Genomic DNA, 144,179 nt, shown 5'->3' with positions numbered 1-144,179 from the left:
CTCACCTGGTTAACAGGTGGCTCAGGGACTGGTGCCATCGGTCAAATTTTGGCTTCTTTGATCATGGGGAGGTGTACACAGCACCGGGCCTGCTGGCGACAGGTGGATCGCAGCTATCTCAAAGGGGAGAAAGGATTCTTGGCCACGAGCTGGCGGGGCTCATTGAGAGGGCTTTAAACTAGGTTCTAAGGGGGAAGGGGTCATAGCCCAGCTCACCAGGGACGAGCCCAGGCTTGGCGTGCCAGAGTCAGGGGTGAGATTGACAGCCCAACTCAAGTGTGTCTATACCAATGCACGTAGCATGGGCAATAAACAGGAGGAGCTGGAAGCCATTATACAGCAGGACGGCTACGACTTGGTCGCCATCACAGAAACGTGGTGGGACAACTCGCATGACTGGCATGCTGTCATGGATGGCTACAGACACTTTAGGAAAGACAGACCAACAAGGAGAGGTGGTGGAGTTCCTCTATATGTGAGGGACCAGTTGGAATTCATTGAGCTTGGCCTGGGAGCAAATGAGGAACAAGACGAGAGCTTGTGGGTTACAATTAAGGGACAGGCTCACACGGGTGACATTAAGGTGGGTGTGTACTACAGGCCACCTGACCAGGAGGAGGAAGTTGATGAGGCCTTCTACAGGCAGCTGCAAGCAGCCTCACAGTCACAGGCCCTGGTTCTCATGGGGGACTTCAACCACCTTGACATCAGCTGGGAAGACCATACAGCTAGGCAGGTGCAATCCAGGAGGTTCCTACAGAGCATCGATGATAACTTTCTGATGCAAGTGGTGGAGGAACCAACAAGGAAAGGCGCTCTGCTGAACCTTGTATTAACAAACAAGGAGGGACTGGTGGAGGATGTGAAGGTTGGAGGTAGACTCGGCTGCAGTGACCATGAAATGGTTGAGTTCAGGATCCTGCGTGGAGGAAGCAGGGCGATAAGCAGGATCAAAACCTTGGACTTCAGGAGGGCTAACTTTGCCCTCTTCAAGGAGCTACTGGGAGGAATCCCGTGGGCCAGGGCTCTCGAAGGCAGGGGGGTCCAAGAGTGCTGGTTGCTCTTTAAATGTCACTTCCTCCATGCTCAGGAGCGGTGCATCCCCCTGAGAAAGAAATCGAACAAAGGAGGCAGGAGACCTGCATGGTTGAACAAGGAGCTTCTAGCGGAGATCAGGTGGAAGAGAAAGGTCTATGGAATGTGGAAAGAGGGACAGGCCACTTGGGAAGAGTAAAGGAATGTGGTTAGAGCATGCAGGGATGCGACGAGGAAGGCCAAAGCCCACCTCGAATTGGAGCTGGCAAGGGATGTCAAAAACAACAAGAAGGGCTTCTTCAACTACATCAGCAGCAAAAGGAAGGCTAGGGACAATATGGGGCCTCTGCTGAATGAGGCAGGTGTCCTGGTGACAGAGGATGCAGAGAAGGCAGAGCTACTGAATGCCTTCTTTGCTTCAGTCTTCAGTGCTAAGACTGGCCCTCAGGAATCACAGGTCCCGGAGGCAAAAGAAGAAGCCTACAGAAAGGACGACTTTCCCTTGGTCGAGGAGGACTGCGTGAGGGAACGCATAAGCAATCTGGACGCCCACAAATCCATGGGCCCCGATGGAATGCACCCACGAGTGCTGAAGGAGCTGGCGGATGTCATTGCTGAGCCACTCTCCGTCATCTTTGAGAAGTCCTGGAGGACAGGAGAGGTGCCCGAGGACTGGAGAAAGGCCAGTGTCACTCCAATCTTCAAAAAGGGCAAGAAGGAGGACCCAGGGAACTACAGGCCGGTCAGCCTCACCTCCATCCCGGGAAAGGTGATGGAGCAGCTTATCCTGGAGGCCATCATCAAGCAAGTGGAGGAAAAGAAGGTTATCAGGAGTAGTCAGCATGGATTCACCAAGGAGAAATCATGCCTGACCAATCTGATAGCTTTCTACGATGACATGACTGGCTGGGTAGACGAAGGGAGAGCCGTGGATGTTGTCTACCTAGACTTCAGCAAGGCTTTCGACACAGTCTCCCATAATATCCTGCTAGGGAAGCTGAGGAAGTGTGGGCTGGATGAGTGGTCGGTGAAGTGGATAGAGAACTGGTTGAATGGCAGAGCTCAGAGGGTTGTCATCAGTGACACAGAGCCTAGTTGGAGGCTGGTAACTAATGGTGTCCCTCAGGGGTCAGTACTGGGCCCAGCCTTGTTTAACTTCTTCATCAATGACCTGGATGAAGAGTTAGAATGTACCCTCAGCAAGTTTGCTGATGACACCAAACTGGGAGGTGTGGTAGACACACCGGAAGGCTGTGCTGCCATTCAGCGTAAGCTCAACAGGCTGGAGAGTTGGGCAGAGAGGAACCTGATGAGGTTCAACAAAGGCAAATGCAGGGTCCTGCACCTGGGTAGGAACAACCTCATGCACCAGTACAGGCTTGGGGTGGACCTGCTGGAGAGCAGCTCTGCGGAGAGGGACCTGGGTGTCCTGGTGGACGACAGGTTAACCATGAGCCAGCAGTGTGCCCTGGCTGCCAAGAAAGCTAATGGGATCCTGGGGTGCATCAAGAAGAGTGTGGCCAGCAGGTCGAGGGAGGTTCTCCTTCCCCTCTACACTGCCCTGGTGAGGCCTCATCTGGAGTACTCTGTCCAGTTCTGGGCTCCCCACTTCAAGAAAGATGAAGAGCTACTGGACAGAGTCCAGCGGAGGGCTACGAGGATGGTGAGGGGACTGGAACATCTCCCCTACGAGCAGAGGCTGAGGGAGCTGGGCTTGTTCAGCCTGAAGAAGAGAAGGCTGCAAGGGGACCTAATATATACTTACAAATATCTGAAGGGTGGGTGTCAGGAAGATGGGGCCAAGCTCTTTTCAGTCGTGCCCAGCGACAGGACAAGGGGCAATGGGCACAAACTGAAGCACAGGAAGTTCTGTCTGAACATGAGGAAGAACTTCTTCCCTCTGAGGTAATGGAGCACTGGAACAGTCTGCCAGGGAGGTTGTGGAGTCTCCTTCTCTGGAGGTATTCAAGACCCGCCTGGACACAGTCCTGTGCAGCCTGCTGTAGGTGACCCTGCTTTGGCATGAGGGTTGGACTAGATGACCCACAGAGGTCCCTTCCAACCCCTACCATTCTGTGGTTCTGTGATTCTTTGAATGCTGGAGCTGAAGGCCTCTCAAGACTTACCTTCTTGCTTTTTCCATAAAAATCTATGTTTCATTTTTCATCTGCTATTTTTTCATTTTCAGTTGTTCTTCCTAGAGTTCTACTGGAGTGTTCCCTGGTGCTTGGCTTTTCTGACTAGTGAAACATTAACAGAGGATGTCAAAATGGAGACTAAATAGTTCTGATATGTTGATAGTTATGCCATAATTATTTGTTTCCAGTTGTATTTAGTGTTACCAATATTAATGTTCAGATTTATTACATCCAGAATCTGGTTTACTCTAGTTTCTGAAGTTCCTTTACTTTGCAAAAGTGAGAAAGCAACTGCAGCTCTTCTGCGTATATTCCCATACTTCTGTTATAGTATAAAATCCGCCACTGCAGCTAGTATGCGTGAGTTTCATTAGTAAATGTTGAACATTTTTAGTACTTTTTAAAAATATGTAAGGGATCTTTATACAAAACTGCAGTGTATGATGTGATGACTACTGTGCCTACAATTTCAAATAGCAAGCCATTCACAACTCATCATCACTCCTCTTAAAATGTAGGTAACATGCTGATTACATAGTTTTTTTGTGTGCTATTCAGTTGGAAATGATGTAGTTTAAAAAGACATCATAGCTGGTATGTTCCCAGATTCTTATTGTGGCCCTACTTCCCTCATCAGAAAGAGGTTATTCCCCTTCTGGGTTCCAATTCCCGGTTCTTGAACAATTCCAGGCTTTGCACAATACTGCACTTCATGTAAACAACCCTGAATCCTTACATCTTCCTTTTACTGCAAGGCTTACCGTGACTGGACTTTAATTGATTCATTGTTAGGAATTCAATAGTTTTATCAGGTCAGGATTTGGATTTAATGTCTCAATGGATTACAAGTAGCCAAAGTTTCTGTGACACCATTACAGTGTTATTTCTAGTATTATGATTATCACATACAGAACTGTCATATATAATAACATACCTGCCATATTACTAGCACAGGAGAGAAAATAAATAAGAAACAGTCAACAGCACAACATAAAAATTGATGGATATAAAAAACCCATTGAAGGTAAAATACAAACAAATTTTAGTCATGAAATTATATTTTTATTTTCATAATGTGATCTTACACATGAAGAGAGATTTTAAAGTCAGTAGCTGTGAATTTAGGCGAGATACTAAAAAGAAGGTTAATATTAAAAGCCTATAAAATAATTAGTGGGGAACAGATGGCATTCATCTTAATTCAAGAATAGCGGAATAGCCAATAAAATTACAGCATTTACAGAAAAAAATGTAACTTTTATTGCATGACAGACATTGTCTGTGTAGTTCTCACTGGCAAAACACCAAATAGAATATCTCAGTAACTTTTAGAAATTGGTTACATTTATGCACAGTTACATTAACCTGTAAATTATAAAATTTATGAGATAATCCCGCATAGAAATCAAATATTGACTGACAACATTAAAGGCAAAATTCATTTATAAGTAGCACTGACCTCCCTCTGCAATTACACAGCTCCAACAAGGTGAGGGTAAGATGGTTCCAGGCTCAAACACTCTATGGCTTCCTCACTGATCACTGAAGTGCATGTTGGGGGTTTGAAAACCCATCAAGCTAAGAAAAGATTCTGAACTCGGGACTCTCATTTTCCAGGTAAGTCCTTAGACAGCTAAACAGTTTATGAAACTGACTCCTCTCTTCCATCTGCACCCCTTTCTCTCAGTTTTCTAAAAGAGGAGAGTGGTCCAGTTCCCTATACCCAGATGGCAACAGAGACACAGATTCTGAAGTATTAGACCATGAATCTCCAGTTCTCAGAGGTGACTGGTTTCATGTCAGCAGCTAACTCCAGGAAAGTAACAGTATTCCCAGTATACCCTTTTTATTGGCATTCCCTGCTAGCTGGTTTACGCAATGCTCCATGATATGTCAGCTGTTGTAAGTCCCACTGCGCAATGCCCAAAAACTTCCTTACATGTTGCTCTCCAGCAATAGCTGAACAGGTTGCGATGGATAGCCTTTCACTCAAAAAAAGCAATTCTAATAAAACTGTGAAGAAAAATGTCTAAGTTAATCAAGCGCACTCCGAATTAAAAAAAACTCAGCTGACAGAGCTAAGATGGTAACTCATTCAGGAGCACAAACTAGCAGCAGGAGCAGGCTGGAGGTAGCAGCCTCTTCAGTGGCATTACTACAGACAGAGAATGACTAATGCTCTGACCCAGGTGTGTGTTCAACTTCAAAGCCAGGATTTTCAAAGCCAGATGTGTTCAGTGGCTTTATCCCAGATCCATGCCACCAGATGATCCAAACACATGAAATCTCAAAAATATATGTACGCTTTGCCCTGCTTTCCTTATGAAAGGGCACTGCGCACAGTTTAGAGGACAACTAGCCGATCAAGTCGCAGAGTGGATCATCTGTATCCACTATTTAGATGCAGCATCTCAAGTCTAGCTCTTCTCAGTGAGCAAAGAAAATATAATGAGCATTTTTAAATTTGATTTCAACATATGGGCCCCCAAATTTACTTGTTTTCTTCACTTTCATCTTAGTGTCTAAAGCTCTTTCTGCCTTTGTGCCAGAAGTCTTTTCTATAAACCTCATGATATGTGTAGGAAAGCAGGAGACTTGGAATCTAGAAACTTTATAATCAGAGTGTTTTACTCACCACTTGTTCACAAGCCTAACAAGAAATCTAAAAGTGGAAGACTCACCTTTTCCCCTAGTCTGAAACACTCTCAATGAATGAAATAACAAAATATTTTTTTTATTTTCTAAAAAGGAATACTAAATCATATACTCTTCTAGCGCAATTCAGAGAAGTAATAAATTCAACGTCAGAAAACTAAGCAGTATGAGGACTTGGGGGTAAGGGTAAATGTACAAATAATATGAAAAATACACTCAGTAAGATACTTTTATATTTAATACTTACATATATTTTCATAACTGTCTATATTTTATTTACTTAAATTGCAAATATTTAAATCTACACAATCTGCATTCCAGCATAAAATACAATAGTTCCATTATCTTGCCATTTATTATATTAACGCTAAAATATTTCACAGTTTTGACAATATCTTTTGTATAAAATACCTGAAACATTCCAGAGCAACATCTTTAAAATGCATATTTAAAATTCATGTTTCAACTTCCTCTTACTTTTTTTATTAGGTCTTCTGGAACATGCTTGTCATTCACCCTACCTGGTAAAATGGAAATAATAAGTAATTTATCAATTTTGAATGAAAAGTATTACAATGAAAGTCCATTATTTTCTATTTTTTTAAACAGAAGTAGCGATGTTAATAATGACTTCCTTCAACCCACTGAGCAGTTTCAGCAAGGAGAAAGTATTTATAACACAAGAAGAGATTACATTTAAATGGTAATACTTTTAAATACACTTTAATGGTTTACTTTGTATATAAACTATTTTCCCCTGCAGATGGAATATACTAAGGAACAACTACGTGCTTATTTTACAGAGTTAAGATACAGATGTACTAATTTTATCAGAAAGACATTAGCCAAGTAGCCAGCCTGAAAGCAGTGTGTCTTTACAGACTCTTACTGCAACAAAAAATCCCATTAGCTAGTATTTTCTGATTTCCTTAGGAGTCAAAGCAGAAAAAGGACTTGTTCAGATCATTCATTTGCAGGGTTGAGGCTTTTAATCTTTACTGTAGGATACAAGAGAAAATAATGAATTTTGATCTTCAGTGATAATCCTAAATCCTACTCCTCACAACCTGTATTATTGCTGAATGTTATAAAGTTGATGCTGTTATAAAATTGTTATGAACAGCTGCACAAGATTTGCTTCATTTCTTTCCCAGTATCACAATACTGACAGAATAATTTTACAAAAGCAGTAGCAACAAAATACTTGTCAACATGATGAAACTGTTGTCTTTTACAGTAAAATTTTTAAGAAATTAAAGAAATTTCAATTAAATCAGCAGGGTGTCTTGTGAAGTATCTAGACACTACTGTGAAGCATTTTCATAAAGTGTTTAGACACTGGTAAATGGTGTGAAATCATCAAGTTACATGATTTAGTAAAGCCTAAGACATCCAAACAGCAGTCACTTCTGCCCGCCAGAAGTCTTGTCCAGATTTACACTCCTTATGTACAACTAAGAAGCTGAAGTGTTACAGTGCAAGGTACCTTGAATTATCAATATTCAATAACTATGTGACTTCATTTCATAGACTCATAAACTAGACATCAGTTTTAAAATAGACTCAAATGATACATTAGACAGTCCAATAAAAATACTGTTATAATAAAAATCAGATTGTTTATGCATTACTTCTAAACGGAGAAGGAATAAAACTAACTTACAAGCAGTTTTAAATCCAATCTAAGCACTGGTAACCATAATGTGTTTTATAGTTATTCAAGTAAGCAATAACAACTAAGTAATAAGGCTTATGCTGTCCACTTTTTATACTACAGGTTTTCGGGTTCCGATATATAGAACAACAAGGTGATAATTATTTAAGAGATCAGCATTCACTCCTTTCTTATGCTTCGTTCATCTCCAGCTGCTTCCCTCGCGGGAGAGCAGAACCGCGGATCAGAACTCTGCACTCGCTTCACACTTGTTTGTACGTCTCATTCACACACAGTCGTATGACACTAACTTGGAAAACAACTCAGTCAACCCCTCTCAGAGCCTGCCTACAGAATGAAAAATACCGTCAGCCCCTTGCAGATCACCCCTGTGAACCGAAATGCCATCGGTCCCTTTGCGGAGCCCGCCTACAAGACAATGCTGTCAGCTATTCTCAGAGCCCACCCACAGAACACCGTGGGGTGCTCTACCTGCCTGCGGATAGAGTACTCCCTCCTGAACCCTGACGGATAATAAAATAGGTTCACAGTCCTTGAGTTTGGATAAAGAACAAATGGCACGAAGAAGAGGAAGAAGGAAGGAAGGAAACAAAGAGGAAAGAGAGGAGAGAGAGAGAGAGAGAGAGAGAGATATAGCTTAGCACTGGGAAAGGAAAGAGGGATAGTCACCACCCTGGATCCCGCAGTGTCCCGTGCGTCCTTCATTGATGGTCCTCAGCAGTCAGTGGTGGGTACACACCCACAGCCTCTGAGAGGGTCCTTTTGTATCCATCCAAGTCAATCTGCTGTGGTCCGTTTGCACTGATCATTTTGTACCCGTCACTTTTCCACCAATGACCTTGGCACATGCGGGTTTCTAAGGTGTGGTCTCTTGGCTGCAGCTGGTGGGTCTCATCCCCTTGAAGTTCGTGACAGTTCTTGTCTGGTCAGTGGTTCCCCAGCTGTCAGTCAGCCGTGGCCAGCCAGGCGGCAGATATCGAAAGCCTTCCCTTGTAGCTAGGTGGGGGTGCTAGGGAAGACTTAAAATGGCAGCGAATTTGCTGAGGCGTCTTAAAAAATGGCAGGGCCGAGTCCCACATTCCACCCCATGGCTCAGAAAATTCATTGGATGCCTCTTGTTGGGCCTGTAGGGGGTTGAGAAAGTGGGTTAGTAGGGAGAGAGAGAAAAGGAAAGGAGGAAGGAAAAAGAAGAAAGAAAAGAAAAGAGAAGAGAGCATCTAAAGAGCATACTTTCCAGTGATTAAGTAATTTTACAATGCTATAAACATTCATCACAGTAAGTGTGCTGAATAATAGAAAACAGGTACAAAAGACATTTAAAATACAATACCTACAACAGTATTATTACAACAAACTTTAACACCTCAACAAGTATTTTACCACTTCAAGAGACATATATTTCCATTATATGTGCAAACTTATCCATATACATCTTTCAAAATCTTGCAAAAATATTTTTAAGCAATAAATTCTGTGCATAAATGATTTATTCAAAGTTTATAGTTTCATCTTTGATATGCGCAGATTTAACAGTTTTTGTGTTTCGGAGGGGTTGGCTGGGGGAGCTATAAAATACATACTAGTAACTGCAGTTTGAATGAAGCGTATTAAGCAAGGAATAATATATGGCAAAAACATCAAAGGGGCAAATGCACATAACAGATAAAAAAACAGCTGTTTTACCCACAGTGCTCCAGGTAACCAGGACCACATATCAAATTCCCACCTGTTCCATGTTTGGACAGGAACGTGTGCCAGTTTACGAATTCCTGATGCAATCTTTAACTACTTCCCCATTGTCATCAATTTTTAGGCAACGGTTAGAGTTGTTTAATTTTCCACAAACCCCTCCTTCCTCTGCCAGTAGATAATCGAGAACCAATCTATGTTGTAAAATTGCTGTCCGCATTTGAGTGGCTTGTTCAGCTAATAAATCTGAGGCTGTTGCCATTTGATTTGTAATGACTTCTTAAATGTCTTGTAATCGAATGATATGATTTAAATTATAGATGGGCTCTCGAGCACCATTGATGGGTTTATGAGGGTTCCAGGTTGCAGGCCCGTAATGTTTAATAATTTGCTCAGGAGGCCATTAATTTTTTCCCCATTTTTGGCTGGAACCACTAGCAATAGATGAGTCAACGGAACATTTGACCCTCAAAAGATCATCATATAATTTGATCCCTAATCCCGATGCAGAAGTACTTGGCAATAAGAAAAACCAGGGGCAAATTACACCTGTATAGCAAGAGCCAGTCCAACTGGCAGGTAATTTTTTATAGGCATGGTTTCCACAAATCCAGAGATGACCTTTTAGGCTGGTACATCATTTGAAAATGGTCCAGTCCAGTTCTTGTTTATCATGTCGCAGCTCCAGTTTCCAAAATATTGGCCTGTTGGAAAAGGTGAGCTGATTGCTTTAGGACACACCATCCTTGGTATCCCTTATTTTGGTGGAAATTACAATTTGCTTCACTCGGTTCCATATCCCACCACCAAACTGGGGTGTTCCACAAATTTCCTTTGTCATCATGCCACCCCCACAGGGGTAGAGCAAATTTCGCACTACAATTCAAATATCCATTGCAATCCAGCCTAAAAGTCCAATCACAATTACTTTGTCCTACCCGTATGCCGTCTGGTTGATTAAGGGATAGCCAACATTTTCAGGGGTATGTTATACAGGCTACTTCGGAACCTAATGCTATAAATTTATTTTCCCACTTGTGTCCCAAAGTGGGAAAAGAGAGGTTACCTGTGGTACTACAGGTGAAAAGAATGGTTGTCCAAAACAGTGCCTGCAATGGTAAACTATGCATCCTATAAATACTAATAAAGCTATAACCATCAATATTATACAAAGGATCAGGATCACCATTTATCTTCTTCCCGACAAAAGCTTTGATTTTGTCCCATGGACTTCGTCTGTCAAAGGAGAAGAAGAGAGAAAACATACTCAGTTCCCAGAGAACTAGAATTAAATCAATATTAAAAAGATTGGACAATAGCATTTGGTGACGGAGCACTGGAACAGGCTGCCCAGGGAGGTTGTGGAGTCTCCTTTTCTGGAGATATTCAAGACCCGCCTGCACAAGGTCCTCTACAGCCTACTGCAGGTGACCCTGCTTCGGCAGGAGGGTTGGACTAGATGACCCACAGAGGTCCCTTCCAACCCCTACCGTTCTGTGATTCTATGATTCTGTGATAGCAGTCTTTCCCAATACTCTGTTATAGGTTCATTTTGTAGGAGAGCTAAACGGGACAGTTCATCTAATTATTGTTCCACTGGCTAGTCAGATTGCCTCTACTTTGATGGGAAGCTACCCAGGCTATGGCAATTCTTAGGATATCTTGCCATTTGTCCTTCTGCCATACATGTATGCGATTTCCCTCCCACCCATTTTTCTCCCAGAAGAAAGCCACTCTATGCACCCCTTAAAGACAGCAAAAGAGTCAGCATAGATATAGGCAGGAGAAGAAGATTGAGCTTTAGGAGAAGAGGATTGAGACCATGCTGGAATAAATTTCAGACTGCAACAAAAATGTCAAACACACCAAATTAAAAGTGCAATCAAACTATAAAGGTAAAACATACACCAAACACAAAGATGTCTTCTCTCAATAACTATGAAAGCAGTAACAATATTATGCCAAATCATACTACAGAAAGAATGCAACACCATGCGGGTAATAAAAATAATTTTTCAAAAGGCGAAACATTTTGTTCTATAGAAAATAAAAAATCTGTTTGAACAAAGCTTTCAAGCAGAAAGGTAGTGCAAGTTCACCAGTATGTCATAACTGTAAGTCTTAATCTTCTTGAAAAACATCAAAATAGAAGATCTCCCTAGGAAATATAACAGCCAAACCAAACAGTTTTGAAGAACCATTAGTCAGCCTTGCCTGAAGGCTCATTTGTAATAGCCTACCACAAACAAAACTAAGTGGAGCCATGTCTGATCCAAGAAATTTAGTTCCTTTATTAGATTAATTCCTGTTTGACTTGGATCACGTATTTTTCTTTATTTGGATTCCTTTTGATTTATTTTATTTCAAGGTGCTGAAACTCCAAACTGGATTTATCCATGTTGGCAGTCCAATGTATGGGTTATGAAAGTAGATCCTCCAGTTTGTCTCCAAATCCATTTTAACTCCTTTCACAAGTGTAGGGTCATCTTTATACTAGATACTCAAGGCAGATATGCAATATGACAGCAAAGATAGAAACCAGGGAAATAGATGTCTTTGACTGTAAAAGCTCTTGAAAAGTTGAGAACATTTCAATTATTTATCTGGGACGATAAACAAGATACCCACAGTAGGATTCCAGTTCTGTTAATTTGGAGCACCTCGTAAACATACGCCAGTCTCCCAAAGATTTTCATTCATCTACTTTCACGCTATGTCCCAAATGCAACTTTTGTAATAGCCAATGCTGGTTTCCTTGAAGTTCCTCCTCATTTTCCTCTTGAAGGAAGAGTGAGAGCAGGTTGCATTGTCAGCTGCTGCAGTTAGTTAAGGTTGTTTGTAAATCCTGGTTAATGTAAACAAGTAATTCCATTCATGTCTCAGTCTCCCATCCATGAGAAACTAACAATTTATGAAAAATCTAAACCCTTTTTTGTACCTTAAAAAGTTAGTATTTTAGGAAAAAAAGTAATTATCTAGTGTCTTGACAGTTGCACCATGAGTGAATAAGGATAATACCTTCTCCACTCTCCCCACCCTGACACTTACAAAGGATGCATGCCAGATTAATGGGATCACCAATTCTGGACCCTCCATCCACTGTCTCAAAGGTGATGGTTTTCATGACAGATCTGTAACAGATCCTGATCAGGCATTATTTTCCATCTTACAAGAATAAGGTGTCTCTTCACTCAAACCTGCATTCTTGCAAAAGCGAATCTCAGCAACTTCCTTTAGAAACAACCTCTTCAAGCCAAAGATACGATTCATTCTCTAGACGTTGAAACAAGACTAGGTCATGCTTTAACATTTTCTATTATTTTGTAACTGAGGAAGTAATAATAGTGATCACTTAGTTTTCACTCCAAGACTGGAAAAGGATTATTCGCTACACATTTGCCTGTTGTAAAATCACTGGTCTTACGCTACACAGAGAATCTAGCACAGATACCTTTTACACTGATCTCCATTACCCTTATCAAAGATACCTGGTTTGGAAAATACAGAAATACTCATGTATTCAGGAAATTAATCACTCTATTCACTTTCAGTAACAGAGGCTCCAACTTGGAATACCAGACTCTTGTTTTAATTACTAAAATCCAAAATGGCCCAGCAGTTGTTTTTGAACACACACGCTATTGAGTTCATGAGAATCAATAAAAAGGGTCATGTAAAAAGTTAAACTGTGTTTTTAGGAATACTGTTTGCCTACAAAGATCTTCATTACTTGACCTCTCTTCCCATCAAGTGGAAACGCTAGTGAAAAGGAAGGTGCAATGCCTATCATATATGTAGGGTCTGAGGCATCACGAAGATCACAGATATGCACATATTTAATATTTTATCTTAGCTAAGCCACTTGCCAGAGTCACATTTAGGCAGCAACCATAAACAGCAGGCAAACAGTTCTGCAAAGGAACCATAATTAGTAGTGTATATAAATGTGTCATTATTAAACAAGGAATGAAAATCTTTAGTAGAAGTATCTATCAAGTCAGAAATCCTGAATGAATATCTGGGCAGAACTTATCAACTCACTGTGATCACTGAATTACAGAATAATTTTTCAGAGCCTCCAGAGGTCATCTAGTCCAATTCCCTCCTTAAAGAAGAGCCAACACAGACCAGATGCTCAGGATCCTGTTCACCTGAGTTTTTAATATCTCCAGGGACGAAAATCCCACAGCCTTTCAGGGAACTTCTTCCAGTGTTTGACTACTATTATGGTAAAAAATTTTCCTAACATCCAATAATTTCTCATGTTGTAACTTATGCCTGTTGCCTCTTCTCCCTTCACTATTCACCTCTGTTAACAACCAGCATATGTCTCTCTTCTTAGGTAATTGAATAGCGATGATGTCACCCTTTAGCTTTCTTTTTTAAAGGTTGAACAAATCCAGTTGTCACAGCCTCTTTTTGCACATTATGACCTCCAGCCCTCAAATTGTAGTATCATAATAAACTGAGCTATATCCCCAGTCCTCAGGAAAGGTAATCTGAGCGAGGGAGAATATATTTGCTTACCCATTCTTAGAAAGCACTCTACACAAAAAAATCATTTATTACCTGTCTTCTGACAAATATTCACCCTCACAAAATTAGGCTAAGGAATGAACACTAGCAGAGGAGCACGTTTTTTCAAAATGAAAATAGTGTACCAATTTAGGTATTAAATTATGAAATAGATACAGCAGTTGAACCAAAAGCTATAAAAACAGGGAACTGATATCAAGTATTTCATAACTGTCTTGTCCTGCAGAACAAATGTATAAAGATCATTTCCTTCCAAAAGACGAAGCATTAGGTTCTCCATTTTACTAGTGTAATCCCCCCCCCAAATAATATTAATTGCAAATGAAATGCATCCATTGGCTGCACAGCTAGACACTGCAAACTGTGGAGGATCGCTTTAGATTTAAATTACATCAAGAAACTGCTAAGGAAGTGCCCAGGAACAAAAGTGGTCTCAGTAGTTACAACATCAATTGTAAAAAATACTTGGTGTATTTTTATGGATTAATTTTCCAGATTGGCAATATTATAAAATTACACCCATAAAAAAAAAAAAAAAAAACCTTGAAAGAACAAGGAAAAATATTGTTAAAAAGAAAACATAATATTGTCACCAGAATAACTGGATACAAGCATGTCCATGAACAAATTTAGGCTGGAAATCATGTTTTTAACCACTAGATTAGTGAAAATCTGGAACCAAAGGAGCAGAGCAAAAAGTAACACTTTTTTCTTAAAATAAAACTTGATCATATCACAGAAAGGATTCCTATGACGTGGTTTAATATGACAGTAGAGAACTGGTAACACTTGTCAGCATCAGTCAGCAGCTGAATTTCTTTTCACTTGTTTCTTTCGCTGAGAAACCCATTCCTGAAAGTTTCTTTTAACACAGACAAAAAGCAGTATCTCCTGATGGTTCTGCCCATGCACTCTATTCAATCTTCCCAATATACCAAGTGCCTAGAGAATAAATTACTTAAAGATTTAAACAAAATAATTCTTTTCTTAATAAAATATTTTTATTATTAGATACGAAAAGTTAGTACGCTGCTACTTGTTAAGTTAGTTCCTTCCAATGGTGTTTTCATTAGAGTTTCTGCTTTAGAAAAGAGACTTCACGACTGAAGAATTTCATACGCATAATTTAACTAAATGTAAGTTTTAGAAGCAGTGGTTTGAACCACTCAAATAATCACATGTCCTTTTGAAGAAAGCCTAGCTGGACTGCATCCATGCATGACCTTACCAAAGAGTGTCTGACGATTCATAATTTTTGGTGGAACAAAAAATTTCGCTCAATAGATGTGTCTGTTAAATATACAGAAAATATATCAGAAAGCTACTATAGAAAACTCTGAAACATTATGGTGTATAATATTGGAAGTTGTAGATGTGAAGGTGCGTTCCATCAGACTAGTACATAACTGTTTCTCTCTGCTCATAGTATCATACTGAAAGAATTACGTGACTGAAACTAGATTCAGCACAGGTAAGAAAATAGGCTTTTTAACAGAGGTAAGTTGCTTCACTATGCCTTCACTCTTTGCCAAATGTCTTTCCCCACAAATTTTCAGAATTGTTTCCCAATTCATGATTATAAAGGAAATAATATTTGCACAGTGGTGGACAGAAACATTTGACTTTACCTCCAATATGATGAAAGATTGAGGATTTTCATTAAAAATCTACTATTTAAACAATTATCCATGTATCTGGCTAGAACAGTATAATATCTGTACACAGTTGTTTTTCCACAATCTTTCAGAAGCCTTGGCTACAACAGAACATACCAGTTTATCTTTTGCTGCATTTGTGACTCCCTATTTCGTAATGCATGGCAATTAATTCCAGACAATTCAAGATGATAATCACTTTCACGTAGGCTGGATTTAACTTTACTACTACCCAATTATATTTGTATAAAAATCAAGTAGCTTCAGGAATTGCTCACAGAATTTCAAAAACAGCAGAAAGCAGATTATGCATTTATTAGTTACATTTAAGTCCAACATTATACTCATATCCATGAATTAATCAGCACATTTTTTCGGATCAGATGATATCTAAATGCTAGTATTACAAGAGGCTGAAAGACAGTTCTATCTCCTAAGTCACTGAACGTGTGAATATGGGAACTTTCCTATTTGGTGGTATTGAAGTTACCCATCATTAAGGATTGAATCATTTATAAATATAATGCATTCTGATTGTATATTTCTTATTTTAATTAGCTGAAGTTACCATTTAACTGATTTCCTTACAGCTAGAAACTGGCTCACAGTATTGATTACGTAATTTCCCTCTGAGGAAACTACCAGGGCCTTCATCAACAAACAAAATAAATGTATACTACTCATAAGAAATATATCAAAAACCCAATGTCTCAGTCTTTTTATGAGTTCTAATATTGTAACAAAACTCAAAAATTTTAAAGAAAATCTTCACATTCAACTAAATAAAGACCTACAAAAAAAAATCTTATGGTGACATAAACCATTGCCAAAATATAAATTAAGATAATAAAGGTAAGATACAAAGAAAAAACTTACATGCTGACAACCAGAAATACCCTAAATAATTCCCAATGAACAGTCAACTAATTACCATAATACCAGATCATTACAACAGACAAAAGAATTATATTGGTGTTTAACATGCGATCTACATTGTAATTCCCAAGGATGGATACTTCAGGATATACCTAAATATCCAATTAAATTCTGCTGCATGTAAACTCTTACTGTCCCTGACAACAACTAGTGAATCTCAGCTACAGATTATAAAAAGAAATAATATTCATTGTTCTGGCATCTGTATTAGATCTGTGCTTATTTCTTCACATTAAAAAATTGCATACTCTACCTTCTATTCTTCTGACACTAAAGTAAATAAATAAATAAATTTGTTACTTATGCATTATTGAGAGGAAGTTTGATAAGAAGACACCAACCGAAAACATCTTTTCCTGCATCAAATCTACATAAAATCTTTCATGCTCATTAATTTCAATGAGTAATCAGAAGTCATGCACTGTCAGTTAATTAGCCATTAAAAATAATAATTGAGGAATTGTGTGTGAAGTATAAAAATTAAAATGAAGCTGCAAAAATGAGAGGTAAAAAAGAAAAGTGACATTTATCCCAATATAATTTAAACAGTTCTGCAATAAGCATAAAAGCTATTGGTAACTTTCACTTTCCCCATATCCTGACCAAAACTCAACATGAAAATAGCAATAGTAAAGGTCTTTTAAAAATGCAACCAATACTTCAGCTGTATTTTCATAAAGTAATCAGTTTGGATTAGTCATCAACACACAGTAGCAAGACCTCATCAGAAGTGCTAATTTCAGTAACTTTTAAGACACAGAAACAGTCCTTCACCACAAATTAGAAATAATAATGCTTAAAACAGTAACAAAGAAAAAATAGCATGTACATCTTAAGGTAAATTATAATCAAAGACAGGAACTTTTTAATAAATTTAATGTCACTGCTGCAGTACTCAAGCTGAGAAATAGAATATATTATGCTAAAGGTAGGAAAACAAGTAAAATCCTAAATCCCATTTCTGCTGTTTTCATTCTGAACCTGTACAGTCTAATATAATGCCAATAAAGTTACCAGTGAACTGTAAGTTGAAATGTTTTGCTTTGCAGCAGAGGCCATGATTCAGTTCAGATGATTTTATGTGCCTCAGCTAGAAGGTAAATTGCTCTAGTCTTCCTCTGCAGTCAAGAGAGAGAAAACAGGCAGCTCCAGAAGGGACATTTCATTCCTCACAGTTGTGTATTCTCTGTAAGAAAGTAGTTCTGTTAAATGCATTATCCATTCATACAGTATATATTCCCTCTCACCCAAGCCAGAGCCATTTAGTAGTACTGCAATGGTTCTACCATGTGTAAGCTACCACTCCACCTTCTCCACACATAGTGCCACTCTAGTATTCATTGAAATATGACCACAGCTTAGGAAGTATAAGGGCTTCTGGAAGATGTTCACCTCGGGCATAGTAATCTGTATTTCCAAATTAAGGCAAGACTGTCTGAAATTGCAGAAATTTTCAACATAAGCTTTTAAAATTCAAGGCAGATAAGCTGATGATACATAACAAAGATTCATCATCTCCTCACTGAAAGGGAGATCTGTCTTTTCCTTTGTACAGAACATAGTAGTAGTAGGGGTAATCATCACTTAAACATTACGACGTAGGGGCAATGATTCCAGTACTTTTTCCAAATGATTCACATCTCAAAAGCTTTGAAGTGTAAATGAGGCTTTATATTCTTTGAGCAATACGGACCAGCACCACAATCGACACTGCAGGTAGGTAGTAGTGCACAGTACATCCCGTGGTCCTGGTGGAATATATGCCTCAAAGAAGACTTTTTACAAATGCTAATCAGGCTCTATAACCACTGTAAGGAGGTTCAGATTATATCCAGAATGGAGACTCACATTAACATCCTGTTTGGTTGGTGTGAAGCTTTGTTTGTTATATATGTACATGCAGTCAAATATAAAAATTAACCTGACTGCAAAGGAGCAAGAGTTTCAGAGGTGCCAGACAAGAACTTAAAATTGTCTAAGGAGAGACAAATGAAGGAATCAACACCATAATGAGTTGAAATGGTGGTTAGAAAGATGAACTTTGGCAAAAGCTATGTTCAATTCACTCCGGCAAATTCTGAGGTGTGACTTCTATAAACTAGTCTTTATGCACTGAAGATTGTCAGAGTTGCCCAGACTGCTTGAAACCTGATCACAAGAAACGCTTTTACTGACCAAATCCCTAGCTATTGGAAAAGTATAACTTCTGTCCTCTGGAGGCATGCAAAAACAGCTGTTGTGACACTTGCGAACACTCTTAGTATCACAGATCGGACACAAAAGAGCAGTTTCTTAGATTACCATGAACTACCATGAAACACTTGGATTATAAAGTGGTTTGATTCACCACCATTTGCAGTGTCACGAATCAGGTCACAATATCTGCTTCACTGATTTAATTAATCCACCTTCTATATAGGCCATTTCAAGTTCCATAACTCATCAAACTGTAGGAGTACAACAATGCACCCTGGAATCCTTTTTGACATCCTAAATACAACAAAGAGAGGCATAGACCTTTCCGAATATGTCCTAACCTTTATATCTCCTGACAGCAAGGCTGAGACTGCTCTTTTTGAAGTAGTTGCCAGTGCGAGATCCTTCAGGGACAGGTGGGAAACTATGAAAAAAGACCCCGACTGAAGGATCTGGGAATGGCTACCCACTGTTAGACTGAAGGTTTAGGAAGAAAGGTTCATTCTAAAATGGCTAGATGGTTTGGTAAATCTATGTAAAATGTACATGCAAATAATAACAGCACTGAGAGGATTTAATGCAGTCTCAAATGGAGTGCTAACTAACGTGCCCTGCTTCCCAGCAGCAGGCAAGGTTAGTGTATATGCTGAAATTATCCAGCAAGAGAAGTTCCAAGGAAGATCTCATAATTCTAGCAGACAAATCCCTACAGAAAGAGAAACCAATGGAGAAAGGAAGATATAATGATAAAGATTCCAGTTCTTTCTAAAACATGTGCTAAGCCTGAGCACTCTATTCTGAAAAAAAGAAATATTTAAAGGACATTTGTACTGGGTCTGGCTGGCATACAGTTAATTTACTTCACAGCAGCCTGTATGGTGCTATGTTTCAGACTGGTGAGCAAACTAATGTTGATAACACAACAGTGTCTTAGCTATTGCTGAACAGTGTTTGCACAGCATCGGGGCCTCCTCCATTTCTCACCCCAGTGAGTAGACTGAGGATGGGCAGGAAAATGAGAGGGAACACAGCCAGGACAGATGACGTAAACTGACCAAAGGGATATTTCATACAATTTAATATCATGGTCAGCAACAAAAGCTGGAAAGGAGATTTTCCAAGGTAGCAGTTGCTTGGGGACTGACTGGAATTTGGTCTGCCAGTGGAAAATGGCTGGTTTTGTGTCACTTGTGGTTCTTTTGTTGTTGGGAGGGGTGCATATTAAAAATACTGTCTTTATCTTGACCCATAATTTGGGGTTTTTTCTCGCTTTTGCCCGTGCAGCTTTCCAAAGCAGTCAGATTGGGAACGGCAGAGTAAAAGCACTCAATGGCTCAAGAGATAACCTGATGGGAGCAACACCTTATCTCTCTCTTTCTTGCATCTTAAGGGTAGGATGTGTTCCTCTTTCCATTAGTATTCTCACAGTGAGGACAGGAGAATGGTATCTAAATACACACATCCTCTCTGAAATGGTGTCCTGTGACACTGACCTGTGCAGACAGGCAATCATCTGATGTGCAGGTTCCAAGGCCAGAGTTTAATAAAAACGGACTGTCTCTGAAAGGCAATACAAACATTCAGCAAGATCACATTTCTTACAGGAATCCTATAGATGTCAACTAACAGGCTATTTCTCTGATTGTCTTGAATTATGGTTGAATGAACCCTAATTAAAAGATGGTGGTCTTAGTTAACTACCCCATACATCTCACCATCTATTACTCAGGAACAAACAATCCTTTAGATCCTTTGGCAACAGATATGTAAAAATGATCTCTTTAAAAGAACTTCTGACAATATAAAAGGATAAAGCAGGTCTAACAACCAGAATGCACCAAGCAATTTTAACTGTGAATCTAATCTGTGTAGCTTTGGAAAAAATGCAGTCAAATTAGAGTCTCAACTGAAGTGAAACTGATACTATCTGCATGAAAACTTAGTACGAGTTCTAAGAGAACAACAGTTCAGATGTTAGATTCTGAAATGCCCTTGTTCTCCTAGACAAAGTAATTGCTATCAAAAACAAACAACAGAAAGAACACCTTGACTAGGGTTTTCCTATTAAGAAAATTAGCACTCATTTTAAATCCTATTATGGTACCAGATTTTTTAACTAGGGGAAAAAGTCTTATAATGCCATAAGCCTACCAGTTGCAGAATATGAGACTGTACAAAAACTTTTAAACAGAGGAAGCTGAGTAAAATAACCATCAGATTAATTCTGACTAGACTAATAAAAATCTTCAGACCCAATAAACAATGTAGCATGACAAGCAGACAAGTTAATAACTGTGTGGCATAAGAAAAGCTACAAAACTGACAAAAAAGACTGAATACTGTCATTTCTAAGGATGCATTTAACCTTAGATGATCTGTCTTCTTTTAACTCTCAGAGCCATCAAACATCCAAGCCATGATATGAAACTGGCTCAAATGTATTATCCAAGTTCTACAAAATCACTGTCTTCAAAGGTAAGGAAAGTGACTGTTGATTCTAATGGCTTCTAACTGGACCAACGCTAGGATTAATTAATCCCTAAAGTAGGATTAATGAGCTCTTGCATCCTTCTGTAAGCATGGTCAGTGCTTACCCTAACTTCCAAGTCCTCTTTCAGTGTAGGCAGTTAAATGGAAAGATCTGACAAGAGACACCGTGAGAACAAACCTCTTGAAAGTTCACAGATGTAAACTAATTTCTCTTAAGAAGCCATGTTATTTTGAAAAGCATGTAGATTTCCAAAATCCAGAATTCAGCTCCAAATCTGACCTTTCTATACCCAGAAAGTAACTGTTGTACAACCTGCTTCCTGTAGGATTATTTCTAGAAACTTCCTCTGGATTAAGGTCTTTTTGACCTACTCAGCCGGAGGTGGACTTGCAGGAGTCTGGAGTTCATGTATGGGAGCCAAAAGTACCATAATAACAGGCAAGGAGGATTTTGAGCATGATGAAAGTAGGCAATGTCTGTAACAGGTTGTGTTTAGTTCAGAAGATCTCAGAAGAAACTCCAGAACTCACCTAAAATCACATATACAAGTCTCAGTTGCCTAATCACTGGCATCTAGTGCCCTTTCAAATCCCTGTGGAATCTGAGCCACACAACAGGGGAGTTCCAGGACTTCTGCAGCAGCAGCTGGAGGACAGGCAGGATACACTAGAGGATTTCAAACAGCAGCAGATGTCTGTAAGAATCTAATCTCAGAAGTCTATACTGGCAGCAGTAACAAACTGTTCTGATAAAATATTCAAGATGTGGAAAGATGTCTCAGTAGCAAAGAAATAGGATGAACATTGTACACAACAGAAAACACAGAAAAGCAGCTTGATTCAGCCAGCTGACTGCGGAGAACTGGAAGGGAAGTATATGCCATGCCTCTTTTGTAGTAGCATAAACCCCAGGAACAGGAGGAATGCTTGGGGCATTTTCAGACTGCATGTGGAGACACTGCCTGTGTAAAAGCAAATCACGGCACGAAATGCAGATGTACTAAAACTGCTTGCATCTAAGCAGGAAGGGTAGATAACCGAGGCAAGGCAGTTTGAGGAGATGGCTGGGCTTGACCACAAACTCAACATGAGCCACAGAAAAAATCACTGTGACCCAGCTGTGATGTTGAGAATAAAAGATGGGAGCTGAGGTTCATATTCTTCTTTTTTTAGACTAGATGTGTCACATATGGAGGAGATGGAGAAGAAATGCATCCCCACTGTGGCTGCTGAGGCTAAAAGCTCCAACAAATGCACTTATGTACATTCTCTCAAAAGAGAAATAAATTGTCTGAGACAAATAGAAGAGAAAGTAGCAAAAGTTTTGGTGGTTTTCAATATTTCAAACAACTGTGATTCAAAAAACCAAAAGGAAGATGTTAACGTGGTTGCAAAAATCGGGTTCCAAACTAAAGAGTTAATCTAACAGAAAAGCCTACTCAGTCTGTAAGGCCTTGAACAGCAGGTTCAACGTAAATCAAGAAAGAGAGGACCATATTTATAGAATAAAACATGCTAATAATTATAAAATAGTTTCTACAAATAGGAAAGTACAGTTTTCTGTGGTAAACACTGTTCTGTTCTGCAGTCTGCAGTTCTGAACTCTTAAATTTTTTGATCAATATGGAAGCAGAAAATATATCCATTTCTTAATAAGCATAGGCCCTGAGATATATCTGGGAAAACAACGTAACAAAGTTTAGTGTAATGTTATTTTTTATTTGTAGCTTTCAGGAACATTTCTGATGCCAGATAAACACTTTAAAGACATGGATAGATCTGAATGGAACAGTTGCCTAGAAAGACCCAGGAAGAATAAGCGACTCATTTTGAACTTAGACTAAGTAAGAGGGGTGTTTTTTCTAATCCCTGTAAGATTTTTGTTTCATAAAGGCTTTCCAAAAGAGGAAGAAGTGCAGATACTGATCCATTAATAATTAGAGGAAGGATCCTAAATATAAAGGAAAAGATATATTATCATTTCTAATTCAGATGAAAGATTTCTAAGTGTGAAAGGAATAAACTTCCATTAATATTCTGGGAACTGAAGAGCATTATCTAAATAGGTAGAACTTGTTTCTTTCGGTTTACTTGATTTCTCTGGTGGTACACTACAAGGTCACCATGTGACTTACCTTATCTTTTTGTCTACGAACTGAACATTATCAAAACCAAATAATAATTAGTAGAAATAGTTGATTCATGAATCTAGCTGAACTTATATCATCTGTCTATTCAAATATAATTTGAAATCCTGTTTCACATGAAACATCAGTTAATCTTGTCTTTACTAACTAACACTTGCCTATTTTATTTTGCTGACCTACCCTCTGCAGCTGTGTCAGTCTCCTCATTGATTTCTATAGCCTTGTGTATTAATTGTTGCATTAAAGCTGTAGTTTACTAGGACATCCATTTCTTAGAGTAAAACATGGCCTACTACAATGTTCTGGAAAATCAGTCCAATTACTATTATGTAATCTTAAATCTTGATACACAAGGTCATGTCTTCTTGTTTAGTATGATACGATCGTGTATGAGTTGAACTCATGGTTCCAGCTGGCTGGAAGCATGAACTCAGTTAATGTACCATTGACTACACTGAGGTTACACCTACAGGAAAAAACTAAATATACATCTTAAGGAGTGTTAACTCAGAAGCTTGAAAAATCCTGCTTTTTATAACAGGTGATTCTTCATATATTCCATGTAGAATCAGAGTGGAACATCATAATCTGGTGTGTGCTATGTAAATGATCTATGAATAAAGAGAGTGATAAACTGCCAGATTGAGCAATTTTGATAGTGTCTTTTACCTGTGAACAACTCCTAAATGAAGAAACGCTTTTTCATTAATTAGGCCACTCTTTTTGGAGTATAACTGAGTATGAGAAATTTTATAGGTGACTTGATCATCTCTACATTGGGTAAAACACTTCCAAAAGGCAAAGAAGGTATTTTGCCTAAGTAAAGAAAGTAATAAAAACCAAAAAGACAAAAGGCATTAATTTGACAAAATGATGTAACCTGAATCATTATTAGTACTGCCACTTAGATTTCAATAGTTCATTTTAAATCTTACTCTATTTCATTAGTTCAGTCATAAAAATACAGGATCATATCCTAAATATGCCTCTGTCTGACATGATGGATGAGTCAACAGTGAAAGATGTTGTTCTTCAGACTTCAGCTACATTCTCTTCATGTTGTCCAAAGATGATCTCATGATTCCTAGCAGAAATAAGGTACAGTTCATTAAAACAGTTAGCAAATCAACTGTTTTCTTCATTGCAGTCCACAGCAGATGTTTCTTCTCAGTCTTGCAGAGAGACTGTAACCATTTTTGACCCTCACTTTCAGAAGAACAGATCAGTTGGTATTGTTTTGCTTACCTTGACTCTATGAAGGCTTTCAACACTGTCTCCCACACTAAGGCTTTTGACATGGTCTCCCGTAACATCCTCATTGACAACTTGAAGCACAGACTAGGCAACTGGACAGGAGCTGGGATGAACTGTCGAGCTTTAAGGCTTGTGACCAGTGACACAAAGACCAGATGAAGGCCAGACAATAGTGCTGGACCAACCCCAGCGATCGATACTGAAACTGATACTGTGTAACTTCTTTATTAATGACAACGGGGCAGAGCACTCCCTCTACAACTTTGCAAACAATGCAGACTTGACCAGAGTGGTGGATAATGCCCAGTGGGTCTGCTGACATTCAGAGGGACATTCACAGACTGGACAAATGGGGTGACAGGAACCTCAGGAAGTTCAACAAAAGGAAATGCCAAGTCCTGTGCCTGGGGAAGTATAGCCCCATCCAACAGCACAGGCTGCAGGATGACCAAGTTGTAGAACACCTTTGCAGAAAAGTCCCTGGTACTTCTGGTTGAACATGAGCTAACAGTGCCCCCTGACAGCAAAGAAGGCCAGCAGCCTCCTGGGAAGCAGCAGGCAAGGCATTGCCAGCGGGTCAATGGAGCTGATCCTCAACACTGCTGATACCATAACTGAGTGTTGTGTCCAGTTCTGGACTCTTCAGTACAACAGAGACATAACCATACTGGAGCAAGGTCAGCAAAGAGCCACAAAGATGAGGAAGGCATTGGAGAATATGTGTGATAATGAGGAGAAACTACAGGAACTGTTCGGTGTAGAGAAGTGAAGGCTCAGGGGCATCTTATCACTCCTGATGGAAGCATTAAAGTAAGCAAACTCTTTGCAGTGGCATCTAGTCACAGGGCAGTGGGTGCAAAGTGAAAGACAGAAAAATCCACTAAAGTGTAAGAAAAAACTTTTACGGTGAGGATGGTCAAACACTGGAACTGGTTGCCCAGACAGACTGCAGAGTCTCCATCCTTGGAGAAACTCAAAACCTGACTGGGTATGGTGCTGAGCAACATGCTCTAGTTGATCCATCTGTGAGTAGGTGTTTGGACTGGATGACCTCCAGTCAACCTCTCCAATCTCAACAATTCTGTGATTCTATATGATTTTGTATTAATGGCAGATTCTGTAAACCCATTTCTTATTTTCCGACTTTTCCTTTTCTTCATTCTCTTCTTTCTTCTAGTATTTCTTTCCCTTTCAGCATAAACTCTTCTCCTAAATCCAGATTCCACTAAATCAATAGAAAAATACTTAAATTATTTTCATCTTCTGTGTTTAATACAACAATCTCCTTCCCAGCAATTATACTTTCTCATTAAAAAAAAAAATGGTAAAGCCATCTTCCTCAGCCCACAGCATTACACATTCATTCTCCTTGAACCTACTCATTTCTTCCCATTAATCCACAAGTTTAAGTTTCTTTCATACCTTCTAAAGATTATCCAAAACTCACAACCCGTTCAAACATCAAAATACTTCCCTTTCCTACATCACTAGTGACACCATTCTCATTATTTAATTTTCATTCATTTTTTATTAATTTTAAATCATTAAATCTTTGCACTTTTTTATAGTGCATCTCAGCTGAAAATTCCTTGCAGTTTCACCTATTACATTTCTACTGGTAAATAATTTCCTAATAACCTTTTCTGTTTTGAAACTGTGACACAAATACCTTACATGTTTACATCACATGCAAACATTTTCAGCTACTTTATACAATTCTTATTTGTAATTGCTTTTGAGAGTTCAATCTTGCGTTCATTCTTCTATCCAGTCTCTCAGTCAAAATAATAATGAAGCTTAGAACCTGATCCGACCCATAAGAAAGTATGTAAAAAATAAGTTAACTTCTACCGTACGAACCCAGCATTTTACATGCAGGTTGCCTTGTCTTGTAACATAAAAAAGGATTGCACAGAAGACAGCATTTACAAATTTACATCTGAAAGAAAAAAACTACTTCAAAAGGGATTTTGCAATGAATAAAATAACTTTAAATATTGAGCATCTTTCTTCCCCACTTTTCTTTTGTGTATGTGTAATGTAATAATATACTTTGTTGCTTCAAGATCAAGGCAACATATTTTCATCACCTGTTTAGTTTGTAAGTGGTGTAATACAACTTCCCATAAAGGTAAGAATAGTGTGGCAAGAAAAATGCTTTCCAGGAACATGTATTCGTTTTTTTTAGGCTTTAGGGAAAAAAAAACGCCTGGGGTAAGTCCTAGCACAGTGTGTCAAATTTCTGCCAAGAGCAAGTATTTATGTCTGCATGCCACTTTAAAACAACTTCTTGAAGTAATAAAGATTGAATTCGGAAGAAGTTTGGGGCCATCTAGTGGAACTTTCAGTAAAATCATGTAAAGCCTGGAGATCACATACTAAAATTCACAAGTATTTGGTTTGCCAGAAAAAGGGGACCCATTCTTCATTTTTAGTAGTTTTTTCCTCAGATATACTAGTTAAGTTGACATAACTTTTGCTGGTCAAGTTTAAGAAAAAAATAGCTATCCGAAGAACTGCAAAATACAAAACTGCAGAATGATCCTCTGAGGGCTGATTTAGAAACTTCATCTCTAGAAACCTATAAATCCAGGATAGACAAGGAAAATATGTAGCATAGTACAAGGTACGGCAGCCATGGGCATTAACTACATGACCTAAAGACTCTTTTTCACCTCTAAATTCTGTTCTTTTAATTTGCCAGTGGAAGATGTATAGTGTTCAAGAATTATTCAATCAAATAAACACACACTTCCTTTCCTTGAAGAAACAATTTGGATCTTATCTCAGAGATATTCTTCAATTTGCATTTTTAACCTTAGATCTTGATTTTGACATTGGAATCCTGGGTGACTGATTCATTACAGAAAAAATAAATATTTCAACATTGGCCTCATGTCAACATTTCCTATATTGCATCTGCACTCTGAGAACTACCTTAGCTTTGTATTTATTTCTGGGTGCAATGTAAAGGTTACTGGTTTTAATGTGCAAGCCTTTCTATGTGATTTATCATTATTATTTCAATTATCTCCACAATACAGTCCCAGATAAGATCATACAAAGCTTTGGGGTTGACAGTCTACTCACATACAGAGAGAATGCACACCATCATCAGTGCTGTCTTCAGGCATAGTATAGTTGTCTAAGTCTACCAATTTTCAGTTAATGATGAGAACACCTTTGTTTTCCCTGAGCTTCTCCCATAATAGACAAGTTTTTAGGTGGAGATAATAAAAAAGGTCATACAAAAACAGTTTAATTAAAGCATGAGCCCATAAAATCTGCTGAGCCTTTTGTTATCTCTAGTTTTGTAACTCATTAGAATTACCTGCATGCACACACTGTCATAACAACAGATTGAATTACTAGGAGTTAAGTTGAAATCATATTAAAACTGAGATAATCAACTTTTATAAACTTCTACAGGTAGTCTTTTCTCTAGTTATACCACTTTGAATGCTCATCACTTTAAATAATAGCTTCTTCATTAAAGAAGTCTTAACATGAAGCATGGACAAACAAGATACTATCATTTTATCTGCTTCATATCCTACACTTTACTCCTCCATTCTTGCACAGTTGAACTGTTATGGTCTTGCTGTGTGGGAAAGCGTCACAACTCCAAAGAAGGTGACTTTGCTTGAGTTTTGTTATACACGTTACTTGAGTAATGGAACTTGTTGGTAAGAATCGTAGCCACAGTACACCCCTTTGTACACCCACGCAGGGTGACCACAGGCACATGGAAGATAAATGTGAATTACTATTCTGGTTTATTATTCAGGTTAATTATAGAAAGTTTATGGAATATAGGACAGAAATCTATAGGAAATCAGTCTTCATTATCAGTTCACAGAATTAATTGCTCATATTCTCCATTCAGAACAATCCACTGTTTTAGATATCTCTGTGATGCTTTGTGATTCTGAGATTTATTTCTAAATAACCCTTGGATTAAGTGTCATATTGCCATATTGTCTACTATGTATACAAATTGTATCACATAATTTTTCCAAATATTATATAATGCTTTTTCTTTATTCCACTAGCACAAAACAATTCTGCATTGCAATACATTGTCACCCTCGACTTCCTTTCTTCCTTAAGAATACTTTGGAAAACTTAGGTCTCCCGTCTTACCAGACAAAATCAGAATAAAATAGAATAGAATAGAATAGAATAGAATAGAATAGAATAGAATAGAATAGAATAGAATAGAATAGAATAGAATCATTACGGTTGGAAAAGACCACTAAGATCATCAAGTCCAACTGTCAATGAATTTTAAATTCATAGTATCTGAATCAAGACAGAAATTGACCATCCCAAACCACACCTGGTTAAGCAGAGTTTCACTACAAACATTCAGCTTTTACCTGAACATAGATATTTGGGAGTTTGTATATACTGTTAGAGTAGAAAACTTAAAACCAAATGTAAATGCCTGATCTATAACATACTTACTTGATATTACATGGCTTATTATAGATAAATTGCCATCTGGAAGGCAAACGGGTAGTACTATGAATTATTGGTTTAATCTGCAGAAAAAATAAATTGTACATCATTAGCTGATGCAAGATGTTTAAAATATTTTCTTCTCAGAAACATGCCTTAAATATAAACACTAGTCCCAGTTTCAAATACTATCTTTGTTCAGTGCAATATGTTACTTGTCCATATTTTGGAAAAGCTGTCATACTCGAGGAATCCCAAGGTTTTTGCTATTTCATGTCATCTAGCCTCAAAAATGTGTGTTATATTCATTCACCGTTTATCCAAAGGACGACTCTGTTCTGAAGCAGTTGCCACAATTTAATCAACCAGAGAGATCACCGTCAAATGGCCTGATAAGCTTTCTCCCCTGAGAAAATAAGCTGCCACCACAGCATTTTCAATACTTGCCAAACCCAGAAGTGAAAAATTGGGACCTTCAATCACAGAGGATTTCCCACACAGGAATCCAAACCAGAATAAACAGCTAAATACTTATAGTAAGTAGGCCAGTAACGCTAAAACCTGCTTTCCCCACCTGCTGAAACAGACATTGCTGGCAACATTTTCTTTAGTTTATGCTATATAAAACCCTGTTATCATTAATGATACTGCAGTGATTACAAACTTTTCTGCAACTTCAACCTATTCATCCGAATTAATTCATGTTTGATGATGAGGGCCCAGTAGGAACAAAGATTTGCTGCTAGTGTAATGGCAAAGGTAGGGAAGCATAAAACCTGTCCTTAGATGTAAAAGCTGCAAGTGCTATGTGAGAAAAACAAAAGTGTGAAGAATCAGTGAGACAGAGATCTTCACTGGTAGGATTCTATCAGCAAATATATATGACATGGAATTGGTTAGACGTAAAAATCTACAATCTCTCTTTCAACATTTATGTTGTATTTAGCTTGAGTCGGCTTCACTAGCTGTATCTATACCGGTAAGCTAAAAAGGTCCGGGGACTGGATGGCACGAAGCAGAGAATGGCTCTTACCATACCTCAGCATTCTTCGCAGGAGATTCTGTCCTCCCCACAGAGAATGTTAACCTCAAAACACAGACATTGTTCGAGAGAGTGCCCACTGACTTTGCCAACAATGTGTCAGGCACTGCACTAACACATTGGAAATTGTGTTCTGTCACTAGTCAGTCCTCAGGAGCATGTCCTGGCCCTGTCCATACTAGTATGAAGGAGGCCACTCAGTGCTGTTACAGTTCTAGATTGAGTATACATTAACAACTGTTGGCAGTGAGGCAATTTCAGTTTTCATTTTAGCCCTTTAATTTCCATTATAGCCACTGTATTTTTAGCTTTACAGAGTGTTTGTGGAGTACAACAAGGCTCTTAAACTGGTCAAATGTTGCAGGACAATTTGTCACAAAATCCTGGTCCCACAGGCATCCACACAGGGACTTGCCACATTTATACTAGTGAATGAAACAGTGACAATACCGATTCCTCAGCCCCAAAAACAGGTAGACACATTTGCCTACTGCATAATATTAAGGTTAGTCTCCAAAACGGGGTTCATGCCTACTGAGAATGGCGTCTGGTCCATCCTAAATTCCAGATTGTGACTTGGAGTATGAGCTGGCACAAGCCAAAAGCATGTCACAGTACAGATAATCGAGTTCCAAACATGTTCTAGGAGACTGTTTAATGTATTGATAAAGATGCAGCCAGAGGGAAATGAGCTCTGGCACTGTGTAGTATGGCTATTGCCTAAAGATCTCTTTCTGCCCATGATCCGGGTATCATTTCAATGGAAGAAGAGGTACAAGAAGGGGACAATAATAAACACCTAGGTCTTATCATGATGTACAGACAGGATACAGCTGGAGTTACCACCCCAGCCCAAGAACTGGTGTTCCCAGATACTTAAGTCTTTATAATTGCTTAGATCTGGTCTCTGCCCTTCAGTCTATATGCATGAACAAACAGAATTTGGCTCTTAATATGATTTGATAGAAAGAAAATAATAAAATATAGAAAAAGTGTCACTTCCAGAGTGACAGTTTGTAAATCCTCTCTATTGCCAAAGCACTTTTGTAAGGTACATCACAAACAGCTGTACAAAGAGAAAAGCAACAGTTCATATTAGATCCAGGCATTTGTTTCATTAAAATAGCTTTGATAATGCAGATCCAAGAATATAAGTTTACTGGCAGTTTTGTACTCACTATCATTAAAATGTTAATTTAAATAGGTTTTACTATGGCATTTTACAAACTTGTAGGTTAGTAATTTATAACAAGTATGTATCAAGGCAATAACCAAAATTTCAAGAAATATATTTCTTATATGAGAGTTGGTTGGGGTTAAATTTTTTTATTTATGTATTTATTCTCTATAAGAAAGGCACAGATTCAGTGAAGCCTAGCCCAGTTCATTTTCACTGCATTTTACTACAAAAGCAATGGCAGAGGCAGAAAATAACTACTGTAAATCTCTATTTCAAATCAAAATCCAATTATAATTTGAAATGTAGAAAATTATCAAAGACCTTACCTATTTAACTATTATGGATCCAATCCTGTTTGCCTTCAATACCAAATGAGAGAATGCAAAGATACCTTTCAGAATGATAATGACAAGCTCTGCCTGGCTAAGTATGCCCAAAGGAACTCTGTACGGTATGCAACCTATATCACACTGAGTGACATTACGCTATACAGCATATGTGTGGCAAGACTGGACTCAAAATCAAATATTCAGTGGGACCGGACATATATCCAGTCTTTTGGACTCTGCCTTATCTGCAGAGGTAGAAGACTTGGCGAAGTACAGATTGGACTCACTGCATATGATATCCGGCAGAAGTGCTCAGGTCATAGTGACATTGTTTAATTTTAGTCCTGACTACTTTATACAGACAATGCATGCCTTATTAACAATTGTGCCCTTGAAGAGGAGCTAACAGGCTGATAAAAGAGGAATGGCCCACCCAGAAGGCACTGAAAGATGGAGGATTGCCCAGGAAGCATGAAGTTAACAAAAATCTAGGGTAACTAGAAAAAAGGTAAAGGTGGAAGAGGGATATTGTGACCACCAACTCAATTCAGAACTGGAAAGACTGCACAACCCCCCCCCCCCCAGCTTGCGAGCATGCGTAGTTAAATAAAGAAGGAATATACCTTTAAGATGAATGTATAACACGACGAACCAATCTGAATGTAATGAGTAATTTTTTTGTTTTTGTAAGAGTATATAGCCCTTGTGACTCTGCTAAGTGGGGTGCTGGCTTTGTGGAATTATCACCTAGCACCCGTATCTACGCAAATATGCAATGAAGACAATACCTCTACTCTGTGTGTATATTGGTGTATCGCACAATGGGTGAACGATCCCGCTTTTGGGATAACACATATATGAAACAGACTTACTCTGCATATGCACACAGTCTTCAGGGCTTCCTGCAGTCTTAAAATAGCCCACAATTTTGTTTTGTTTAAATTTCAACAAAAGCCATTTGAACGACTCAGGAGCTATTTGGAGGACTTCAGTAGGGCACAGCCTTCCACTTTGTCTGTTATGTTTTAGGCAATAACAGGCTATCATAATGATAAATACAGCGGAGATGTGGCAATGCAAATGTACAAATTGCAGGTCAAACTGCCAAAAATGGCTAAGAAAGGATATACAGCTTAACATTGCTTTATCTGTATCAATATTGCCTCAAAAATTCCCTATGGCAGACGAATTACATGCAACTAAAACTAATTCTGTTTGCAAAATAAGCAGTTAGAAAAATGGGCTATACATATTCTGTGTGACCAAGTCTTACTACACTCTAGGTTTACGACCTATGGTATTTATATTCTAATTTTGAATGTTTCTCATCCTCTGTAGCAGTTCGAACCCAAATAAGCTAACCTAGCACATGTGTGATCTAGGTCAGCCTCTTTGGCTTCACAGTGGGGCAGAAAAATGGGAAGGCCTTACTTACCTGGCATCAGTTTCACCTGAGAGATGGAAGCCATCAGAGACCAGACAAGAAAGAAAAAAATATTTTCTTACAGTGAAGGTGGTCAAACACTGGAACCGATTGCCCAGCCACATTCCAGAGTCTCCATCCTTGGAGACGTTCAGAACTTGACTGGATACAGCACCGAGCAACCTGCTCTAGCTGACCCCACTGTGAGTAGGGGTTTGGACTGGATGACCTCCAGAGGTCCCCTCCAGTCTCAACAAGTCTGTGACCCTGTGATCAATCACTAAATATCATTTATAGCTTGCACTGTCTGAACTTCTACTTGTACAGTTTACTGCAAAGAATGAAGACTATTAATTACTGTTAATTCCTAAAAACACGGAAAATAGTTTATTTATTGCCAGTTGAGTGATGTTTAAATAGTTACACAGTACAGACAAATGAAAGTTAAGACAAACTTCAAGAGTAACATTATCTTTCTATCCATATTTTTACATAATGAATCTCAGGTAAATTGATACTATTATCTCATCATATTCTTCCCTGAATAGTATATTTTTACTGTTAAATATAAATTATACAAGCACAAAGTAATGAATGGGTATTTTTTCATAGTAATTTAAACAGGCGATATTCATAATTAAACATTTACTGTCATTTCTTTTCTTTTCCCCTCAGGCTTTTTAATTCCTATTTCAATGTAACTGTAGGGAAAAAAAGAAATAGGAGATAAAATGTGTTCATTTATATTCAAATGGAAGAGACAATCTAAAAATACTTCGGCCTCACTGTGAAATCCTTAACTAAGGAGTAAGAGAGAACCAAAAAAGGATATGGGTACTGTCACTTTGACTTACGAGAACTGGAAACTAAATGTTATGCACTGCCATCACCACAAAACCCAAAATCCCGTCAGGCGCAAACCTCCCTGTATTTGGAGGCTTTGAGACACTTTAAAGGGGCTACTCAGAAATCCCACTCTTTGGCCAGGAATTGCCCGCAGGCAGTCAGTAAGAGATACTAGCCACGTGTAACTTTATGAAATACAGTTACACAAAATGAATTACTGAGACAAGGAGAGAGAATGCCCTCTATAAGCTCTCAGTCCCGAGCCCTAAAGAAGCCCCGAAGATGGCTACACATCTTCTCACGACCGTAGCTAATGATGGCACCACCCATCTCCAATGCAACAGCCTAACATACTTGTTCAGAATCACTGCAGTTTGAGTTCTGGTCTACAAGTTATTTTTGTGATGTCTGCTTTAATAGTTTGTATTTGTATGTATATTTAAGTACCTAGAGATGGAGTTTCATGGCTGGATTTACTCAACAGTTCCAGTACAGATTTCTGTAAGTGGTCAGTCATGATCTGTATTTTGAAATGCTGTCTAAACAGGCTGCTCGGTGGGAATACTCTGTATATTGCAGTAGACAGGCACCATTATGTATATGCCAGTGACATTTTTACATCCACAGTTCAGATATTAACAAGCTCTCTGTCAAAAAAAAGAAAAGGCATCTTACTTTATTTCTGCAGTCATCTTTTTCAATGAAATCTGACCAAAATTTCTGTGCAATCTTCAGTGTCACAGCACAGCTAAGCAATTGCTTATGCTGGATATCTAAACTAGTTTAACTAAATTTGTTCAAGTTGAGATCTGCCAACTAGCTCATCTTGTTCATGCAAACAAGGAATGCCTTAATTTCACAGGAAAGTGATTGATTCCTCAACAGAGCTTAATTGCAGGTTAAAATTTTGCAACTTTCAGATCCCCTGGAAATGCCAAAAACTAGCATAACATTGACTAAAACTGTGCCAGCAAAAGGAAGACATGCACAAGAACAAGATGGAGCATGAGGAGACAGAGAAAAAAACTGCATTGGTTGCTAACACGTGCGATGATCGAAGCAGCCACAGAAATTTGAGGGAGGGCCATGGTTAAGGAAGGATTCCTTACAGACCAGAAGCCAGAGACACCAGTCTTTGGTATTTAAGGCTACGACTTCTACATCTAAGCCCTGCTTTCTCTACATCTCTGCATCAGTGCTGCTACTGGCAATACCAGTGTATGAAGCGACCTTCAGAATTTTCAAGAAACTATGAGCTTCAGCTTCCATTAAGAACAAGACATATGAATCTAAGTTTCATTCAAAATATAGGAGAGTAATTGTTTCCAACTATCTCCCCTCAGTCATTAAGATAAAATCACACAAAACTTCTCATTCCTGGCTATTCCTGTGGGTACTCATGCAAAAACTGTTTTCTAAATACTGTATAAACTGTGTAGGGAAAAAAAAAAAAATTGATCACTAATATTTATACAAAATATGCAACAGAAAGCACAGATGTGGTTTATGAGTCATTCAGGGTTTGGATTCAAATGACTGAAACCTGTTCTGCAACAGTCCATTAGGTCTAGCACTTGAAAAAAAAAGGGAAAAAATAGCTGGGTGTTTTTGTTGTTCCAGTTTTCCAAAAGGGCAGGAAAAGTAATGCATACATGAAGCTGACCAGGTGCTTGTCTATTTCTAAATCATTCCAAGTTTCTTCAGAGCAACAGTAAATCTGAATAAATCTTACTGATTTTAACTAGTTTCTCTTTGGACAAAACAGAAACAGAACTGACAGTGTAGTCTGTATATTTTGGAAGATTATTCATTATTTGAAGAAATTCAGGATAAAACACATAACATCCTAATAGCTCTATGATGTCTCCTGTTGAAATTTACTGTCCATTCTGAGCCGCATCACTCGCACTAGTAAAAAAACAAAACTTTATTTTTCTGCTACTGACAGCCCCAGTATTGCCTTCTCAGAGCAGGAACAGCTAAACTTTGTTACAGCACTCTAGATGAGAGCCAACAATTTTAAAATCAGCACTGAAAATCTTTGCAGGATAACAAATTAATTACATGATTAGGGAAAGAAAAAAATCCTTTGATCAGCATTATTTCCCAGAGGAGCATCTTGGCTGGGTGAAGTTTAGGTGTCTGCTTCAGCAACGAATTTGACTTTTCACTGTAAAGTTTATTGGGGAAGTGTATTTTCATACCTTCTTCTCTTCATTCTTTTGCATTTTCAAACACATGTTGGCTGATACACAGTAATTCACAATGATAAACCCTGGTAATGCTAGGGCAGTTTCCAAGCACACGGGCAGCAGGCAACGCAGGCCAGGGCAGCGCTTTCCCTCTGCGGGTGATGTTAAGCCCCATTACCTGAGCCAGTTTAAATGGCAGAGGAAGGTCTTTGGGCCAAGGATGAAGGCCTGGAAAGCGCAGTCTCTGGCAAGTTTCATGAAGGTTTTCTCCCCTTGCTCATCAAGCATGGCCCCTCATCATCCCAGCGAGCCCAGGGCGGGCACCATGCAGCCCCATGGCCTCCCCTCGGGTGCAGCTGGGGCAGCCTGGAGCCAGAAAATGGCTTCCGACCTACTCCCGCCCCGCCGCCAAGCCTGCCTGCTCAGCCCAAGGGACACCTCGGGCGCAGCGCCTCAGAGGGGCCTGGCCTGGCCCAAGGCAGTACGCGTGGTGAAAGGAGGGGGGGGGGAAGAAAAAATCATAAAAATAAAACTCATGGCAGCCTTTGTAACTGAGTCTTTTTGGTGTGAAATGTCATTCACATAAATTTCAGGCTGCACGCATGTGGGCCAGGGTCAGATTTACAAAGGTGGCCAGGGTGTTAAAATCTTCCAGGATTAAATGTGCAATGTCCTGAGTAACATTGAGAAGCGGACACCACGGTTCTGTGGTGCTCCCTACCCACCAGAAAATAAGAAGCTTTTAAAATCCATAAGACCTACCTGAAATAAAGAGGCTTTTGTTTCTTTGCATGAGTCATTCCTTTCTCCTAGTTCGTGTTTTTGGTTTGTGTTTTTTCTCTAATAGATGCTGAGGTGTTTATCAAGCACTGAGGAGGGCAGCTGGCTTCCCATAGATGTGGAGACAGGGAGGAACAGAAGAGCTCAACTAGGGCTCGTGTGGAGAAGCCTCTCCCTTCCTGGACATTGTCATCAGCGGCGCTGAGTCTAGTTGGAGGCTGGTAACTAGTGGTGTCCCCCAGGGGTCAGTACTGGGCCCAGTCTTGTTCAACTTCTTCACCAACGACCTGGATGAAGAGTTAGAATGTACCCTCTGCAAGTTTGCTGATGACACCAAACTGGGAGGAGTGGTATGCCGGGTCTCAGCATCCGTGAAAGGATGGGAACGACTCTCACACGCATTGGTAAGATACACAGTCGGAACACTTTATTCTCCTGCTTGTGCAGTTATATGCATTTACCATATCTGTACACACGATTACGCTTACATCGGATAGGCTACAGACATAAATCACACACTGTTCACACGCCCCACATTCACTTATAATTGGCAACTATGCCCTAACGCCAATAGCAACAGACTGCCTCCACGTCCTTGAACACATCTTATTTTGCTAACCCACACCATGTGCACTGTTAGAAATTTCTCAATGGCAATTCTTAGCTGTCTTTTCCTGTCAGCCTGTTAAATCACACTGTTTTGCTTAAGCGGCCTAGTTGTGCTAATTCTCAAGCTACATCGACCCCAACATCTCCCCCTTTTTCTTTTCAAAAAGGCTAAGCGATCTTATCATTACCGTAAAAACATTTGCTCAATTTGTGTTAGTTGCATCACAAAAATTTTCTTCACAGTTACCTCTAGTGCCTCTTGTGTTATGCGTATTATACACGGGACCAACATAATCACTGCCATAGTCATTACAACAATAAGCAATAACATTTTGATTAGTGACATTAGTCAGCCAGAAATTCCCCATCTGTTTCCTGCTGCATCAAATACTTCCGCAGCCCCAATAAATCAGAATGCAGTTACAAGAGTCTAAAGGCAGAACCCGTAAAACTTACCAAACCAGAAGATGCAAAGGCAGTTACTTAGTCCAGACAAATCCATTAGATCACAAAAACCAAATAAATCCATCAGAACACAGAAATACAAACACCATAACATAAAATCACACATTTATGGTTGCGACCACACACACACACAGGCACACCAAGTTTTCAACATAAATCCAAATATTACAAAGACTTATGAACAGACAGCAGGCAGGCAACAAAAGTGATACTGGAAGAATGCCTTTGTCTTGTTAATAGTCCCTGCTCAGAACTTTTTGGTCCAGTGATCAGAGGTTCTCCCCAAAAATCCCTCTGTGCCGGCTGGAGGTCCTGCGATCCCTGGGACCATTGATGTTCAAGAGCAGGGTCCTACCTGGGTACCCAAACTCTACTACCAGAAAGGAGCAAAATAATTCACTCTCCAAAACTTAACCCCGAAGCCCTAGAAAGTAGGCACTCATATTGACACTCGTCAGATAGTACAGATAACAGTTATACACCATTAGGATGTAGCATCTTTTTTAACCAGGCCCACTGTCTTTTTATTGCCTCCCCTTCTTCTTCCGTGTTCATTCAAGATGGGTTTGATCCATTTTGCTGGCACCAACTCCGTCTGTCCATTATCTGTAGAAATACAAGCATATCCCCTCCCCCAAGTGAGTAGTCATACTGGACCTTCCCAAATCCCTTTATCCAGGCAGAATACCATTACTAACACCACATCATTGTCATAGACATTTTTGTTTCTTCCCCTGTGCCGAACAGCTGGGGAGTCACTATGATCTCCTCTAACATTTCACCAATTCAGGACAAAAAGGGTTTTGTGTAGGCAGTCTATCGGGGACCGCTCTCCCCCCTTTTTTAAAATATTTAAATGATCTTTCAGTAAGTGATGGGAACGCTCAACAATAGCTTGACCGGTGGAGTTGTATGGGATGCCCCCTACATGCTTAACACCCCACTGCTGAAGGAAACGGGCCACCACCTGAGACCTGTAGGCTGGGCTATTATCAGTTTTAATTTGTTCAGGTACTCCCAACACAGCAAACGCTTGCGCCCAATGTCATTGCGTTGATTTGGCATTGGTAGAAGTAGATGCTGTTGCCCAGATGGCAGCCGAACACGTATCGACAGAGACATGGATGTGCTTCAAACGCCCAGACTGGGGGAACTCAGTCCCATCGGTTTGCCAAAGTTGTCTAGGCTGTAGACCTTGAGGATTTACACCACCATCCTGTATAGGAGTGAGTCTCGCACAGTCAGGGCAGGCTGCAACAATAGCACGCGCATCTGCTTTAGATAATGAAAACTGTCTTTGCAGTGCCACTGCAGACTGATGGAAAAAATCATTTGCTGCTCGTGCAGCATCAAAGCTCGTGGACATTTTTACTGGAGTGGCTGTGACTAGTTGGTCCGCATGGTGGTTGCTCTTAGGTCTTGTAAGAGTCTCCATTTTTCAGACTTTTTCTGAATGGTAAACACAGGAGTATTCCAAGGACTAGTGGACAGGACCAAGTGCCCCAACTTCACTTGTTCATCCACCAATTCTTGGAGATGGGCGAGCTTTTCAGTAGACAGCGGCCATTGGTCCGCTCAGATCGGCTTTTTTGTCAACCACATGAGCTTCAGTGTAGGTCTGGATGCGCTCGCTTCAATGGTCGCTGTCAAAAAGGCGTCTGAATGACACAGCCCCATTGTGATAATACGTCTCTGCCTAATAGCCAAATAGTAGTATTCAAGACATAAGGCCGTGCTTGTGCCAACAACATACCATCTTGGTCTACAAAGGTAATGAACTCAGTACTCATTTGTGTTGCTGTTTCACCACCGATTCCTGTCACCATGCCCGACACTACCGTCAATGGCCATGACTCAGGCCATTGGGCCCTCGGGATTATAGTAACGTCCGCTCCAGAGTCTAACAACATTTTCTGGTCTTTTAGTACAATGCCATTTGGTCCTTTAATAGTGATCTTTCTTATGGGCTGTTCTGTGGAAAGAGGTTGTATGAATGCCACCAAGGGGGGTCCACTTGAGTCAAAGGTGTCACTTCCCCTATAGTTAGGGTCAGTTAGGGGGACCTGTGCAATAAAAGGAATCAGTTGGGCAACCTTGCTGCCTTGTTTGATGGTTAATAGTGGCGTGAATACCTTTAACATAATCCCTATTGGGCCTGTGAAATCTGCATCAATTACCCCTGGTAGGACAAAAATTCCCTGACTAGATGCAGAGGATCGCCCCACCAACAACGCACTCAGCCCATGACCTAAAGGTCCTGTGGCTACCGAGGGGACGACATGCACCTTATCATTTTCTATAGTGATGTCTTGTCCCACGGCCAGATCGACTCCTGTGGAGCCACTTGTGGCGGCTCGGAGCTCATCGAGACAGCCATAGCTGTGGGGAACTTTCCTGTCCTCGCCCCCCCATCCTGGCACTGCTCTGCCCATTTCCCTACAGGGGGTTACCATCCTTTTTAAACTGCGACCTGCATTGAGCTGCTTTATGTCCGAACTTGTCACATCTATGGCATGTCCCTACAAATTCGTCAGCCACCACCTTTTGCTTCTTGATCTGAGGACAGTTTCTTTTGTAATGGTCTTCCTGTCCGCAAATAAGACAACCAGTTTTTGCTTTAACACCTCGATCCCCTTTCCCTGTTTGCATGGCACGTCGTAAAGCAGTGGCTATAGCAGCTGCATGTATTCTGGCCTTCTCTCTTTCCTCCGCTAAGCGAGGTAATCGGGAACAAGCCTCCACGTACTGACTAAGGGTAGACCCACTAGGTAGGGATGCCATTATCTGTTGACATTGAGTGTTGGCATTTTGAAAAGCTAAATCCTTTCCTACTGCACCTTTTGCTTCACTTGGCAGATTTGGTGCCACATCTAATGTTTCCTTTAATCGGTCTGTAAAGTGCATGTACGGCTCATCAGGACCCTGACAAATCTGCGTATAAGGTAATACAGGCTTCCCAATCTGTGGTAACTCAGTTAAAGCGGCCAGGGCTAAGCTCTGTGACTGTTGCAATATTCGAGGGTGTAGCGCTGTCTGAGCCGCCCCGTCGTGGAAAGCAGCAGTCCCCATGAGCTGGTCTAGTGTAACTACACTTAAAGGATCATCGACACCTAGCTGAAGGTTTTGCGTCATTGCAACCTCACATTTATCCCGCCACTTATCCTTCTACAACATAAAGGCAGTAGGGGGCAACACCAATTCTAAAAATGCTCGGGCATCAGCTGGCACTAATATCTGATTTTTGAAAAAGGTGGTGACCAGCGTCATAACTTGCTTGTTATCCAAACCATAGTTCATTACGGTTTTTTGTAACTGACTGTTTTCCAGTCAAAAGGAGCCCATATCCGTTGATTCCCTTGTGTAAACACCGGGAATGCTGTTAAAACTGTTTGGTAGCATTTGTCCTTCAATTACAGCATTTTCTATTACCCCCCTCCATCGTTGTCCCATATTAAAATTAGGGTCGCGTATGGGGGGCGTCCTGTCTCCACTCCGACCTGCGGCGGCCACACCACCCACCTCTGTACCGCCGGGTCCCTGCAGACCACACCCACCGCGCGCGCAGTCAGGCTTTTGAACACCGGATGCCCCCCCTCCTTGCTCTCTCCACTTCACGCCCCTCTTCCATGCCTCACATTCGTCATCCCCCACCCCCTTACTGTATTTACTGCGTAAATAGTGATCGGCATCAGCTAAGCTCATTTCCCCGTCTTCCAACAAGAGCCTAACCCAGCGCCGCTGCAAATGCTCTGGCGGTGAGATTTTGTTAATGCTTCCATTATTTGACCCCCCTGAAATCACCTCCCCCAACCCGTCTGACTCCCCACATATCTGCTGCTCAACCACTTGCAAACCGTCCATTATGGCTTGGTGAGCCTTTCGATATGCCTGTTTAATCGTGGCGTTACGGGATCCTTTATCTAGTTGTTGCATCTCGTCCAGCAGATTTGTCATTTGATCCTGTTGCTTTCTCAATGTGTCCGTAGGTTCACTTTTATGAATCTTTGGGTATAATAGCGATGTTGCTCCTTCAGGCAAGTCAGTATCCATTTCTTGAGAATCGGAGTCCAGGAGCGGCACATTCTCCGGCAGTGGTGGGGCTGTAAGTGGTGCCGGTGCCCAGTCTCCCAGTTCTATACACAGTCCTTCCCAAAACTTAGTTTCACTGGAATGAACGGGGTACGCGTGGGGCGCCGTACAGGGATCTTGGCACTCTCCTGCTGGTTGACTGATTGCAGAAACAGCTCTCGTGGCGGCTGCAGCCACAGTAGCATCGTCCTTCATATCAGCAATCATATTTTTAACAGTACGGAAAACCGGGGCTAATTGTTGCGCCTCTTTGTTTCCGACCTGCACAGAGTCCCACAAGTCCATCCAAACTCTGTGCCACGCATCCGGATCGAACAGCTGATCCATTGTTATTAGCTTTCGGCAGCGGCACCATAATAATAGTCCCGATATGTCTCCTTTAGTTAATTTAGCGTCAGCTCGATCTGCCAATTCCAACAGGCTTTTCAGCGCCGTGTTTTCTGATGCTGATACAGTGGAACCCATGCTGCAGATGTTCATGACCCCCCCGGCATGCCGCGGATCCGCTCCTGCCTTTCTCGGGCAGCCCGGCTTACCTCGCCAGCTGGCAGTCCTGTGCCTATTTTTTTCTGGCTGCGATAATAAATCCGTACGGTCACCAAAATGCTGGGTCTCAGCATCCGTGAAAGGACGGGAACGACTCTCACACGCACTGGTAAGATACACAGTCGGAACACTTTATTCTCCTGCTTGTGCAGTTATATGCATTTACCGTATCTGTACACATGATTATGCTTACATCGGATAGGCTACAGACATAAATCACACACTGTTCACACGCCCCACATTTACTTATAATTGGTAACTATGCCCTAACGCCAATAGCAACAAACTGCCTCCACGTCCTTGAACACAACTTATTTTGCTAACCCACGCCATTGTGCACTATCAGAACTTTCTCAATGGCAATTCTTAGCTGTCTTTTCCAGCAAGCCTGTTAAATCACACTGTTTTGCTTAAGCGGCCTAGTTGTGCTAATTCTCAATCTACATCGACCCCAACAGTGGTAGATACACCAGAAGGCTGTGCTGCCATTCAGCGAAGACCTGGACAGGCTGGAAAGTTGGGCAGAGAGGAACCTGATGAGGTTCAACAAGGGCAAATGCAGGGTCATGCACCTGGGGAGGAACAACCCCATCCATCAGTACAGGCTTGGGGCGGACCTGCTGGAGAGCAGTTCTGTGAAGAGGGACCTGGGTGTCCTGGTGGACAACTGGTTAACCATGAGCCAGCAGTGTGCCCTGGCTGCCAAGAAGGCCAATGGGATCCTGGGATGCATTAGGAGGAGTGTGGCCAGTAGGTCGAGGGAGGTTCTCCTTCCCCTCTACACTGTCCTGGTGAGGCCCCGTCTGGAGTATTCTGTCCAGTTCTGTGCTCCTCAGTTCAAGAAAGATGAAGAGCTACTGGGGAGAGTCCAGCGGAGGGCTACGAGGATGATGAGGGGACTGGAGCATCTCTCCTACGAGGAGAGGCTGAGGGAGCTGGGCTTGTTCAGCCTGAAGAAGAGAAGGCTGCGAGGGGACCTAATACATGCTTATAAATATCTGAAGGGTGGGTGACAGGAGGATGGGGCCAGACTCTTTTCAGTAGTGCCCAGCGACAGGACAAGGGGCAATGGGCACAAACTGAGGCACAGGAAGTTCCGTCTGAACATGAGGAAGAACTTCTTCCCTCTGAGGTTGACAGAGCCCTGGAACAGGCTGCCCAGGGAGGTTGTGGAGTCTCCTCTCTGGAGATATTCAAGACCTGCCTGGACAAGGTCCTCTGCAGCCTGCTGCAGGTGACCCTGCTTTGGCAGGAGGATTGGACTAGATGACCCACAGAGGTCCCTTCCAACCCCTACCATTCTGTGATTCTGTGATTCTGTGACATTTGCCACAAATTTAGAATGTCACTCTTGATGAGCTTCTTATTTTATTTGGGTTTTCTCAACAGTTTTGCTCCTTTCCACTAGGAAAGACATCACAGAAAGGGGTCCTAAGGAGAAAAAGTCCTTGTACGAAAGACAATCTCTAAAAAAGTTTGTTTGAACTTTGAAAAACAAACAATGAATCGCAAAGTTTGTCCTTCTACAGACAAAAACGTGGATTCTTATTTAATAAGCAGTGAAGAAATGTGTTGTTAAATACAAACACAGAAAATGGAAATACAGATAAATTAAATGCCACTTTTTATGATAGCATTACACATTGCATCACAGCCACAAATTGTAGCATGAACGAAGAAGGACCAGCAATGAAGACCATGTCATTTCTAGCATGAGATACTAGATATATCTGATTACTGCAGAGGAAGAGAAGTCCTAGTTAAAATACTAATCTAGCTCTGCAGATGTGGAATCAAATCTCATCTTTTCTGCAGACTTCCTATTTACCTGCTATAAATCACCTCATTTCTACCTTATTTCTCTGGGTAAAATAGTTATCCTACCACTTGCTTGTCACACAAGGTATTTTGAGCAGAAATATGTAAAGATGAGGGGCATTTCACTATTTTAATGTTGCATAGTTTTAGTTACACAGTTACATTATTATTTTTGAAGTTAGTATCTTTATATAATCTTTCTCATGTATAAAAAATCCAAAATTATAGAAGTTGCACTTCATGTCACAACTTACATTTCCAAATACGTGCATAGAACAAATCAAACTAGGTAGCAGAACACTATTACTCAGGAATAATTTTTAAATGTATAAAATGGCCAGTTCTTCAGTGATAGCTTTTTTAAAATCTGCATGTAACAGACAACTCACAATACACCTTCAGTGGTGACAATCTTCATAGCGCAGTGCTATTTAAAGTTTGGAAACACAACATTGTATGTTACGTTGCATTTTACAGCAAAAGAAGTGAGTGCCGTTATTAAAAGAGATGCTGTTTCGAACTAGTGTATACACAACAAAGAACTTGCATTCCATACTTATCACTAGACTAGAGAAGTAACACTGCATCACATCTCAATAGTCAAAACCAAAAACTACATAGTACCATTTATATGAATGCCTGTCTCCTGTATTATCTCTTTTGGAAGAAAGAAAGTCTTAGCTAATTCTTTCAAAGCACCTTAGTTGTTTGTTTTTATCTTTGCTGACAAATCTTGCTCCTTTCTGGAGACACAAAAGACTCCTTGGCAGTGAAGCCAGAGTAGATCTGCCAGGAAAGAGGAAGATCTCAGAGCAAGAAGTGGAAAAAAACGTTCAAGGAAAACCACAATGATACATGACACCTGTGTGTCATAGATTTTTTTCCAAGCTGTTAACATCTCAGCTATGAGAAAAGAGAAGGGATAGAGGCAGACAGGCAGATTTACCCTACACTAATTTCCCAATCTTCTTCTAAGGGTGATGATGTTTCATCATTCCTATTAAAGCAGCTCAGGAACCCTGTAAGAAAAATGGTAAGTCCTACCGTACCTCTCCTAGCTACTCTGAAAAGCTGCTGGTTGCTGGCCTTGTATCTTGTATGAAGGATTTTTCTTTGTATAGACCAAAAGTTTCTTTGTATAGGCCAAAAGTCTAGTTTGGAGAGAAGGATGCTGAGGGATGACATAATTGCTCTCTACAGCTTCCTGAGGAGGGGAAGTGGAGACAGAGGTGCTCATCTCTTCTCCCTGATATCCAGTGATAAGACGCATGGAAACAGTTCAAAGCTGTGCCAGAGAAGGTTTAGACTGGACATTAGGCAGCATTTCTTTACAGAGAGTGTTGTCAAGCACTGGAACAGGCTTCCTAGAGAGGTGGTCGATGCCCTGTACCTGTCTGTGATTAAGAGGCATTTGGACAATTCCTGTATAACATTCTTTAATTTGGCCAGCTCTGAATTGGTCGGGCAGTTGGACTTGATGATCATTGTCCCTTCCAACTGAAATACTCTAGTCCAGCCTAGTCTAGTCTGTTAACTACACAATGTAATGATTCCGTAGCTCTTTGTCTGTCAAATCTAGGAACTTATCAGTAATTAGCCTTTTACCTTGTTTCAAAATTAGTCTTCTATCTTGCTTCAAACATGCTGCTTGAATGGATATATCAGGAACAGAGTTTCCAGGAAAGGATGGTTTACCTCACATCAGCAGATAACTCCCAGTCCTCCCAGCTGGATATGGACAGATGATGCCTGTTGAACAAAAAAAGACATATAGAGAATATAACGTTTCTTTTGTTTTTACCTATGATTAAGAGATATGCACAATAAGTAAATTTCAAATGCAAATTATATTTTTAGCACATTAAATGTTGAGAGATAAGTACAGATTGTAAAATAAAAATCTATCTACGGCTGCAAAGCAATCAAAAAACCCATAACATCTCAATATATTTTCTGAGAATTTGCATGCAATCAGACTTTGTAAAGTATTTATATTAGGTTTCTTTGGTGTTTTGAGGTAGAATTCATTTACTAATTTGGCTTCCAGAAAATCACTAGATTAGAGAAACAGGGAGGGGGAGATATTTCTTCACCTTTAGATATGAAAGAAGTTTAACTGAAAAAGTCAAGAGAAAAAGTGTATGACTAGCTTAAAAATGTAGATATGTATGACTTTAAACATAATTAAGTATTCATAGTAAGCTTAAAAAAAAAAGATAAATATTTTCATTGGTTTCCTGAGCTGCAGACAACACGAAGTTTGGTGGGAGTGTTGATCTGCTCAAAGGTAAGAGGGTTCTGCAGAGGGATCTGGACAGACTGGATCGATGGGCCAACTATATGAAGTTCAACAACACCAAATGCTGGGTCCTGCACTTCAGTCACAAGAACCCCATGCAACACTACAGGCTAGAAAGATGCTGGGCAGAAAAGGACCTGGGGGTGCTGGCTGACTGCTGGCTGAACACGAGCCAGCAGTGTGCCCATGTGGCCAAGAAGGCCAATGGCATCCTGACTTGGATCATGAATAGTGTGGCCAGAGGGAGTAAGGAAGGGATGGTGCCCCTGTACTCGGCACTGGTGAGGCTGCACCTCGAGTACTGTGTTCAGTTTTGGGCCCCTCACTACAAGAAGGACATTGAGGTGCTGGAGTGTGTCCAGAGAAAGGCAATGAAGCTGGTGAAGGGTCTAGAGAACAAGTCTTACGAGGAGCGACTGTGGGAACAGCCTGCCCAGGGAAGTGGTTGAGTCACCATCCCTGGAGGTATTTAAAAGATGTGTAGACATGGCGCTTAGGGACACGGTTTAGTGGTGGACTTGGAAGTGATAGGTTTATGGTTGGACTCGATGATCTCAGAGGTCTTTTCCAACTTAAATGATTCTGTGATTCTATGATTCTAAGGAAAGACTTTAAAGTTTTTGTTGCTTTTGTCTGGACTTTTGTCCAATCCATTTTATAAAAAGGATCATTTTGAACAGTCACAGCAAAATCTAAATTTGGCTAATAAAACCATTCAGTTGCAGAATTTCTGTCTGGATGCATCTGTATTTTGAGACAACCACTGTCAAGTTCAGGAACACTTTCAAAATTAATACATTTCAGTGCAAACCAGGAAAAAATTTGTATTTCCTGGCTATAAGAGCCATTGCAGCAAAGACTTCTGGCACCACAAAAATCACGCAGATATCCATGAAGCTCTTCACGGCTCAGCACAGATGAATTCATCTGCTGGTTAAACAGAAGAATTGTATGAAAGCTGAAGCTTTGCATTCTCAGCAGATGAAAACAAATCAGTAGTTTCAGGGGTGCTTCATACTATAAAGCAGTCATTTCAAGCATAAGGAAAATAAGTGCTATCATCATCTAAGAACTGGAAAAATATCATAATAAAATTATTCAATTTTATTGTTTCTTTCTCTCTCTTTTGAGTGTCCTTTAAATACTACTAGGTTTTTATAAGCTGAATGGTATTCGGTGTATTACCTGGACATTTTTTCCTCGTCTTTTAACTATCAGTTTGTTTTCCATAGTGAGTAAACTGATCTGTTTTAAATTCTGGAATGTGCTTCTGTGTTCTGCTCTCAGTTAAATTCAGGCAGCTATTTATTCTGTAATAAACAGAACAATTTTTTCCCCAACATTTAGTGTCACAGCTAAATTGTAAGTTGCACCAAGCAAAGTATTTATGTTGGCCTACATTAAAAGAAGCTGAGGATGTTAATTTCAATACATTAAATTTTGCTTTTCATTCCAAACTACCATAAATTCTCCATAACCGTGCTGACTTCAGAGAGTGTTTTACATGTCTAAATGCTACAGGAATAGTTTATTTAAATAATGAAGCCTATCAGAGGTAAGGTGAATTTATCAATTGTTTCTTCAGGAGAGGCCATCAGAAGAAGGAGATGTCCAAAGAAGGTTTTGTACTATTATTTGCCTGCAATGAAAGAAAATGGTAATTGAGGGACAAAACATCTCATTTGATTCACAGAAATAATTTTCACCCATATTGTTATGCCTGAGTTCTGATTACAAATTAGTACTTTTCAGAAGATGTTATTACGGCAGTAATGAGCCATCAATTGAATTAAATCTGTAATCAAAAATCAGAAAGTTGTGTAATCATAATCAAGCTTGTACAAATTCTTTCTCCACTGGAAGAACAGCCACAGGCCAAAGGAAAGAAGTCTGAGAAGGTATCCGAGCATTTTCTCTAGGGTGTTTTCTGTAAAACCTACTTTACAGTCACTTTCACAAGAGCAAATGAGAGAAAAGACAATGCAAAATAAAGTACTTTGTTTTCAGACCTATATTTCCTTGCTACTGTATTGGTGCAATATGAAGCCTACATATCTTATTGCTTCATTACATGAAAAATAAAAACACAAATGCAAAGATCTTTAATTGTTTTTAGATTTGGAGCTTATCAGACATTTCTCAGCAGCAGTCAGAAAATAATGAATTTGACAGGATCAAAGCATTCTTCAGGGATATACCAAATATGTTGCAACCTTTGAGGAAAATGTAATCATTTTTGGCTACTCTGCCCCTCGTCCATCTCCTGGGTGCTTGGCTGTTAAAGCCCTTTATCTAGCCAAATCCTGTGTTGCTTAATCTTTTGAGCTCTTTGGGGTTTTCGTAAGCGCTCTGGTTGGCAGAGTTCTCAGCCACCATCCAAGCTCGTAAAGGAGCTGGTAAGATTTAGCAGTTCCCTGGGCAGCTGGAAATCAAGACAGTACAGCAACAAAGATGAATTCTCTAGAGCTACTGCCTCACTCTGCAGCCACCTGGCTACAGCGTGCCACAGACAACACCAAGCATGCTACCTAAATGTTGTCCCAAGCTGTCTGAGCTACGTGGGTAACCAGTTCCTTAATAACTTGGCTCTCTGGACATTCCCAGTTGCTTCCTTTGGCAGCTTTTTATCTTCCTGGCAACACTGCTTCCCAGAAGCCATTTTACAAGCTGGTAAAGCCAAGGATTCATGAGGTGGACAAAAATTTAAAAAATGCATTGTATCTTTACCTTTTTTTCTCCTTGAAATCCTGCCTCATATGAATTGTTGCACCTCTGAAATTTTCTTCCAGTGATGGCTCTGTTTTTTAAATGTTAAAAAGTTCATTGCAAGGGCCTTCCATTTCTCTGGCCAACAGGATGTTTGCTTTGATCTTGATAATTGTCGGACTTCATTGTTTCTCTCATTTTCACCTCACAGTTCTCAAACGATACACCTACACTCCAAAACATATCTAGCTGTTTCACCTTGTCCAAAGAAGAAGAATCCTGCTGAAATGTCATCATTATCAAAAATGAAGCGAGACATAGGAATAAGAATACAAATATGGTTTAATTAATTAGCACAGCCTCTACTGAAGTTTGCTCCCCACAGTCTGCTTAGTTTGACATTGAAATGAGCAGTGAAGGAGCAGAGGTTAAATGCTCATAAACTTTCACACCATCTACCACTTCAAAGACTTGACTGTCACATTGGTCTTCATTTCTCTTAGTGGTCCACCCTCTAGAGACATTCAGTCTTCCTTTCTGTACTTAATGGTTTGATTTTCTTTGGAGACCTTTTGTTTTTTGGCTTACTGGATGACAGCTAGAGGTTCCAAGTTTGCAGTGGAGCTCCAGGATGACATATATTCTTCAGGGGAGGGAAACAGCTTATCCTACCTCTGCTTATGGAGAATATGCAGAGTTCAACCCATCACGAGAGGTAAAGGAGCAGGAGTATAAAATGAGTACATTGAGACCTAACCCAGAGTACTGCGTCCAGCTCTGGACCTGCCAGCACAGGAAAGACATGCATCTGATGGAGCGGGTCCAGAGGAGGCAACAAAGATGATCAGAGGGATGGAACATCTCTCCTAGGAGGAAGGGCTGAGAGAGTTGGGGCTGTTCAGCCTGGAGAACAGGAGGCTGCTGGGAGACCGTATAGCAGCCTTCAAGTACCTGAAAGGGGCCGACAAGAGAGCTGGAGATGGATTCTTTAAAAGGGCACGTAGTGATAGGACAAGGGTAATGGCTTTAAACTAAAAAAGGGTAGATTTAGATTAGATGTACGAAAGAAATTCTTTATGACGAGAGTGGTGAGGCGCTGGCACAGTTTGCCCAGAGAAGCCTTGGCAGCCCCCTCCCTGGCAGTGTTCAAGGCCAGGTTGGATGGGGCTTTGAGCAACCTGGTCTAGTGGGAGGTGTCCCTTCCCATGGCAGGGGGGCTGGGACTTGATGATCTTTAAGGTCCCTTCCAACCCAAATCATGCTCTGACTCTATGAAAATCCTAAAATTTATTTCACAATTGCCGCCTTCTGTGTAACACCAACATGAAACTAGACAAATGAACTACCTATTTGTTTATGCACATCATAATTACTTTCCCCCACTCCACTAGAAGTATATTTTTTTATAACATGCAAACACTCAAAGTCGTAGGCAAGCTGAGCATCAGCCTACTGTACTTTTAAGAGTTTTTCTGATGGAGAAAAATGTTCACCTGTTGTAAACAATGTCTATTAAAAAGAAGAAACCAGAAATTTAATAGTTTGTGAAAACTTGTATGTCAAAGTAAAAAAAAGGCACCTACATGTCAGCTTCCATTTACAACCAAGTATTTTTTCCTTTAAAAAAATAAAAATCATATTTTTGTGTCTTGTGTCCTTGATTTGTAAAAGTGAAATACTCTCGAAGAGCATCTGAAAAAGAAAAGTGCCATGAAATCAGCTTACAGAGGAAATGTTAAGGTCTGCCAGTGCACATGCATAGCAGTGTGTGAATTCAGCCTTGCTCTGAGCAGGGGCTTGGACCAGGTGACCTCCAAAGGTCGGTCCAAGTTCCTCTGCAATTCTGCATCTTACTGCCCAGGGCACTCAGCACACAGCATATCTGCCACCACAAAACCAGCCTGCCTGACAGCTTGTGTAATGGGGCCACTGCAGGAACACAGGGGCGAAGTGGCCTTTGATCTCCAGACTGAATGATGGGCTGGTAAGAACATTACCAGTCAGGGTCTTCTCGTTTCTCTGACAGGAACTGCTGTCATTATCCCAGCAGCAAGGCAGCCAGCTGCGTGTCCACACTTCAGTCACCCTATTTCAGTGTATTAACTCCACCCACTGTGAAGAGACAACTGTGTTAATATGCAAGGTGTGACCAGGAGTGGGTGTAGTGCAGCAATCTGTCCCATTTTGCCTCTTCTGCTAAGTGGTAGCAACCTCTGTCAGAAAAGTAGGGCAGGCAGGAGAACTAACATTGGAAATTGCTGCAGCTAAATCTGTCAGAGCCTTTTTCACAGGTTTTTGAATATAGATAGGAAAGGTAATTTCCAGCCTGCAGTCCTAAAGCTGCATACCTGCTTTCTCATGGTCATCAGCTTCTGTATGTGTAATTCCTATTTCTAACACTTTCAGCTATTTCACATGATATTTGCAAGCAGTTCAGTTCCAAGATACATTTCTGCCTACAATTGCAGCCATCTGCCCTTACTCTGGCAGATACCAGCTAGTTTGAGCTCTCCCCCTTTTGATTTATAAATGATTCCATAATGCATCGTTAAAACAATCTTTTAATTATGACTGATTTTAAAGAATATAGTCTGTCTTCTTTCATGTAAGTGGATGTAAGTGTGAGGTTTCATAACACAAAGCAATTCAGCAGGATATTTTTTCATCTTTTCATTAATAATCTCTCTCATTTATAGTCCTTAACTCTATTTACTCCACAGGCACTCAAAAACCAGATTATGCTACTGAACTATAGCATTTTATGGTGAAGTACAGAGAGGATGTTACTTCTTGCCAAACAAGAAGTAACATCCTTTTTAAGAGCTCTGCTCTAGACTGTCCCTGCCGCCCTCAGAAGACAGGAACTTCATTTCCAAGTTTTCAAAAGATGCAATATATATTTCAATGACTTATATTAGCAGAATTTCAACCTGTACGTCTGGTAAAACTCCTGAGAACCACTACTGTTAGGAAAGAACTTTAATTAAAGCAGAAGACTATGCTGAAGAGTTTCAGGTTTTATTCTGATCTTTATCACAGGCTTGCAATGACACGGTTCATAAATCTGACGATTTCTTTGTGCCTTAGTTTCTCCCACATGTAAAATTAGATCATTGCCTAATACACAGGGATGTGGAAACCCTTTATTTTTAAAGCGTGTAAAACACTTTCTGATCTTCACCTAGAAACAGAGGTTTACTTTTTTCCTGTATCTTCACATGCTAATTAATTCAGATACAGAAAAACAGATAAATACCGAGTTTTTTCTGCTTTGAGAGGAGCAGACGGTTATCATCTGTTTAGCATTTCCACATTTCTTTTTCTGCCCTTTCAGCAGCCAAGAAAACTAATATGCCTGAAATCATCTATTAGTTTCAAAAAAAGAATTTATACATTTACTCTTGCTATCTACATGCTTTACAATGTGCATATATATTAAAACAGAAAAGGCATGTATTTGGTGACACAGAATTGTAGAATTAAATTTTTTAAAAAGTTATATTTCCCTCAAGGCTGATATATACTTACATTTTTATTGCTGAGTCATGTTATCAAAATATACTCTAACAACTGTCATAATTTTTACTAGTAAGGGTAATTCCCAGGGGTCTTGACAGGATAGGAAGCACTGAGCTATGGCTGCAGGACAGACAGGGGGCCTTGATCCATGTCCTGCACGATTTAGGCTCTATGACGGCCCAGATTTCCTCTAGAAAATGTTTTTCTGCTGGTGTTAGACATTGTCCGTGTCAGAGATACAAGCAATAAACACAGGGAACTGCCACGATCTTCCTTTAGTCAGAGATTTAGTAATTTACTTCCAGGGGTTTGAGCATCAGTTGTCAGAACACTGTTTTGGAGAACAACATAAAACTAAAGCGATGACTATGGGGAGGTCCATGTGGAGCTTGTGGAGCCCACTGAAGCCTTCTAAGAAACAAGTATCCTCTCTTACCTCTGCCTGTTCTTTTATTTAAGTCCAGCAGTTGATGCCATCCATCACTCACTTCCTAAGCAGGAGGACTTACGGTAGTGTGGGAAAAGCGGTAGGGCAGAGGCAGAGGAAGAAGAAATGATAGGGTCATATGCACAGTCCTGAAACAGGGGAGCAACATCTGAATAGACTAGGAAGAGGCATGAGTTACAGTAGATACTATAGAGGTCTGTGTATTTGTGAGGATCACGCACAGTATGGAAAGGACTGACTATTCGTGATCTCTTCCCATACAAGCACAAGCAGCTATTGAATGAAGTTAATTGGAGACATGCTCAATACAAACAAATGTGAAACACTGCTTGAAACATTTACAAGATTTCTTTGAAATTACGTTAGAAAAGGAATATCTAAGTGAGAGCAATTAATTCTAGTGGAAATATTTTTTTTTATTTCTTTAAGACATAGTTTAGCATCTCAAAAATATTATTTAGAAACATGTTTAAAAAACAAAACAAAACAAAACAAAACAAAACAAAACAAAACAAATCCTTATGCCTGTTTCCACTGCCGTATCCACCAGGGACACTCTGTTAAGAGATCAAAGTTAGGTGAAGATTATGGAGATCCCAAAGCAAAGGTATACATCTGAGCAGCAAGCAATCACTGGACTTAATATTGATTCTAGCAGGCCAAACATCAACAGTTTATCTTTTCTTTTTTGGAGTGATATTGTATGCGAGTGGGTGCAATTCTTTTTGCAGTGCAAACACATATGGCTGTTTATATCTTAATATTGTGACAGTTAGCCTAACATGCTCACAGTGAGATTTCACTTGGGGCACACATTCCTGTCCGCGTTTGGCCTGTGTCGCACCATGCCAGGAGCACAGCACGGCACTAGCGCCTGCATCACCAGCCATGGGAGACTCACTGTGTTGTTACTTGATTTGCCCTCAGTGCTGAGCCAGCCCAAAAGTGCCTGAGGTACATACAAGAGCTGCAAGGGATTTGGATGAGAAAGCCAACAAATTCCTTGTAGCTGCTGGAAGTCAGTGTAATTGCGCATCGTTGATGCTGGGCAGGCATAGGTAGGTGTCCATATCAGCATACAGTTGGCTGCTCAAAATCCTTTTTGCACAGTTCTGCTCTACACTCATTACCAAGCGCTGTCTATGTCATGCTACACTCTGCCAGGAAAAGAATTCAGAGCATCATGGCAGCACAGATATGGGCCTAGAAGCCACCAGAAGAAACTATATAGCCCAGTGGCTTCCGAGCACCTTTTATGCTCCCAGCCACCACTGCTGGAAGTGGCAACTAAGAGGCAAGCAGAAGACAGCAGCAGGGTAGGCTGGAGTGGGGTGGGCAGGACAGCAGCAAAAAGGAAAGGGCAAGGGGTAGGGAGGCAGGCAGGGCAGTAGCAGGAGTCAGAAGCGGTAGGGCACAGAAGAGGCAAAGGCTGTACCAGGACGTTTAGCTGCAGCAGTATTAGGAATCACTAATTTAGTCCATTCTTCTGCACAGGGTCCAAATCCATTTTATCTTGCTATTAAAACAAGCCGAAAGGGATTTTTTGCACTTAATGTGGAAATCTTTCCTGTGAAGAACATGGCAATACTATAATAATAATAATAATAATAGTAGTAGTAGTAGTAATAACAATAATAATGCTACCACTACTTCACTAGAAAATCTCTTTTAGAGCTTATCTGTCTCTTTTACTAGATTTTTCGTGGTATCCAGTCCAAATGTGCTGGCCTCATCTTTAGCCTATTTTTTCATGCTGTGTCATCAGCGGGCATTGGAAATGATCAGTTATCATCTCCTTTATAAAAAGCCTTTACATCTTGCACCATACACTTCCTTACTTGCCTCTTTTCTAGAATAAATAGAGCTCTCAGTCTTACTTAACAGGTTAAATTTTCCAACGGTTGATCAGTTTTGCTGCTTCATCTTTGGATTCCCAACATTTTGTCCATATCCACTTTCAGAAGTGAGCCCTATATTCCGGCTGAGACCCCACCTATACAAGGGAAAAGAAAATATCTCTCTTCCATGTCTTTCTGTATTGCATATCCCAGAACAAGATGTCTTGATAAACCACCAAATCTTTAAATCTTTTACAGTTTAGGACTGATGTAAATCCCGAAACCTCCCAATATTTTCTGCGTCTCACATATTTTGGGGCATTTGGTCAACTCATGTATTATACTTTTCCCTTTGTGATACTGTATTTTATTGGTGGATATCAGGTGTTTTTAAATCAATTTTAAACATGATCCTGTCTCCCACAGCTCTTTAAATCCTCCTTACTCTTTCATTATATCATTCAAAACATCAGTATATATACTCAGTAGAACTGTGTTCAGGATAAACCTCACAGAACTCTGAACTGAAATGCCCTCTCATCATTTCTAATGTTTCTTTGACAGTAATTTTTTAAGCAGTGCACTCAATTTCTGGCAATTGATCGAAGCTATTCCCCATTTGGCATGTGAGCATCAAGAAATACCACATCTTCCTGAGGTTCTACATCCTCCAGACCAGCAAAGCAGTCAAAAATATAAAGGTGGAATTGACATGATTGGTTCTTGACAAATCCACAATGACTGTCGCCATCACTTTATTATCTACTTGGTGCCTTTACTTCATTGTTTAATCATTTACTCTGGTATCCCAGTTAAGCTGCTCGATGTGTTACTTTATTTTTATTTTTCTTTAAATACGGGTACAATGTGAAAGCTTCTCTAGGGCTCTGAGACCTGCTGAGACTCCATAAGCCTCTGAAGACAATCACTAATAGTTCAGCAATTGCTTTGGCAACTTTCTTAAGTATTCTGCACAGAATTTCACCTGACCCTGCTGACTAGAAAATTTCCAACTCATCTAAACACTCTTTATAACCTGCCCTTTCTCTCTTTTGGCCTGTGATTCTCTTCCCCTATTAAAATTAAATACACCAAATATCTGATTGCAATTAACCTTGAGACAGTAAATCTTTCAGCCTTTCCTATTTCATCACAGCATACAAAAGTTTTCCCATCAAATTAAAAAGAAATACATTGTCTATATAGTACCAGCACCTCAGTAAAGCATTTTCATGATCCACCACTTGGCATTTGTCCTCTGGGTAGTCCAAACACAGATGCGCTCTTCGATAATGCTGCTGGACTTGCAGGGATTGCTCTTTCCTGATTAGCACTGACTGTTGTGCAAGTACCCCACAATGCCTCCACGCTGCTCCACAATGGCATTTTTCCCCAGCAGACACTTAAAAGGACAGAGATACCACACACACAGTGTATTGTAGGAGGCTTAAGTGGTTTTCCCCAGGGCTCGGTATGGGAGCCAGTTTTGGTTTACATCTCTATCAATGATCTGGGTGAGGGGATTGAGTGCTCCCTCAGTAAGTTTGTAGATAACACCAAGCTGGGCGGGAGTGTCGATCTGCTTGAGGGTAGGAAGGCTCTGCAGAGGGATCTGGTTCAACAAGGCCAGATGCCGGGTCCTGCACTTGGGTCACAACAACCCCATGCAACTCTACAGGCTTGGGGAGGAGTGACTGGAAAGCTGCCCAGCGGAAAAGGATCTTGGGGTGTTGGTCAACAGCTGGCTGAACATGAGTCAGCAGTGTGCCCAGGTGGCCAATAAAACCAAAGGCATTATGGTTTGGATCAGGAATAGTGTGGCCAGCAGGAATAGGGAGGTGATTGTGCCCCTGTACTGGTGAGGCTACACCTTGAATACTATGTTCAGTTTTGGGTCCCTCACTACAAGAAGGACATTGAGGGGCTGGAGCGTGTCCAGAGAAGGGCAATGAAGCTGGTGAAGGGTCTGGAGAACAAGTCTTATGAGGAGCAGCTGAGGAAGCTGGGGCTGTTTAGCCTGGAGGAGAGGAGGCTGAGGGGGGACCTTCTTGCTCTCTACTTGCTCTCTACAACTTCCTGAAAGGAGGTTGTAGTGAGGCAGGTGCTGGTCACTTCTCCCAAGTAACTAGCGATAGAATGAGAGGCAATGGCCTCAAGTTGCGTCAGGGGAGGTTTAGACTGGATATTAGGAGAAATATCTTTACTGAAAGAGTGGTCAGGCATTGGAACAGGCTGCCCAGGGAAGTGGCTGAGTCACCATCCCTGGAGGTGTTTAAAAAACCTGTAGGTGTGGTGCTTAGGGACACGGTTTAGTGGTGAACTTGGCAGTGGTAGGTTTATGGTTGGACTCCATGATCTTAAAGGTCTTTTCCAACATAAATAATTCTATAATTCTATGACTATTTGCAGAATATGCCTCCTCTGGCAGCCAAAACCCTTTCAGAAAGTCCATCAAACTCAGATCTTGTTTCACACACAAAAAAAAAGGCATGATATTTTGCCTCTTTTGCATTAGAAAGGTTTTTTATGTTATAAACACATTTATGCTCTGAACATACCTTTTAGTAATGAAAGTGCCCTTGGGATCTTCCTGTCTGAAAGAGAAACAGCACTATGTTTGCGAGACCTTCTGCCATGAGCACATCATAACTCTTCCAGAGACATTTTGGGCAGTGTTCTCTTTTTCTTTTCACTCCCATCAGCCATTCTGTCCTGACAGCTTCCGGCTTGTGCTCAGATCTTCCCATCTCCCCATCTGAGTTCTTCTTCTTGCACTCTCCATGCGAAAGGAAACTTTTTATTTTTTCTCTGTCCCCTAGCTCACAGATTTAGACAAAGGTTTGCCGACCAGCTTATAAAAACCCAGTACAGTCCTAGCTAGAGAAGGATTACTGGAAGGTGTTTGATTTTACATTTATAAGCAGGAAGTCAGTAACCTTTTTAACACATTCTATATGGTATGTTACCGTCTGAGTTACAGAGCACACCCTCAGTTCTTCTCTGTCGAGCTTTTGCTGACGAAACTAGTCAAGCAAGACACTCTGTGCATGAAAGTCACTGAAACGGTCTCTGCCATGGCTGTGCTTGTGGTTTCTTCTTCCTGCTGCGCATTGCCTCTCCCTGGAGGTGCTGTTTATTGCTTGGCAGCACAGACTAGGAAAAGGGCACATCACAGGTGGCAGGGAAGGAAGAAACAATGCCAGGTAACCATTACTGTCTCTCTCACACAAGAAATAGAGCTAAGAAGAAATTCAGCTTGCCTCTAACACAGTGATCATAACTGCCAGTTTGGGAAGGGGAGAAAGGAGAGTTATTTTCTGCAGGCAGAGCACTGATTTTTTTCCTGAGTGTGACTCATGAGTCAGTACCACACTGGGCTGCGTGATAGAAGGGGCATCTGGGTCCATCAAGTTCACAACCCTGTACAGCTTCTCTTCATAACCTTACATGACAAACACAGCTGGTCAGCAAGGGAAACAATTGAGTGGCAGATCTATGTCATGGAGATTTTGGGGTGGAAGCTCCTGAGATTTGATGGGTGGGATTCATCTGATCAGACAGAAACATTTGCATTTTACCTTGTCACCTTGGCCTCACCTTAGGGCAATGGAAAGAAATGAGGAGGCTGAACACGGAATATTCCCATCCCAATTTAGACATCTAAAATAGGACAGATGAATCATACCCTGAATGCATTTATTTCTCCACACAGACTATAGATACAGTGTGACTAGCTTGGATGTAGATATCTACAGTGCTGATGTTTAAAACCAGAGGAGACAACTCCCATCCAGCAAACCTGAGCAAAGCATTCGGGGAAACCACGAGCAGTCGGGGGAACAAGGGGATCTGGACACCTCTGTTTAAAAGTCTCCATTTAGGTGTTGGCCTATGTGCAGAGAGCGTAAGCTCTCACAGCCAGCAGAAATCTCCTATCAAAGCAGTTAGTAGTAACTAGCAGGAGGGTAAACTGATTATCATGATGGGCTCAATTCAACTGCCTCACACAGAGGCACCTATTGCCCTTTGAGACACCCCAAGACATCCAAGACATTCAGCAAATTTATCTACTATCTTCTGTTACAGGGATGCAAAAATTTGACCTTAGCTAGACAAAACATCTACCAGGCTAGGCAGTCTACAGTACTGGTGTTCCCAGTGCAGTAAACCCTACACACTGTCACTTACACCAGCTGAACCATCCTCTGTTAAGAGAATGGCAGTGGAGTCAGGGATTGAGAACATGAAAAGCAATTTGTAAGAATAAACTAAAAAAACAGTACCTAATGTGAAGAAACTTTTTTTAAAAATCAGTTCAGGGTAATTAAGGGTAAAACAGGCTCACCAAAAGCCACAAAAGTAAGCAACTGCCCTGTTGATTATGCCCCATGATTACTTTCCTTCAGTCTTTTTTATGGGAAACATTACATTCTTCTTTTCAAGACTAACTTCATACATAATACCTTAGTAAATATTGATTTCCAATGTGTGTTTGTCTTTGATTTCTCTTCATTTGCATTACACACCTAGCAATAAACCTAGTCTGCATAATCGTTATCATACTCCTTGAAATCTTTAAAAATTTCATAACAGGTTTAAATATTTCCCCCTGTAATCTTACGACAAATCATTTTTTCCTGTCTGCTCACTATTAAAAATGGATTTCTGTGAAGGCACTTATCTGTATCCTCCAATCACACATATAGATTACTTGTTTAAACAGCAGAGAAGACCGTTTTTTTGTCTATATCACATCTCAGCCTAAACATCATAAAGCGCAAGGGACGTAAAACACAGCCAGTGAGAAAAGGCATAAAACATTGTATAAATGCAAATATAAAGCATGCAGCATGCATCCAGCAGAAAAGGTGGGATGCACAGGATTCTATACCACCCGGCTCTGTTGATGCTTGTTCTTGCTCCCAGGAGAGGCAGGACAACACTGAGCAGTTTTGAAAATTCTGTCCTCATCACTGGTTAGTGATCTTGATAAGGTGGGAAAAAGACATGGGATCAATGGGTTAAAAATGATCAGATATCATTTACACTCTAATCACAGCAAAGATGATTCAAAGAGACATGTCTGGAAAATTTTCTACGATAAGAGGTGATCTAATGGTCCCTTTTCACTGCAGCCACCATCCCATCAACTGAACATCATAGAGCAGATGAGTTGTTCTGTGGGCAATTGGACTGAGAAAGGCTGGTTTCCTATAGTATCTGCCACTGTTATCTCAAGTCTTCAATGTCTAAAAAGGACAATTTCTAATCAAATCTTTCCCTGCAGTTAGGATTTTGTATAGTCTGTCTCCAAGATGACTCTTTGGTGTTTAACAACAGATGAGTTCACACTGCAGCCTTTTCCTGAGGAGGGACTGAGGGAAATCTTTGCTCATTTCCACTTACATCTTTACACAAAACATTTAAAAACTTCAGATCCCTGAGACCTTCTGTCACACCTGGCTAAAAATGGCTAAAAGGTTCAAAAGTTGTTAGAAAGAAACACGGCATGCAATCACATTAGCCTTGTTGTTTGAAAACCGGGCTAACACTGAGAACAGAAGGAGCAGCCAACACTTGAGGCAGACACTGCTAGATAACGATCTGCAAGTGGCACCAGAAACAGACATTTGGGCCCATGTAAAACTGGCCAAAGGTAAGACCCTCAAAGCACCAGAGCAGGTATCATCCCTGGTGACAGCTAATAGTGGACATGCCACTGTATAGCCTGGTGTCTGCAAACTCAGGCCGTTTTATCTGAACTATAAGGATACTTCCTTCTCATCTGTTAGCAACCAGCCCATTTTAGTAGATTTGTCTCATGAGTTAGATTTGTTGATCTTCTAGTTACTCTACAGTAAAAACTGTCTAGACTTAAAGGAGATCCAACTTCGCTAATAATATAAACCATATTTTCAAAGAATCCATTTTAAATTGCTCATGATTCAAAACAACCTCACAGGTGAGTCAATTTCCAAGATAATACAGTATGAGATATATTATAAAAGTACATAATTAACTTCCCTTGTGGGTCTCCTATGCTGCAAAAGGAAGAGAAACTTTAAGAAGAAAACTGAGGACACTGGAAACCAGGACAGTAGTCTCAAAGAGTATTTTTTAAAAAGAGTTGTTATTGTGAAGTGTTAGGCATGGCATCAGCATGTCAGCTGTAATGCATTTATGATTTTGCAGTGCAAGGTTAAGGGATCCAGAATTAATGTTTCACTTTTAGAAGCTTCTGAATGGTAAGACATTGCAAAAAATCAGCATGAAAATGGAACTGCCTGTATCAAGGTCAATAATAAACTTTTCTGCTAATCCAGCTGAGGATATTTAGAAGAGATATTGAACTTTATCTAAATAAGTCACAGATTACTATATTATATTTATTTATCGAGAGGAGAAGGTGAGTGATGCTGGGGAAGAAGCAGAGAATGGGATTAAATAAAGCAAGTTGATATGTATATGTGCAGGGCACTTTGTCATAAGGAAGTTAGTGTTTGCATTTTTATACCTTCTTTTATTTCAGTGCACGCTACAAACACAGTGAACTGACCATATTGCTCAGATTCCCTCTTGCAGAATGTTTGTCGGTCCTTATTATTCCAATCATACTGAAGAACAAAGCAGGAATAAAGTTGAATTTGTGGCTCTTTAGATATGCAACAAATCTTTTCTACACTAGATGGCACCCGTCTACTCCTATGAATCAATGCTGAGTATGGCAAAAAGCAAAGGTTTAATTTTCATAGAAGATTAGAAAATTATAGAAGACTTGTTTATTATGTTGAATGCTTTTACTGCTTCTCTGCATTCTGCATTATACCCCTTGTGTACCTTCTAGGGTAAAGTTTCACAGCATACATCTACTTCAACTATTTTAAGCTCAATATTTGTGTCACAGCTGATTATAGTCCAGAAATTTGCATGAGAGATGTACCCATTACACCAGCTCGGACTTTGAATACCTGTGGCCAGAATAAATTACAAACATCAAAACACCTCTCTCTTTCTTTCCGATATAAGCTTAGATCCAGAATTTATTAAGATACTGTGCCAAATCCTCAGCAGGTATAAATCAATTTGGCTTCACTGAAGTTGATTGATGCCAGGTGAAGATCTGCACCTGCAATTTAGATGCTGGCCTGCAGAGCACAGCTTGATTTGTTTTCTTTTTCTTAACTCCAAGGCATGATAATTGAACTCATTCGGGCACACTTCTCACTTCTTAGTCAACACTCCCACCTGGGCATTGGACTTAAAATCAGTGCATGTCTCTTCGTTATAAATCAAAATAATCTCTTCACGAAGAAGACAGGAAAGCTGATTAAAGATTTCAGAGCTGGGAAATCAGGTGTTCAATACCACATCAGTGACTGCACTCAGTAACATGGTAACTCTGATGCAAGCAGAAGCAAACCACTGCTCAGCTCCTTCATTTTGCCTCTTACTGCCACTAGATGATATCATGGTAATGCACCTATCCTTCAGCTGCACACCAGACCTTCTGTTGCTGAACTTTTGGCAGTATTCACGCTTTCATATACACAGAAACTCATCAATACTACATAGCTAGCTTTTGAATATCAGTGCTTAGTTATATTCCCAGTGATTTCATACACTAATATATCTAAAGACTAGTGGATGATATTATTTGGCCATAGACCCAAACTGTGCTTTATTTAGACACAGACATTACACTAAATTGGTCACCTCCCTCTGTTTTTGTGGCTACGTATCCAGAGCTATTGTGAGGCGATTTGATGGAAAGGGCAAGATAATTATATTTCCCTAGCAGGAAGCCAGAGAATGGCTGGAGGTAACATTTACATTCCGCCTCATGGGCATCCCACTCACTGCCGGTTCCGCACATCCACTCGCTGCTTCTCCCACCTTTTCCATTTCGTGCTCTCCCTCTTGAGAGGACTCCCTTCCTCATCCAATTGAAAAGCTCCCAGATAGGAGGAGGCGCGCCTCCAGAAAAACACCTTGAGCACACAGCTATCGTCCTCTCCACAAACCCCTTCTCTCCCAATTCAGATGGTTTGTACTCTCCTAACACAGCAAAATTAAAAACAAACTGTTCTTTCTCTCAGCTACTCTGTAAAGTAAATAGTCAAAATACTCCACTGCACATTGTTTTCCTTAAGTAAATCTTAAGACTCTGGTTTCTTTTTAACCACAATAACAAGGTCAGTTCTCGTCCCGATAGGCTGGACTGCCTCTCCCCAACCAGGAATATGGACCCCAGGGAACGGGCGAGTGGCCAGCTGCAGTCCTGCACAACACCTTTCACATGGCAGGTGGTTTCATGGAAGTGCTTTCATTTCACTGAGAGTTTCCACCTCTCCCCGTTGGACAAAAAGAACATCTCTTGGTCCGTAATCTGTGTCAGACAGGTTGAGTGATGTGGACCTGTTGACACCACAGGGCAAGCCAAAAATTGAAAACCAGAATCTCCAGTGAAAAGAGATTGACCCTTGGGACAAACTTCTGCGCACACTTCTATACGGAGCTAAGTGAGCAGAATGCTTCAAAACAGAGGCTAAGAGGAAGCAGTCCAGAAAGTGCAAGGCATAGAGTCATATACAATCAGTGTTTGCATTGTAGGCTAATTTTCTACTCTGGGATTTGATTCAGGCACCAGCATTGCAAGTCACTGAGTTTCCCATAAAAACTAAATCTGGGTATAGACCTAGAGGAAAACTTGAATTTCCACTTTACTGGAAATTTATTCACTTTGACATCTTTTTGTTTTAATTCAAGATGAAAGGATATTTGTAAGATTTTCATATTTTAAAATGTTTGTGTTTGCTTTATCTTAAATTTAATGATTGCACACTTGTATTAGTGCTTAAACTGCTAGTTATATGGAATAATACTTAAAGGAATCTTTTTCATAACCAGTAAGAACATCTTCTACTTAATGTTGGTTGAACTGTATATTGCTTTGCATTCACAGTGTTTACAGTGTCACAGTGTTCTGGTTTCGGCTGGGATAGAGTTAATTTTCTTCCCAGCAGCTACTGTGTTCTGGATTTAGTACGAGAATGGTGTTAACTCCGATGTTTTCAGTTGTTGATATGAAATCTAGGACTTTTTCCAGTTTCTCATATTCAGCCAATGAGCAGGTGTGCAGGAGCTGGGAGGGAGCACAGACAGGCAGATAGCCCAGCTGGTCAATGGAAATATTCCATACCATAGACGTTATGCTCAGTTTATGAATGGGGGTTGGGCAGGGAGCAGGAAACATTCTGCTCTTATCCGTGAGTTTGAATCCTCTCTTGTCCGGGAGTTCGAAGTTTTCCGGGAGTTTGGCCTTTTTCAGGAGTTTTGCGAAAATTCACAAAAATCCCTGAGTTCTGGGTTTCGCAATCTCTGCTCAGGGACTGACTGCGAATCAGTCATCGGGTGGTGAAAAATACAGTATTATATATAGTTTGTTTTGCATATTCATTATCATTATGACTATCATTATTAGTAGTATTATTGCTAGTATTAGGATTTCCTTTGTTGTCTTACAAAACTGTCTTTATCTCAACCCACGAGGATTCCCTTTTGTCTATTTCTCCTCCCCATCCCACTGAGGGAGAAGACAAGGGGTGAGCGAGTGGCTGCCTGGTGCTGGCTGCTGTCTGAAACTACAACGCATAGCAGTCCCAGAATGAGCAACCAGTTCAAGTGTCAAACTCTTTCAGTATGACAAACAACAAGACTCTCAAAAAGAAAACTTGTTCCCGTTTGAAATTAGGACATAAAGAATAAAGTAAAAGATTTCAAGCATTATACTGAACACTGTTACTGCCAAGGTAAAAAGAATATTAACAATAACATAAAAAACGAATGGCTTTATGGGTCAAGATGAAGTTTGAGAATTCAGAAATGGAATTCCAAAATATTCCAAAAGGAAATATCTTGAATAATGTCTACTTCAAAATTTTGTCCATTCTGAACCTTCATCGTATTTTACAATAAGAATTGTTTTAATTTAATCTTATTTCACTTTTCATCAAAAACTGTAACAAAAAAGCCCAACTAGCTGCTATTTTGTAACGCATATTTGAACTGGCATTTCCTGAGCTTATGAAAAACGAAGCACTCCATTTTACTTACATGAATAAGGATGCTCTAATCCCATGTTGAAGTATTAATCTTTTGCAGTTCTTTTCTGTGATGTAAGACAATTTAAAACTCACAGCCAAGGAGAATTTCTGCCGCTAACCTGCAACCTGTCACAAAACCAAATTTTCAGGGATAATCGTGTCATCTGTCTGGGCACAGCGAGGACCATCTGGTCCACAAGGGATGGTGAATCAGGAGCCGAGCAGGACAACAAGGCAGGTGGGAGCAGCACCTTCCATCAAGGAGCCAGGATGTGGAGCTGTAAATCCAGGTGGTGATCAGGATCAGACATCGTCCAGTGCTCTCCCGGGATGCCCACAGTGACACAGGGTTCTCACTGGCAATGGACTAAATGCTTCACCAGCCAGCTAAACACTTTACCTTTGCCAAGTCATCTCCTATAAGGGGGATTCACGTCTGGCCCTGACATCAATAACACAGCAACACAGCCTTACGAGCTACAGGTATGCAATATAGCTGAATGAAAAATCACATTTAATGTGAAGAAGTCATTCAAGAGCATCAATGGGTGACTATATAAAAAAAGCCTGTTATTGTTGCCTTTTTTAAATGTACCAATATGCTCCTTCATTAAGAATAAAATAAATAAGGGCTATGGGGAAATATTTATGAGGAAAAATCATCCATCAAGAGCAAAGCATATAAGAACAGTCTGGGAAACCTCAGTGCACGCTTGCCATGCAGACATGTTCTGAAGGCTTCCACAGAGCCACACAAAATGAGCCAGGGTATTACAGTGCAGGTTTTAATGCACATGGAAAATATCCCAAATAAAACTAATTTATCATTTGATTTTTTTTCCTAAAACAATAGCTCCAAATTCGAGAGTAATGGAAATCTTACCACGCATGCCAGCGGGCTTCATGCAGGCTGAGCGCCACATGCAACATTGATTTCTGCCCCCAGCAAGGGTCCACCTATGGGGATCAGCAACTGGAGGGTGAAAGAAATGATGAAGGGCTCACTCATTTCCAATCCCTCCATCATTTCTTTCCCAGTTCCTCACAGAGGTAGACAACAGATGTGCAGTCTTTGCTCCTTGCAGGACAGCTAGAGATGTTACACACTAGCCCTGCTCCCCCCACCCAAATGCTGAAATAAAAACTGTTGCAGCCAGTATACAACAGGGCTCTGACAATAAAAGTAATTTTCTTTCTATCTTTTATATCTAGAGCTGCAAAAATATATCCTGAAGAACACAAAAACTGGGGGAAACAAGTGTTTTTTCCATTGCCTTTATTTTTCATCTTAAATTTTAATAGAAATTGAGACTGCTTAAATGCTTTACACATCAAGGCAATCTTTATAAAAAGTTCTGTGACTTCCAGCTAAAATAGCAGCATTTGGCTTTTGAAAAATCTTCCCACCTCCTCAAAAGGCCTCTTTTCATGTTTCAGAGGAAACTGAACATTACAACAGAAACTTTCAAAACTTGGATGAAAAATAAACAATTAGCAACTCCAGCACACACATAATGAGCGAGCTCCAGATATCCGTAACTCAGGTTTGGACTGTTTTAATACAGCTGCAATGATTCGACAAAAGTATGTTGGAGATTTAAACCGTTTCTGAGGATTTCTACAGCAGGCAGGAAATAATCATGATATTCAAAAGGTGTTATTCTAAACAAACAAATTGCTTCACTGGAATTGTTAGCTCCCTGCAAATTCTGTAAAAAGTTTTTGAATATTAGTGTAGAACCATATTCACAATATTTAACAGGTTTCATTATACAGTTGGAAGAATTCCTAACATATAGGAATCATACCTACCTTTATTAGAAAGAAAGTAAAGCAATCAAAGGACCGTTCATTTCTTAGAGTGACTGATCCGGAGCTGGGCTGCTATTCAAATACTATGAAAATTTGTTACTGATCTTCAAAGTTAAGAGCAAACACATATATAAAATGGATTCAAATTCACAGAGTAAATATAGCAAGTAAAATGGTTTCTTAGGTGTATAATTATACCATTGTATCAAATAATGTCACACTGTGGATATGAACAGAACTGTATGATCATTGACTGTTTATATACCACAGCACTGTAGAGTTGATGTGAGTCAGTCTTGCCTTGCTTTAGGGAAATCTCTGACACCACATGCCACATCCACTATGGATATCCTGTAGACCAAGCTCCCATAATGATCAGATACATATTTTCATTACTATGTTATACAAAGGATCATTTCTCCTTACAAATCATCTTAAAACACTCTACAAAGTATTCCTCCAAAAACAGTCAGAGATTTTGCAGTCAGCTTTCACTGACTAACAGCAAGATAAGATATCATGCAACTGTCTCCTAGGAAAATCCCAAGTAATTAATCATTTCCTTTGTAAAATAATGTTGTTGATTTTTTAACTATACATCACATTTTCCATCACATGCAATTGTAAATTGGGTACATAAATTATTTGCGCAAAATTACTTATTACTGCTATACACAGAATCAGGAAAGTTTTGGAAACTTTTGCTGCTTTTCAGGGGGTTGTCCTTACAATCTGAGTAAACATGTAAGCTGCTTCCCTATCAAAAGGAACTGCTAGCTAAACCGTTCTTATGAGATTCGTTGTCTATTTATGAAGTTTGCCATAAATTGTGGAGGGCTGGTATTTTGTTTGTTTTGTAACAAGATGCACCGAGACCATCTTACACAAATGTGAAACATGTTTACTGTAAGAAATTATTTGGGGCCTGAAATAGTTTGTGCACTGAATAATTCTCAACTAAATAATACACAAAACCCAAATCTTGCTTTTACCTTTAGCCAACCACAAAACACTGACAGGACTGAGATCTCTCTGTCAGTACTAAATGATAAGATCTTTGTCCTCCCTCAGCACTACAGCTCAGTTTACTTACGTGCCTCCTTGTCATACATCTGTGAACAGGTTAATAAAGAAACACTACAAAGTTGGTAGGACTTCTGATTTTTTGGCTTGCTTTGGCTGTGTTTAAAAAAAAAAAATTGTAACACCTTCACATCTGAACAACTTACAGTAATATTTGTACTTATTAACTGGAGTATACAAAATATTTGCCTTGTTGCTGCAATATCCCTGTAGCACTAGAAGCAATTAACACTTATAACTACAAATTTTGCTAAGATAAAAGAATATCAGGAAATCTACTTCTTCAGGAATAATCATTCTAACAGCTAGAGGCCAAATTCCGCCTTTCCTTGCAGTCATGCAATTGCATTTGTTAACTGTTGTGAGGGTAGAATTTCGCCACAAACCAAATTTTTATCTAAATGCATATATTTTCCTACAGAAAAAACAAGCTAAGTCTTATTGCTGCTCTTCCCTTCTGAAGGGTAAATACTGATATTTGAAATACCTAAATTGTATTTACAGCTGTACAACACTGATGCCAAATACTTGCAAAATACCACTTGTATTCTATAAACATGGGGTAACTTCTACATTCGGCTTAAAATCTTTTCTTGAAATAAAGAAAGAGCAGACAAGCTTAGACATTTTCCTTGTCAAATTCACACACAAAATACATGGTAATATGACACGCAACATCATTCCACCCTCCAGATGCCACCATCTCCACACAGTCCTCCTCGTCATAAGCATTGTTGGGCTCCCCACTGCGCCATTTGTTGAAGGTCTGCATGGGCGATCGGTCAGAATAGACAAAATTTCCCTCTTTCTCTAGGTCATTAATCCCAATGAAAACTCTGGTGAGCCCGGCTTGGTTGATGTACGAGGCGATCAGATTGTTGGCAGTCTCATCCTTGGGCATGCTCAGCGTCCCTCCTCTTCCATGGCAGTAGAGCTGGGCTTCCTTGTACCTCTTCTCTTCCTTCACCAGCAGATATATCTTATTATCTGTCTCACGCACACCAGCAACAGCTGCGGGGGAGGGCAGTGCTGAAAAGTGAGCACTCGCATTTCTATAAACCAACTTACTGTACACCCCAACATAGCTTCACAAATCACATGTGGGATGGTAATGCTCTCTGTGAGCAATTCCACCAGTAAAATGCAGCAATGAGAAAGGAAAATATTTATGTAATAACATTAACCTACCATTTTTTATGAATTTTAGTTCTGTTGTCAGCTGGGCCACTTGGATATCCATTTCACCAATAGCCTTCCTTAGCTGGCTACATTCACAGGGGATGCCTGTGAAATGATACATATACACCAAAATCAAAATATTATCTGATTTCAATAATTATCTAAACAATTTTATAAAAAGACCCAGCCTGGCAGCCCTGGAGAGGGCTGTCTTGCAAATAACAGACAGAAACCCATAGCCTTCAGTACCCTGCACCATCACATGGTTCTCACAGGTGTATGAGCCTGTCCACAACAGCTCAATTCCCTTCCCATGATACTTCAGGCCTGCATGATTAGAGCTAACCTAAATACAGACATATTCCCTGAAAAAAAAAAAAAAAAACTTTTTTTAACCAAAAACCTTTGTCAAAATTCCCCATTTTGAGTAAATTATTCTCTTCAGTCTTCTCCAAAGAGTACTTTTTTCCACAGCAAAAGTCTGTAAAATGCATTGTTCGCCTGTTCCTCACAAGGAACATAACACAGCAGATCCAAAAGGCTAATGTTCCAACCATGTAATGCACATAATTACCTGCAAAAGCTAATTCTGTACTTTTGAAAATACAGAATTTAATATACCTCTTCCAATAGAAGAAGACAATAGGAACCCATCTATTCACCCAAATTGATATTGGTTTGACAAAGGTAATCTGAATGAGAATGATAAAAGGATAATTGTTACATCCATGAGCTCAAATAAGGATCAATTACAGTTTCCAGTTCTGTGTGTAATTATTCACATCTGCATTTGATTACCGAATTACTCAGCTTAGGTGTCTAAGCCAGTCTAAGCATCGGGTACTCACACTGCAAAACTGTGCTAGATGACGAGATATGTGGTATTCTGGCTTGAGCATTAGCGTGACACAAGAAAACTAATTGCTGCACCTTTAACGCACCCTACCAGGAAGCGACAAACTGGGCAAAATCTACATCTGCCCCTTTTGTAAGGCTTACGCTTCTTGTGCCAGGCTTTCACCTATCCCTCTGGTGGATCTGTGTTCCCAGTAATCTCCTACTCTTAGAATGATAATCCATGGAGGAGTAGGAGCTTCCAATCTGCTCTTTTGTGTTGGCTGGAAGCCAGAATGGGATGTGCAGAGATGTCCGTTTGCACTGGTGATGAATGATACAGGCAGTTGCACTTCGGTTCCCGCTAGCCTTCTGGAGTGATCAAACCTCTGAGGAGCTCTGAGGCATTGTTTCAACAAATACACAAGTCCAGCAACTGCTGCAGCTTCAATAATTTCAAGTAATTTGAAAATGCTACAGTGAAATACTACAGCAGCTATACAAATATTTAAATTATCATTATTTCCCCTAGTATGTAAACAGACACGTATTTTTGGTGATGATATGTGCATCTGGTAAAATCCTTCACATACACAAGGTGTGTCACGAATTACCTGGGTCACCATTAGGACCTGGTGGTCCTATGTCACCATTATCTCCTTTTTCACCTAAAAACATGAAAAATAAGTTTAAGAAAGCTTTTTAGGTCAACTGTTCATTTAGTGCTTATTTATTTTTTCTCTAGTAACGTTCAAATGTGGAAAGTAGAAATACCTCAAGCAAAAATAAAGATTTTTCTGTCCTAGTTGGTGCACTACAAAGGCCAGCCAAATATATGAAACTTGAACATAAAGAATATGTACCAACACCCATTTTTTTAAATTTGTGAACTTTACAGAACCAGTAAGTTCAGATGTTGCACAGGGAAAAGGGCTGGATATGCTATGTTGGAGCCTAAATCTAAATTCATAATCTAGATGCTTAAGTAAACACTGGTCTAAATTACTTCATCAGTCACATAGGAAGCTTATGGGGTAGGCAAGATTAGAATTCAAATCTTCTGGCTATTAAAAGTTTGCAAAAATACAGTGCATCTTCCCATCTACTTCTCTTAACTGTCCAGACTTGTGTGATGGTGCACAAAGGTCTGTCTTTATTCTAAATACATTCTTTATATATTCTAAATATGCTGCTGTCAGAGTAAAAGCTAACTGGCTAAGAGATCTCAGTCATGAGGCTGACTACAGTGTGAGAAACTCCCTATTATGGTAAATTCCGAGACTAGTCAATCGTCTTTCAAGCCCCTAAACTTTTTTCAAACATAAACGATCACCAACTTTTCATCTGAAACGCAAGTGCAGAAACAGCTGAACTAAGCATACCTTTTGAGCCAATAGGACCAATTTTTCCATGCCGTCCCATGCTGCCTTTCTGTCCTTTGTCCCCCATTTCTCCTACACATAACAGAAAGACAAAAGACACATGGTAGCAATGCAGATTCTAGCAGGCTTGCAGTATCAGTTTTTACAAAAAGCAAAAACAGGCTATATCCCCAACATTCATTGAACTCCAAAAGTCCAGGTCTCCTTGTGAAGAACTTGCGTATCACAACCTATGCAGTGACTTAAGCTTTGCGAAGCAATTGGCATTAAAGAGGCTTGCAGGTGTAACTGAAAACTGATCTTGGCTGAGAGCCACTAGAAACGCTTTGCAAACTTCTGATGATCATGGCAGAATTTTGGGGTTGGACTAGATGACCTTTAACAGTCCCTTCCAACCCAAACTATTGCATGATTCTACGATTATGTTGAAAATAAGGGGGATTGTATTGAAATATGGATCAGTGGTTGAAAACTAACATGGAGCTGAGAAGACCTAAAGGATCCAAGCACAACTGACGGTTTCATCCAACACAGCAGTTCCCCTGTAACTGAGAGCTGAATTTGGGCTTCATGGCTTCTTTATACAATATAAACACCGTGGAATCAGTCACATCCTCATTCTTTGCTCTTGCATTTGAAGATTACATTAATAAAAAAGGAAAAGTAATGGAGATCTTCCATAGACATATATATACAGACACACGCACATGTTCATACAAAGTCTGGCTCAAACCAGCAATGCTGAATGTTACTAATTTTAAAGACAGTTCTAAGGAATATTTCAAAGTGCAGTTGCAGCACAGGAGTTGCTAAAAATCATTTTCTTCAGCCTTGTTTTTACAAATAAAAGGCAACTATCCACCTCTTAAAGTCAACTGAAATTGTCAACAAATCTGCATGAGCCAGCCACTGTCACCTATGTGTGTCCATGAGGCAAACCCAGAAATCAAATGTAAGACAGCTTGATTCACTTTGTCTGACTTTGACCTCTTTTCTATTAGTTGTACTTTCCTGCGTGATGTAAAGTGAATATTCGAATGGCTTCAGGGGAAACGGAATTTGCACTGGAACAGGCAGTTTCTTTGCCATCACTGTCTTCACAAAGCAAGCTGAAGCACTGTTACTAACAAAATGTGTGCCACAGCCCAAGCATTGATATCACTGACCTGAGCTCCTCCAGAGCTCGAATAATAAAACAGATAAAACATGCCTGTTATGTCATATGTTTTTTCTGGATGGCATTTCTCAAACATTATGAAAAATAATTATCTTTATGGTGTCAATCTGTGAGAAGAACTTTAGCCTGTAATAGGAAAGCCTTATTCAATCCCATGTCTACAGAGCTTATCTACAAGTTTAGGGGATCAGCAGTGGAAATCATTAAGCACCAGTCACCTACAGAGTAAACACAGTAGGCTTGCACACAACTGAAGGTTTTAGCTTAAACAAAGCCATTTATAGTCAATAAACTCTACATCGTCTAAGCTTGTCAATTTATTATTTCTAAATGATATTTTGATTCTGGCATTGGTTTAGAGAGGATTCCCTGATTTGTTTTAGGTAGGCTTTCTGACACCTGTGAAATGAGACCTGTCACTTTGTTACACTCACTATGTAGTGAATGTGGCAGATTATATCTGATGCTGCAGTTGCTATGGCCCGAGGAACCTCAGGAAATAATACCACACCTCATTACCTGAGGTATCAGGTAATGCACCCTTTTCTGGGTGCATTACCTGAGCAAATCAATGCTCTGCCATCAGATTTAGGCCTCTTTGTATCATGATTTCAAGGAGAAACATGGTCTGGAGGCAGCACAGCTGTACAGCTACATCATATGAGACGGGTTTTCCACTGTACCACACAGTATGAATGGAGAGCAGGTATGGAGAGACTACAGGGAGGAGAAGCCATATGCCTTCTGAGGCTCCCATCCTGCAGAAACCCAAGATCACTTTCAGAAATATTCATGCAGTTTTTTCAACAATTGTTGAAAATCATGTTTCTTTGCTCAAAGCAACATCTGGTATGCACCGTTTGGCTACACAGGAGCATGGAATCAATGAGACAAGTTAGGAGGAACACCTACCACAGGGATCCAGCAGCTGAACTTGTGTAAATTGTCATAGCTCAGCCTTAGTTGTGGATCTATGACAACTGAAGATCTGTTGCCCTCTGTTGTCACTGCACCTGAACAGACAGTCACATATTTCCTCTACATATTTTTACAAGCTGGATAATTTTATGATCCATTTCACCTTTAACTTAAAAGTGTAATCAGTAACAAGTTTCAGAATATAAATTGATCACCACTGGGCCAAGAGGTGTCCTCTGTATTACTCCATGAAGTCTCAAGCAACTGTCACTTGCTGGCATGAGTCAGGAAGAAAATTTCCTCTGAACTGACTTCAGTCAAATGTGTATGGCTTGTTGTTCCAATTAATTACTGGCAAGACCTACAATCAATGATTTTCCTTTGTTTCCAACAAGGATCAAATTCAGTCACCACTAGACATGGACTCAGGAAATTTTACCAGAAACAAAAAATATTTTTCTCTTATGTTGTATACTCCTACTGCAAGACTGGAAGTAATCCACTCCACCAGCTGAAGATCTACTCTCTGGAATACAGCTTCACTTTCAGAACTGAGTATTGACTTGGCTTAAAGATGCAACCCATTGGGCTGTGCAGGTTATAAAGGTACTGATGCTACCATTGGATATTCATCCAATATAGATCGTATATTGAGAGGGTATTTCCTTGAAAATCTGAAAAGTATCACCTTGTAATGAGTTTGCTCAAGTTGCTTTGAAAGTGACCTTTCTTGCTTTGGGTATTTATGAATTGGGATTACTGTAAGAGATTGTCAGATGTTTGAATGTTTTCTCTTTTCAGGCTGCTACACCTGAAATTAAATAAACACATAGATCTCTTGTATAAATAAAATATAACATATAAAATTACTACATTTTCTTTCTCATAAATACTGCCCAGAAAACGAACTGCTTCTCAGTAATAGCCAGTAAAAGCTATGTGATCTGCTCAGAAGTAAAACTGTGTTATCTCAAACAATGAAGACATACATTAAGTCTCCTGTGCTCATTAAAAGAGCTGTTTGGATTTGGTTTTCTCTTACGGTGACTAACCCCTGCTTCTACTCCAGGGGCATGCTTATTCTGCTTCTTCTGCAGAATAAATCACAAGGTTTCAAGAGAGACCCATCTGCCTTGAGGGTTTCAAAAGTTTTAATACCTTTTTCAAAGTCCTTTTTAGCAGCCCTATGATTGCCAAAAATGCAGTCTAAAGAGTCTTAATGAAATCAGGAAGTGAGAGCTGGAAAAAAATGAGGACAACAAAAGAAATTAAGTCTCCATAGACAAAAAGTAGGAAATCTTTCAGAAAGTTTGAATTGAGAATATGAAGCAAGTCATCCGTCATCCCTCAGACGAAGGTGGTGCACACTGAAACAAATTACAGCAGACTTAAAGGATTTTGGAAGGAACTGAAGAGAAGGAAACTCTAAATGATCTTCTTGGTGGCCTTTCAGGCCCACAAACAAGAGAAGAAATAGAATACCAGACATGAATGGTAGACTGCACAATTAGTGAAAAAATGAGGGCTTTGGCTCTGTTCCACACTATAAATGGGGGACTTCATACGGTATGGCCAATCCCTGCAGACGGGATTAATCGGAACAGACAAGATGGGATAAAACTACTTAAAAAAAGAAAAAGATGTCAAAAAGACAGCAGAAACGCAAATTCACCATGTCGCAGACAAACGGAATCCTGTCAAAGGGAAGAGAGCAGTAGTTTACTTCTCAAACTTAAGGATTTGAAGATAAATCAGATAGAAATTCTACACGATTTGACATAGCAGACACCACGGAGACCGACCGAACACCCAAAGTAGAAGTGTACCAAGCCAGACCAAAGGCCGCTTGACTCTGGTGCCACCTTTTCCAGCAATCTGCAGAGGGTACTTAGAAAAAGAATGTAAGATATAGACCAAGCTTACAACGTCTTTCCGCTAGTGTACCTCCTTAGTCTTGCAGCAGTCAGCATTCCCAATGCAAGCATTTAGCCTGACTTGACTAAGAACAGTATTTTTAAAGGATATAATGATTTTATGGTATGGTAGTAACGTACATCCAGGACACGTAACTGTTTAAAACTTTTGGCAACTGGAAATCAGAAAATTCTGAACACACCAATAGACTATGGTACTGCTTTATGCTAAATAATATGAATTATCCATGCCACTGAAGGTTGGTGATTGGTTAGGGAACGGTGCCTACAACACAGTTACATCTTATACGAAGTGGCATTTTATGTAGTTGGGACAAATTAATTTCACCCAGCATTAGCCACTTGAAAGTTAGGTTTTTAGTCTAAGCTATTTATCTAAGCTCCCTTGGTAGGCAATGGAGAAACAAACACCTCTCAGCAGTGCTCCATCCCACTCATGTTAGACAGGTATCTTAATGACAAAGTGAAACTTTAAAAGCTTTGCATAACAAACAGGAAAAAAACCCCAGGAAGCTATGATCAATCCATACTGACTAGAAATCAGGAAAGCTAGAAAATTTGCAGAGGAAACTAAAGTTAGTAAGAAAAAATCCAATCTATGAAGACAGTAGAACAGTTTAAAAGATTTTAAAGTACATTCAAAGTGAAAGAAATGGAAATAGTATGGTTCTTTCCTGAGTGGGGGAGTTTATGTTCAGATGCATGCAAACACAAATAACTGCCCTTATGAAGCATATATCTTGCCAGAATTACATTAACAACATAATACGAAGCTTGTTGAGGCCAGTGGTCCCTCTAGCCCAGCACTGTGATTCCCACAGTGACAGCAAGAGGTGCAATATAGGGAGGTCACGCGACCCCAACCACTATCTGCAGCCCGTTGCAGATGGAGCTGCTGGATCAGTCCCCCCAGAAGTTTCAGTGGGTGCCACCTAGTTGAGGTATGTTGGGACCTGGTGAACAGCAGGTCACCCCACTCACTGCTTTTGTGATTCTGTAACCTCGATCACATCCCCCTCAGACTCCTTCGTACAGATGGAAGAGTCTCAGTCTTTCCAGCTTCTCCTTAGGAGGCAGCTCCTCCATCTTCACATCTCTGGTGCCCCTCTCTAATCTCCCGTGTCCTTCTTGAGCGACAGAGGCCAGAACCACACTGATGTCAGGTGCATGTCAGGCTTTTCTACAAAGCAAAATCAGCTGCAAAGATGAGCTTCCCATTTTGTCCTTGGTATCTTTTCTGATGGCGGGCAGCATTTTGTTGGCTTTAGGGCTGCTGCTAATGATTTCAGAGAAGTTCTCAAGTTTTAAGTAACAGTTCCGGTTTTTGGCATCATGTAAATATGGATTAAATTATGTATCCCTTATGTCCCTTGGCTACACATTTATTTACACTGAATCCCATCTGCCATTTTTTTGTCCACTCAGTTTAGCACAGATTTTCTCAAAATTCTGTTGAGTTCAGGTGGAACTGAAAGACAGTTTTGAACCAGATACCCGCTTTGTGAATCCACAACTGTCAATGCTATGACTTTTATATGGAACCCTGCCTGCAGCACTCCTTAGCGAGCAATAAATTCATGTAAAAGTTGACTCAGAAATTTAAAGGACTGATTGATTACATATTAATGAGCAATCAGTAATACTAAAATATAAATTAAGATATTATTACCTCTCTTTAGAATTTGATTATACAAATGACTGAGCACTCTGGCTCCAATCCAGTTAAATTAATGAGTCTTCTCTCATACTTCAGAGACTCTGCCTGTACTAGTAAACTAAATGCTTGGGACTGTTCCCTGACAGTGGGTACCAGGTGGCCGAGAATGGTACACTCCACGATATTAAATTGTCTTACTCTTCAAATCTGGATAATCACTTGCAAGCTGTTCATTGTGTTAGCTCCCAAAATATGCCCAAGAATTGTCTGGGAAAGTGTTTGCTGGCACAAGCCAAAACCTTGCCAGGGACTGTGCTAACACTGCAAAGGTTAGCAGGACACAGTTGAGTTCCATGCCCAAGAACAATAGGTGACTCTGCTTCACATAACAGTATAAATGAAGTCAGATGCATAAAGGATGAAATTAAAATAATAAATAATGCATTTCAAACAGATATGTCTCTAAGAAAAATCACAGAATCATGGAAGACTTTGGGTGGGAAGGGACCTTTAGAGGTCATCTAGTCCAGCCCCCCTGCAATGAGCAAGGACATGCTTCAACGCAATCAGGTTGCTCAGAGCCCCCTTTGCAACATGAAATATTTTGAAGAACGCTTTTTTAACATGCTGTGCCTCTGATTACGCGTTCCAACAGTAAATTCACCCTCTCCTCCTTATTTTGATTGCCATAAGCAGAATAGACGCTAACCTGGGAATATTCATGGTATTGTATTGTTACTGAAATATCTCTGTCGAATTTGTATACATGGAAGTTTCAGCTTCACAGAGAGGATCATGACTCGGTCAAATAATTGAGTTCACTTCCGACATGGAATTGCACAGTACAGCAGTCAGGGCAAGTGGGGAAAGTCACATCTATTAACTTCACACACCCCAAAACTTGCACTGCAGAACACTCTACTTCTGTCTGAACCAGCCATTTTACTTGATACAGTGCTCTGCGCTTTACATAAGGCCAACACAGTTTCATATTTTGCTGACATGCTATGCATCATAATTGACCTATACAATTAATCAAAAGCAATGAGGAAAGTAAGTGGAATTTAACCTTAATCAGTGCCCAAAGACATCAGGATGTCTAATGTCACCCTGCAACATCAGGATACTCAGAAATACATTTATTTCCAGTCTGCACCAGAAAGCTTTTAATATTTACCAGTTTCTGAACTACCAAAACTTAAAAATATCATGAGGAAATGATACAATAAAGACATTAGCAGCACTTTTGAATCATGAGATGTTTGTTTCAGGTTAAATAATCCATAAGAAAACCATTTCTTTTGTATGTTATTTATTCATTGATTATTATATACCTACGGAGTTCAAAGAAACTAAGCACATTTTCTTAGAATGAACTTGCCTGAGAAATAAAACAAAAGGGGAAATAAAAAAAAAGATTACTGTGATTCTGATAATGTAAATTAACACTAGAAGTAGAAAACGCTACCAGTATTGCAGAAGAATTACAGCTCTTCCTCATGTAAACCATCACTTACTCAAACAGCAGAAAAATACACTGAAATTTAGCAGATTCCATCAACAGAATGAGACAAATATTAGCCAAACAAGCCAAGAATTATCAGGCTTTGATAGAAATACAGGGGGTCAAACACAGGTTAACACAGTGACTGCAGTTTAACAGGCTACTGCAAAGAAACAGAGCTGCTGTGATCATCCATGTGTGCTCTTAGAAAGGGGAAAATGGAAAGTGATGCAACAATTTTATCCATCTTTCGTTTTCCAGTAAACTATGTTTTATGTACCTGGATCACAGGCCTAAGATTTATACCAACTGAGGACTTTGCAGGACATCAGTGGTGTAAGCCCATCGAGAAATCAAAACCAGAGCAAAAAATACAAAGCCGATAGTCATGAATGGATATTAGATAATCTGTCCAGGAAAAAGATGATGAACTGGTTATTTCCAAGAACAACCTTGTGAACAAATTTTCAACTTCCAAATGAAGCTCAGTTCTTAACCCTCCATAAATAAGATGAACAACCAAAGAGAAAAAAAGGCATCAGTGTGTTGGATATTTCAGTGTTAGCAGCTCACACGATTTTTCCCAAGATTATTGTTATTTTTTACTTTTGCCTCAAAGTTCCAGCCTCTGGAGAACAAATGGGAAAACCCTTGGACTGCTGGAAGAGAATATACAGTTGAGCGTCTCTCATTTAGCTTGAGAGTCTAGAAAAGTATTTATGCATGAGGTTAACTTCAGGTTTCAGCACTACTCTCTAACTTCTTTGTCTGTGGAGGTTACGCAGAGACTGAAGGGTCAGGAGACTGAAAGCTTTTTCTAGGTCAAGGCTGGATGTTCTTCTGTGTCCTTTCCATATGAATTTACGTAGAAATTACATCTGTGAAGTCTGTTTGCTTATCCAGTTAACATTGTGATACTCAGAAAACACACTGGATATAGTACCATAACGAAATCTGGCACCATACAGTCCAAATTATTTTTAAGGTAACAACTTCTTTTTCTTTAAAGAAGCATTTGTGGAAAGGAGTTGATAAAGACAAATGTCTACAAAATGTACAGCATTAATGAAAATATGAGTTAATTAGAATTCATTTTAAACAGGAACTTGTTTGTAGAAATTTCTTATTATGCTAAAATAAAGCTGTTTACCAAATATTCCAAGAACTTATATGAATCAAGTCAAATCTGGATGCACAAAGGAAAGTGGAAAAAAATCTGTTGCTACAGAAGCAGTAAGAAATTTTCCCTGTGCTTAATCTGAAAGCAATGCCTGGAAAAAAACCAATATACTATGCATTAATATTCAATTTTCTTTCATCTCTTTTCTGTTTCAAGTATGTTTTCTTGCAGTGAATTTTCACTTCAGCATTTCTTCTTGCAGTCTCATCAGAATCTTGGACTTTCGGAGGTATGGAAAACAGGAAAATTATAATTATTATTAATGAAGCATTCCTTATAAGAATGATTTTCCAAATAAATGCAATTTTACAGTACAAAATATATTAATGAAATGTTACATCATGGATTGGCCTGACTGAAAAAGAGTACATCCATTCTTCCGATGGTCCAAAACACTTTTAATTGATTTGACAAAATGCCAAGCTAGAGAAACATGCACAGTGGGAGAGGATCTCAAGCTGCCCATGAGAAAGCAGTACGACCAGGTGCCCATCTCAAACGCTTCTACAAATATGATGAAAGCCTGAGAAACAAATAGGAGGAACTGGGAGTCCCTTTAATTGCACCAATCGCCCAGCTGCGATGGGAGAACCAGAGCAACAGCAGTGCTGCAGTGGATGGCTGTTGGCTCTTTAGAAAGGAGAGGAAGGGAAGACAAGGCAAGGATTATGCTCTGCACAGTGAGCACCTTGAACGCATGGAGCTTTGTTTCATAACAGGTGATTGGTCTGGTCATGGTCAAAAGCACATATTCTGATTTAGAAGGAAGGCCAGCAAGGGGAACATCATGGTGGGCATTCACTACAGACTGTCTTATCAAGAACAGACTGGATGTGAAGAGTTCTTTAACAAGTGTAAGAAGCTCCATAATTGGAGACTAGCTACTTCAGCACCTTCTGGGAGAGCCGCAGCATGAGGATCAATCAATCCAGAAAGTGTGTCGGGTGCAAGTGCTGGGTTTCCAGCTAGAGATGGTAGTCTCCGAGACCTGTTATTCACATACCCTCTGGCTGTGGATAGGAGAGTCAACAGCAGCCTTGGCTGCAGTGACCATGACTGCCTTCATGAGATGACAATGTTCAAGATCCTGAGGGATGCGAGGCAGGCAAGCAGCAGGATAAAAACTCTGGAATTCCAGACTTTGGCTTGTTCTGGGAATTGGTAGACAGGATCCTGATGGAGACTGCTATGAAGTGCAAAGGGGCCCAGAAAGAGCTTCTCAGTCTACAGGAACAATTTTCTTAAAGCACAAGAACTATCCATTGCAGTGTGCAGGAAAATGAGCAGATATAGCAGAAGTCCAGCTTGGCTCAGCAGAGAGCTGTTGACTGAGACCAGATGCAGAAAGGAAGCATGTCAGAAGTGGATACTTTGGCTACCAAAGGGTAATATAGAAGTATTCCCCAGACTTGCAGGGATGAAGTAAGGAAGGCCAAAGTTCAGATGGAGTTGAACTCAGCTAGGTGTATGAAGGACAACATGAAAGACAGTACAGGTAAGGCAGCAGTAAAAAACAGACCAATGATAACATGGGCACTCTGCTCAGGAGGAAGGCAACTTCGTGACAAAGGACATAGGAAACGCTAAGCTGCTTAGTGCTGTCTTTGCCTTGGTCTCTATTGGCAAGGCCTGCTCTCCGGCTTCCCAGTTCTTCATGTCTCGTAGCAAATATCTGGGGAGGACCTGCGACCCATGGTGGAGGATGGCTGAGTTAAGCACTACTTCACCTGGATATACACAGATCCATGGCACTGGCTGGAAGGCGTTCAAGGGTGCTGAGAGGGTTAGCTGATGCAGTTGCAAGGCTGCCAAAGTCTAATCAGCAGCTGATAATGAGTGCCATTCAGTCCTTCCTCAGTGACAGGGAAGAACGAGTGGAAGGATCCTCTGTGAAGCTGCAAGAAGCCCCAAGCTGGCAGGAGTGGTTGGTGCACTGGAGGGCAGTGCTGCCAATCAGGAGGAGTGTGACAAGCTGCAGGAATGTGTTGACAGGAATGTCATGAGTTCAGCCAGATGCTAAGTTCCTCCCCTGCAATGCACTGATAAAGGCTGTCCAATGGCTGGCTAAAACTCCTTTCATAAGAGGACCCAGAGATTTTTGGGTCCTCATACAAGAGAAGTAAACTGGAGTCCAGCTGAAGAAGATCATTTTATTTAGCATGGAGTAGAGAAAGGTAAGGGGGCACCTAATTGCAGTCTTCCATTACCTACAAGTTGTTTGTAGAGAAGCTGCAGTCTTCTCTTCTCAGAGGCACAGAGCAAAAGGAAAAAATTTCAGTTGGCCCTAAGGAAAAGGTCTTTTATGACAACACTGGTGAACAAACCTATCAGAAAAGGTGTGGAATCTCCATCCTTGGAAATTTTGAAAAGTCTACTGAACAAGACCCTAAGGAACCTGATCGAAATTTGAAGTCTGCCCTGTTTTAAGCAGGAGATTGGACTAGATGATCTCTTTATGACCTTTTAACTTAAATTATTCTGTGGTACTTTAACTTCTCTTCATGCTGCATTACCTTGCAAGAGTTGAAATTTTAGTCTCCAGTATTTTTTATAAGCATTGTCCTTGAAGGGTATATCTACATAAGGGAAACACAATGACTGAACACACACATCCCTCATGGGAGTTATAAAGTTTTCAGCGCATTGTAGGAGGAAGAGCTCTATCTATGGATTTTGATCCCAGGGAAAACCACACATATCAGGATCTCATAACTGCCCAAAAGAACTACATAACGGGTCATGCATCATCATAAGGAAATGTAAATTACCACTGCGTTTGCTTTGAAAGGAAGCTTGTAAATTCAGTTTAGTAAAAACTAACTAACTCCAATGGTCTGATGACAGGAATGTCAAATATCTCATTTCAATATTGAACTAAAAGATTTTGACTACTTCTAATGTGAATTTTTCACAATGTGCATCTCCTGGAAAACTTACAAAGCTCAAGTTTCCTGCTCGCTTCAGGAGAAAAACAAATGTGAAAAGAGAATTTCCTGCAAGACAGGAATGCCACATTTCTCTCAGCTGTTTAACTGAATACTATAGAGCACCATTCCTTTCAAGACCTTCAAATATTTTTGAACTACAATGCAAACAGTGTTACCACCATCTTTCCATAAATATTACTGAACTGTGCTCCAAGCAATAGGGAATCACTCGTGGCCATCTCTGCCTATTATGTTTTACTGCCTTACTTCAATGGTTGTAATTAAGGTAGTGTGTGTTCACACTTACAAACAAAATGAAACAAGGAAATCGAGCCTAGTGACTTTTTCCCTCTAATCTGTTTGCATTTGTAGAAGGCAAATTATGAAGAATACATTATGTTGCCTTTCTTCACAGAGACCTTTCTAAAAAAATCAAGATTTTTTTTTTTTCAAAATAAAACTTTTTGACCAGAAAGCAATAGTTACTCTACAAATGAGTGCACATGGTTGTACCGGTTTTGGCCAGGATAGAGTTAATTTTCTTCACAGTACTTGGTAGGGTACTATATTTTGGATTTGTAACCAAAACAGTGTTGAGAATACAGGGATGTTTTAGTTACTGCTGAGCAGTGCTTGCACTGTGTCGAGGCCTTTTCTGCTTCTCACATCACCCCACCAGCGAGCAGGCTGGGGCTGCAAAAGGAGCTGGGAGGGGACACAGCTGGGACAGCTGACCTCAACTGACCAAAGGGATATCCCATGCCATATGACGTCCTGCTCAGCAATAAAAGCTTGGGCAAGGTGGAGGAAGCGGAGATGTTTGGAGTGATGATGTTTGTCTTCTCAAGTGTCCGTTACGTGTGATGGAGCCCTGCTTTCCTGGAGATGGCTGAACAGCTGCCTGCCGATGGGAAGCAGTGAATTAATTCCTTGTTTTGCTCTGCTTGCAGGCATAGCTTTTGCTTTACCTATTAAACTGTCTCTGTGTCAACCCACAAGTTTTCTCAGTTTTACTTTTCCGATTCTCTTCCCAATCCCAGTAGGGCAGGGTGAGCGAGGGCTGAGTGGGGCTGAGCTGCCTACCAGGGTTAAACAACGGTATACAAAAATGCCCAATGATGATTTAGTCACCCAGCAAAGGGAAACAGGATCCCCATCATCATCACCTCACAATAAAAGTCAGGAATTACTTTCAAAACATCTTCTTTAGCAGTTACCTTTTTCTCCTGGTGGCCCAACTCTTCCTGGACGACCTGGAGCACCTTTCTCCCCCTTTTCTCCAGCCTCTCCTGTTGATACAAAAGGAAACAAAGAATCATATTAAAACAGGACTATTTTCTGCTGATGGCAGTGACAAGAGTGCCTTTCTCCCCACTGAAAATAAAAACCTACTTTAACAAGAGTGGAAAAAAAATAAAAGCAGATGGGATCTGACTTAACAGCTTTATTTGCTTCATGGAGAACAAAGCTTCCTGCAATTGGCATAGACACTGACGAAACCAAAGTCAATACATTACTGAAGTCTCTTACAGTGAGTCTAATTTTGTGTACGCTACTCATAACATCAACCTCCAAAAAGCCCAACAGCATCATGTACTTAGAATAGAATACACTATTTCAGATGGAAAGGACCTTCAATGATCATTTAGTCCAACTGCCTGATCAATTCAGGGCTGACCAAAAGTTGAAGTATGTTGTTAAGGGCATTGTCCAAACATCTCTTAAACACAGACAGGCACAGGGCATCGACCACCTTTCTAGGAAGCATGTTTCAGCGTTTGACCACCCCCTCTGTAAAAAAATGCTTCCTAATGTCCAGTCTGAATCTCCCCTGGCACAGCTTTGAACCATTCCAACGTGTCCTATCACTGGATATCAGGGAGAAGCTTAAGTAGAAGTACCAGGGAGATACTTAGGTAGAAGTTTCAGAATTAGGCTCCAACTTTGCACATAAACTTCTGTCTCTGTGTTCACGAAATACTTCCTGAGCATCTGCTAAGGACATGCTTAAGTCTCAAGTGAAAATGGCTTAACTACAATCTCAAATTAAAAAAAAAACAAAAAAGTTTATGACATTTATGGAATAAGGATGGATCAGGCCTACAGGAAGGCATTGGTACATCCCTCATTTAGAGCATCATTTTTAAGCATGGAAGAGTATCACCTAATTCATATTCTCAGTTAGATACTGTGCCTTTTAATCTCTGTGGTACAAAGCACTGTGCATTGTACTTACATGCACATGGCTCATGGTGCCTTATTACATTCAGCATATTTAAATATGAGTTTCTGTAAATGTTTGCTTCCTGGTGCCTTTCATTGCAAATTTGGGGACGCTTGCCTTGTTTTGCCCGCTACTATCACACTACTACTGTCATTTGCCATTGACACAAAACAAAAATCTGTTAAACAAATAGAAGTTTAAAGAATGATTTACATAGCCACTTCTACAAACCAGATTTATATGAAGGAGAAGAAAGCTCTATGGCTTCCACAGAAAATAAAATGCCAGGATCTAAAAGCCAGAGGGAGCACAACACACCTGACGCCCCAACACTGTACTTCTACAGAGGAGAGCGAGCATTAGCTGCTCTCCAGAAAGCTGAAGGGAGCACCATCACAGAAAAGTCAATCGTTACCACGTACCCGTCAAACTCTGCTCTCTGCCATAGCTGGCAGCTGTGGTTCAGAGAAGAACCATAGAAATGACACGTAAAAACATGCCAAAACATGGTACATTTCAAATCTGCAGCCTCCAGCTCTCTTTCCTTATTGCAGACACAGGTGGCTGTGAGCTGAACTCAGTCCTCTATCTGCTATATTTTCCTTCTTCTGGCTGCTAGCAGGCTCCAGACCATTTTCGCTTCCTTCAGACATGCAAAAATAGGCCATTCTCTGACCTTAATGAGGACAAACTTCACATAATCCCCACTGAATAATATTGTTAGTATGAAACAGGCTATTATTTGGCACATTTGGGAATGTCACTTTTTTATTATCAGGTAACCAATAGGCTTTGTCTGATTGCCTTTACCCCTTAAGGCTGGTTATGAGTTCTTTGCTTCCCAAAGATAAATCCTGACAATGACTTTTCCCTGCTCTCTGGAGGCTGAGAGCAGGTTATTACAGCCTATTGCTTTACACGTTCTTCAAAGTGAAAGCTGTGCATTAGGGATCAATAAAATAGATCACTCTTGCTTCAGGCCATTAGACTTGCCTGCATTTATTCCTATAATAAGATGACACTGCATTCCTTAGTGTGGGTGTTTAAGAAACTTCCCCTGGGAGGAGATTACCCCATTACAGGCCCACCTACAGACCATTCTGCATTTTCTGCTATCGGCTGTTGTAAGTGGCAAGACCTTGGCCAAGAGGGACTGATCAGTGGTCCAGGTCAGCTTTCCCATGATTAAGCACCTATTTTTGCTGTGTGTACCCTGAGCACTGCACAAGCTGAGGAAGCAAAGCCTGTGCAGGTGTCATGGGCAACAAAAAAGTTTTCTGTCAAGGAATTTCAATCGATTCAATTTATCACCAACTAACACTAACTTTTAAGTTTTTATTCCTGAATTATGAAAAAAAAACCCAAACAAATGAACTTAGAGAAAGACACATCTGCATCTCCCTTCTGGTCTCCAGCCCCTGTGCTGCACATTACACCCAGTCCCTTCGGAGCTGGAGGGTGGGATCGGCGCATCGTGGTCCCTACCCAGTTTCTCCTCTGTGGCCTCCCCCACCAGCCACAGTCCCTTTGCAGTCATACCTCCTGCCCAGTCTCCTCTCCATCCCTTCCCGGGTGGCTCTGTGCTCCAGGCCCTATGCCATGAAAGAGTGCCTTCATCCTCAGCACAACACAGCTCTTGCCCACACAGCTGAGACGGGGCAAGAGGTGCCCAGCAGTGCTCCACAGCGTTGTGACGGCCCACAAGCCCAAAAGAAATGCAGCCCTGGTACTGCACTGAGCTGCAGCAGGATCACAGGTACCAGGCACAACTCTGACACTACTACAAGCTTCTTGTCCTGTCATTTCTGAGAGAGACCTTTCACAATTCAAACGATATTTCTTAACATTGCTGTCCATTGGCCTCTTTTCGTGAATTCTTTGGGACAGGATCATGTTTGCATCCTGCCTGCCTTGAGCTGTATCATCTACTGTGATGAAAACAGCACACTAAATACTAACTACATGAGCTATTAAGCATTCCTCAGCTGATGATAAATTTCTTCCATTACTCATATTCCCTGTGCGAGTAGACGCATCAAGTGTGGGAGTAAAAAAAATGGTTTTAATTTATTTATGTAGCATCAACTTTTTAATGTATTGTATGCCATTGAGACTATTAAGACAATTCCTGCTTTAGATTCTAGAAGGGAGACAAAACAAGGTGGTAAACTGAGAATGTAAGCTTTCAAGGACTGTTCCATGTTATTTTTTTCTCCACAATAGTAGCAACTTCAGTCTCATGGGTCTATCAAAAGGAACAGGACTTTAGGAAGAATATGAGCGAGCAATGCAGTGAGACTTCATCATCCACCCCTTCTTCACACACAACACATTTTTCCTATTATTAATATTGTTGGTTTTCTAAAACATGGATCAGTCTGCTGTCTGGATTTTCAGAGCCACGGTATTTTTCCCTTCTGCATTTCATCTTACTCCTTTATAGTCTTGAGGTTATAAAAAAAGAAAATCAGTCCCTAAGACCTAAGCTCTTGACCTTAAACTCATTTGTACCTTTTTCTATTCTTGGTGTCTTTACTGGCTTTCTTCATCTTCCATTTCCACCTCCACTCTCACCTCATCCCCCTTCCGATTCCCCCTTTGAGTCTGTGGGATCCTAATTGGCTTTGTGTCATTTTCTTATCTCTCTTTTTTTTTTTTTTTTAAGTTTCCAGTCTCTCCACTCCGTCTTCTTCTTTGTGCCCTTCTTTTCTCTTTATCTCTTTTAAAATTTCTCCATTATGCTCACTTACTTTTGTGTACTTTTCCCTGATGTCTTTCTCCTTCACCACCCCATTTGGGCTCCACTTTCTGCACAACCTCTTAGGCTTGACCCTCTACTCCTATTTTTCCCCTTTCACATATCCCATGGTCTCCCTCATTTCTCCCACTTCTTCTCTGTACCTGTTTTTCTCAAATCCCAACCGGCTCACACCCAGCAGCAGAGCAGGGCTCTGTTTCTCCATCGCTGGAGGCAGCCAGCACTGAGCCAGCAGCGCAGCAGAGGAGGAGATGGGGCAGATCTAAAAGCCACAGAGAGAAAATCCCATCATGTGGGAGCTGAAATTTGGGCACATGAACACATACATGCTCAGCTTAAAGGAAGCCTTGGCCACCAAAACGGGCTGGAGTTGTGCCAGTGGAGAACAGCAGTATCTCATTACCAATTCTCTGAGCCAGCCCCCTGACAGCGTAGCTGGAGCATTGATAGCTTTTTAGGGATTTCACATCAACTAGGGCTGTATCAGGCCATTTTGTGCTTCACTGAATTTATACATCCATCTCTCACTTTTGCAAGAATTACAGCCATGAAGCAGAATAAAATCATTAACAAGATTGTTTTCAGGTCTCTCTGTTGTTTCCTGGCTCAGGACTGCCTTCTGACAAGGGGCCAGGGTCCTGTGCTGTTCACACATTTAAAAAAAAAACTCTGCTGCATATAATAATAATAATAATAGTCCTTTCATAAAAATGGTAATTGTAGATGTTAATTTTGACTGATTACACAAATAAGGAAAGTAAGGCAAAGAAGTTGAAAAACTAGACAAAGACTGTCAACTTTTTGGAATTAAAAATAATTTCAAGGCTTCGGTCCCCAGTGCTGTGGGGTCTGACTCTTTGACTGATCTTCTGTGTAGCTTTAGACAATATACCTTGATTGTGTTCTTCTCTGTGAGTCACATCAACAGCACTATCTCATGCCTGTTTCACAGCAAATACATCAAACTATTGAAACAACTTTACTCAAGGTTTAGTCAAACCTCAGAAGACCTGGATATAGTGTTGTTTTTTCTAAGTAGAACATCTGCAGAAGGTTAAATATTATTAAGACTTCAAAGGCCACTTATTGAAGTAAAATAAAAAAAAAAAAATTCTAGATTTTGGTTCAGTTCAGGCATCCAAAGCTGCATCTATAATAATAACAAAGAAAACAGGAGATCTTTTTTGGTCCTGAAGCCAATTGGCCAAGCACAACCCACATTCCTACAGCCAAATTCAACTGCTTCCAGCACAGGGTAGCCACATCCAAACTGGGCAATGTCTGGAGAGGGCAGTTTGCACCACAGCCAAATGCGTGGCCAGGGTGTGCTCGCAATTTAACTGTATGAACAACTGCAGGACAGAATTGAGCCTTGCATTCACCAATCAATTCCACAGCACAGACAGAGCCTGCAGTTCACACTACGGTCCTCAGGCAACTGGGTAAAGCCCAGTTTTGTACTAGAAGATACCAGTGGCATCAATATTGTTAGGTGAGTTTTGTGATACTACAATACATAAGTACCAGAAAAACTGGAAGGTTACTTGTACTGTTCTTAATGCATTTTTTTTAATCATTAATTGTACACTGCTGGTTTTCTTGGGTTTTTTTGTCCTTAGTTAACAGGTATTTTCCCCATGCTCATATAGGTGTTACACTCCAGTAGAAATACCATAGCCTCCTTAATGAGAATTACTGTTATTGACTAAACAGGGCTAGGACTTCACACCATAATGGATGCTGTTGCTTTAAAATGCTAATTCTTCCCAGCTGTTTCCTATCTAAGGTACATTATTACTATTTTTCTACAAGAAGATCAATAATTTATTATGCCATTTTTGGGGGGCAATAGTTTGGCGGCATATTTTGTAAAAATACTGCCTTTGCTGACAGAAACTACAGAAATGCCAAAAATCTTACTGATTTTATTTCCTTTAAAAGGCACTTAAGCATTTAAAAATCAAGGGAAAACAAGCAGAAGACTAGAAAATACAAAAGACTTTCCATTAGTACATCACAAAATGGCAATGAAAACCTCTCCAGATATAAAGTAGGGCCTGATTTTACAGTCCTTGGGTATGCGCACCATTCATGAGTATAAACACAGGGAAAGCAAGCAGGCAGCATATCTGAGTAACAAGCACTAGTGATCAGAGGCAAGTCTGGAAACATTGGCATGCATTCTGTAAACCATGTTCATTTTAATAGACTTAAGTTCATCTTCTGCACCTTAAAACTCCATTTTTAAGGAGGCTACAAATTGGACAAATAAGAGGACAACTGAAAGGCACCTTCTTTGACTCTCTTAGAAACAGTCAGTGGTGCAAATGCGCCTGTTAGAAAGAAAGGATTAGTATTTGAATAATGGAGTAGACTTCCACATTACCTTTGAGGCCTGGAACAAGAATTTGAACAGAGCAGGACTCCTCTGCAATATGTTGAGGATATCCAGACCTTAGCAGTGTCAGGAAGGCAAGGCTAATTAGAGTCACCAAGAAAACCAGATCTCTCTTCATAATGAGCACTTACAGGTCACTGACTCCTAAACAGAAGAATGAATAAACAGTTATAAGAATTCCAAAGACTTTCAACAGTTTTTGAACACATGCAGCATCCTACTACAAATACAATCTATTCTGGCGTGCCATAACCCACACAGCCTGAGAAGGAGGTGTGCAGGTCCTCCAAGCAGGTTGCATGTTCCACAGGCATACGTGAAATATGCAGCAGCACATTCAGCAGTTTGTTTTGGGCTTAGACTGGGTAAGATAAAGCTCAGAAGAAATTTAGTTAAGGAGATTAAGCAACGCTAATAATAGGCAATTCTGTCTTCAGGATTTCTCATTGGAGGCAGAGATCTGGAAAGGTCAAAGGAGAAAATTTAGCACATGGGCTTGTATTGAAAGATGTTGGTACTAAGTTACCTCTTAGAAAGAGTGCATACTGCTCTAAAGAGGCAATTCAGTAGACAATGAGACCAACCTAAAGGCCTGAAATTTCACTTCCCATCTACCTGAGCACTGAAATTGTGACCAGCGAACTGTCTGATGGAATAGCCCTCGTGTAACTCATTGAGGGTGGAAGGGAGATAAGATTTTGCTATATCATGCAATGAAGTTACATCAGAGCCTTCAATAAATCCTGAATAAATTCACCTCTGAAACATAGCCTTGTCTAAGCCTACAAGTGAAATAGCTTGCCTGATATTAGGTCTGAAGAGATCTCTAAGAAAACGACAGTATAGAAATGAAGTTTGTGTGGAAGGACCATCAAAAGCTGATATTTAAATGTTATTTATGTACTTCTGATATCTTTTTCCAGTCCTTCTTTCACCAAGGCTCTATACTACACAAACAAGATGAAAGTCATATCTGGGTTTCAAGAGAAAGTAGCTGTATATCATCTTTTATAGCCACGATACAGATGTGTGCATTTTACACCTAGAGCAAGAAGACTGGGCTACATTATTCTTCACTCCCTGACTTCCTTCAAAAACAAGCCAATGCAGGATTAGGCACAGGTGTGGAGCCAGTACGTGGGTCTGTGTGTCTCAACGTGCAAGGGGAGACCAGGAGGCCAGATTTTGGGGATAGCCCTTCAGCAGGGACAAGAGAACTAGGCTCTTCGGGGTAAGAACGAGCTAGTGAAGCAGACACCAAAACATAAGGCATGGAGCAAGAGGAAGACATGCTTCCCTCCACACACAGGAAAATTCAGTTTTGCCTACTGAAAAGCCTTGCTCTAATTTTAAATTCCACATTCAACTCTGATATGTTTGACAGATGGCTTAGCAGCAAGGCTAAGTAGATGAGTTTGGAGTTAGGGGAAAAAATTACCCCTCTGAATTGGTGCTGAGTATGTGCTTCCATTAACCTCTAGGAGATAAAATGAGTAGGCTGGAGCAGGGGGGTCAGATGGGAACAGACTTCGTCTTTCTCCTCATGTGAGGAGGGCATGGCATGAGTTATGGGGCAGATTGCTCTGCCCCACAACACCCTTGCTACACCTTCTGATGCAATGTTTATATGGCAGGGCAGGAGTACTTCACAACACACACCCCACTTCTCACTGGTCATCCAGATTTGGGGCACAGACTGGAGTATGCTATGAGCCCCTTTTAACTCACACGTCTTCCCCAGCTTTCCTTCCAAAGGAGAGAGAGATGCAGCAGGACCATGCCTGAAAAAGGCGGGGTGTATGCTTGGACCTGGGAAGAGCTCCTGGGTGAAGGGATCACTTGATACAGTCATTGTCTAATGGGCTACAGTGGGGCAGAAAACTGAGGGAAAATCATTGGTGCTGGGTAATCCTCCCATGGAGCAAGGGAAGAACAGAGATTATCTGGAGATTTTCACAGGCATAGCATGCCACACTCCTGGAACAGGACAGCCCTGAACTACTTCATACACAAACTTTTCCAACCAAAAAGAAGACTCAGGACAAGATGAACCAAAAAACCACTAAGCTGTAACATAACAGTTTGAGACAGAGGCCCTGAAAATAACTTTCCTAATACCTTTTAGTCTAGCAGATCACAATATAGGCAGTCTTACTAGAGATGCATTTTATACCCTTCCAACACTCCTGTCAGACTGCTAAGCACTAATGCCACTTGCAAAAGTCTCCTCTCGTGGCTTAGGGTGCAGGTTACGGAAGGACAACACCCACTCATATACAGATGTTTACGGTATTTTTTTTCCCTTTGAGAGTGCTCAGCTCCCAAAATTTTGCTTATGCTGCCACAACTAAGATGACTGCAGCTCATATATACATGTCTGAATCAGCTTTAAAATACCTAGCTCAGGTATTGCTAGGAGCACACAAACCCACAGAAGTACAAACCTCAGCAAGAGCTGCTCAAATATTGAGGCCACATTAAGTTGTGTCACAACTGCAGCAACATCACTCAATGTTTGTCAAGAGTGCAGGCAAAACTGAACTTTGCCACCCCAAAGAGAAGGAACCAGAGCTGGAGGAGACGGCACATCATAAAGGTGGATCTAGAGAACAGCAATATCTGGGGGAAGGAGAGGGAAGGGAAGAGTAATGGAAATGTGGATATAAAGCTTCTGCTGCCACGGAGAAGCAGCAACCAGCCCAGCTCCCCAGGGCTCTGACAGACACGACTGCCAGGAAAACGTTTTCTGCTTTACTGTGTTCTGCTGTCTCAGGCTGCTGCCTCCTTTGCCTATGCGTAGAGCCAGCCCTGACTGCCAGAAACCAGGTCAGACCACTGGCTACCTTACAGTTATTTTTTAAGGTTATACAAACTACTTGACCACAGTCTTGATAAAATTTTGGAGTATCCGTTCTCCATGATAGCTCTCTTCTCCCTCATATCCTCATGTGCATACCAAACAAATTAAGCCTGAATCCGGCCACACCTCCCCAAAAGGAGATTCCTAAGGGTATAAGGCACTGCATCTTGGTGTACGTTGTGGCCTAGAGGAGCTCACAGTATCCGCAGTGGATGGTCCTGCCTCTTTTGTCAAGTCCATGATTCACAATAGCCAGCAAGCAAAAGAGGGAGCAACAAAAGCTAGCCAAGAGGAAAGGTTGAGGAGAAGGATGTTTCTCCAGACCTTCCCTTCAAAGGCTTCTAGGGCCAGATTTGGCACTTGACTAGTCAGTGCTGGTAGACTGGAAAGGGAGGGAGTCTATGGCAAGAACAGGCTTTCCTACTAGGGAAAGCAGCGAGTTGTCATTGCCTCAGCCAGCCAGAAAGACATGGCAGAGACTCATGCCTGGAAGTCTCTTCCAGACACTGAACCACAGGTGTTTAACTCTCAGCAGCAGCCACCTTTGAGGGACCGGGAGCAGGACCATCCTGGACGACAGCGACACTGATGCTCTGTGGTCTGAGCAAACAGAGGATACAGGTCCTGCCTGCCATGGCCTGCATCTCCCACCCCTCCGCCCAGGAGAGTATCCAGCCATTAGCCTGCAGGCCAGCCGAGGCAGGGGGTCCCACCTGCTCTTTGTAATGGGGGCACTTCAGAATCCAGAAGATGAGCAGACAAAGAGGCTTTCAAGCCAGGTGGTTCACATACACAGCTGAAAGCCTGGAAATTCGGCAGTTTCAGTATGAACACCCAGCAGCCTGGTGATAAGGATTCTTGACAGATGAATTGCAGAAGGGAATGAAATGGTCTGAGAAGGAAGAAGGAACTGAAATTCGGAGGGTACTCCGGTCTCTGCATTAGTGAATAAAAAGGCAGCATCACCTCCTCTGGTCGCATTTAATGAGGTTTTAGATGTATCCAGACTACAACTGAAAGATCAAAGCCTCCAGGTACGTTAATTATTAATCTGCCTTTAAAAACTCCCACACAGCTCAGAGATGAGACAGGCATCGAGCAGCAGAGAACTGTCAGAGCTGCTTGGTGGCTCCGCTCAGCAGCTAGATATGAAGGATATTCTAGGGAAAACAAAACCTGCAACAAAGCTTCATCACATTCTTCGCTGCCTGCTGCAGGGCTTACAAGCCTCAGAGACACAGGGGATACACCTCACCCTACCTCGCAATAGCTCGACTCGCAGACAAAATGGACTTGTTCTAGAAGACGGAGCTTCTTAGTGTCAGTCAGGTCACAGCACCCGAACCCATAAGAATACTTGGGAAATTACCTTGGTCTGAGAAGAGCCACTAACAGTGGAAATCTCTGAAGAGGCTGCAGATTAAATACTTTATAGAGTCTGCAGCTGCAGTGATAAGACACATTAGTGGTAGAAATCAAACCAAAAGCCCTTTGGCTATCACTTTCTCCACCTTTTCATGCTTTAAAAAAAGACCTTCTCTTCTGCAGCTAAAACTGCCTTACATGATCGACATAAGAGTTTGATCTCCAAGCACAGCAGTACCTTTCATTTTAAAATCCTGGAAAAATCCTCACCTTTCTGACCTACCTTCAAGTCCTTTCAGAGCCAGATTCATAAAGGTATTTGGAAAACTAAATCCCACTGAAACTGGTCCTCAGAAAAAGGTGCCGGACTGTTTTTTCAAACACTATCTTGGCCCTGGTATTTGGGGTATCTTCAGCATTGGTAAAACCAATGCCAAAGAGAAACCTAGAGATGTTCAGCACTTGTAAAAGTATCAATATTTTCTCACTGTCTACACAGGAGTCTGGAGTCAAATTTGCAGCACTTACCATTGGTGGCCATTAAATCACTGTAACCTGAAAGCTTTGGAAAAAAAAAAAAAAAAAGAGGAGGAGGAAAAGGCAGCATTTATATGGCCTTTCCTTTAAAAAAAAAAAAAATAGCAAAACGCCTCCACTCTCATTAGGAATGGAAACATACCAATGCAACCAGCACAATAAATTCAAAACAACTTTTGAGACCTGTCAGCTTTAAGGGAAATCTGCCTCAGTTGCCAAAAGAGAAGAGGTTTATTAAGCCAGGCTTCAAGCAACAAGTCCTTGAGGGGTCATCAAAGAATCCCCGAGGCTTGCTCAAAACTGCTGGGGGACCGGCCAGGCCAGCTGGCACCCAGAACTCCCGAGCTCCCCTGCTTCCCCACCAGCTGTGGATGGAAAGCTTGGAGCTCACCTTAGCCAGCAAATGCCTCGTACATGCAGATGCTGCATCTGCCAGCGGCTGCTCCACAGGGGCCGGTGGCTTATTTCACGCTGTTATTTTGGACCTAGAAGCAACAACACAGATGATCTGCCTAGTTGAATCCAAATGGCTGAGAAATACAGAAGGAAAATGATGCTTGCTGGTAGCAGTGCTCAGCCAGCCAACAGCTACGGAGTGGCTGGAATCCTCTGTATGATCCCATGGGACTCCTCTTTGAGCTGTTTTTATTTCACTATTAATGAGTTGTTTTCACTCTTCTTATGATTTTTTTATCATTATTTTAAAACTATACTTCATTCTCTGGTATCCAAGCTGAATGATCTGTATTCAGAACTGAGCACGTGGCTGTACAGAGAGGCAGATGAACCTGCAGAGCCGCAGCCACTTTTGGTGAGTGATTTTCCCACGCAGGTTTGAGTCAGCCCTACAAACGCATGGGCAGCTTTCAACAGTTTCCAATCCCCTGACTTTTCAAGTCCTCGCCACTCACTTCCCGACACCCCCCAGAACTACCCGGCAGCCTGCGTATCCTCAAACGCCCCGGCAGGCCCTAAGCCGCATCCTAACAGATGCAACGCATGCCCACAGAATCACACCAGTGAACTGCCAGGCTGTGACACAGACCTCACACTATTCCAAACATTTTGAACAGATAAAAGCCCCCCCCCAAAAAAAAAAATTTAGTCCCAGGGCTACAAGGGTAACACCAGTGCAGACCCAGCCCAGGGGTACGTTTCTGGGGGAAGGGGGGGGGACGCAGAGGGGACAGGCCTCCAGCACTGTGCGTGCCAGCTGCTTTTCACCCCTCAGCCCGAGGGCTGCGGGTCATTCCCTGGGGAAGATGTCTTTCACACTGGTGATGAAACCTGTGTCGCTGACCTCTTTTTTTCTGTTACAGTCTTGCTGATCATCCTAACCTACAGATGCTTTGTGTAGCTCTGCTTTTACTTTATCTAGGCTTTTCCTCATTTGTCCTCCCAGCTCCCTTGCACATTACCTTGGGTAATCAAGAGTTCACCATTTAGCTGGGATATAAAGATCAGAATCAATGATAAAGCTGCTTAAACAATGGGTGATTATTTTCATACCATTGCAATACCCTGAAGTTAAATTCTATGTGTTGATTTAAAGGTTAAAGTAACAGGCTTGAAAGATTAACAAAAAATCCCTAAATGTTAATACCACAGAACTGCAAAAATGAAGACAATAACTGCTTCTGTGAAATCTATGGCGCATGGAGTAGCATAAAGCAGAGACATAACACATTTCAGGTCCTGATGATGCTGAAGAACAGCAAGGTTTGCTGCAGAGGACAAAAAAGTGAGTCTAAGCTGATGGGAAGCTAACATTACCAAAAAAACTAACAAGAAGTCATTGGTTACTCCCCAAAGTACACTTAATTCTGGCTCAGTAGAGCTATTTCCTCAGCCAACGTTTGTGAGGTGTAAGGGACTATTAGTTCCGACTGCACAATGTAGGTGCCCTTGTCACACGTAGCAACAGTAGCCTCACTTTTCATCAAGAAGAATGTTTTTAAAAAACCGAGGCAGATTTCTTCCTGATGTAGTTCTGCTGAAGTCAATGAGTTTACGCCAAAATTAACTTACTGTCATCTGTGCTGAAAATATAAAATCAGGGCTTTAGCAAGGGTGAGGTGAAAATAATGCCAGAAGGGGGCAAGTATGTTTTCAAAACCTTTAACTAGAGGGAGACGGGACAAAGTGCCAAATCTCTCACGATAGCTCTGTATGGTTTTTTAGGTGGTAGAGGATAACACTCAAGTAGAATTTTAGCTTTGTGTAAAATGTTGGTCAGAGATAGCTAGAAATGCTGACCAAAATTTCTCCCACAATGCTTCAATCAAAATCCCTATTAGATCACAGGATGCCTGCCATATCCTCATTTGCAGCTATAATTTACAGAAGTGGTTCGTGATTTTAGGTGCCATCCTTGATATATGTCAGATCAAGTTTTAAGTACTCTTAACCACACCAACATCAAAAAAAATACGGGGTTCCAGTATAGGTGCGAGTTCTTCTAAAACCTGTGCCTAAATTGTCTCAGTTCAGCCCCGCTCCTATAAAGCTTCCACATAAGAACTTCACACTATCCCCACATACCTATCTGTAGGAACTAAACCACCAAGGATTCACCAATAATCAGTGAATAGTGTGGAGAATTACAGAATCACAGAATGGTAGGCGTTGGAAGGGACCTCTGTGGGTCATCTAGTCCAACACTCCTGCCGAAGCAGGATCATCTACAGCAGGCTGCACAGGACCTTGTCCAGGTGGTTCTTGAATATCTCCAGAGAAGGAGACTCCACAACCTCCCTCGGCAGCCTGTTCGAGGGCTCTGTCACCCTCAGAGGGAAGAAGTTCTTCCTCATGTTCAGACGGAACTTCCTGTGCTTCAGTTTGTGCCCATTGCCCCTTGTCCTGTCGCTGGGCACCACTGAAAAGAGTTTGGCCCCATCCTCCTGACACCCACCCTTTGGAACTTTGTAAGCATTGATAAGGTCCCCTCTCAGCCTTCTCTTCTTCAGGCTGAACAAGCCCAGCTCCCTCAACCTCTCCTCGTTGGAGAGATGCTCCAGTCCCCTCACCATCCTCGTAGCCCTCCGCTGGACTCTCTCCAATAGCTCTTCATCTTTCTTGAACTAAGGAGCCCAGAACTGGACAGAGTACTCCAGATGAGGCCTCCCTTGACCTGCTGGCCACACTCCTCCTAATGCACCCCAGGATCCCATTAGCTTTCTTGGCAACCAGGGCACACTGCTGGCTCATGGTCAACCTGTCGTCCACCAGGACACCCAGGTCCCTCTCCGCAGAGCTGCTCTCCAGCAGGTCCCCCCCAAGCCTGTACTGGTGCATGGGGTTGTTCCTCCCCAGGTGCATGACCCTGCATTTGCCCTTGTTGAACCTCATCAGGTTCCTCTCTGCCCAACTTTCCAGCCTGTCCAGGTCATGCTGAATGGCAGCACAGCCTTGTGGTGTGTCTACCACACCTCCCAGTTTGGTGTCATCAGCAAACTTGCTGAGGGTACATTCTAACTCTTCATCCAGGTCATTGATGAAGAAGTTGAACAAGACTGGGCCCAGTACTAACCCCTGGGGGACACCACTAGTTACAGGCCTCCAACTAGACTCTGTGTCATTGATGGCAAAACTCTGAGCTCTGCCATTCAGCCAGTTCTCAATCCACCTCACTGACCACTCATCCAGCCCACACTTCCTGAGCTTCCCTAGGAAGATATTACGGGAGACTGTGTCGAAAGCCTTGCTGAAGTCCAGGTAGACAACATCCACGGCTCTCCCCTTATCTACCCAGCCAGTCACACCATCGTAGAAAGATATCAGACTGGTCAGGCATGATTTCCCCTTGGTGAATCCATGCTGACTACTCCTGATAACCTTCTTTTCCTCCACTTGCTTGTTGATGACCTCCAGGATAAGCTGCTCCATCACCTTTCCGGGGATGGAGGTGAGGCTGACCGGCCTGTACTTCCCTGGGTCCTCCTTCTTGCCCTTTTTGAAGATTGGAGTGACATTGGCCTTTCTCCAGTCCTCGGGCACCTCTCCTGTCCTCCAGGACCTCTCAAAGATGATGCAGAGTGGTTCAGCAATGACATCCGCCAGCTCCCTCAGCACTCGTGGGTGCATTCCATCGGGGCCCATGGATTTGTGGATGTCCAGATCGCTTAAGCGATCCCTCACACAGTCCTCCTCGACCAAGGGAAAGTCATCCTCTTTGCGGGCTTCTTCTTTTACCTCTGAGGACTGGGATTCCTGAGGGCCTGCCTTGGCACTGAAGACTGAAGCAAAGAAGGCATTCAGTAGCCCTGCCTTCTCCGCATCCTCTGTCACCAGGACACCTGCCTCATTCAGCAGCGGCCCCACATTGTCCCTAGCCTTCCTTTTGCTGCTGATGTAGTTGAAGAAGCCCTTCTTGTTGTTTTTGACATCCCTTGCCAGCTTCAATTCCAGGTGGGCCTTGGCCTTCCTCGTCGCATCCCTGCACGCTCTAACCACATTCCTTTACTCTTCCCAAGTGGCCTGTCCCTCTTTCCACATTCCATGGACCTTTCTCTTCCACCTGATCTCCGCTAGAAGCTCCTTGTTCAACCATGCAGGTCTCCTGCCTCCTTTTCTAAATTTCTTTGTCAGGGAATGCACCGCTCCTGAGCATGGAGGAAGTGACATTTAAAGAGCGACCAGCACTCTTGGACCCCCCTGCCTTCGAGAGCCCTGGCCCACGGGATTCCTCCCAGTAGCTCCTTGAAGAGGGCAAAGTTAGCCCTCCTGAAGTCCAAGGTTTTGATCCTGCTTATCACCCTGCTTCCTCCACGCAGGATCCTGAACTCGACCATTTCATGGTCACTGCAGCCGAGTCTACCTCCAACCTTCACATCCTCCACCAGTCCCTCCTTGTTTGTTAATACAAGGTCCAGAAGCGCGCCTTTCCTTCTTGGTTCCTCCACCGCTTTGCATCAGAAAGTTATCATCGATGCTCTGTAGGAACCTCCTGGATTGCGCCTGCCTAGCTGTGTGGTCTTCCCAGCTGATGTCAAGGTGGTTGAAGTCCCCCATGAGAACCAGGGCCTGTGACTGTGAGGCTGCTTGCAGCTGCCTGTAGAAGGCCTCATCAACTTCCTCCTCCTGGTCAGGTGGCCTGTAGTACACACCCACTGTAATGTCACCCTTATGAGCCTGTCCCTCAGTTCTGACCCATAAGCTCTCAACTCGTTCCTCATCTGTCCCCAGGCCAAGCTCAATGAATTCCAGTTGGTCCCTCACATACAGAGCAACTCCACCACCTCTCCTTGTGGGCCTGTCTTTCCTAAAGAGTCTGTATCCATCCATGACAGCATGCCAGTCATGCGAGTTGTCCCACCATGTTTCTGTGATGGTGACCAAGTCGTAGCCGTCCTGCTGTATAATGGCTTCCAGCTCCTCCTGTTTATTGCCCATGCTACGTGCGTTGGTATAGACACACTTGAGCTGGGCTGTCAATCTCACCCCTGACCCTGGCACGCCAAGCCTGGGCTTGTCCCTAGTGAGCAGGGCAATGTCCCCTTCCCCCTTAGAACCTAGTTTAAAGCCCTCTCAATGAGCCCCGCCAGCTCGTGGCCAAGAATCCTTTCTCCCCTTTGAGACAGCTGCGATCCACCTGTCGCCAGCAGGCCCAGTGCTGTGTACACCTCCCCATGATCAAAGAAGCCAAAATTTGACCGATGGCACCAGTCCCTGAGCCACCTGTCAACCAGGTGAGTTTTCCTGCCCCTTTCAGTGCTGTTCCCTGCCACTGATGGGATGGAGGAAAACACCACCTGCGCCTCTGATCCCTCAACCAGTCGCCCCAGTGCTCTGAAGTCCCTTTTGATGGCCTTGGGACTTCTCTCTGCTATCTCGTCCCCGCCAACCTGCACTACCAAGACGGAGTAAGAATCAGAAGGCTGCACCAGACCAGGGAGTTTCTTCACAACATCCCTAACTCGGGCCCCAGGGAGGCAGCAGACTTCCCTGTGGGATGGGTCCGGTTGGCAGATCGGGCCCTCTGTTCCCCTCAGAAGGGAATCGCCTATGACAATGACCCTCCTTTTGTTCTTAGCTGAGGCAGTGTCATACGTGGGGCTGTCTGACTCGTCCTAGGCAACCCCCTGGATGGAGCTTCACCTTCACCCACATCCTCTGTGGCCGGTCCCTCACATTCCAGAGCCCCATATCTGTTGCTTAAGGGCAACTGGGCAGGTGAGGGAGGCCGGGAGGGGAATCCTGCATAGTACATTTCTTTACATTAATAAATACATATTATTTATATATGCATTTGTCATCTTACTTCTGAAGCTTTAAGGCACCAGGTTTCAGTCCTCCACATCCACAGAGCCTTAGGACTGGCTACAGAAGTCAGGATATTTAGAATCATAGAACCATTAAGGTTAGAAAAGACCTCTAAGATCATCAAGTCCAACTGTCCAACCATCATTTGTGCAATATTTAAGTGCTTAATGCCCATTCAACCAACTTATGCTTTTCATATTGGTCTCACCCTACAGGTACTTAGAAGTTTTCCAGGTGGGCCTGACAGTTGTCTTCCTGAAGGCACTGGTCAGTCTCAAAAGACAAACTTACCCTCAGGAGGGTGCGCCCAGTCCCGCAGCTACATACTTGGAGGTGCAGAGAAGAGGCAGAAAGGTCTGCCAAGGCCCCATCCAATCATCTCACACGTGAGCAGTGACTTGTGCCTTTTGCACAACAGAAATGCCTCTCAAATATTGATCTGAAAGGTGAGAAAAATCCTTAAAAGGATTTGAACCCACAGCTCCAGTTCCCCAGGAGAGTAATTTCTCCTAGTGGATGTATGCAGTAGGTGAAATTAGACTACACTCAGGCATGCTAAATTAAAGGATGGAAGTCAAGCAGGGAAGAAGCATGGTGGAGAAGCCAGCTCAAGCCTAGTCGTAGCACGCTGGACTAAAAGGGGGCAAAATGAGTGTTCTCCCTTCCCTGCTTTCTGTTTTTACATCCCACAATTGACTTCTATGCATAAACACATTGACAGGTCAGAAACAGCCAGACAGAAAATAAAATCTAAGCAAAGCAGTTTATGAGGCTAGAGGAAGAGTAAAGACAAGAGAAGAGACATAGGATGTAGACTACTAGTGGGAGAAGCACAAAGCAAAAGTGAAAAACCAAAGAGACCTGACCAGGAGAGAGTGACAGAGAAAGGACAGAGGGAGAGATGGCACCATCCCAGAGTGCAAGTGGATGTAAGAAAGGTTTGTTTTTGGTTACCCTAGCATCCTGTTCCTCACTGAGGAGAACAAACACAACAGAGCAAAAACAGCTTTTGCCCCCATTTTTTCCACATATTACATATGTGACAGCTACATTTAAAGGAGGTTCTAAGAATAAAGGGAAGCCACTTGACTGCTGCACAGTCCTTCCCAACGCTGCAAGTATGACACTTGAAAAAGTGAACCACAAGACAGAGCACAGCTGGCATTAGGAGATGCCTATTTATCAGGACAGCTTTGCTTAGACCCAGATCTTGATCTAGCAGAAGTTATAAGCAGACCCTTAGGAGGGATTGAACCATTCTGGCTTAGGTGCTCAGTCTGAGAAAATCACCCTGAGCTCACTGGATAATCAAGTCAGAAAAAGGCACCTTGGTGTGGCAATCAATTTAATCCTAAACCAGAACAGATAATTGACTCTGGGGGTACATATTCATTACCCAGTACGACTACCTTGCCCTTGTAGGTATATAAAGTTAGATGAGGGGAGTCCCACCTTTGCTAATTAGCTAAGCCAATCTACGGGAGAGTTGACAGCAGCCTGGCTCCCCCACTGAAGTCCAGAGTTACCCTCCCCTTCTCTGCACTGTCACCAACCACAAGCTGATCCCATCATGAGCTAGCACAGGCTGCTACGCCAGCAGAAAGCTATTTCTCTTTTTGTAATGCTGTTTTGCAGTTGATTTAGTTCCTTGGTTCCTGGTGAGGGTAAAATGGCCATCATTCCTGTGAAAAATGTTGCCAGCCAGGGAAAGAAATGCCCTTGGCAGCAGCTGAGATGGCCTTCAGTGTGTTACAAAACTGTGCCCTCGCATGCCAGCAGCATACAGAAAACAGAAAGATGCATAAATGAAAGAATTAAAGGGACTAAATTCACCAGAAAAAAAACTAGCACGTAATTAGAGTGGGAAATTTTTAAAGAAGGAAAGATATGGCAAAATACTAGGCTATAATCAAAAATAAAATCTAGCAAACGATACAGAGCATAGGAGATACAACAAAACGAGGCATGTTGCAACAGCATGCAAGCCACCGAGAGTCATGGAAATGATCCAAGAGTGTTATCCTCAAATGACAAGGACATACTTCTTGGAATGATATCCTCAACAAAACACCATGGTCCATAAGCATGCATGATCAAAATCCTGCATTTGAACTGGGGCAGCGTCAATGCAATTTCAACAAAAGGTTATTTTTATTCTCAGGCTGGGGATCTGCAGAGACCATATGACACTCTGCATGTGATCCTGTGCTGAACCTTTCATATGAGCTCTTGGGAGCCTGGGAAAAGAAGGGAAGTAAGTTACACTGGTGACACAAAGACCAACAATACCTTCAGTTAAACAGCCAAGTCTCAACATAAAAGAAAAACTAAGACCATTAGGGCGAAAAGTAAGCCCCACAGAAAATACAGCCACATATCTTCACTGGTCAGGGTGAACTTGATAGCAATAGTACTATTCAATGTACTTTCAATCTTAGAGCTCTGAAACACCTTTCCAAGCACAGATAAGGGAAAGAAGACAAAAGGAAAGTGAACCTACAGAAGTGGCTCCCCAGATTAAGAGAAAATATATGGTTGGTACCTAGAAATGGTCGTAGAAGCAAAATGTAGTGAAGAAAACAGGTTTCTATGGGCCTGATACAACTTAATAAAAGCAGAAGCAAAGATACGATTCCTGCAGATGACTAGACATTAACAACATTCTCAGAAGTCACTGTATTCTTACACTAGTATTCAACAGCAGACTTTCACTAACCAGTCTATATCATTGGCAATAGTCATGATCCTACTTACAAGGCATACCAAACGGAAGCCAGCTGAAAAAATAACTTTGAGTAGCAAAACATTTCCCAGAGCAGCTCTTATATATGTATCACAACACACACATTTTCAATTCTTTGCCATGTACAATGCACTCACTGGTCTACAAATATTTTTAAAAATTGAGAAAAGTACAAGTGATTGCATGCAGGTTTGAGATGCTTTTGACAATCTCATCTCATTTTGAAAAAGAAATGTGAATTCAGAAAGAAACAGACAGAATGTGTAGAACACAATTTGCAAACAAGGGTGTTTATCTGAATTCACAAAGACTGAAGGTGTTACTTCCCTTACCCATACACCATGATGCTTCTGCTACCAAAAGATTCTTGAGGATGACAACTCCCTTTGGGATTTTTTTCATTAAAGTCCTTCCATCTAACCAACTGCCCTCAGAGATTTCTTTATTTTAATAATGTACATTTGTAGGGAAAAATATATCAAGCTATGTCAAGTAAGTGATAACTACTGGCATCTCCACCTGCTTCAGTGCTCAGCAAATTCTCTAACAATAGCAGCAGATGCACCTTTCACACAGCTAGAATATGACCAAAGGCCAGTTGCACACAAATTAGGAAGCTGCACATCAGCTACGCAGAGATCACTTTAACGTCAGCATGTACCTGTTCAGCCCTTACAAGAACACAAAAGTAATGCTGCCACTCTGATTACGCAGCTACTAGCAAAGGAAAAGGCTTAGAGGTGTTAAAGGCTACACTGACCTTGCCCTGGCTGAAATCCCAGCATCTGCCAGTTGACTTCATCAAAGGAAGAACAAACAACAACAAAAACAACAAAAGTCACGGTTTCTCAGTGCTGCCAAAAAAGTACAGAGGAATCAAATCTAAATAAATGAGAAACTCCATATATTCATTACTGTAGTTGCAACACTTAACATCATCTTCCCTGAAAATCAAGGAACAATGTGAATGCAATCATGTGCAAATTAATCTAAAATGGGCAAATGCCCGTTTAAATAGGGACGCTGCCCGGTTGTGCAGGGATGGCATCAGGAAGGCCAAGGCACAGCTGGAGATGAACTTGGCAAGGGATGCTAAGAAGAGTGAGAAGGGATTCTACAGGTATGTCATCCAGAAAAGGAAAGTTAAAGAAAGTGTATCTCCATTGCTGAGCAAGACTGGAAAACTGGTAACAACAGACAAGGAGAAGGCTGAAGTACTTAAGTTTTTTGCCTCAGTCTTCACTGGCAACCTCTCTTCCCACACCTCTCGAGTGGATGGACCACAAGACAGGGACTGAGGAGCAAAGTCCCTTCCACTGCAAGAGAAGACCAGGTTCGTGACCATTTGAAGAACCTGAACATACACAAGTCTATGCGACCTGATGAGATGCATCCCAGAGTCCTGAGGGAACTGGCTGATGTCATTGCCAAGACACTCTCCATCATATTTGAAAAGTCATGGCAGTCAGGTGAAGCCCTTGGTGACTGGAAGAAGGGAAACATTGCACCCATTTTTAAAAAGGGTAGAAAGGAGGAGCCTGGGAACTACCAACCCATCAGCCTCACCTCTGTGCCTGAGAAAATCATGACATTGATCCTCCTAGAAGCTCTGCTAAGGCACATGGAGGACAGGGAGGTGATTCGAGACAGCCAGCCTAGTGGCCTTCACCAAGGGCAAGTCCTCCCTGACTAGCTTAGTGGCCATCTATGATGGAGTGACTACATGAGTGGACTAGGGAAGGTCTACTGATGTTGTCTGCCTGGACTTCTGTAAGGTCTTCAACCTGGTCCCCCACAACATCCTTCTCTCTAAATTGGAGACATACGGATTTGATGGGTGGATGAGGAATTGGTTGGAAGGTCACATCCAGAGGGTGGTGGTCAATGGTTCAATGTCCAGGTGGAGACTGGTGACAACTGGTGTCCCTCAGGGGTCCGCACTGGGACTGGTGCTGTTTAATATCATCATCAATGACACAGACAGCGAGATCGAGTGCACCCTCAGCAAGTTTGCAGATGACACCAAGCTGTGTGGTGCAGTCAACGTGCTGGAGGGAAGGGATGCCATCCAAAGGGACCGGACAAGCTCAAGAGGTGGGCCTGTGTGAACCTCATGAGGTTCAACAAGGCCAAGTGCAAGGGCCTCCTGCACATGGTTTAGGGCAATCCCCAGTATCAATACAGGCTGGGGGTGAAGGGATTGAGAACAGCCCTGACGAGAAGGACATGGGGGTACTGGTGGATGAAAAGCTGGACATGAGCCACCAATGTGCGCTCACAGCCCAGAAGGCCAACCGTATCCGGGGTTGCACCAAAAGAAGCATGGCCAGCATGTCGAGGGAGGTGATTCTGCCCCTCTTCTCTGCGCTGGTGAGACCCAACCTGGAGTCCTGCGTCCAGCTCTGGAGCCCTCAGCACAGGACAGACATGGACCTGTTTTAGTGGGGCCAGAGGAGGTCGACAAAAATGGTCAGAGGGCTGGAGCACCTCTCCTGTGAGGAAAGGCTGAGAGAGGTGGGGCTGTTCAGCCTGGAGAAGAGGAGACTGCAGGGAGACCTTGTCACAGCCTTTCAGTACTTAAAGGAGGCTTATAAGAAAGCAGGGTACAATCTTTTCAGCAGGGCCTGTTGTGATAGGACAAGAGGTAATGGTTTTAAACTAAACTAGGGTAGATTTAGACTAGATATAAGGAAGAAATTTTTTACAGTGAGGGTGGTGAAACACGGGAACAGGTTGCCCAGAGAGGTGGAGGATGCCCCATCCCTGGAAACATGCAAGGCCAGGTTGGACAGGGCTCTCAGAAACCTGGTCTGGGGGGTTGGGCTAGAGGACCTTCAAAGGTCCTGTCCAACCCAAACTATTCTATGATTCTATGAAACAGAGTTGTTTAAAAGACAGAATAAAAACTATTATGACCAGAACCATTAATAAACCACCTGACAGACTCTAGCATCAAGTGCCAACAGATTTGTTTCACAGAAAAGGATGCACACAGGTTGTTGTAGCGGATACAACTTCCCTGGGCGTATGAAGTTGGCATTGCTCACACAAGCTTGACACACACCCTCCAGAAACTAAACTCAGGATCTGCAAGACACGAGATGCCCAGTTGGTCTCTGTTTTCAGACGGAGGGGTTCCAAGTTGATGGTAAAACTATCCCAGCATCTACAGAGAGCACTCTTTTTCAACAGTGTACTAAGTTCCCATTAAACCCATAGCACTGTGGAAGTACATGTAGCAGCGGGCACAGTCTGTGTAATAATCAATGGTCATTTAAAGCACTTCCGATATGTAACCTATTTACCTATCTCCACAAAACTTGTGAAGATAATACAATTGCCTCCACATATGACACATAGACAGGTTAAACTTAAATAATTCAAACTTAATAATTCTGGAGATATGTAACTCAAGACATGAACTTCTTTGGAAACTGGTAGAAACCCTCACATTCTACCTAACAAGAACATCAGAAGGACTTCCTTAGACCAATTAGGTTTCTCTTCACTATTTCCTCAACAGAACAAGTAAGGATTATCTGTGAATGCTCTGTCCTTTCAAGGATTGCCCTTGAATATTCAAAACAAATATGGTACTGAAAAATCTATAATTCTCCCTTGAAGATTTAAGATTTAGGATTATGTTCAGAATTATTTAAATGGAGCAGACATAATGAAATAGCTATGTCTGTCATCTAAGATTTTAAACTATTTTTGAACTGTTTATAAATTGCTGTTTTATGTTCATGCATTCATGAAGGGTTTATATAACATTCACAAAAAAGAAAGGAAAGTAGAGAGTGACTATAGGGGTTTTGGCACTCCACAATTACATGAAAGGCAATTTTGACATTAAGATATTAAACAGCAAAGGAAGAAAAGCTCCAATAAAGAGGTTTTTCAGTTGCAGCTCACAACATGGCTCTTGTTACATCATCTCACCTCATCTCTGCATCAGCTTCAAACTGCAAGTTCATTGCACAACTAGGGAGAATCATTGCAAACGCACCTGTGGATGCTGCTGGCAGATCCACCACTCTGAAGTCCCTGCAGCATGCACGAGCAGTGCTTCTCTTCCTCTGCCCCATGTTGTCAGTATCTGTTTCCTCAACATTTTTTCTAAGTAACTCCAGTAACCAGTCAGCCATCAGAGACCTGTTTTCTCATTAACACCCCTCTGACAAGAGAGCTCAGTGCGAGACATTTTTCTTTTCCTATGTAATAAGACATTTTTTGCTGTTTCCTGTTCTAGGCCTTCATTACATTCTTGTCTGATGTTCTTATTTTGATCGGCTGTAATTACTGTGCCAGCTAACAGTGCCAGTTCCTTCACGTATTTTTTTTCCAAGCTTTTTGTTTTAATTCCCCCAAAATAGACAATCTCTTATAAATCCTTCTCTGTTTATAATCATAAAATTCCACTTGTATTAAATAATGTCCTTACAAAACCTTCCATACTTTCTTGTCTCCCCTTAACTCCGATATAATCAACAACCTTTGGTGTACAAGATTCATTTAACAAAAGAAGTGCTTATGAAGGCTTTTAAAATGGATGCCAGTTATTTTGGTGCCTTCTTTAGTGAAGGTGAATGATTTATGAACCCTTCAGCCTCTGTACAGTGCATTCTTTAGCCAGCCAAGCACTACTTCATGTAAGCTTCATTGTCCAGCCCTTGCCGCACAGAAACGAGCAGACTGCCCCCAGCATTTTGGCCAGATGGAGATCAAATCAGCCCCTGATCTGTGGTCTCTTGGAGGCCCACAGACTATTTCTAAGGAGTTGACTAAAGATAAATAAATGCATGCCTATTATCAGCAAGGCTCAATACCTGCTAAAATCATCAGCACCTTCACAGGTGCATTTGGAGGGATCCACAACTAAGCCTGAAAATAACTCAAATTAAAGTGAAAATCTTAGACTGCTATCTGTAGGATTTCTTGACATTATTATTTATGCTTATTCCACACTTAGCAAACCATACTAAAAAGATCAGGAAAAAAAAAAGAAAATAATCAGAGTGAGCTATGCTTATGAGAGGGACAGGCACCAGGAACCTGAGTATAGCTATGGACACCGCTTCATTCTTCAAGGTCCCCACTCAACTGCCAGCCAGAGCTGAAGCAGTTTCCACTCTCCATACTTTGCCCCCATTCTTCACCTCTAATCCTCCAAATAAGAGCTGCTTAAGTTAACACCGGCAACACCACCACTGAATCTGTATCTGTGGCCTCTTCCCAAGTCCAAACAAAGCATCCATAATCATCTTCTAACAATTCAGCCACCTTCAGAGGCAGGAGGTGCCTGTGGTTTTGTCAGAAAGCTTACTTGGGTGTCTAAGCTTTTCTTACTGCTCAGACCAGAGCTGGCCAACGTCTTGCTTGAAGAGAGTGACAAGACATTGTTCTCCTACCTAGCCCATTTATGCCCATCAAGGAAATGCTTCTGAACTCCTTCAGTCTCCTCTAAGCACACTGTTAGCAGGAAGGTTAATAGAAAACATTGCCATTCCCTTCCAAAACAAGGTGGGGAGATGCCTCTTTCTTGCAGCCTAGCTTCTTATGGGAGTGCTCATGCCAAAGGAATAGACTTCCCTGGACTGTTTAGGCTTTCTCTTGTTTTATTTTCTAAAATTAAAGCAGTTTCAACATCAGAAACTGTCTTGGGAGCTGTGGACACAGTCTTGGATGTTCAGTGATCCCAATTCCAAATTACTGTGTCGGTCAGTGATGAGGGAGTGACAAGGGCACCTTTCCAGCAAGTGGGAGGTGGGGGTCTGAAGCAGTGCCATGAGCTCCATGCAGATCTCCCACTTCCCAATTAACTGCCCCCAGCCAGTAGATTATTACATGACAGCTGGGTAGCAGCAGACCATTCTTCAGACACAACTGTAGAAAACTTTTTTCAGAGACAGTTTTCAAAGGCTCTGTGTCTGACGGACAACTGGGCACACACATTCAAGCTCAGGTTCCTGCAGGCACTTGGCACTAAAGGTCATGAATTTATCCACCCCTACATTCAGCAGTGGGAATCCCGGAGCACATCCCTCACAAGCATTTTCCAGATGGCTGTTGTGGCCATCACACACTTTGCTGGCCGTGGTGGGTCACCTTCTTCAGCGCTTAGCTCTCCTCCATTCACTCCATGTAGCACCTAAACATTGCAGATTCTTGGTCTAGAGACAGGTATCTAACTTGCACCACAGTGAAACCGTTTATTCACGTCCATGTTTCATTCATGTGCTTTACTGTTGGACCAGATGATCTTTAAAGATCCCTTCCAATCCAAAGCATTCCACGATTCAGTGTAGGAGGAAACCAGTGTAAACCCTAGAACTCCTCACCAGCTGTCCTATTGCTCTGTTCTGGCCTCCAGGACACCCTATGGACCTCCTAACCAATCTTCTGATACAGCTTTGAATAAGCAGCATCCAAACACTCACAGTAGCTAAGGATCCTGGCATCCTAATAAACAAGTAAGAGACTGGTCCAGTAACGAAGAATTCGAGCAGACTAACTTCCCTTCTCTTCTTGTCTACAGACATCTCATACAACTATAGGCAAATAACCCAGGATTGGATTTTTCTGAAGAGGCACTTAGAAGGGCGAGATGAGACATTGCTTGATTTTCAAAACCACCTCTTTCTAAAGTTTCAGGCTCCTAATAAGTTATTTTCCTCTTAAGAGTTTATCTAGCTCTTAAAATCTAGCCGTACTCCCTTGCAGCTTTCAGTTCCAAATATATAAAATGGAGCACTTTTAGCACAAAAGTTGGCAGCAGCACTAACAAAGCCTTAGAAACATTTTTAAATGTTCTCTCCCTTGCACAGGTGTTTGCATGGCTAAAAACATCACAAGGCTTAAACCCTTGTACCTACACATCAAACCCTCTTGAAGGGTTCCACTCTGACAGCTCGCACACAGAATGGTCTGTGGCTCACGTGCAAACCAGAAGGAAGCTCTCAGATTTTAAGAACCTGCCAGCTAGTTATCAACCAGTAATCCGAAGGGCTTTGCCTACAGTTGATGCCTTACGAGCCCAGTCCGTGCCTCTTTCACCAGACTACTTTTCCCAAAATACATCCTAACACTCCTCTCATGGAGGGAAATGAAAACAGTGAAACCCTGACCACACGGCCTTGCGGGAAACACGGTTCAGCTGTGAACTCCAGCCAGCAGGGAAATGCAATGCAAAGCACAGACTACACTTCCCAGGAGACACCATGAGAATATTTTTTGCTAAACTCTTCTGGTTTTCAGCCAAAATACTTTGACAAAAGAACTAAACTACCTCAGAAAACTGACACTTTTCTTTAAAAGACCACTTGGCCAAAAGCCTTCCTACTTCAAAAGGATTCTGGTTCAAGAGATTTTGAACAGCTCTAAAGTTGACTAAATCAGAGCTTTAGAAACTGTGTAAAAAAATCACTCAAAAGTAACCAGAAAAAAATAGCCTTTAACAGAATTTACAATGTATAAATTACACAGTAGATTTCTGCTGTTTCCACAGTACAATTCTCTGCTGACTCTTAAGACTATGCCATGTTTAAAATGCCATTTTGACTATGAATTTAAGTTACCTATTGTCTTTCATGTATTAATTAAAACAATAATTTCATTTTAACAGATACATCTAAGAATTTTCTGAAAGATAGTCCAAACATATTTAAAATGAATACTCAACTTGAAAGTATTACTTCTTGTCTACATCTGCATACCTTATTTATGCCGCATCAGTAGCATAATAAAATTTTAGGGATATGTCTAACTAGTTTCACAAATTAAAAGATTCTAATATCATCGTTATAAGTGAGACCTTTAAATCAGTGTGTATTTTATACTCTCTGATCACTATAATGCCTTAAATGATCATGGGCATGTAAATGATCATATAAATATGAAATTTAAAAAATCTTAGCTACAGAGAAGGAAATGGCAATAGTTTCCTGCTAATTTTTAAAATCTTTCAGTACCCAAGGATCGAAGTTGTAGTATTTCCAGTCCAGAGGCTCTTTGTTTCATCGTACAGCCAGTGAAGTTGGGTATTTCAGTTCTCCACAGTGATTTGATTTTGCTACAGAAAACAATCCCCCTCCTAAATTTCACTGCCTATACTGAGCACGTACACAAGTATGCACAGAGGTCAGAACGGAAACTCACGGGTCCCCTTACGAATCCTACTTTTCATCTCTCATTTCTGAAAAGCAGGCGTGTGGCCTTCTGGTTACTGAAGTATGGTTTACTCTCATATTGCAGCTCATTTAGATCAAGATTTTATATCCTTAAATTTCATTAAGCATTCGTGTATACTACTTCCAACTTGATTTGGTTTTCACCAAGTTTACTGTTAATTACCCAGTGGTGTAATTTTAGCTCTTACTGGTTCTTCTGTCATCTGCTTCACTTCTGCAATGTCAGTCTTCATTCCCTGCTTTGCAGCTGTATTAAAAACTCACTTTTTGAAGTATAAAATAGCCAGCCGCTTATGAATAGAAGGATGGAGAAAAGCACTTAATAATTCCGAAATCAAACTGAGATATTGATTATCTGTTACCAGGAACCACAACCATTAATGAACTGCATGAAATTTCAATTGTAGGAAAAATTAAAATTCATAGACTCTTTCGTCTTTCCCTGCTCAAAGCGAGCTCTTCCAATGGCATTTGGACATTTTAAATACAAACTCCACACTAAACAGGAATTCAGTGATGTAATCCACATGGGTCCTTCTCAACAGAAAGGTCCAATGTTATCTGATAGAATCGAGCAAGTTCTTATTTCCCTTACCTTCCCCTACTCTGTGGGGATCGTTAATCATATTCTGCCACTTGCAAGGCAGCCCCCTAACAAACACCCATGCTTTTTCCTCTACACGCTTCTAAAGAGTGAAAGTACAAAACTCTCTTACCTTACGGTTGCTGAGAAAACGGGAACTGCAGAACGCTCTGTGCCTGCAGGGACACTGCACAGATGAACCTCATTGCTGCTGTTTACAGAAGTCTGACAGTTTTTAATTTGAAAAGAGCTTGTCTTTCGCTTTTCGACAGTTCAACAAATCAGACAAAACAGTTGCAAGTGTTATCTGTAAACAGCTTCCTGTTTGAAATAGATCAGCTGTCCTGCAGGACAATAATTAGGGAAGAAGTGTGGGAAAGCTGAAGAGGTCCATGATGTAAGCTTTTTATTTTGGGAATGTACTTTTTTGGGAATGCACTCTTACTCTCCCCTCCTCCTCTCTAGCAGAGAACCCCTTTTTAACCATTTACATCTACTCAGCTCTCAGCCACGCATGCACACTGCCCCAGCACACCACTTTTCCTGCTTTCCTTCAGTGGACACAAAAACACACGAAATGCAGCATTGAATGTGAGCACCTTCTCACATTCACACACTCTCCCCTTACTGAAATTCTCTCCATTCTTGTAATTTGCTCTAGCATTCTTGATTTGAGTCAAACGCGCAACTATTTCAGAGCTGAGTCTCAATGCTCCACAATAACATGCAAATTACATTATCCACATGGCAGGCTTCTTCATGAAATTTCGGGGTTTCCTTTTTTTTTTTTGGTATCATTTTCTGTGTCAACGGGAAGGGAAAAAAAGGATACAGAAATCCTTCACTATACCTTCCAAATAGTTCTACATTTCTGGTTTTCAATCTTAGACAGCTAGACTGGTTTGAGCCTTGGGTAAACCACAGTACTCCATATACGTTTGGGCAGGTAAAAACTGGAGCCAGCTGATTGTGGGAAGTGGGATTTTAAGAACACCTTCTGCTACAGCAGTTTATACTTCAACAGGTATGACTGGCTTCAGTCTCAGCTTCCAGGGCAAATACAGAGTACTGCTGATGACTGTACCAGTCAATACCCCCCAGTGAATAGCTGCTATATTTGTAAGGCTGTAGCTCTGATAAGCTTCTTCAATAAAAAAGACCAGCGAACCATCTGCCCTGCCCCCTGGGCTCACACCACTGCTCCCCGCTCCCAGTCTCTCCAGCTAGGGTTTGAGGGGTCGTGCTGCCAGCGAGCACCCAGCGGGACAGGAGCCTGGCCAACTCCCAGCATGAGGCCTCTTACTGGAAGAGCAGAATGGTAGCTAGGGCAGCAACGGGAGGTTCCTTTCCATATTCTACAGTCCCAAGACCAGAAAAGTATCAGAACACCAACAAGGCTTTAGACTGAGGGACTAGAGAAAGTTGTAACAGGATCGTGTCTGTGTATGCATTCACTTCCTTACCACCCTTTCCGATCCGCTCTCGCGGGAGGTGTAGGTCCACTCCACTGAGGGTTTCATGCTGCAGTGGTGGTTGATATACAAGCTGATGACACACGGTACTGATGCACTTTCTCTCTGCTGTGCTCATGCCATGCTGTATCCTCTCTCCCAGCAAAGGCGACAAAAACGGGTACTGCAGACAGCCCAGCACAGGTGGTGGTGCCTCAAACTCAGGACTCACGGTGGGCTACCTTCCTAAAGGCAGACCTCTCCTAAACCACCCTGCTTCCATGTGGGGCTGGAACCTAGCTCCCTCCTCCACCGCTATTAACTCCTGTATTTTAATACACACCAAATGGTCATCAAAGGAACTGATGATCACTTCCAGATTACATCAGTAAAGAAACGACAAAACAGCAGAACACCAACGTAACTCTGTAAGGACCACACAACTCTAATTTGAAAGCCGAGTTTTACGCATACACAAGCCCTGTTAGTTCAGTGGGAGCAGAAGACAGATAGCAGGATTGGGCCCTTGCAGCACTCTGTTGGCAGCAACTTGCCAAGAGAAATATTTGATGTAAAGAATGCAGCGAAGTGACCGCAGTCCAAGCCTTTGAAGATCATATTACGAAGGAAAGCCAACGTCCATTTACATACATATCTACTCTCCCTGTAAACACAGGCAAACAACTCTGAGGCCAGAAACAGAATTCAATGGAGAAATAGAGCCATTTCAGGGAAAGTCAGTAGAAAAGGTAGGATTGAACACTGGGGAAACAGAAGTGAAAAACAAACCAGACTTCAAAAGGAAAGGGCAAATACTCTAAATGCAGTGAAAGTGCTTTCTGTAGGAAAAGGGAAAATAAGCAAGTACACGGTTTTCTTTCACCTGAGAGAGAAAAGGGTGCAGTCCCCTTTCAGAAAGGCATAAGCATCCTTCGCCCACCCAGAAAGCTGACTAGAAGCTGTGTAGCCACGCTGGTGCGTCATCTAAATGAGGCTACTATGTGCAAACTGGGGTACTGATGCATGGAATACACAGGCGCAGCTTAAGCCATCACCAGGTCACAACAGCTGTTGGCTATCAAGCTAAAGTTTTTCATTATGTTAATATGCCTGTCTGAGAATCTGTAGCACTTCAAGAGCTGATTCACAACGCTTTCAGCCACCCTTGCTGGATGGAGAGGGACGGCCTTCGGAGGCTAGGGTATACAGCAAGACACACCAGCCAAGACCAGCTGCCTCGGCTTGACCCATAACCCAACGTTTACCCAGACTTTAAGCTCACGCTAAACACCATGCTGACAAAACTATAGGTAGTAGCCTTGCATTGAAACCAACCAAAACCACGTAGACAAAAGCAAACTGTTTGTAAAAGGACAAGAACTAGTCTCCTCTCAAAGTCTTCTCCTGACATCAGAAAAAACTATGTTTATACATTTTACGAGCCTTCAGGCAAATTTTTAAACTCTTTCCAGAGTCAGTTGGCATTATCTTTGTGTCTGTAAGAGGATTAAACATAATATCTATTTAAAAACACAATGGCTATTCAAAAATGTTGTTGTTACGAGAAGATGACAAGGCCCCAGTTCTCCTCTTGGTATGGAAAAAAAGTCCAGTGGGATCAGCAACATTCCAAACCAGATTTTCCCAGGGGATGGAAGTTGCCAGTACCCAAACTCCTTAGTAAATCAGTATCTGAGCTCAATTGCTGAAGCTCAGCTTATCGCAGACTTCCACAAATGCTGTTCCAGTTCTTGAAAGTCCAGGCTGCCTCGCTAACCCGCCCTTACTCAGCCTCCCAAGGCAAACTCCCAGAAGAGGCAAGGAGATGCAGCAGATGCACCACTCCTCCATGGAACAAATCTGCACGCTGAGTGCATCCTCTCCTCTGCTCCCGAGACAACGTAATGATGTCCCGTTCCCTTTGGCTTCACCCAACAGTAATTGCTTAGCCAAGAAAACAGGAAACCACTTTATTAAACGCCAAGACACACCTGGTAAAAACCAGCCTGTAGCGTGGGCTCTGTGAACATACCCATCCGAACCTTCCTCCACTTGTGCAGCCTCAGAGAGCACCATTGCACCTCTGTGGGCAAGGAGACACCAGAAGCTACCCTCACCACCTCCCCTTCCGTGCAATACACGAGACGTGCAGTGGGAAAGGTCAGTCCTCAAACAGCAACACAGGTTTAGCTTGGTTTGCAGCTGTGTAAAATCTGGCCTTCAGCTTCACTGGTGGTGTTGCACTGATGTTGTTTGCATGAAATTTCTGAGCTGCATTCACTGCAGCAGTAGTGCTTCTTGTGTTATTCTCCATCTCTAAAATTGGAATAATCTCTTCAGTGCCTGGCTTTAATTCTACCTTTGCTGCTTCAGCAGCAGCTCAAGACTGAGCCAGATATGTCAGCACAAAGTCCAATAATGAAAAGCATTATCTATTAATCATTTAGCAACATCTAGCAGCAACTGCTTGTTGCAAAGCTTAAGAATGATTTTCCTGAATAAAAAGAAAAAATAACAGTAACTGGAGGGTAAGGGAGGGGATATCTGAACATGCAGACTGTAACAAATCCAACAGACTGTCCTCTCTTGATCACAAGACAGAAGCAAGACCTTTACATGTAGCTCTCTGCAGGGAACAGAGCACCAGCACAAAGAGATGTTCGTGTCACTTCTGTCTCTTGCTCTCAGCAGAACGCCGGTTTTTCACACGAGCATGCTTAAGGCAGGCAGTAACAGGCACAGCAAAGCCACTTCATTATAAAGGGGTCAACCATTGGCACTGATCAATGCTGCAGTCAGGCCCGTATGGAGCACAGGAAAACTCACACTCCCTCTGCCTAACATGGGACTTCTTTTTATGAGACTTCATGACTTTCTGTAATCAATATCTTTTTTCTGTCATTCTGATACACCTCTAGAGGCCTAGAAAGCACATCCCACAAAGATGAAAGTGTGCAGCTTTTTGGCATTGCTCTAGCATTTAGGTGTAACTGAGAACCAAACTCGGGCCTCCCACTTACAAAATTTAGTAAAAACAAAGGCATAGGAAATAGATTATTTCAGCCCACAATACTGGAGTGCCAGGATTCCTTTTAACACTGCTTGGTGTGAGGATCACTACGTTAAAACTTGCCAGATGCTCCCACTTACACCCAACAGGGGCTGATCAGACATGATGTTATCATGCATCAAATTATCATATTAATACAAGATAGGTCACGCACATGCCACCCAAGACTTCACGCAAGTTCTGCCACACTAGAACTGTGACACATCTACGCACCTTTTCAAAGGGAAATCAACAGGGAGCAGCCTTCCTCGCAGACAGAAATATCTGAAGACATTTGTGAAAGGATTCATATGGAACAATGGAAGCTGTAATATCAGATGCAAGTCTCAAGAGCACCTAACAGACGTAAAGCCCTTGCTTCTCATTTTGGGCTACTACACGAAAGAATGGGTCTTTTTATACTCTTCAGTACATGATTGTCTCTCCACATTGACACCAGCCACACACTGCTGCACAAGGTGTTGGTACAGAATGCCCCATCGCCTTTTTTGCACAGACCAGCGGATAAACTCCTGAGGAATCACCTGTTCAGAGTTCAACTGCGCCAGCACATGAAAGGTATAGGAGAAGCCTAGCATCATCTCACACGGAGTCTGTTTAGGTTAAAGTAACATTTGACACCAGTACTCCAGCAGCCTCATTAGCACTTGACCAGATGGCATCAACTGACTTTCCAGATTGCAGGCACTCACTTGATACGCTTGTCAAGGGACAGAGGGAGTTGTCTGACTGTATCACTGACACTAACACACAAGGGAGCCTGTGAATAAAGGTAAACCAGGACTAAAGTCTTTTGCAAAGCACACAGCCTGTCATTTTTATGTCACAAAAATCCACCTTTACTTGCAGCTTAGTTGATGTTAAGAATCATAAATGGCTTTGACAGCATTATCCTTCCACTCAAAGAATTTGCTCATGAGGCCATCACGGGCCTTCACATTTCATATATAGTTCAAAGGGCTTGCAACAAGAGCCAAGAAAAATCTATGGCCAGCTGGCAATGCCTGGGAACATTTGCAATCCTCACATTCAGTTTACCAGATCTCTTCTCCCCTGCTTACCCCCTTCCCAGTGCTTCAAAACTAGGAACGTTACTGACATTTTTATTGCTGTGAAGACATCAAACCCAAGTTACATTTTGCCTTGAAATAAGAAACGCTGCCTGCTGAAGCCTGCTGCCTGAGCACCACCTCTTCTTGCAGATGTTACACAGCCCCAGCAGACTCACCAACCCCGGACTAAAGGTAGTTAACATCTGGTAAGTCTCCAAATACTCCCCAGGCTGATTCTTCCAGCTCACACCAGCAAAAACCTATTTGCACAGGCTACCATTTGTGACTGCCATAGCAGGCTTACTAACATGTTTCAGGGGAGGTTTAGATTGGGTATTAAGAAAAAATTGTTTACTGAAAGAGTGGTCCGGCATTGGAATAGGCTGCCCAGGGAAGTGGTGGTCACCATCCCTGGAGGTGTTCAAAAAACATATATATATGGCATCTAGGAACATGGTTTAGCAAGCATGGTGGTGGTGGGGTGATGGGTGGACCTGATGATCTTAGAGGTCTTTTCCAACCTTAATGATTCTATGATTCTGTTTAACTTGAGACTAGAATTATCGGGGGGGAACTGAGGGGGTGGTGTTTCCAACCTGAATAACACCCATTTTAACAATGAAAACTTGAATTCTGAAGTTCCAGCACTCCTCCTGCTGTAAGACCTTTTGGATTACTCTCCACACCAGCTGCCAGGATTCAGGGTTATTATGTACCTACAACTCCCCTCACCTAATTCTACAGGAAGCTGATGAATTCACTTCTGCTGAACCATCCAAGATGAACAACACATAGCCAAGGAATAAATAAGGAATAAAGTTACACTCGAGAGACAGGAGTTTGAAAAGGAGAAAAAGGCCTTAAGGTAAGCCAGCTTCTTCAAAGATACAGCCTGCTTTTTTGTGCAAACATTCAAGCCTTGTCAGTAAGCAGCAGGAAATTAACTAATTGCAACAGGGCACATGCATTTTCCTTGTTTTCTTTGCACTGTCTGCACCAAGCGTAGCAGGATACTGCTACCTGTCCTGCCCTGCTAAACAGAAGTCATGGCATGACTGAAAAAGCGCCACTTCTTCCAATGCAAACAGTAATGTGGAACTTGTTTTAACCTTTTAGGGCTTCACAACTGAAGGAGAGGTGTCAAACGGGAAGAAAACAAAACCACAGTAAATGGGAAAAACAAATAAAGGTACAAAGGCCCTCAGCAAGTGGCACTTGCCCTCCATCCACTCTCAGGTAGAAAGATGCAAGTTATTAAGGGCTCCTGGCATACAGGCTGTTCGCTAGTTAGCTCTCCACCTGACAGGTTGTCTCCATAATTGGGTGGCTTTTACTGTATTAAGCACTCCTAAGTAACAGAATAGCATGTTCAGTACACTGAAGTACTAAATTCATATAAATTGCTCGGGACATTTGCATGCCCAACTTCACGCTCCCCCCGAGCTGGGAAAAAGAAGTTACTTGCTGAAAGTGCTTCTAAACATAGATACCCAAGTCAAAAATGTAGTATTTTCAGGACACTATCCTGCAGACTGCAGCTGCTGTGACACAGGTAGTCCTTCCCCACCTCTCCACACATCACCAAGCATGTACTGAGCTACGTTAAAACACCATCTAAAAAGCCCCAAACATTACAGCAGTCATTGCTTCACCCTGGTATATCTATCCCTGCCTTCAGTCATTAGCCATGAGGAAGGTTACCCCAACAGGGACATACAGACATACATACTGCTAATATATGGAGATACAAAACACCGTGATTTCTGAAAGCAAGATCAATGTCTAAAAAAATTGCAGTTTGTGTCCAGCAAGATAGTCATGCACTCCAAAGTGAACATGTCCCCCTATTTCATGTTGATAAAGCTGAGAATCTGCAGGACCTGCTTTTAGGTAAGAACTGGTATGCAACTTTGCCACTTAGAGAGCAAGAAAGTCACCTCAAATTCAGACTATACCTCCCCCAACATATTTCCCAAAAATTCAAACTCCTTTTTCAGATGCCATTACTCCATGTTTCAAAGGTCACGTCACCTGCTGTGTAGACTTCTTCCAGTGTCAGGAACATGTAGGTCTCCAACTGGTATTCTTGTGTACAAAACTTGGGGAGTTCCGCTGCCCTACAGTAATTCTCCACATTCTCCCCAAAAGGTGAGTCTCAACATATTTCAGTTTTTCAGTGCCAACTCTTTTTGCAGACTCCGGACTTTTATGTCTGGAGTTGTGTTGCAAAAGTGTCAAGAAGAACCTATGAGGGCTACCACTAAAACACTGGTGACTTAACACAAACGTCACTCATGCAGACAGTGGAGAAGTCCCATGAACCATCCCCACCTATGCTTACAGAATTCAAAATTTAAATGAAATTACTCTGTTATATGAATAGTTGTTTATTCAGCCATTTTTTGCACTTTACAGCTGGAATTCTGGAAATTCAAACACCACATCTTTGCCTGTGAGCTTCTTGTAGACACCAGAAAATGTTTCCACCTGTGAAGACAAAGAATGTTGTTTATACATACTGTATAAGGAAATAAAATCTATGTTAACATACTTCAGGTACTACACTATTTCGCACCATGTCTTCACTCTGACGTGAACTCTCAGGCTGCTTATTTTCTTCTAGATTAAGGTAGCAGAGCATTTACATGGAAGACGTGTTTTCTGCAGAATATTTAGAGCCTCTTTCATTTGCATCCATAGAAGACCCAGCACACTGAGCTGTCCTAAACATGTCCCCACAGAAAAAACCTATGCAAAGCGATGGGAGACTTCAGGCTGTACCAAGCACATCTGTTTAAGGCCAAAACCAAGTGCTTCACTTAAAACAAATTTAAAAAGCGCCAAACAAACAAAAAAGCCCCAACAAAACACTGTCTTTTCCCATGAGGGAACTAATATAGCTACTTTACAAGCCAGAGGTTTTGGCAAGTTGAACTAAAATTTTAGCTCAAAACCACCTTGACTCAATTTCAGCACCTTACTCCAGACGCAAACAGAAGCATCTCCACTGTCACAAGCCACAAGGCAGTCTTTTGCTGTATCACGTAAGCAGCCTCTTAGCTATGTCAGAATGCCACCCCAGTCTGCATGAAAAAGTAAAGTTTTTTTGCTTACCTTGTGTTCAACATTGTTCTGTTGTGCTTTGTCCAAATGGACTTTTATGAGCCTGCTGCCGTCCAGTTTTACGCGGATTCTCTTGCCCACAATTTCACTTGGGAAGACCAGGTCTTCAAGAATGGCATCGTGCACTGCGGTAAGCGTACGGCTGAAATGCCACATTTGTATCATTAAAACACGTCCTCTTGCCAGATTTTCCTGTTTGCCAAGGCTTAAACCTTCCACAGCATACTTTAGCTGAAAATTCAGTCATTTGGGGTTTCTTTTTTTTTAATGCTGCGGTGTGACAACAGCACATTTTTTCACACATCATGCAAAAATAAAAGCTAAATTCTACATTGAGTGCAGAAACTTAATGAGTGCACGAGGAGAAAAGAGTCAGTAGCCAGGTTTCTGACATTTTAGATCACATGTTGCTTTGCAGCAATGGCCCTAAAACATTATTTTATTTCTATACATTTAAGGAAGATTTTCTTTACATCAGAACCAAGTTATTTCATCTGCAATTTTACCAAAGATACTCACTGGAAGAGTTTAAGTGTGCAAGTATCTTCAACCACAGAGTATGTTTATAGGAGACTCAGTTTTGAAAACACTGGTTCCTTCACCTGCCTAAACCCAAGTGGCTAAAAACACCAACGTATTACAGAAAAAGTCTAGCTGGTAAATTTAGTTCATGCTTAGGAGACTGTTTGATATCTACATTTGTGTTCTTGAATGCAAATTTCTTGGCCCAAAGTCAGCCAAAATGAGAAAAATTAATCTGGGTTATTTTGCGTATGAGTCTAGATGATTACTAAAATTTCCAGCTTCCCTACCAGCAGTTTCAAAGGCAGTATCACTAGTAACTAAACACTGTGTCTACAGCAGCATTTCAAACTTGCAAAGACTGGGATAGCTAAGGGAGACAAGCATCAATCAGTTTCTATGCTTCGCAACATACATATGACAGTTTTACAACACTACTAGTCTGACCTAGTCTCAGGCTGCAAAAGGGACAGTCCTGAACACTCATCTTCCCTCCCGCTGGAAGTGGCAGCACACTAATCGTGTACACAGACACCAACCCCTCCAGCCATGGGCAACAGTGGCTTTAACATAACACAGACAGAGCCCTCCAAAGGCAGGAGTGCAGCTCGGCGAGTACTATGAAACTGCACTTTTAAAATCTATCCCTGGAGATTTCAAAATAAATAGGTATGACATACGTATAATACTGGGACTGGGAGAAACTACAGCAACATGCCACATGTCTTTATAAAGAGGACAAACTTTTAAGACAGCCTACAGAATGACACAGTAAGAGAGAAAACAGTATAGATGAGGCACTGACATCCACACAGACATTGCAGTGTTGCATATCCAGCAATAAAGAGATTAGAGTAGGAAGGCCATTTAACACAAGTGACTATACCACTGCTGTTAAATTCATACCCAGCAAGACTACTTATACCTACAGCCCTGCTCAGCCCCTCTCTCCCTCATTGCAACCCTTCAGCGTGCCAGCCCTGCCTTCCGTACAGTCTAACATGTGAGGTTGATGTGGCTCTTCCTACAGCTTAAAAAAAAAAGTTCTTGTCAGCATACTGTGGGAACAACGACAACAGGTTGGGGTTTCTTAAGCCAGTACTGCTGGCTAAAAATTGGCTATAGCTGTAGCTAGAAATACCAACAGAGTTCTAAGAAATGCACCACAGTGCCCTTAGACAAGCTTTTTACCGCACCCTTTAGCAGCGAAATGGCAAACACTACTTCAAGCAGTAAGAGAAAGAACAAGACCACCCAATCACTTGAATGACTTTTTAACAACCTCAACTAAACAGTACTTGACTAAACGACCAAGTTACAAAAGGCGGCTGTCATAGTGAATCGATATTATTCACTTACCTCCTGGGACGCTTTTGCTTGTTTTTTGTTCGGCTTTTTCTTGTTGGCTTGGGCAGAATCCTCCTCTGTTAAGAGGGGGTTTGGGGGGCAAAGAAGGCATTTCTCAGTATCTAGAGTTTACAATCAACTAAAAAAAACAACCCGTAACACATGCACTTTTCTTTGTTTAGCTAGAAACAGATGCATGAAACACCTAAACCAGAACCTTAAGTGTGCCCAAAGCTACACCAGCATTAAAACCTGATATTACTTGCAGAAGCTGAAGTACTAGTATTGACTTATTTCTTATCTACTGGTCCTGTTATTCAGTGCACTGAAATAAAAGATTTGTATTTCATATCCCGCCCCTCCCCCCCCCCAATACAACCAGAGTAGTTTACTGTGTCGTATTCAGAATCTGAACACAGTTCTGGGGGGAAGTAAAATCTCACAGAATTTTACAATTTCTGTTGGATTGAGCTTACTACTCTGCACCAGAGGCTCAGTCCCACAGACAGCTAGGTGACATCTGAGATCAAAACACTAGTTTGAATAATGACATGTATTACACAGTCCAGATCAAACTCCAGCTTAAATGTATCTGTTCCAAAACCAGCATTTAGAGGTACTTATGCCAGCTTGCACCAGTAAAACTCATTTTCTGCTTCCCTGTCTGCAAGGGAGATAAGTAATGTTTTAAAACATCGAGTTTTAGACACAGTTGTAGCCAGCTGCAGTATTTTCTACCAACACATCACAGCTTCTACATGACTGTATTCATGATGGGGTTACTGTAACGCAAACTGGCTCACGTCATATTCAAAAGCAACAACATTTCACCTACAGCAGAACAACTGCACACATCCCTTTCTACAATATGGATACTAAACCAACAGGGAATTCTCACTTAGTTCAAGTGCGCCAGAGGCACTTCATTGCAAGTCGTCTTGGCCACACACATACTCAAGGGCAAGAGGCTCTGGCTCTTAAAATTCTGTTAAAAAAAATTTTTGCTAAAAAGAGCTTCAGTCTAACAACTAACTGTCCACTCTGCAGACAGATCTCCAGAGTTTGTCCATCCCTTAAAATGTGCCAGAGAGCCTCCTATCACCTCTTCATGGCTTAGCTCCTTCCATAAATTCAGAACTTTACTCAGGTTTTTTCTACCTGTCCTATTAACTTGATTTTTAAGTGCTTAGAATATGTAAGTGTGGTAAAGCTCCTATTAATATTTGCTCCCTTTTACTTTCAGGCTTTGCTTCTCAAACTTCTAACGGAGTCAGAGAGCCTAGAACAAGAAAGTTTTATTATCCTGCAAAAATCTTCACACCTCACCAAGTTTATATAGCCTTGGCTGCTAGCTGAAATCATTTTAGCTTACATCCACATGAGGACATTCATTACGTTTCCTGCTGGTACAAAAACAGGCATTATATCGTTACTTTGAATGGACAACAAGGGTAGTGCAGCACTGCAACAGGTTATCCAGAGAGGCTGCGGAATCTCCATCTTGAAAACATCTCGGATGTTTTCAAGACTCAGCTAGACAAAACCATGGCTGACCTGATCTAATGCTGGCAATAATGCCACTCCATGCGGGAGGCTGGAGTAGATGACCTCCAGGGATCCCTTCAAATCAACACTTTATGATTCTAAGTGTTTTACCTGAGCAATGAACACTACATGCTTTCCACTGAATTTCTTCTCCAGCTCACGAACTAGCCGCACCTGAATCTTCTGGAAAGATTTCAGCTGAGGAACTGGTACAAAGATAATGATGGCTTTTCGGCCACCACCCACTTCAATTTCCTGAAACAGAAGTAGAAAGTAAACATTATCTAGGGGTAAAGAAGCAATGTTTGGTTTGATCGTGAATCCTCTAAACACAGATATTTGTTAGACTTTCTTACAGCTTGGTGGGGGGAGGAACACCAGAGAGCAGTACCTGTTTTAATGCATTTAAGAGCAAGCATTAAACAGAAAAACCTCTGTCAGAGCATTTGTTTTGCTGCAAAGGAGTGACTGGGCAATCAATCCCACCACTCCTTTAAGAGTCGCATCCTCTCAACAGCAAAACACATTCTTTCTTCAGGATGGGACTCAGATGCTAGAATCCTAACTAGTGAATACTTATCACATCTGCAGCGGTACTTCTATGCAGATACAAAGTTTCAAAAATTTCTAATGCAGACTCTAAACCAAGTTTACCGTAATAAGTCTCTTGTTTCTGAGCTACGACTTCATGGAAATCATCTTCATCCACTGCTTGCCACGGCCTGCATCACTACTCAAACAGAACACTTCCCTCCAAATGCCAGCAGGTTGACATCCCACCAACATGGATTACATTTGCCCTGGTTTGCTTCTCCAACAGCTCATCAAAACCAAGCAAGTTTGCACAGGCTTACAAGGCTTTTCTCCCACAAACCTAACCGCCGGGACATCCTCATTCTCCAACAGAACAGCAAGCTGAATTATTTTTCACCAGTTACGTTCCCACATGAGCTAACTCAGATGCCCACAGAAGACTTCTCACAAGTAAAACTAAGGCTCTGAGTAAACAGCAAAGACATTTTTAAACACTCCTCATTGAGTACGCACTGCTGTACTTTAGCAGCAAAGCAGTTCTTCTGAAGGCTCCTGAAGTCATGGATCAAGCCAACTTCTGCATTTCGAGATTCTTTAACTTAACCCTCCGCAGTCATGGATTTGTGTCTGTATCCATATTGGTGGGCCTGGGCAAGAACCAAAAATCAACATATTTAAGTTTTTGGTTGCAGCAACCAGGTTCAGAAGTTCCATCCAGTCTCCAAGGCTGACGAGTTCTAAAACTAGTTTTCATTCTAGTTTTCCTCTTCCTTTTCTTCCTTAAGGTTTCATTTGCTTTTACCAACTAAAACTTACAAACAGGCTAACCTACGTGATTAAGTCAGTCTATTACCTCGATGTACTACCTATCACTCAGTACGTAAAAGGGGATTTACAACAAATTGATTTTACAAAGAATTACAGTACAAAGTTATAGTTTACGTTCCTGACCAAGATTCTGCAATGCCTACACTGCCAGCCGATACCCACCCGCAAAAAGCCAGTGTCAGATCTCAAGCCCAGTTTACAGAGACAGCAAGTAGAACTACCATTTTCACACACGCTTTTTTAAAACACCAAACTGCCATTAGAGTTTTTGCAATCACTTTTCAGACCAGTTCGTAAAAAAATAACTATTACAAAATCCCACGCGTTAACAGCAAACACCAGAACATAAACCACAACAGTACACAGGAAAACAATCACAGGCTGTAAGAAACAGCTGAAGACACCACTCCACCAGTATGTTAACACCTGCAGAAGTTAAACACACACAGAGCGAGCCACCAAGCAATACTTCGCGGACGAGGTCTAGCCTACCTTAGCTGCTGTGATGTTCAGCTCCCGCAGCTGAGCCTTCAAGTCAGAGTTCATTTCCAACTCCAGCAGAGCCTAGGAAAGCGAAGTGGCAGAATAATCCATTATAGGCAGCTCAACTTCTATGAACCCTTGAGACCAAAGTCTGCCCAGAGTGCTGGAGAGCAGCTATACGCTTTCTGCCACCGTCAGTACCAAAGACTTAACTTCCCATAAGTCGCACCGACAGACGCAACAAGTTCAGTCGGTGGGAACGCAGGCTGACGGCCCTAGTAAAACTAGGGAAGAGCACACGTTTAGACAGCATTGCCCTCGACGTTTTAGCTCCGGACAACTGTCACAACACGGTCTCCACAACCCGCAGAAGGTTATGGGACAGCAGGAACAGACACGTACCTGGGATATACCCGACTCGAACTCGTCCGGCTTCTCGCCATTCGGCTTCACAATCTTCGCGCTTGAGCTGAACATGGCCGTTCTGCAACGCAAGAGAACGCCTCAGCCACCACCGCCGACCACCGTGCCTCCGGCCCCGCAACTCGCCCGCCGCCCAGCGGGGCCACAGACAGCCCCGCGGCCCCCGCCGGGTCGCTCCGGGGGACGCCGACCACAAGAAGCCGTCCCGCCGAAGCAGGGGCCCGCCCGCCTCGGCCCCCGGGAGGCTGCCCGGCCGCTCACGGAGCCCCACGTGCCGCCAGCGGGCGGCCCTTCCCGCCTCGCGGGGCTCCGCGCCCGGCCCCGGCCCCCTCCTCCGGCCCGCCGGCCGGCTGCCCCGCCGCAGCGGCCTCCCCCGAGGGAGGACGGAGAGAAACCCCGCCGGCTCCCCTCCCCCAGCACCGGGCTCCCCGCCGACCATCGGGCCTCGGGCGGACGGTAATCGGGGGCATCCCCACCCCAGGGCCGCGGCGGGGAGCGCCGCTCGGCGTCCGGCCCCGTATCGCAGCGACGCCGGGGAGAAAGGCGGCGGCGCCTGCAAGGCCCGCTCCGCGCCCGGGCACCCACCTCTCTCGGCGTCGGCCTAGGAAAAGGGAGAACTCTCGCGAGCGCGGCTCAGATCGCGGCCCGGGCAGACGCTCGCCCCGCCCACGCGGGGGTGAAGCCAGACCAGGAAGAAGGGCAGAGCGGGCATCCGCGTGCGCCGCCAGCCATCGGCGGCTTCCGCCGGGGCGAAGCCTGCGCGGACGCTGAGAGAGTCCTGGCGCGGCGCCCGCGGGTGACGTCACCGCCAGCTGCTGGGTGCCGCGCCGCGGGGACGGGACGGGGCGGAGGCGGCGGTGCGGCGCATGCGCGGTGGCGGCGGCAGCGTGGCGGGCGGGAGCCGCCCTCAGGCGGGAGGCGGGCTCGGTTCCCGCCTGGCCGCGCTCCCCGGGGCGGTCTGGGTGCCGCAGCGAGGGGAGGAGGAGGAGGAGGAGGAGGAGGAAGAGGAGGAGGAGGAGGAGGAGGAGGAGGAGGAGGGAGGGCCTGTTCCGCTCTGTCCCTCGCTGTTGTGCTAGAGAATCACAGGGTTATAGAATCGTGAAGGTCGGAAAAGACCTCTAAGATCATCAAGCCCAACCGTCAACCCAACATGCCTGCTAAACCATGTCCTCAAGTGCCACATCCACACATTTTTTGAACGCCTCCAGGGATCGTGACTCCACCACTTCCCTGGGCAGACTATGCCAATGTCTGACCAGTCTTTCAGTAAAGAAATTTGTCCTAATATTTAATTTAAAGCTCCCATGACCCAACTTGAGGCCATTGCCTCTTGTCCTATCACTTGCTGCCTGGGAGAAGAGACCAACCCCCCCTCACTACAAGCTGCCCTCAGGTAGTTGTAGAGAGCAATATATGGTCCCCCCTCAGCCTCCTCCAGACTGAACAACCCCAGTTCCCTCAGCTGCTTCCCTCTTGTTTCTCACTTGCTTCTCGGTGGGCCCGGGTGGCAGGAGGCAGCCCCCGCCACCTCGCTCGCCTCAGGGGCTCCGGCCGCTCCCCTCTCAGGCTGAAGTTCTCGGTGTCAGAATGCTTCTTCTGTAACAGCCACCAGGATCTCCACCCTGCTCCAGTCACGGCAGGGCCCTTGGACAAAGTGTGTGTATGCCTCTCTTGCGGAGCTCCCTCACCTGCGCCAAGTGCTGTGCAAAACAGCGGCAGCCACCAGCTTTGAAAACAGCAGGATAGCAGGCGGTCCTTTTTCCTCCCCTCTCTTTCACCTCTCCACATTCGATTTAGTGGGCTGAGAGTTCACCCGTGATGTTCAGCCCTTCCACGGCAGAAGAGACCAGCTGGATCGGTCTCTGGCACGCAGTTACCACTGACCGGTGGGAAGGCGTTGTGCCGGAGGGACGTGGCCAAAACCACACCAGGGAGCGTGCCGACAACCAGGCAGGACGGGGAATCGCGTGCCCGCTCAGGTCCGTGCCTGGGCTTTGTTTAGCGCACCTCTACAAACATAATCTCTCAATTGCTTCTGCTGAGACAATGTCACAGCGATCAGTTACTAAACTGTCATCAGACTAGAAATAACTAGAAATAACTAAAAATATTCTCTTCAGCTGTGTTCAGGTACTAGCTCCAAATAGGAAAGTCCTGGGCTCCATGTATGCTTTTATCACTAGAAGCACTTTTTATTATATATTGTGTTATTACATAGCAAAGAAGGCTTGATTAACTCTTCAGTTGCATGCTGATAGAAAGAACAAGCTCTACGCTAGCTTCAAAAGAAGTGACTTCCACGTTGACTCAGGTGAAAGTGCCTGGCTGTGGGTCTAAAGTGGAGCTAACACCTTGCCTTGACACAAATTCCCCCTTTGACCTAGCCAACCCTGCTGGCTGATGCAGAGAAGTTCCCTGCTCGCTGGGAAGCCCCACTCTGAGGCGGGTGTGCAGCTCTTGGCACTCGCTGTCCAGAGAGGTCAGACACAGCAACATGGTTCAGAGCACTGGTTCTGTGCTCAGATTCCCTAAATAACCCTAAGAGCAGCCAGCTTTAGCTTGTAATACCACATTCACTATTACTCTGTAGTAGTGTGTGTAAAGTCCGTTAGTTAAAAAAATCCAGCAGTGGAGTAACAAGTTCCTGTTGTAAACAAAAAACTGACAAGGACACGACACCACCCCCCCCCCAAAACAACCTTAGCATCTGCAGAAGGCAGCTCGTAATGTTTTCAAACATTTGTGGGCATTTTGCTAAATATATGACAGCCAGAAAAGCAGATTGTTAATTCCCATTTTTCTCCCCAGTCACTCTTCTTTCCTTGGATGAATTCAATGAATGGGAAAAACTGCCCAGCTCATACTAATGTCCAGGATTGTATCTGTAGAGATTTTATATCATCTAAACAACAGTGATGAGCATCTGATTGACAACTAAAAAAAGAAACATAACAAGTAATCATCTCGGCAGTCCAGTGGTCCACTTCCAGTTTATATTGTGAAATCCGTTACGAGAGGGAGGAAGAACAGGTGGTGTGCAGATGGATCAAAACTGGCTGTTTGGAGAGCTAATGAAGAAATAACGATGCAATGTGACTACCTACAGCTTCCTATCCCCATGCTATTAGTGCTGCTGAATAGACTGGGATGCTACATAAGAGCAACATGAGAAGAAGACGTAGAGAGATGTTTCCTTTCTGACACCGACCGTGCATTAGCAAAAGGATGCAGAGTGTTGAGATCTGTGTGGGCTTTACCCAGCCAATAATACCTGGTATCCAAAGCGCCTGACAGGTTTTCAAGAATCATTGTGGAAATGTGATCTCTAAAAGCAGTTATGTCATTACAAAGTAACGTAATTGATGAGGTTCTTAGGCCATGCAGACTCAGAATAGGTGGGGTGAAGAAGTGGAAAGAGTAAGTTAGTCGGGTGTGTTACAAAAGTATCCCAGCAGTAACTGGACAAGGTTTTGTGATGCAAGGAAGAAATAGAGACAGAAGGCGAGACTTGTCAGTATGGTAGCTAACTCTAGAATCAGAAGCAAAACCGAGTCCATTGCTAGTTCACTTCTCCGAAAGAGGTGTGTATAACCACCCCAAAGTTTCAAAGCTCAGGGGTAGGCTGTTCCTCTAAGGGTTGACTGAAGATTGCGATGATGCGAGGGGATTACTACCTTGCAGCTTCACTGACATGTGGTTTTACACTGAAGTACAGGCAAATTCTTTGTTCTGCAAGACCTTGGTTCTCAGAAGGAAGTTGAAACACCTCCTTTTCCTGTCTTCTAATCAAGGTCACGAGATGGCAATATAACTTACCCTTGCAGGGTATGCTAGATAAGGTGACTATCTAGTGAGCTACCTATCTAAAAGCTCAGTTTTAAATAGGAAACACTTGATTCAGATCACATCAAATTTTGCTTTAAAAGCTTATGTGGGGAACCACATTATGGTCAAACATGTTTCAAGCTAAAATATTTATCAAAGAAGATTAAAATGCTTGGCTGATGTGTACATTACACGCATTAATGTGGGACAAAATAATCAGCTAACATTTACAGGGAGTTTAAGTCAAAATGTCCTACAGACACATGCCCTTACTTAAGCGATGAGTATACTTTTTGTACACATATATTTTTTCTGCAGACTGTCAATTATAAATACAGAAATGGCTGCCAAGAAAACATGTTAATAGATTAAAAAACAATTTTTCGTTCTAGTGCAGGGGGGAAACACAGGGCCCCTTAAAAGCTGAATAAAAGGGACAGTCAAACATGGCTGAATTTATAGTGCATTGTGTTGGGAGGAACGCTCACATGGCTCAGTGACCACTCTCATTCAACATAGTGCCACCATGTTTCCAGCAAAACAGGAGAGCTTGCCCTCCTCCACTTTCCCTTAGCTGCTCATTCCCAATACCTCAGCTGTGGTAGAACAAGCACTTGTGGACTTCAAAAGTAATTTCTTTTCTGAGCTCCGCACGTTGGTCATGACAGCAGGAGAGTTACTGTTCAGTCCTTGCATGTAAATTGGATGTATGAACCTGTCTGTTCAACCAGAGAATTAATGAGCGCAACAGAAGGTCTTTTCTTTCCCCATCACTTACTGCTCATTGCTCTTTTATTATGTCTTGCTCAAAGAAGACTACAAGTAATACAAATGTGTAAACCTGTGAGGAATAAGAAATCCATCTGCTGTAGAAAACCGTAATTAAAAGAAAAGCTAACCAAGAGCAATAAAATAAAAGCATCACAGGCAGGAAGTAGTGAAAAGCCTGAGAGTCTCAGTGGAAACCTTTACCAAGATAATTAATGTAAATAATCTTGATCTGAGAAAACCGCAAGTCAGAATTTTGTAAATCAGAGTAATATGAAGTTGCACAAATATGTTGGAAGAAGCAAGAGAAATGCAGTAATTATATCCTGATACAACCCTAATCAAACCGTTTCTGTATTCCACCAAGACCTGTCAAACGCCTAAGCTCTTTGTTTTGTTTCTTTTTAAAGAAAGGTGTTGATAACTGTAAATGTAACAAATGTAACATGTAGGGGATGTTATCACTTCAGGTGGTCAGAAACAAGTCTTGGTTCTTTGTGAATAATTGGGATGGTTGCAAGACAAGGGACTCCTGAATAATCCCTTTAGGCGCCTGGGCCTTGGGAGAACAGGTATGCAAACTACAGAGATAAGGAGGCTGCAGGATAATCTGAAGACCCCTGCCGAGAGACGCCAAACAAACATGTGCGATGGACATTACCATATATTAATGAATTCTCGGAAAAGCCATTACTATGATAAACATTTCTTGGAAATGTAATGAATATGTATGTTAACATAGCATAAATACCTAGTAACTGTGTCTCTTCGGTGCACACGTTTGGAGGAGAGATCCCCCGTGTGCCCGGCGCCGCAATAAAGAATACCTGCTTAATAGTCTGCCGACTATTGAGTCTTCAATTCTGGCTTTTCACGGCATCAGTGTCATCCAGCTGAACAAGAACCGTAACGCTGAACCTATCGCTGCTTTTGCAAAGGAAGGCAAAACTAACGTCAGCATTTCACATTCCTGGCGTTTTACCAGGCCACCCTGGTACATGTGACTGTAGTGCTCTGCAGCTCTGGCACCCTGAGGCTGGCATTGTCGCGATATATCTGCACCAGAGCTACACGGGAAATCCAGCAGCTGGAAACGCAGCGGCGTACATGAGTCGGGCTGTTTCTGAAGGCAGCCATACCCGTGCCCCCTTCTCCTGCACAGCGGTCCTACGAGCAGCCCAGCCGAGGCGCTGAAATGGGCTGTACACAGACCTCCCGGCTCTGGTCTCCCAGGACGCGATGCGAGCACTGGAACAGGCTGCCCAGGGAGGTTGTGGAGTCTCCTTCTCTGGAGATATTCAAGACCTGCCTGGACAGAGTCCTGTGCAGGCTGCTGTGGGTGACCCAGGGGGGTTGGACTGGGTGATCCCCAGAGGTCCCTTCCAACCCCGAACGCTCAGTGGTTCCGTGTGATTCTGTGACAGCAGGTCACGCCTGGCAACAACCTGGGCTTCCACCTGCCTGGGCCATGTGGTCTTCGCCGCTGCAGAGGCCGTCGTGGTAGGCAGCTCAGCTGGAACACGCTTCCCAGCAGCCCTGGATTTAAACAGCAGGATGAGAACCAGTGCAATGGCTTCCTTCGGCTCCAGACTTTGGGATGTGCTCAACACGCCGGCGCCTGCGTCGTCCTTCGGCGACAATCCGGCTTGCCAGGCGAGCAGGGCGAGGGGTGGCTGTGCAGCGGGGCGCAGGCTGCGCGTTCCCTCCGGGCGGCGCTCGGCAGGGACCCAGCAGCAGCTGGCCGCAGGACTAGGGCCAGCATCTGGGCTGGCAGGGGAGACCCTCAGCTGGGGGCACCCGCCACGTCTCAGCCGCCCTTTTGTAACCGGCGCGTTCAGAGCGAGGGGTTGGCACAAACTGCCGTGACCTCACACATCCTGTGCCCCCCCAAAGCAACAGTTGATACAGATGGCTTTTAAAATACAATTATTGTGGGGAAAAAAACTTGAAAACAACAAAAAAAGAACCCCAAACGCTGGGCTTTTCCATACGTTTGGCCTCTCCCGCGGCCCGTAGCGCAGCCCTCAGCGCGCCCCCGTTTCCACCGCCCCGCCGGCTCCACGCATGCGCAGGAAGGGCCGGCGGCGGCGGCGGGGCTGCGGCGGCGGGGTGTGGTGGCCGGGGGTGCCGCGGGCGCGGATGGCGGTGGGGCTGCGCCATGTTGCGGTGGCTCGTGGCGGTGCTCAGTCACTCCTGCTTTGTCTCTAAGGGCGACAGCATGTTCTACGCGGTGCGACGGGGCCGGCGGGCGGGCGTCTACCGCACCTGGTGAGGGCCGCGGCCCGGCGGGGCGGGGCGGGGGGCGGCCGGCCCCGGGCAGGCCTCACCCCGCGCGGTGCCTTGCAGGGCGGAGTGTCAGGAGCAGGTGAACAAGTTCCCCTCCGCCAGCTTCAAGAAGTTCGCCAGCGAGAAGGACGCCTGGGCCTTCGTGCGCGCCGGTCTCCCGGGGCAGGAGCAGCAGCCGCCGCCGCCGCCCGAGCCGGCAGGTAGCTCGTCCCCCCCGCCGCCCGCCTGGTTGCTGCGCGGCCTGCGTGTAACCGGTGCGGCTCCTGGCCGGACGCGGGTGGCAGCTTGCGTTTGTCCTGCGGCGGTGGTCTCGGCGCTGGCGGGGTGCCGCGGTGGTCAGGGCACGGCGGTGGAGGTGTTTCTGTAGGTGCTCGGAGGACGTCGCTCGTACCGGGGCCTTTACATGCACGTCTTCTGCTTTGGTTTGATCTGGGATCACGAGTGGCTGGCGTGTGCTGTCATACGTTCTGCATAATAGCTTGGGGTGGTGCCAGTTAACAGACCAGCATTGCTCGTAGGTGGTAACAGCTGTTGTCTTTAGAAGCAGTTACTGCAAATAAAATGGATGTCATGTCTGTAGTTGAACTTTTTCTTCTGTTGTTTGGGTTTTTTTTTTCTTTTTTGGAAGGGGCACACAGTCTTCCAGCTGCAACACAGGGAAATGGTAGCCAGAGCGAGGAACCAGAAATAAACGTCTTGTGTTGTAGTACTTGCAAAAGGCCGTATGAACCATCTACAAGTGAAGAACACATTGCAAAGCGTGTTAAACATGATGAACTATACTCACTGCCAACAGTCAGCGAAGACAAATTTTCATATATGGGTGAGGTCTTTCATTACTCCTATAATTCTTTTCAGTTCTTTACACTCTTTCACAAGTAACAAGTACAATTATTAGAAAGCTTTTAGGGAGGTTTGTGTATGGTAGCATCAGGCCCAGCTTAACATTGTTTTTTTTTAAAATGGAAATGTGAGCCATGATACATTTGCTTGCATTGTCTTTCAGTGTAATTTTAGTTGGCTTTAGCTGCTATCAATATATAGCTTGATCTGATCATTATAGGTGTGATTTTTGTGTGTGTCTGGATTATAAACTATATTTAAATATACAGATGTAGCCAAGAAGTTTTAAAGTTGACTGAAGAAGACGGGAACTGTAGTGAGAATATGGAACTTGGGGCAGAGGTGCTTCTTGAGGCTGACTGATTTGATACCAGTGAGGGTGTGAAGCTGCAGTGGGGCTTCTGGTGTTCTGCATTACTAATTTACATGGCTCCTGTGGTTAACTTTTTGAATGGCTTTATGGGAAAGGAAGTTTTGGAGAATAATCTGCTGGCAGACATTTTTTTTTGCTTAAAGAGTCCGTGTCCTTGAAGGAACGCTTGAAGTTCTGCTTTTGGTAATTCTTTTGTAGGCGACTTTGCTGTCGTTTATACAGATGGTTGTTGCTCAGGTAACGGACGCAATAGGGCACGTGCTGGAATAGGTGTCTACTGGGGACCAGGTCATCCTTTGTAAGTAGCTGGATGGATGTATATTTTTTTTTTTTTTTTTTTTTTAGAATATATTACTGTTTGGTTTGTGTGTGATTTACAATACCAGCCTCCTTTTGAATATGAAACCCTGCTGCTGAGGCTCGTAATGACGGTGAGACTAGAGAGTTACTGAGGGGAAAAGAGAAATCAGCTTCTCTGGTAGGTAAGAATGTGGGGAAAATCAACTGGAAATAATATTTTTAGGAGCTGAAGCTATAATTCAAGTCATGCAGGAAGTTTTAAAATAGGTGTAAGTGTGCACAGAAGATGACAAATGTAGTTGCATATTGATGGCAGGTCCAGATATGCAGGTTGCACTATGCAGGTGGAAGTTAGAGCTAGAATATCTAGTCATCCTCCTTTATAAAAAGAAAAGTAGTGCTCTTGTATTTATCTTTTCCAATGTGTAGCCATACACCATTCTAAATATTTGTGATAATTAATCTACTACTCATTCCTTGGACACAGAAATACCAGTGAAAGACTTGCTGGACGGCAGACTAATCAAAGAGCGGAAATACATGTAAGTAGTAAATGTCCGAAAATGCTTCTGTGTGTGAGGCTGCAGTAGCACACTGTGACTATTTCAGCTCTGGCCTTCAGAAGCCAGTTACGGAGCTATGAGGGATATACACAAAATATCAGGAGTTACGACTTGAAACAAATTGTTCTTTTGAAGTTTTATTGATCTTTATTGGTTTTGAACAAGGTAATTCACCTCGAGAATTCCCAAATATGATCAGGCCAAGCACAGCTGTTTAAAACAGCCTTGCATTAGGAAAGCCTGGTTCTCAAATCTGCGTAGTGTCCTTTGCATTTTTAATGTGCGTATCTCAGATGTTGCGGTGACGGCTGCTGAGTAGCAGTTAAGAGGAGAATCGGCTTCTTACTGTGGTAGGATCAGGGTATCATATTTCTTAGACAAATATAACAAACAATTCTGGGCTCTTGGGAGTCACTTCTGTTGCTTCTGAAGTAAACTACTGTTGGTAACAGCAGATTTAGTCTTCCCTTCGCACCTCATCTTAATTCTGGTACTGCTGCTATCCTGCACTGTGTATTTGGAGATGAACTGAAATGAAGAACTGATCTCCTTAAAAACTACAGGAAGTTCATTTTAGTGAGGGATAAGCAGAGGTGATGGTGGTGTGCCAGGCATCAAACTTGTCACTAAAGAGCTTTTCTGCTCTACATCCAGACCAGCCACTTCTCCCTCTTAGTATATTTCATAGCACCGAAAAAAGCCAACAAAAACCCAACCCTTTTAGGGGTTCCAGACTCTTGAGACCGGTATGAATCCTTCTTCTTGAAAGGTATGGAGAAAATGCCTAAAACTTGGTGAAGTTGATAGAGGCTTTGGTAGTTATAAAATTGGGCAGAGAGCTACTCCTTCATGACAGACTTAAACATCAGAATGTTTTGGGGTTTTTTTTCCAGTGAAACAGAAGTGGCTCCCTGTTTGACAGATTCATTAAGTGGTCGTCTGCATGCATAATTTTGAGCACCTCTGCTCTAAAGCATGTTGATAGTCACTGATGGAGACATCACAGTAGTGTTCTGTGTAGTTCTGTGTTAGCATCAGGTACTTTGCTGGTATTTTAATTGTATGTGTTCAAGATCCTGTTCTGAACTGATTCTGTTGAAATGTTCTGAAGGCAGCCTGCAAAGCAATAGAGCAAGCAAAGAGTCAAAACATCAAGAAACTAATTATCTACACTGATAGCAAGTTCACTATTAATGGTAAGTTAACGATTTTAGTTTTCCTCATTCTTAAAAACACACTGCGCGCTATTTTATTACAGAAGGCCCACAGAACATGCCAACTCCTGGGGAGAGGGATACAAGGAAGAGAACGCGTAACTTATTTCAGTACTCATGACTGCTTAGGGGAAAACTTGAGAATGTTACAGGGGTCACCAGCTAACTGTGTGAAGTACAAGTGGAGACAAAGTGTCTGTTACAGTAAAGGCTGACAGAAGTAACTACAGGATTTTTGTCTTAAGGCATTCATTATGACACAAAGTCTAGAAAAAATGTAGTTCGTGTACACCCTGTTACGAGTGTGCTCAGGAAAGTACGTGGTGTAATAACCCTGTAGGATTTTTGTTCCGTTTTGCTTGGATTGGAGAGGCTGTCTTGCTACACACATGTAAAGTACATTCAAGTTTCCTTGCTTTTACGTGTAGACTACACTTCCAAGCTTTCAGGCTACACTAGAAGACTAGCCAGAGATGATGTGTGCTCAGAGTATGCATTTAAAGTTTCACCTTCATCCAAAGATTTTGAAAATTTTAATTGTATTCCCTATAAATATCATATGAAGCAGCCAGTAAGACTTAATTTCTGAATAAAACTTCTTCCTCTTTCCCTGAGATCTTCAAGCTTTACTTCTGTGATAATTTGGAACTGCCGAAGTATTTTTTTCGTTGTATTTCACGTTTTTACAATGGGAGTACATGTATTTACTGTTTCCAGATCACTTTGGAGTTGTTTTTTGTGATTTGTTTTTTTGTTGGTGTTTTTTTTTTTTTTTTTTTTTTGAAATAACAGCAACCAAAAAATTACTGCAACTTTTGAAAATTAAATGTTCTGCTTTCACACTTTGTTTTTTTTTGGGGGGGAGGGGGAGGTGAGGGAGGAATGTGAGTGTCTTGTTCTTAGTGTAACTTCCTATACTTGAGCGCTAACACTGAAAGTAATTACCTGTTTCATTGCTTGTTATTAATAAAGCAAAGGAATGGTTTGTATCTTAAAAATCTGTGTATATTTTCCTCCACATAAGTCATTCTGCTTTCCAGAAGCACCCTTTGATTTCTGAAAGTGGAGGTGTACAAACGAAGAGCATCATTTTTTTTCTTTTTTCAGGTGGCTCGTGTTTAGAATTAAAGCAGAACTTATCTTGAAAAAGCTCTGATGTTGACAGCCTTGAGTAGCAATGCCCTAGAAAGGACAGAAAGCTACAGAGTAGGAGCAAGTGACTGCTAGCCACGGAAGGAGTTGCTGGAGCTGTCACTTGCTGCTTGTCTCAAATTCTGTTAGCTTGCATGTGCATGAAAGAGGTTCTGTCCAGAAGTGAAAAGTGTCAAGGACTTGTGCTCTGCCCTCCTGATTCTAGTTCATAAGTTGAAGAAGGGACAGTAAATGTTGGGAAACAACTTAAAGGACTTTTCCTTTCCTTCTCCCTAAGGATCATCGCATAAACCTCTCATTTGAGTAGCTTATTCTCCACAAAAGATTTAGGTATAGCGTTTACTATAGGAGCAGAACATATGTGGATTTTTGTTTTGGATTTTTTTTTCTCTTTTTTTGTGTCCCTGCTAGAAGCATTCTGAAAAAGGAAAGAGTAAAAGGAGGAGTCTCTGCTCTTCCGAGCTGAGTGTTGCATGCTGATAATAGAATCCAAGTTCATAATTTGTTGCCACAAGCAAGTTATTCGAAGTATCAAGGGTCAAAGGAACATCTTTGCACTTCTTTGCTTTGTGCGAGAAAAGTCTATACCATCTTGTCTGTGAAACTGGTGTTATGAAGGAGGAAATGGTGCTGTATTGGATAAGATTCCTGTTAAACTTAGGTGTGAGACTTAAGTATGAGGGAGGAAAAGAAGACTCTCAGACTAAAATATCACAGCTTTTGCTTGCAGTTTGCTCTTGCACTTTGGGTCACTGAGGTGCAGGTCCCACTCTTGTTCAATCAAAGTTATTTTCTAAATGCGTCTAGGCGTTATTTTTCAAAATAACCAGAGAGGGAAGTTTGCAGTTAAGTACAACTGGATGTGCTTTGGTTTGGTTTTTAGGAGGTCTGGCGTGCAAGATTCTCTGTTTGGTTTGGGTCTGTTTGTCATGAAAGCAGTAAGGATGTCTTACATTGGCGAGACCAGCAAAGATATTAAAAAAAAAAAAAATAAAAAAAATCCTTATTTAAGGAGTAATACACTAGACTATCTGGCCAGCAAAGGATGGCCAAAATGTTAAATCACGTTCTGTAGAAATCTGCTTACGTGGTCCTTCTCCGAGGGATTCTGTTTACAGTGCAGAAGGCATAAGGCAGGTGGCCATCTGTTTTTCCTCTGTTCATGTGTGTCTCTTCAGTTTCTCAAAACAAAGCCGTAGATTTGTTCTAGCTTGCTGTACCATCAAGGAAATCCTTAGCTTCAGTTTATTGAAGGTCATGTCATATTTTGTGTGTAAGGCATATATAAGATTGTAATCTTTAAATTAAATATCTGTTCAGGAAAACATGGTCAGGTAATTCAAGTAATAATGGAATCTTGAGTAGAGAACTGAACAAGAATATCTTCTGTCTTGTGTCTTTGTCTGAGACTTGTACAGAGTTAATGTCTTGTTAAAAAGCTGTTAGCTCCATCTTGGTCCTTGTTGGCTTCTTTAATAGCGTTGTTAGGTAATGCTCCCTTTGCATAGGTATTACGAGCTGGGTTGACAACTGGAAAACAAATGGCTGGAGAACAAGTTCAGGAGGAAGTGTAATAAATAAAGAAGATTTTGAAAGACTTGATAATCTATCAAAAGGCATAGAAATTCAGTGGGTAAGCACCTCATTTCTTATTCTTAATGACATCTTAAACACACTTGTAAAAACTTGCAAGTATGACCATAAGTAAGAATTTTATAGACCATAATATTGTACACCCATAAGTAAAGCCATAAATACAGAGAAGCTGCTTGTTTTATTTAAAGCAAATAAGCAACATAACTTAGGCTCTTGAAACCAGTAATTAATTTATTAAAATGCACGCTTTTATTTGTTTTCAGTCTCTTGTTACTACTTAGAAAATGCCTGCAATAATAATTTGTAGTTTGTTAGTACTGTTAGTAGATGAAACTTCTGTTCCTGGAAATCAAAGCTTAAAATATAACTGTCTTTTTGAGTCATAGCTGAATTTCTGGATTTGTTTTTCAGAACTATATAAGATGCTGATTCGTTGGTGTAACTCAGTCACATGAGTGTCTTTAAACTGGGAAAACTAATAAACTAACTCTAGATTTCTTTACCTTAACTGCATTTATTCCAAGAAAACTGGGCACAGAAAGGTCTTTTAAAATACCCATTTTTAAGTTGTTTCACTCTCCAGTAAATAAGTAAACCAATTTTTATACAGGTATACCTGGTAAAATGTATTTTTCTGTAACCTCTAACATCAGTGCTAAACATTGCAGGGGATATCTTCCCTCCCCTCCTTCTATATTTTACTCTAATTGTGGTATAAGATGACTGATTCTAGAAATAAATCTCTGTACCATTGACTTCCTGGCTGCTAATGGCATATTTATTTGGCTTCTGTCTTTACTCTGTAGAAAATAGGATGACTTAGATCTTTAATATGCACTTTTTCTGTAGGAAATCTATTGCAGATACTCTTCCATTCATGTTGTTCTGTGTTCTAGAGTTGGTGACTCCAATTTAAAGGTTGACTAGATTTTATATAACATACATCTTGTTGTCTGTTGAGGAGAAGAAAGTGTAAAAACTTAAAACTAAGACCAAAATGCAGCTCATCCTTAGAGTATTTGACATAATTAAAAAAATATATATTGTTGCTTTATGCACACTTCTTGCACCTGAATCTCTTAAACTGGGGAAGATTTTTATTTCAAGAGGAGCAATGCACGCATACAGTTTAATACAGTAATGCACCTGCCTGAGGTGTGGGGTCCTCCCCGGGCTGCAGGTGGAGATCAGCTCCACCGTGGACCTCCATGAGCTGCAGGGACACAGCCTGCCTCACCTTGGTCTCCTCTGTGGGCTGCAGGGGAATCTCTGCTCTGGTGCCTGGAGCACCTCCTCCCCCCTCCTTCTTCGCTGACCTTGGTGTCTGTAGGGCTGGTTCTCTCACATGTTCTCACTTTTCTGTCTGCTGTGCAGCACTTTTACCCTTTCTTAAATACGTTACCACAGAGGAGCCACCAGCTTTGCTGATGGGCTCGGCTGTGTCCTGCAGTGGGTCTGTTCTGGAGCCAGCTGGAACTGGCTCTCTCCGCTGCGGGGGCAGCCCCTGGCCTCTTACCACAGAAGCCACCCCTGCAGTCCCCCACGTGGTACCAAAACCTTGCCATGTAAACCTAGTACCATCTCGCACATACTTCACGCTTGTCCCCTCTTGGATCTTGTCAAGTAGCAAGCTTGATTTTCTTCTTCTCCTTCCTCCCCTGTGCTCCTTCACCCTTATTTCTGACAAGGGTGAGCTTAGGGTTGAAAGTGTTTTCAGTTCCTAGTTGAAGGATGGACAGTTAAGACATCTGAAAACAGAGATTCTTTTCATGTCCTGTTTCTGTATCCTAAGTGAGTGCTGTAACCACCAAGGCTGTTAGTAGCATACAGGTCTCTGGCTTTCTGGGAAAAGATTAACTTGGTTTAAGCACTGAATGCAGCTAGGTTTCTTCTCTTCCCTGGAAGTGGGAATTTTGAGTTGGCATTGTTGTCTTCATTTCTTAAGCGCTAGCTTAGATGGTCCTTATCCAGTTCACTGCTTCCCATAAAGGTGGTTTTCACGATTTGGCAGCAGTTCCTTAGAGGAACGGAGACTATGAGCATTCCTGGGAAGAACACTGAAGGGCTAAATGTGAGGAGAGGGCCTCTAAGGTGCTGCTACAGTACTAGGAATGAAAGGGTGTTGGCATGATCAAATTTCATGTATGTATTTTTTTCTTGATTTCTTGCATATCTAACGCTCCTGTACTTTTGTCTTAACAGATGCATATTCCCGGTCATGCTGGCTTCCCAGGAAACGAAGAGGCTGATAGACTAGCAAGAGAAGGAGCTAGTAAACAAAGGTCCTGATGTACTGGGACTAGAGACTGTAGCAGTGGGAGGAAAAGGACTAACGTCCCCGTGACAGCTTGAACTGCTGTAACTGTTTTCAGTTGGACTTCGAACTGTACTTCTGTCTGGCCTGAGGTGTTAAACATATACCAACTTCTGAGGAGAAAAACTCGCATATTTTCTTCTATAGTGTTTCTTTTACAATCGAGTCAGTATTTAGTTGACGACACAGAGTTTGCTTTTTCTGCATCTTGCTGAAGGGCCGTGATCAGTGTTTTTAGCTGTCTTCTGGACTTCTGAATTCACTGTAAAGAGAGACTTCTGAAGAAGTAATATTAAGTCTTTATCCTAAGTGTTTTGTATTTTCCTCTTAGCGAAATAAATTAATTTTTTATACAGAGATAGATATTAACAGCCCAAAATAGCTGGGGACGGGAGGACTTCGGAGTAGGTTGGTTTGGTTAGAGGTCAGTGACCTAACATGGAGATGTCCGTTAATATCCTTTGGCATTCTGGTACTAGCGACAACTGCTCTACAGATGGGCTTGTAACGTTCACCGGTGCCTCTCGGTATCACCAGTGGCAGCATCTGTGGATTTCTTTATGATCTTACTTCCTTTGTAAGGTTGCATGGGCAAACTAAAAAGCCAGGTCACAAGTAAAAAAGTCATGGCTCAAGTTACTGTTCTCCTCTTTCTAGCTGCTTAAAGTCCCAGCTCTTTGTTTCTGCTTCCTGTTTCCATTAAGTAATTTTTTATGCATACTGGTTCTCATTAGCATTGTTAGTTCCTCTTCAGTGTTGTCCCAAAGGTAATAATTGTCCATTTTATCTGAAATGGAACTAGAAGATGATCAGCTTCTCCACATTCTGCCGGATGTCAAGTGTTCAACTTCATTTTTTCCAGTCAATGATGAGATTAGTGGAATGGCTAATGTGCACTTGAATTAGAGAGTAATTACCAGTAATCAACATAGCTTTATTTTCTGTGCATCTATATGGAAGAGCAAACAGGTTTAGTATGTTATCTTTGTCAACTTCTTTGGAAGGTACCTTTGTATTGTTGAATAGTAGGGCTTAAGCCAGAAGTCACTGATTTTTTTTTTATATTAGTTGCTATACAGAATGGTAGAGCTGCTGAAGCTTGATTTCTTAATAGTTCTCATGCATTATAATATCTTTACTGAGGAAAAGTATGAGCTCCTAGGTATTTAGTCACATGAATTGTGCTAGAATGAGGGAACTGGCTAGCTAGTAGTTGATAGATGAGGTATTTTAATTTGTTTTTTTGTCCAAAACTGCACAGTGAAGCTCATCTAGGGGTGAGGTGGTGCAGTGATTAGATTTTCCCCTCTGCTTCTTTTCTATATGTGCACACAATTATCCATCTATTTGTGTATTTTAGAAGTTTGGCTTGAAAGAAAACACCCCATCATGCCTGATCAGGTCTCTAGTTGAGGCAGAACGGTGCAACAAACAATGTCCTGAAGAGGTGGCATGTAATAATCTGCCTACCACACATCTCCAGTCGAACATGTAGATCCTATCTACTGTACGGAAATCTGTTTTTTGAAGCAGCAGCTTTGGAAAAAAAGTGTAGGTCGTGGTGGGTAAATCGTAATATCAGTGTAATACTGATTTTAAGGAACTTCACCTGAATCTGACAGGTAGATCATAATAGGAAGTCTAACGGGAAAGAGTTTTATGTTACTTTGATACTGGTGTTTATCATTCTTACTCTGGAAATTCAGGACAAAAGAAAGCTGAGAGGAAAGTTACAAGACTAAGGGTGATTAAAGGATGGAAAGCAACCACGGCTTCCCCGCAGGACTCGTCAGGGGCTCAGGGACCCACGGAGGGCCCTGGCCGTTCGAGTCATTCTCCTGAGGGGCCTGAGATGTTGGGAGGGTGTTGCCGTTTGGCAGCTGTGAGGGTCAGTGGAGAGGCAGGCAGCTTCGGGACGGACCTGTACGTGCTGCTGGAAACGTGGGCCGTACCAGCATTAGCC

General features: G+C 42.1%; 3 protein-coding genes across 6 annotated transcripts; 1 reads left to right on the top strand and 2 right to left on the bottom strand.

The window, feature by feature from the left end:
• Positions 1-66,360: 66,360 nt before the first annotated feature.
• On the bottom strand, positions 66,361-120,470 carry COLEC11 (collectin subfamily member 11). 3 transcript variants are annotated; one of them, XM_075414796.1, is made up of 7 exons: positions 120,209-120,470; positions 90,055-90,210; positions 83,904-83,975; positions 71,390-71,461; positions 70,622-70,675; positions 69,183-69,278; positions 66,361-69,023 (listed from the first exon to the last, which is right to left on the bottom strand). In XM_075414796.1, exons 2-7 carry the CDS (start codon positions 90,182-90,184, stop codon positions 68,614-68,616), a joined length of 834 nt encoding a protein of 277 aa, XP_075270911.1. In that variant the 5' UTR covers positions 90,185-90,210; positions 120,209-120,470; the 3' UTR covers positions 66,361-68,613. The 3 variants fall into 3 exon arrangements, with proteins under 3 accessions (XP_075270911.1, XP_075270910.1, XP_009940343.1); XM_075414795.1 differs by lacking the exon at positions 120,209-120,470 and adding an exon at positions 112,738-112,984; XM_009942041.2 differs by lacking the exon at positions 120,209-120,470 and adding an exon at positions 112,738-112,984 and having other exon boundaries at positions 66,361-69,005.
• Positions 120,471-120,548: 78 nt separating this feature from the next.
• On the bottom strand, positions 120,549-127,668 carry RPS7 (ribosomal protein S7). Its single transcript, XM_075414797.1, has 7 exons — positions 127,568-127,668; positions 126,962-127,043; positions 126,569-126,640; positions 124,826-124,969; positions 123,182-123,246; positions 121,292-121,442; positions 120,549-120,664 (listed from the first exon to the last, which is right to left on the bottom strand). The coding sequence occupies exons 2-7, from the start codon at positions 127,034-127,036 to the stop codon at positions 120,587-120,589; spliced, it is 585 nt and encodes a 194-aa protein (XP_075270912.1). The 5' UTR covers positions 127,037-127,043; positions 127,568-127,668; the 3' UTR covers positions 120,549-120,586.
• Positions 127,669-133,656: 5,988 nt separating this feature from the next.
• RNASEH1 (ribonuclease H1) lies at positions 133,657-142,573 on the top strand. Of its 2 annotated transcripts, XM_075414792.1 has the most exons (8): positions 133,659-133,843; positions 133,922-134,061; positions 134,490-134,684; positions 135,276-135,375; positions 135,865-135,919; positions 137,052-137,136; positions 139,815-139,939; positions 142,105-142,573. In XM_075414792.1, the coding sequence occupies exons 1-8, from the start codon at positions 133,734-133,736 to the stop codon at positions 142,189-142,191; spliced, it is 897 nt and encodes a 298-aa protein (XP_075270907.1). In that variant the 5' UTR covers positions 133,659-133,733; the 3' UTR covers positions 142,192-142,573. The 2 variants fall into 2 exon arrangements, with proteins under 2 accessions (XP_075270906.1, XP_075270907.1); XM_075414791.1 differs by lacking the exon at positions 139,815-139,939 and having other exon boundaries at positions 133,657-133,843.
• The last annotated feature ends 1,606 nt before the right edge of the window (positions 142,574-144,179 follow it).

Source organism: Opisthocomus hoazin, chromosome 2 (assembly GCF_030867145.1).
Source record: "Opisthocomus hoazin isolate bOpiHoa1 chromosome 2, bOpiHoa1.hap1, whole genome shotgun sequence".
In the NCBI taxonomy this organism is placed as follows: domain Eukaryota; kingdom Metazoa; phylum Chordata; class Aves; order Opisthocomiformes; family Opisthocomidae; genus Opisthocomus; species Opisthocomus hoazin.
This window is presented reverse-complemented; position numbering and strand designations above follow the sequence as displayed.

Excerpts from the sequence above, each read along its gene's own strand:
- COLEC11 (XM_075414796.1), bottom strand. The coding sequence starts at position 90,184 with ATGAAGAGAGATCTGGTTTTCTTGGTGACTCTAATTAGCCTTGCCTTC. Across the intron at positions 69,279-70,621 it reads AGGTCCTAATGGTGACCCAG|GCATCCCCTGTGAATGTAGC; the intron begins GTAATTCGTGAC and ends ATCATTTCACAG. Across the intron at positions 69,024-69,182 it reads ACTAAAATTCATAAAAAATG|CACTGCCCTCCCCCGCAGCT; the intron begins GTAGGTTAATGT and ends CTCACTTTTCAG.
- RPS7 (XM_075414797.1), bottom strand. The coding sequence starts at position 127,036 with ATGTTCAGCTCAAGCGCGAAGATTGTGAAGCCGAATGGCGAGAAGCCG. Across the intron at positions 126,641-126,961 it reads TCGAGTCGGGTATATCCCAG|GCTCTGCTGGAGTTGGAAAT; the intron begins GTACGTGTCTGT and ends TCGCTTTCCTAG. Across the intron at positions 120,665-121,291 it reads AGAACAATGTTGAACACAAG|GTGGAAACATTTTCTGGTGT; the intron begins GTAAGCAAAAAA and ends TTGTCTTCACAG.
- RNASEH1 (XM_075414792.1), top strand. The coding sequence starts at position 133,734 with ATGTTGCGGTGGCTCGTGGCGGTGCTCAGTCACTCCTGCTTTGTCTCT. Across the intron at positions 133,844-133,921 it reads GCGGGCGTCTACCGCACCTG|GGCGGAGTGTCAGGAGCAGG; the intron begins GTGAGGGCCGCG and ends GGTGCCTTGCAG. Across the intron at positions 139,940-142,104 it reads AAGGCATAGAAATTCAGTGG|ATGCATATTCCCGGTCATGC; the intron begins GTAAGCACCTCA and ends TTGTCTTAACAG.